This window comes from Eleutherodactylus coqui, chromosome 4 (genome assembly GCF_035609145.1).
Source record: "Eleutherodactylus coqui strain aEleCoq1 chromosome 4, aEleCoq1.hap1, whole genome shotgun sequence".
In the NCBI taxonomy this organism is placed as follows: Eukaryota; Metazoa; Chordata; class Amphibia; order Anura; family Eleutherodactylidae; genus Eleutherodactylus; species Eleutherodactylus coqui.
The window spans coordinates 141248868-141393046 of NC_089840.1; the positions used below are offsets into that span (position 1 = coordinate 141248868).

The 144179-nt window shown below is 44.2% G+C and overlaps 1 protein-coding gene across 1 annotated transcript; it reads right to left on the reverse strand.

Annotated features, from left to right (window-relative positions):
- Window positions 1-11825: 11825 nt before the first annotated feature.
- On the reverse strand, window positions 11826-108821 carry CD34 (CD34 molecule). The gene is made up of 8 exons (XM_066600222.1): window positions 108638-108821; window positions 64710-64886; window positions 59372-59640; window positions 53913-53987; window positions 46813-46948; window positions 37555-37601; window positions 15509-15670; window positions 11826-13521 (listed from the first exon to the last, which is right to left on the reverse strand). Exons 1-8 carry the CDS (start codon window positions 108711-108713, stop codon window positions 13339-13341), a joined length of 1125 nt encoding a protein of 374 aa, XP_066456319.1. The 5' UTR covers window positions 108714-108821; the 3' UTR covers window positions 11826-13338.
- Window positions 108822-144179: the final 35358 nt, after the last annotated feature.

The window sequence follows — 144179 nt, forward strand, 5'->3', positions numbered from 1 at the left end:
ATCACTAATAGTATGATAGTAACATATTATTTTAGGCCTCCTGCACATAGGCGGATTTGCACTACGAAATCCGAAGTGGGATTCCGCCTCCGGATTTCACAGCAAATCCAGCCCATAGCATGCTATAGAAAAACGCGACTTCATATCCATGAGCGGAAATCGATTGCGACTTTCCACTCGCAGGAAAGAAATCGCAGCATACTGCGATTTGCCGCGGGATACGCATTTGCCGAATGGCCGAAGGAGCCGCATCATCGCTACGATGTGGCGTCCTCTCAACTGCGCATGCACAGACCGGCACATTCGCAGCGCAAGAGACCACATCATCGCCATAGTGACAGGGTGGCGTCCCCTGTACTGCGTATGTGCCGTCCGGGACACAGAGACAGCACAGGAGAAGACGCCGGACAGGTAAGCAGGCCTCGCACCGGGTCGAATTCTGCTGAGGGAATCCTGCATGTGGGGTCCAACCCGCCCATGTGCAGGCAGCCACGCAGGGGCCCCCGCCGGGAACCGGATCAAACTCTGCTGCGAGAATCCTGAATGCAGGGCCCGACCTGCCCGTGTGCAGGAAGCCTTAGGCTGAAAAAAGACAAATGTCCATCCAGTTCAGCTTGTTACCCCCAATGTTGATCTAGAGGAAGGCAAAAGAAAAACACCAATGAGCTAGAAGCAAATTTTTCTAATTTTAGGGGGAAAAAATCCTTCTTGACTCCAATCTGGCAATCAGAATAGTCGGATCACCGTACCTTCTGAAGTAATCCTATCATATTGTAGCGCTCAAGAAAGGCATCCAGGCCCCTCTTGTACTCGTATCGAGTTCCTCATCACCACGTCCTTAGGCAGAGAGTTCCATAATTTCACTGCTCTTACAGCAAAGAACCCCCTTCTATGTTGGTGTAGAAATCTTCTTTCCACTAGATGTAGATGAATAGTGATCTGATAGTAACAGCTCATTATATCGCTGTTATCCATAATTTATAAAAAATAAATAAATGGCAGAACTCTTCACACTTGCAGCATCAAAGTTAATGCAAAAGCACAAAAGCCTGCAATCCACAGAGCAGTAAGTCCAATAAAATATCCACCTTAACGGCATTCAAGGTACAAAAAGATAAATAAACTTTATTCCTCCATAATATTACGAAAGAATAAAATTTACTTGTTTTTTTACATCTTGAATACTTTCACAGAGGATTTTTTTTATTGTTAGCCATAATTTGACTTCTCTGCAGGCCTCCGAGCCTCGACACAGGGAGACTGCAAGGTAATTAATGATTTCATAGAAATCCTTAGCAAATACACGCAGTGATTTCTGCATTTGCAATCACAATGCTCAATATACAAGCTATGTTTAGGGGAGTTTACTGACAGGGAACTAATTATTTCAGTTTTCTGTCATACCGTAGTACAGGATTGGAGTATCAGTGCAACAGCCGGGATCCTGCCGATGGCACTTGTATGCAGTGACATCAGATGGAGCGTATAAATTAAAGGGATAATGACATAGGTGAAGCGGCTGTGAGGCAGGCAGTCAGGGGTTAATAAATGTGTGACAGCAACACCTTAAACAGATGGGTAAAATTTATTTTGTGCTCTAAAATAGTCTCACTGATCAGGCGTACCCAATTACTTCTAGTTAGGTGCATTTTCCTGGGTCTGTCATTTACGGAAGGTACAAGTCGAAAGCCAAGTTCTAGGCCAGAATGTGGCTTGACTGTGATGTCAACGCTTGGCCCAAGTATTTGCCAGGGTATATCTGTAATAGAAAGCAGGGGCGTAACTGTAAAGGATGCAGGGGATGCGGTTGCACCCGGGCCCAGGAGCCTTAGGGGGCCCATAAGGCCCCTCTTCTCCATATAGGGAGCCCAGTACTATGAATAAAGCGTTATAGTTGGGGGCCCCGTTACAAGTTTTGCATTGGGGCCCAGCAGCTTCAAGTTACGCCTCTGATAGAAAGCGTACCTCACCTAGAACAATCACACTTTACTCTTCTGGCTAACACAGTACTGTAGTGGCCCAGTACAACAGGGCCCCTCCATAACTGTATGCATGCATTTGTCTTGTCAGTGTCTTCTGTGTTGCAAGAATGCTGTGCACTGCATAGCTGCAGCACTGAATGAATTAGGCCGCCTGCAGACGGCCAGGTCGGATCCCGCTGCGGGACCCGACCCGAGTCCCTGCAGGGACCAGCGCGGCACTCACCTCTCCCGTGGCTCCGACTCTTTGATGTGCCGGCTGCCGGCCAGTCGGTGCATGCGCAGAGCAGAGCCGGTGGCTGGGGAGTGACATTTCTGTGCGGGGCTCTGCGAGTCTCACACAGAAATAGAGCATGCCGCGATTTTGTTTTCCGCGCGTAATTTCGCGTGGACAAATCTCGGCCGTCTGCCTAGTATTGCGTTTTCTAACGCAATCCTATGGCAGCTTCCATGGGCAGAAATTCTGCGGAAAATCCCGCAGTGGAATTTTCGCCCGTGTGCAGGGGGCCTTAAGTGTCTGGTATGTGAGCTGACTGTCTGGCAAATGTATCTTTTTGTCTGTCACGTGATGATGCTTGATATGTGTTTGCAAGCTGTGAGAGAGAGGTGAGTCTGTTCTGCTCCTGTCAGAGAGAGGAGTACAAGGGAGCTGTCTCTGGGTACCAGGGGCGTAACTATAGAGCAGTGATGGCGAACCTTTTAGAGACCGAGTGCCCAAACTGCAAATCAAAACCCACTTATTTATTGTAAAGTGCCAACATGTCAGGGGGCGGGGCTTATCACGACATGTGATTTTTACCTCTGTCGTTCTTAAAAGGACAAGGCTGTTTCAAAATAGACCTGGTGTAGATTTTGACTTCTTTTGCATGCGGAAATGCTGAGGAATTTGCCACGTAAATTTCCACTGACGACATTCTGCAGCATTTCCACCTCATGTAAACATATCCCAGCAGTGATATTGACCTCCCAGAGCAGCCCCAGCAGTAAGGGTGACCCCCCCAGAGCAGCCCCAGCACCAATAGTGACACCGCACCGTGGTGTCAGTGGTAATAGTGACATCCCACAGTGGCCCCAGTAGTAATAGTGACATCCCACATCAGCCCAGTAGAAATAGTGACATCCCACAGCAGCACCCAGTAGTAATAGTGACATCCCACAGCAGCACCAGCGGTAATAGTGACACCCCACAGTGGTCCCCAGTAGTAACAGTGACACTTCACAGTGTCCCCAGTAGTAATAGTGATATCCCACAGTAGCCAGTAGTAATAGTGACATCCCACAGTGGCCCCCAGTAGTAATAGCGACATCCCCCAGTGGCCCCTGTAGTAATAGCCCCCCCCCCTCTGAGACCCAAATATCCCCACCCACCTCATATGCTTGGCGCTGTTGCTGCCACTGATCCCAGGAGCACACTGTGACGTGCTGCCGGATACCTTCTCCCCTCCCCTGCTCTCGCGGAACCAAGTATGAGACGTCAGAGGAGGGAGAAGGAGGATCCTGGCTGCACACTGACATCACAGTGTGCGCCGGGATCAACACTGGTGAGTGAATACCAGCAGGGGAGCTGCGGCACCCCTGCCAGTATTTACTAATGTGGTGAGCGGCCGACGGCGGCGAGTGCCAGCTGGGAAGGCTCTGAGTGCCGCCTCTGGCACGCGTGCCATAGGTTCGCCACCACTGCTATAGAGGATGCAGGGGATGCGGTTGCACCCGGGCCCAGGAGCCTTGGGGGGCCCATAAGGCCTCTCTTCTCCATATAGGGAGCCCAGTACTATGAATAAAGCATTATAGTTGGGGGCCCCGTTCCAGGTTTTGCATTGGGGCCAAGGAGCTTCGAGTTACGCCTCTGCTGGGTACCTTCAACCCACAGCCAGAATGGAGGAGGCCGAGAGGATGGCCTAGTGAATGTGGGGGACTACTACTCTCCAGAAGTTCTCCCTGTCACATCACTTTTTAAGAAGCTGCTGAACTATTTCTGTCCATGAAGTTAAATAAAACAACCAGTCACGTCCATTTCCGGAGTCTGTGTCTTAAACAGTACCTGTGTGTGTGTGGATTTACTCTGTAAACTAGGAATTCCCTCCAGGGAAGCTACACGGGAGAGGATTTACTCCATCATTCAGGAATCCCCCACTGTGGCTTCACAGGACTAAACAGGACTAAAGGAAATCTAGACAAAACAGGAATAAGGTAATCTATTATTTTGTTTCCCCTTGATTAACCTTCCCTTGCACATGTCACCGGTCACCCTTCAGGTGGGAGACGGTAGAGCCACTGTGACAAAGCAAAACTCTACCCCGCTGTCTTCTAGGCCGTGGCCCGCTCCTCAGTCACTGCAGTACCAAACCTTTTTTCATATCAGCTAGACTCCAATGCTAAAAAAAAGTATACTGAGCTGTGTAAGTTTCTTTGTGGAATGGCTATCCATAGAAAAGTGTAGTCAACCATGCTTTTCTGTACAGTAAGTAAAACGATATACTGATATATATTAGCCCTACAAAAGTTAGAAGGATACCTTTTGGCCTCCGTGGTTTCCTCTGGACACATTTGGCGTATTAACTGAAAGCATTCTCCTGGTGTATATGCCACACAGAGAGCCAAAATATGATGGGAACAAGCCCTAACTAGGAAATAATGGATCTGCAGCCCAGTAAATTGCAATAAGGAGTGGCTGGGTACTAGTGCAGGGAATAGCTGCATTTTCAGCTCATTATCAAGGGGTACAATAATGCTTTTAAAGCTCTCTACTGAGCTGCTCTGTCTCTGCTGCTCCCATTGTGGCACTCTTTCTGCTGTCTGTCCATCCTCTCATGTAAACTCCTCAAATCTCTTCCATTTCCGGTGCTTCACATACCCAGCCACTCCCTTCTCCAGGCCATTCTCCTGCATCCCCTGCTGTCTTTGATCACTGCACTCCAGGCTCCACTCATGTATTAGCCACATTGCGATGTCAATCACATACTGCATCCCATGCTCTGCATCACTAGTCTCTCACATCCCCTGCTCTGCATCATTGGTCTTATCCCATAGGGTATCCCACATCCCCTACTCTGCATCACGGTTCCCATCCCACATCCCCTGTTCTGCATCACTGTTCCCATCCCACATCCCCTGCTCTGCACCACTGTTCCCATCTCACATCCCCTGTTCTGCATCACTGTTCACATCCCCTGCTCTGCATCATTTGTCTCCTCCCACATTTCCTGCTGTGTATCACTGTTCCCATTCGACATCTCTTGCTCTGCATTGCTTCTCCCCTCCCACATCCCCTGCTCTGCCTCATTGGTCTCCTCCCACATACCCTGCTCTGCATTGCTGTTCTCCTCCCACATCCCCTGCTCTGGATCACTGTTCCCATCCCACATTCCCTCCTTGCTCTGCATTACTGTTCCCATCCCACATCCCCTGCTCTGCATTGCTTCTCCCCTCCCACATCCCCTGCTCTGCCTCATTGGTCTCCTCCCACATCCCCTGCTCTGCATGTCTGTTCTCTTCCCACATCCCCTGCTCTGCATCATTTTTCCCATCCCACATCCCCTGCTCTGCATAACATTATTCATTCCACATTCCCTGCTCTGCATCACTGATCTCCTCCCACATTCCCTGCTCTGCATCACAGGTCTACTCCCACATTCCCTGTTCTGCATCGCTTTTTCCATCCCACATCCTCTGCTCTGCATTGCTTTTCCCATCCCACATCCCCTGCTCTGCATCGCTTTTCCCATCCCACATCCCCTGCTCTGCATCTCTTTTCCCTTCCCACATTCCCTGCTCTGCATCACAGGTCTCCTCCCACATCCCCTGCTCTGCATCTTTTTTCCCCTCCCACATCCCCTGCTCTGCATTGCTTTTCCCATCACACATCCCCTGCTCTGCATCGCTTTTCCCATCCCACATCCCCTACTCTGCATCGCTTTTCCCATCCCCCATCCTCTGCTCTGCATCGCTTTTCCCATCCCACATCCCCTGTTCTGCATCGCTTTTCCCATCACACATCCCCTGCTCTGCATCACTTTTCCCATCCCACATCCCCTACTCTGCATCGCTTTTCCCATCCCACATCCCCTGCTCTGCATCACCTTTCCATCCCACATCCCCTGCCCTGCATCACTTTTTCCATGTCACATTCCCTGCTCTGCATCGCTTTTCCCATCCCACATCCCATACTCTGCATCGCTTTTCCCATCCCACATTCCCTGCTCTGCATCACGATTTCCATCCCACATCCTCTGCTCTGCATTGCTGGTCTCCTCACACTTCTTCCGAGTCCCTTTTTTCTGTACATGCCTTGCTCTGCATACACCATATTTGGACAGTAACATTTTATAGATCAAGTGCAGCTAAGCAGATTTATATATACTTAAACTTTGTGAGGGGATTCCATTTTCCTTCCCCATTATGAAAGCAAGAAAGGGGAATTCTCTGGCCGGACGGACCCGTTTTATGACAGAACCAAACTATAACGGGGTCTGTTTGCTTTCTGTTTGGCTATCCAGTATTTAACGGGATGAATTGCAGGACTTTTTTGTCCGGAACTTCATTCTGCTCTGCCACGGAACCTCCAAGCGGACGATCTAAACACAGATATGAACATAAGCTAAAACATATTAGAATTATTTAAAGGGGTGGTCTCGCGAAAGCAAGTGGGTCTATACACTTCTGTATGGCCATATTAATGCACTTTGTAATATACATCGTGCATTAAATATGAGCCATACAGAAGTTATTCACTTACCTGCTCCGTTGCTAGCGTCCCCGTTGCCATGGTTCCGTCTAATTTCGGTGTCTTCTTGCCTTTTTAGACGCGCTTGCGCAGATCCGTCTTCTCCCTTCTTCTCCCTTCGGCTCCGCTCGGCAGCATCGGCATTTTGGCTCCGCCCCCTTGTACGCATCATCGCGTAGCTCCGCCCCATGACGTGTGCCGGTTCCAGCCTCCTGATTGGCTGGAATCGGCACATGACGGGGGCGGAGCTACGCGATGACGCGAAAAGGGGGCGGAGCCAAAACGCCGATGCTTCCAAGACCAGCCGAAGGGAGAAGATGCATCTGCGCAAGCGCGTCTAAAAAAGCAAGAAGACACCGAAGTTAGACGGAACCATGGCAACGGGGACGCTAGCAACGGAGCAGGTAAGTGAATAACTTCTGTATGGCTCATATTTAATGCACGATGTATATTACAAAGTGCATTAATATGGCCATACAGAAGTGTATAGACCCACTTGCTTTCGCGAGACCACCCCTTTAAGTAAATCCCTGCGTTTACAGGTTTATAGGAATGAACATGTTTGGTCGATAGCTGTCAGTCACTCAGCAGGACCTCGCTCTGGGGGTCAATAAATAACATTAACCCTTTCCAATCCACTGTCTTACAGCTTTCTACATTCTGATTGAAGCTTGCACAGCTCCAATGTCACAAGACTAGAGATGAGCGAGCACCCAAATGCTCGGGTCCGCGTTATTTGAGTCGAGGTTTTCGTAAAATTCGAGAGCTCTACTCGAGTAACAAACCCCATTAACTACAATGGGAGACTCGAGTATTTTTCTATGTGGGATGCTTTTTTTTTTTTTTTTTCTTGGTTCGTGTGTTCTCTTTCTCTCTCTCTCTCTCTCTCTCTCTCTCTTCCCTGCCTGCCAGCCAAAAATTTGCCATTGACGCGCGCACTGCATCACGGTGGTGCCAAAACAGACACGTCACAGCGGGGAGGAGCCAAAAACTGGGGTGGGGTCGAACACGGCGTGATGCTCGTTTCGAGTAACGAGCACCATCGAGTACACTAATACTCGAACGAGCATCAAGCTCAGCAGAGTACATTCGCTCAACTCTACAGAAGACGTTCAACAGGGTATTCTTACCGTCTATTGCCAGCCACTACGCTGTCAGAGCCTCTCTGGCGCACACACACTGGCTTTAGCCAACAGATGGCACCATTGTATAACAGCAAAAGAGAAAGCCTTTTAGGAAACCCTGAATCCAAAATTGGAGTGGGAAGTGTTAATGGCCGGTAAAAAATAATTACCTGCTGCGAGCTGGCTGGGCAAGAACCTAACAGGCTTCCTACTCACCCAGCCTGCAGCTCCAATCCAGCACAGATGTCAAGGCCACTATGAGGGACCCTATTATTACTAGGGCCACTGTGGGGGAACCTAACACTACTGGAGCTACTACAGAGGTCACTATTACTACTGGGGCCATTATGGGGAACACTATTACTCTTGGGGCCATTATGGGGGAAATTCTTATAACTGGAGCCATAATGGGGGACATTTTTATTACTAGGGCCACTGTAGTGGGCATTGTTACTACAGGGACTACTATGGGTATCACTATTACTTCTGCAGCCACTATGGGGGTCACTATAACTTTGTCACTTCAGACAAGTCTCAATGGTACAAATATATGTGCCTGAATAATGAGTGTTTTTTTCGTGGGGACAGGGTGTGCCATTTCACACTTTGCCTCAGGTAACAAAGGCTTGGGGCACCACTGATCCAAGAGCAAATTAATTGTAACTTGAGGGACCACTGTATTATTTTGCGGATCTCTTATTGCTCTATAACATGCTGCTACAATGTATGTTAAAGCAGCATGTCTTCTACATGTACAGATTGCTGGTGCTCAAAGTCCTCATGCACTCAAAACAGGTTTGCCAAAGTCTGCACCTCCACCTGAGAGCAACATCCTGGGACCTTTTATTGGTTTAGTGTCTGTTAAACAGTCATAAAGTTGGTTTGTCGGTGGTTTGTTTTATATTATCCGGTTTGCATGTGCTTTAGTACTTTCTTGTATTCCAGAATTCAGTGCTTGTGGACCAACAGTGGATATAATGTGGAGTCTGAAGAGATGTTCTGCACTGTTCATATGACTGATATCTATGTACTCACATAATGGTGCTAACAGATAGTTAATATACTGAGGCATCATTTGAATTTGTCAATCGTTTACTGGAAGAAAACATTACATTACAAAGCTTAGAAATGCTGAAGATCTCTTTAGAAATTCAAAATAAAAAAGTGCAGAAGAACATTAGGAACATGGAAAGCATACTGTATGTTCACATTTGAACCTCATGTTAGGCTGATTTTACACAATTTTTTTGCAAAAACACTACTAGTCTTCCTCATTTTGAAGCCATGGCTTTTTTAAGGCAAAAAACACTGCATTGAGATGTTTGCTGTAGCCCTTGTTTACACTGGCCTTATTTCTGAATGTTCTTCCGACAGATTTGTGTATAAAACTGCACCAGAATTAAGGCGTAGAAAGTATCAGACAAATTTACTAATAGCTTGTTCTAAGAAGAAGAAGAAGAAGAAGAAGAAGAAGAAGAAAAAACTAACAAGCTTATCAATTTTTTTTAATTCCCCAAAAATGGGCGTGACAAACTACTTTCCATCTTTTTGAAGCATTACTACAAGAGAGTGTCGATGAAAAGTGACACTAATAAAACCTAATTGAAGTTAGTTTAAGTGAAGAGGCATTTTGCGCCAAAACTGAGTCCTAAAAAGAATTGGCGCAATATGCACGAATATTCAAAAATAAGGGCCATTGTGGTTTTTTTCAGTGATGTTTTTTTTGTTGTGTTTTGTGGGCCTGTGGCTTTTTTTTCAAATTGTAGCATGCTCTGGCTTTGGCTCTTTTTCTGGTATTTTTCCATAAATTTTCTATAGCAGAAAAAACCCATCAAATAAAAAACATATGTAACTAAGAAAGTCACCAAAAAGCTAGTAACAAATGCAGGCATCAATCATAAATGTGTATATTCTCCTTGCACTTTTGTTTTACCCCCAAAAAGCCAGAAAGAAAAATCATGCCAAAATAATTCCTAATTACAAAATATAGATTCAATATACATAAAATGTTACACACATTCACATTGCACTTTTTATATGTTGCTCTGGTCCTGATAGGACTGGTTTTAGACATAGTGTGGCCCTGGGCAAAATTATAAATGGAACCACAAATTGTGAAGTATGACCCTAGTCCTCAGCTGCTGTTTCCATAACGCACGGTAAGGTGGTTGGGAAGCATCTGGGGGTTTCTCATCTCAGCCATGAAACACTGAGATGGGAATACCCCCTTAACACTGTTTCCTCAGTGTCCCTACAAGTTAAAAGGGTTTTCTAGGGAAAATACTATTGATCACCTTAGGATAGGTCATCAATAGTTAATCTCCTGGGGTCCACCACTCTGGACCCCAGCCAATCAGTTGATCAGGCGTCCACTGTCAGCGCTGTAAAAAGCTGCTGCTTCAAACCTCATGCAATGGCCAGCGATTGCAACTGCAGGTGCAGCTCTCATTGACTTTTATGAGATTCCAACTTGCAATTACAAGCATCAGCCCCTACACCAGTCTCAGGGCAGCAGCTTCGGTGCATTGCAGTGCTGACAGCGGGTGCCTGAATCAGCTTATTGACTGAAGTGGTGGACCTCAACTGATCAATAGTATTCCCATAAAAGAAAAACCTTTAACACCGCCTCCAAAAGTTCACACTGCTTCTTTATTGTCCATACAAGATTTCTATGCAATCTTTGCACCCCCACAAATTTGCAGCTCCTCCCTAATGCCCCCACAAATGTACAGTGAATTCTTAAAGGGATTTTCTGGGCAAAAACTATTGATGAACTATCCCCAGGAGGAGCTATTACACTTATGGCACTTGCACATCTAACCCCGGGGACAGGCGTTTAAGTGTAATAGCTGTCTGGCCCACTGCACTGATAGAGTGGCTGGGCGATCAAGTGATCACCTTGGATCTTGTGTAGCAGGTTCACGGCAATGAACTTTTAACGTGTTTTGCAAGCGAGTGCACTGCTGCTGCTGCTGCTGAATTGCACTGGTGGTGCAGAAGGTAATTCCCAAGCTTGCTCCCTTAATGTCAGCCCCCTGAGTCACTGCTTGCATTATTGTCTGGAACTTCATTCACAATTTGTTAAAGCCTCAGAGCTCAGATGTTCAAATGAATTGTTGCCTGATGAGTATAATCTCTTTATATACTGTAAATGTATTTGTGTAAAATGGCATTTGAAGATGAACATGCTCTCGTTTAAAGGAATATGGAATCTAAAAATAAAGTTACCTAACAGAAAAGAGGCAATATTAACATTCCCACATATACATGTGTTTCAAAAACTGATTTTAAAGGCTGTGCACGCCTTGCTTTTATTGTCCCAATAAATAGAAAGTGGAAAACGAAGCAACTTTGCAATATGCCGTGATTTAAAAAATTCCCGTCATTTTGTCTCTACGGCTCTTTTGCAGACGTTTCATCTCCATGGTAATAGACAGCAAACAAACTGTTTTATAATCCTGCAGTCTCCTATATTCTTTGTGCTGATGTACATGTGGTAGGTTGGTCAAAAGCAGAAGACAGATAAAAGTGAACATGACTCCATGATGATCACTTTGGAGAAGCTTATTCTGCATAGGAGCTTTACAAACAAATGGTAGGAAAGTTTTAGACACCTTTTACAAAGTTGCTTCATTTTTCATCTTATATCCATGTGTTGTAGATGATGCCTGTGTCGTAGTACACAGCGCTCACTAGAGTTGTACTATTGCATAGTCAAACTGTAATAGAAATCAAATTTGATACTTATGGCAAAGGGAATGTATAAGAAAACCAAAAAAGCTTCCCATAAAAACCTGTCCGACACCAACTGCCATTTACAAGTCAAATCTGTAACTGGATTTCAATTGTAACAGCACTGCTATTGTTTTTGTACTAGTTGTAGACATGACCTCAACTTGCCAACGTTGGAGCTCAAGCAGCAAGCGATTAAGTGAACAAGCTGCATACATAGTTCGCCTCCATGTCTTCTGAAGGTGGGAAGTTTAGAGCGTTTTTACATTTTTATTCTTTGCAAATACATAACAGTAACACAAGCTATGTTTGACAAAAATGGGGTAATTTATCACAGGCCATTCAAGCTTTTTCATATACGGTCAACGGTGGACTTGGTGTTAATATCCCCCAGCTACCAATAAAGATAAATTGTACAAGGTTTGACCTTAAACACCATTAAGGCAAAATGCCATTACCTATACAGTACTTTAAGACAAATTAACTAAAGCTGGCCATACACATTAGATAGGTCTTTCAGTTGTTTCTTCTGACTGCCCACATATGTGCACACTTGGTTTGGCAGTGTGTATGTGTGTTCTCAATAGGCAGAGGGAAGTAATTGGCTGCTGGACTTATTATCTTCAGATATGACTAAAAAGAATAAGGATGTTAATAAAATAATTATGTAGATGTCCAGTCTTGGCTGGTGGCTTTGTGAAAATGAAGATTGCTCATTAAATGCTCTCTGAAAAGGGAAGATGTACATGATCCAAGTGTAACTTGTTATCTGCTCATTAAAGTGTTGGCCATGTGGGAACTCTGACAACACTGAGTAATACCATCAACCGCATCTATTGTATGAATACATGTCTTGTCTTGCATTTAATAAACGATGAATAAACTGATTCAATGTAATATTTTTGAATTTCCCCTAATATAATTAAGAATGTGACAGTATATATGCATTCCTTACATTTACCCACTATATGTACAATAATACAAACAAAGTTAAAGAACTTTATAAATGTGTAACAGGTCCAGCCCCTCCAAAGTTTAAAAACAGTAAATTCTATTAATCCATCTATCCATCTATCAAAAAAATAGAATAGTTGGCTATGAGTAAGGGCACTTGGTAGCACCAAAAACACATCAAAAGAGTGAATGTGTTGTGGTTATTTCTCTATATCTTGAATATGGATCAATTAACCAGAGTTTTAAAACTTTCCATACTTTGGACCTGGACTTGCTACACATTTCTTCAGTATCGACGGTTGGTCAAACGTTGCCCATGCTCCAACCATATTGGTTTGGAGTTGGTGAGCTGAATTGTTTTTCTACAATTTTAAAGAACTTTATACATTATCCAAACTTTAGGAATTAGTTACCAGGCTTTTCAAATTATAACCTCCTAGGCCATGTCTTCTGTGATATCAGAGATAGTAGACAAACTATTTTAGGGGACTGAGTATTAATTAAGCAAATACAAAAGCTATTTTATGAGTGTTTTCTACTTTATTGATGATTCTAAACTCTTTATATATGAGTAGTCTGTGAGTAAAGCAAACTGAAACTCTGGAAGTCTGAATAACTGAATCCCACCATTATGGTGTTTGGTGATAGAAAATCAACAAGGTAAGGTAACAGGAACACCACTTTGAAGAAAACAATGTATTTTTTAGAATGTTCTTATTTTCGGTGGTGCTAGATTGATATAATTCTAGTAACCTTCATCTATTTTAGTCAAATGACACAGTCTGTATCTCCCTTGATGACCAAACAACGTATTAGTGTACCCATCTTATAGTTCAGTATCAGAAACAGTTTGTTTCTTTGTTGAATGCCCATTAGTTGCAGCAGGGGAGACTGTTTGACCTGTTCCATTCTCCCGGGCGTCAGTGTTCGGTTTGTCCTGAGAATGGGCAGATACAGACACCAGAGTGTTTCCTTGGCTATCCGTTTCGGTACAGTATGGGTCTTCACCCTATACAGACATACAAATGGCAAGCAGGGTTAGTGTGGAAGACATCACAGCCAATCAGATTTCAAGCCATTTCATGCATTAAAAACCGAAAATATGATGTTTGTTAGAAAAACGGCAGTATCTAATGATCTTCACATAATTTTACATGCACTAAGCTTTACATTTTGCAATACTAAGCAGAACACAATGGAAAGGAGAACAATAAATGTTGCGAAATAAAATGAGAAGAACACAATGTGCACATTATGGGTACATATGTAGCAAATTTTACGTTGACATTTATTGAGTTATGATAACTTAAGTATAATGTACTAAAATAGAGTAAATCAAGTAATCACGACGCACCAGTCATGTTAACACTTGCTACATCTGTACGTTCAATTTCTTTACACCATTGTAAAGCACAAGAAATTACAGCATTTATTTTGATACATTTCTTCAAAATTTCACCACATTTTTTGTAACAAAATGTCTACTGTGATCTCACATGGAAACATTATTTCAATTACCATTTTCCTTGAAATCGTTTTTCAAGAGGCATCTGCTACCCTATAAATGCATCAACTAGATTCATACCACAGTTTTTATAGGAAAAGAAACATGGATATCCTTGTTGTATTTTCTTAAAATATTTTGCCTAGTAAACTTCTGTATTACATGAATAAATGCACTTCTGCACGCAGCCTGTGTGCCCTGGGCTGTTGGGCTAATTAATCTCCTAAATGGAGCAGACAGCCTCAAAACAAGGACTATAGGATTCTGCATCCTCTCTGCCTACAGAAGGGGGTATGCAGGAGAACACAACATAGGATGTAGCTTGATTTCCTTTCTAGGGGGCATCACAATGTCTCCCACCTTTATCAGCAGTATCACTCACACATTGCTAGGATTGATCATACAAAAAGTTGTGGCTGTCATAAGACAGTCTTATCATTCTGCTGACAAGAATGGACTGCTGGAACCCAGGCCTCTTAAGAAAATTTTTGGGTGTTTGTGATTAAGCTAGGATCACGTTCTTCCCATTTATGTTGTTATACTTATCAAACCACAGCCATAAAAATAAATATTTTTTTTTCTAATATCTCAGCTGCCATGTTTACAGTTAGTATCTGGAGCAAGTTCAGAGAAGAGTTACCAGGATGGTGAGCGGTCTACAAATCGTGTCCTATGAGGAGCGGTTAAAGGATCTGGGAATGTTTAGCTTGCAGAAAAGACGGCTGAGAGAAGACTTAATAGCGGCCTACAAATATCTGAAGGGCTGTCACAGTGCAGAGGGATTAGCAATATTCTCATTTGCACAAGGAAAGACTAGAAGCAATGGGATGGAACTGAAAGGGAGGAGACAGATTAGATATTAGATAGTGAGGGGGATCAATGAGTGGAACAGGTTGCCATGGGAGGTGGTGAGTTCTCCTTCAATGGAAGTTTTCAGAGGCTGGACAGACATCTGTCTGGGATAATTTAGTGATCCTGCAGCGAGTAGGGGGTTGGACCCGAGGACCCTGGAGTTTGCTTCCAACTCTATGATTTTCTTCCATATGCAGAATTCTGCTATATTACCCTGAGATTCATACATAATAATTTCTAATAATATGTGTGATGGATCCGTACTCATAGGAATCAAATTGTAACTGCTCTACTAAATTATAATGGGGTATCCGGTATTCTCACTGTCAAAAATACCCACACGCCTGTTGAAAAGGGAAACGGTGCTAATGTGAGCATATCCTAAGCCTCACAGGTGACGCTAAATTGATTTACTGGGGTCATGGCATACAGTTGATAAATTTGTGAATTGTCATGTATACAGAGAAGTTCTGTGAAGGCTTCAGCTTGGCAGAATTTCTTATAAGTTAGAAATAGTTTATTCCCCTGTTATTAGCTTTGTGAACATATTAACCTGATTCTGTATTTTAGGTGATGCAATGGAGAACACAAAATGCCATCTTTGACATTAACTGCCACTCTGCCAGCTGTATAAACTAACCAGTCTCTGTCTTCCAGGACTCCAGCTCTCTCTGTTGGAAAGGAAATACCCAGCCAGAATAAAAGCGGCCAACAAGACCCCACAAGTGACCAAGGCGATCATCGTCTTCTGCGATCTTGTCTGATGATCCAAAATTTGTCCCCATTTTATCTGTGTGGCAAACTGTTAATGAGACGAGAGAGAAAATGATGAACACAGCAGATAGGAGTGATATGCATCGACATTACCGTACACAAAATATATATAATAGTAGACGGAAACCTCCACAGAAGCTTGGAACATTAATGTGAACAGAACTTAAGGGCTCTTATCTTGTGACAAACTGTTAACTGGCCTCACTAGGCTACAATTTATACTGTACAGCCGCTGTCACATGGGTGCATATTTGTGCCATGTATTTGTGCATTGGGTGTTGCATATTTGCACATGTATGCGCCTGTTTTACTATATTTTTGCACGTGCAAATTGTGTGCGTGTGAAAAGACACGTAAGCATGCTCCCATTCATTGCAATGGGCAATTGCTGTAATTAGTTTAATACGTGCTATTATTTTCCTGCACAAATGCACAAGAAAGAAGAGCATGCTGGACATTTTTTTTGTGCGACCGAAGTGAGTGCACAGAATACGCGAATGAACAAACGCACTGAAATCAACGAGTCCTATTCACTGCATAAATACGTTTGTTTGCCACAGGCCTAACACCACTTTCACATGGGTCAGCATTTTGCATCACTGTTTGTAAGCCAAATTCAGGAGCGAGTCCAAGATGCCAAGGAGGCGCACGTCTTCCATCACACGGTCTCTCGTGCTTGCTCCACTCCCAGTTTTGATTTTCAAATACAGATTCACAATGATGACCAAAATACTGTTGCGTGAAAGTGACCCTATTGAGAGCCACTACAAGTGCACACAAGTCATACGGCTTTTAGAGTTGGGGTTCATTAACACTTTTACTATTTTCCTTTTTTTGGAGTATTTTTAAAACAATATATTATATTAGAGCAGCCGGTGGGTTCTGTTCATTTCTACTGCATCAGACTTTGTATCTTTTGTCGTGATTGGTTTTATATAACGTCCTTAATGAATGGCTAATTGATGGAAAAACTGATGGGAACAAATCTGTATTTATCATCAGTTCTTGTTTTTTTTTTTAAACTCGTTTTATTGAATAGTATGCATTTTGTACAATAAATGAGTAAATCTTTGGTTGCATCTCAGGCTCATTGTGATAATATAGTCAAGGCTCAAGTACATTACATTGACATACAAAGGCAGTAAACATATTGTTTCTGTGTGTCCGCTCATGACGTCTCTGGAAGAGGGTAATGTTCATCCTATTTACAGGTTAGGTCTTGGTAAAGCTTCTCTTAACAGGTTTTGGAACAGATCTTGCATAGGAACTGTGTTTGTTGATCCGCACCACCCTCCCCATACCTTATCAAATTTTTCGGGGCATTTTCTGTTTTTGTAGACTATTTTCTCGTATGGCAGTATAGAGTAATTAATGTTTTGCTATTTTGAGAGTGTCGGGGGGCGCCTGTCTATCCATCGCAGGGCTATTGCCTTGCGGGCATAGAACAGTACTTTAGTAAGAAATATCCTGTCGTGGTATTGCCATTGTTCCTCGTCTAAGATACCCAGTAGGCATATTGCTGGCTCAGGTGGTACCGGTACCCCTATTAGTTGGGTTAAGTAGTCTGTAATTTCTTCCCAGTACTTATGGATATCTGGGCAAGACCATATCAGGTGGTTAAAGTTGGCATTGGCCGCTCGGCAGCGGTGGCACTGACCTGTGGCCGTACTTTTCATTTTATGGAGTCTGATCGGTGTTAAATAACACTGATGCAGGATGTATAATTGGGTTAGTTTATTGTTTGCGGCTGGTAATACCATAGTATATGTTGACATTGCAGTTTCCCAATCTTCGTTAGTGAGAGAGGGAATAAGTTCTTTCCATCTTTCCATCACTTTCATTGGTGCATCAGGGATCTTGGATTGCAGAAGATGGGTACATAGTACCGATATCAGGCCTTTGGGTCCTTGAGTGCGCAATATGCCTATTAATGGGTATAGGGAGAAGGCTTGTCTAGGCTCCGGGAACTGTGCTGACAGGGCGTGTCTTAGTTGCAGATATCTAAAGAAGCCCACTCTTGGGACTTGGTATAGTTGTTGTAGTTGCTCAAAAGAGGCCAAAACTCCGTCAATATATAGGTGTTCTAGTGTGGTTATTCCCAGATTTATCCAGAATTGTCTATCTGGTATGCTCATCAGGTGTGGTAGTGTTCTGTTGTCCCACAGAGGTGTCTCCAGAGGAGTGTCCCCCGGCCCAGTCAACCGCCTACATGCCTGCCATACATTCACTGCAAGTCTATGGATGGGTAACATCCGTTTAGTCAGTAGTCCTGGTTTTTCCAGGAGGATCCAGAGCGATGCCTCTGAAAGAAAGGACATCAGGTGGTGCTCGGAGTTCGGGAGGGGGGGAGCCCGACAGCCAATAACGGATATATCTAACCTGTCCTGCTAAGTAGTAGAGTCTAAAGTCTGGCAGTGCCATTCCCGCCATTTCTTTAGGTCGCTGTAAAGTAACCATACGGAGTTTGGCTCTAGAGTTCCCCCATACAAATGATATTATTAACGAATTGGTTTTTTTGAAGAATTTTTTGTGGTACTGTTATTTTCGCGTGTTCTAGACAATATAGATATTTTGGGAGTATTATCATCTTTATAAGATTTATTCTGCTCGCTACCGACAGCGGCAGGGAACTCCAGGTTTTGAATTTTTGCTGTATAGTTGCCAATAGGGGGGTAATGTTTAGGTCTAGGCTTAGGGTGTAGTCTCTAGTGATATGGATTCCAAGGTATTTAAGTTGCGGGGTGATTTGTAAGTTGCAGTACACATCTCCCATCTTCCAACCCTCTAGTTTTAGAGGCATAAATGCGGATTTCTGCCAATTGATGCGCAGGCCCGAGAAGTTTCCAAATTTGTTGATTAGGGATATGGCTAACGGCAGGGTGTTCTTGGGGTTGGACATATATAGTATTATGTCGTCCGCATATAGTCCCAGCCTGTCCTCTCTGGATCCTATCTGGATACCCTTATATAACGCATGGTGTCGGATTCTCAGGGCTAGGGGTTCTATGGCGATTGCGAACAGGAGGGGGGAGAGCGGACAGCCCTGCCGGGTCCCCCTATGGAGTGGGAAGGAGGTGGAGGCCAGACCATTCACCACCACCCTAGCCGTCGGAGACCTATATATAATCGTGATCCACTTGATAAATGCGTCTCCAAATCCAAACCTCCGCAGTGCTCCGATCAAATATGGCCATTCAACTGAGTCGAATGCCTTAGCTGCATCTAGTGACGCCAGGGCCCAGTCCGACCTCCACCTCCACCCCACCTGTGCTATCACCTGCGTCCTTCTAATGCTGTCCAATGTAGATTTTCCGGGGATGAAGCCTGTTTGATAAGGGTGTATTATATCTTTTATGGCTTGGTTCAGGTGGGAGGCTAGAATTTTTGTGAGGATTTTGTAGTCGGTATTTAATAAGGAAATAGGCCTATACGAGCCACATTCCTCTGGGTTTTTATCAGGTTTTAGAATAAGGACTATGTTGGCTTCTGACATTGATTCTGGGAGACTGTTCTTTTCAAACATACAATTGTAAAGGGAGTGCAGGTGTGTAGTTATTTCTTTTTGGTAGTGTAGGTAGACCTCTACTGGCAGGCCATCCGGGGTCTTATTTTTGGCCTTGTCTTTCATTGCTTCCTCGATCTCCTCTGTTGTAATGGGGGAGTCCAGTTGGGATTTGTGGGTGTCTTGTACTACTGGGAACGTTATGTCATTTAAGTAATTCTCTAGTTCTTCGGGAGAGTAATTAATCTTGGACTGGTATAGGTCGTTGTAGAATTGCTGGAATCTATCCAGGATATCTTTTGGGTCTGTGAGTAGTATTCCCTCGGTTGATTTAATTCTTAGTATCGACGGGGGGGCCGTTTCTTGTCGGACCATAAATGCTAGTAATTTGCTACATTGGTTTCCCAATTCGAAGAAGGACTGTCGGATAAAGAATAGGTTCCTCTGGGCTCTTTCTCTTAGGTATAGTAGGTAGTCTCTACCTGTTTTGAGCCATTTATTCCTTTTGTTGTCTGAGGGGTCAGCAACATGTTCTTTTTCTAATAGTTGGCAATGTTCTGCCAGGAGTTTCCCCTCCCGCGCCGTGGCTTTTTTAATATAAGAAATTGAGGACCTAAAACATCCTCTTAGGTATGGTTTGAACGCCTCCCATACCAACATCATGTCTGAGTGCATCTCATGTGCCTCGTAGTATATTTTGATCTGGTCCGGTATACGATCATTTGGGCCAAGTAACGAGAGCCAGAATGGGTGTATCTTCGGTCTCTTAATAGTGGCCGGGCCTGGGTTTTTTAAAACCATAGGGATCGGCGAGTGATCCGAGATCCCTCGGGGTAAGAACTCTATGGAGTCTATTTTAAGGAACAGTCCGGGGGATCCGAATATGTAGTCTATTCGGCTAAGTGCGTGATTATGGGCTGCATGGCAGGTGAACCCCTGCTGTTGTAGGTGGAGTACTCACCATAAATCTAGCCATCCTGTTACTGAAATTATAGAGGCCAGGCGGGTCACACTCGTGTCTCCCTCCCTCCGAGCACCACCCCCGAATCTATCCAGGAGGGGGTCCATTATCATGTTCATATCTCCCATGCAAATGGTCATTGCATCTGGTGAGAATGAAGCAAATTGGATGCCATCTGCCAGGAGAGCAGTTGTTGCTGGTGGTGGGTTATGATAGCACAATAGAACATATGGGTCATTATTGATTCTGGCTCTTACAAAAATGAATCTTCCCTCTGGATCCTTTTTACATTGCTCAACTTCCCATCTAAGTGACCTTCCGACCAGCAGGGACACTCCTCTGGAGTATGATGTATGACATGTGTGTGCGGACCACTGTACCCATGGTTTTAGCAGCACTCTCGTGGTCTCGGGTGTGAGGTGGGTCTCCTGCAGGCACAGTACATGTGGTCGCCAGGAACATATTAAATAATTTATTGTTGATCGCTTTCTGGCTGATCCCATGCCTCTGACGTTCCAGGACACAAAAGTTACCTCCGCCATAGGCTAGGACAGGTTAACTGGGTCCGGATAAATTTACATATTATATTCTGGCTGTCAGGAGTCCCCTCGCGACGCCCGGCAGCATTTTTATCACTTATCATGTAGCAGTACCTTTGCATATCTTTAAGAATAGCCTGGAGCATTTGATGCATACAACTTATTAACATTACAGTACAGTAATATACTACTGGTTTAGAACTTAAACAACTTGTAACTGAACAAATTTGAATGCTTTCTCTGTAGAGTTAGTATTCGTAGCGAACAATAATTAGGGGGAACCTACATAGTATAGCTTTGGGTGTGGCAATACTTGAGGTACTATTGGATTAACAAATCAATTCTAGAAACCGACATTAACCAGTCAGGTATCAACTGTGAGGGTCCTTTTAACAAGGTTATGGAATTCCCTCTTTTCGGGATAGTTCAAGGTCACATCTTTTTTAAAACCGGGTGATGAATCTTGGTGTTTGTAGAGTGGGGAGGGGGGGGAGAAAGGGGGAAGGGGGGGAGGGGAGGAGGGGGAAGAGGGGAATTAAGGGTACCAGCGGAGGGAGGGCTCATCTTCATCTCCAAAGGAGGCTTAACCGGAAGGCAGCAGCTAGTAGTGAGAGTCTCAGTCCTGCATCTCAGGTTCGGATTTGTCCGAGGTATATCAAAAACACAGTTCCTGAAGTGTGGTTACTGATTTTAGGTGTATATTTGCTTATTTGTGTGGGAGTCCCGGTACCTACAGGGAGAGAAGTGGGTTATTGTGTATACATTACGGTCCTTCCGGTCGTCGTCTGGCAGCCAGCCAATCCTCAGCCTCAGATGGTGTGGAAAAGAAACGGGCGCGGTCTCCATCCACCACCTGGAGTCGCGCCGGGTATACCATGGAGTACGGGAGTTGCAGGTCACGGAGCTTCCTCTTGACTCCAAAGAATGATGCTCTTTGCTTTTGGAGGTCTGCTGAGAAGTCCGGAAAGACACTGTGGCGTTGTCATATCTTAGCAGGCCTTCTTTTCTGGCAGCTTGTAGAATTGTGTCTCTGTCGCGGAAGTTGAGCTTTTTTGCTAGTAAAGGTCTGGTTGGCGCTCCGGGTATAGGTGGCTTCATAGGTACTCGGTGGGCTCGTTCAATCACGAAGACTTGTGATAGTCCAGCCTTAGGAAGGAGTTCGCGGAGCCACCTTTCCATAAATTCTTCTGGTCTTTTCCCTTCAGCTCGTTCTGGTAAGCCCCCAATACGTAGATTATTTCGCCGTGAGCGATTTTCAAGGTCGTCTGCTTTTTGTCTCCAGTATTCAGCTTTCTGTGTGAGGTCTCATATTGCGGCTGACATTAGGGAGACAGTGTCATCTAGTGTAGATATTCTGTCTTCTGTGCTTGTTACTCGTTCTCTTAGGTTTTGAAGGTCTTGCCTCAGCAGGCTTACATCCATTTTTACTTCGTCGATTTTGCCCGTAAGAGTGGTCGTGGACGTTTGTATTGCGGATAGGAGCTGTTCAGATAGTTGTTGCAGAGTTTGGACTGTGCCATCAGGTGGTCCTGGGCTGGAGTCTTTTGCTGCTGGCATTCTTATTGGAGCGGCTGGGGTAGATTCAGGGCTGGGGTCTTTGCGGGCCTCACCCCTGGCAAATGCTTTAAGCTTGTCGACGAATGTGTTTTGTCTGGTGGGGCCCATGATAAGATTGTTTTGTATGCCTTGTTTCGGAAGGAGTCTGGTTGTATATTAGGTTCCCTGCAGGGAGCCTGTAAATGTCCTTGACCTGTAGTATGCTTAGTGTGCTCTCTTTATGTAGTGGTTTCCGGATACTCCGTATCTCAGAGGCCTTAGGAGTATACTCTGTCTTGTTTATGTTCTGTTATTTCCTCCTCTGCTCTCTTTGCAGGCTATGGCGGGAAAGGGCGCTGCTCCCACTCTCAGGGCTATATGGGGGCTCTGAGTCAGTTTCTCCTTCTCTTATCTCCTTATCTGCTCAGTGCAGCCCCGGGTGATCTCTCTCTCACTTGGGGGGGTTCTCTCTATATCTCCCCTGGCTGCCTCTCCTTCTCGTGGATGGCCCGTGCCGTTTCCAAGATAGTGGTGGCGGCGGTCACGGCATTAAAGGCCCGCCGTCGGCGTTACCTTTATTGGTGGTGCTATCTGAGCACTGTGGGCCGTGCGGTCCCTGTCTTCCGGCTCTCTGTCCCTTCCGCGGCCTCTCGGCGCTGTTGTAAATGATGGCGGCGGCCATCGCTGTGCCGTTGTCTGAGCGCTGCAGGTGGCTCGGTCTGCCTTCTCTCCTCCCGGCTGCTTTGCTCTGCCGCGGCCGCCTGGCGCTGCTTTCAAGATGGCGGCGGCGGTCGTGGTGACGCGGGCCCGCCGCTGGCGTTGCCTGTGCCGCCGGTGTTTCGGAAGTGTCGCAGGTATCTCGGCCTCTTCCCCCCTCACCTCCGCTGGTGTTTAGCTGGGTCTAAGGGCCCTCAGGATGGCTGCAGGATGGCTGGTATGTCGGAGCTCTTGTTACATGCGGCCGGTCTGCTCGGCTGCTTGGCCACGCCCCCCATCAGTTCTTGTTTTAATCAGAACAAGTTTCTTCTACACTGTGTAGATTTGTATTCAACTTTCTATGCATCTAAATTTTTAGCAACCTTATCTAATATTCCTATAACTGCTGTTGCTAGTGACGTTAGTAACTACACACCGTATTACATACCTAAAAACCCGGAAATTGCCAAGTATAAAAATAAAATAACTGTCCCAGTTTACAAATTCAGAGGCAGCGTTCAATGAACCAATCACAGCCATCTACATTTCGGATTGGTTGTCGAGCATCGCGGCTCAGCCAATCACGTTGACAAGTGAGATATCGGGCCGGATATCGCGCTTGCCCATGTCAATGTAGCCTATCAGTATTTATTATGGGAACGCCCCCTAAGAGAAATATAAGTAGGATGTCCTGAATTCTGTGGGAAATAAACACCATGAATATCGCACAGTATATATGATAACAAAAATCCACCCAAATGAATAAGTTATGAAAACACGAAGTTCTCCGCTTACAGCCAATCTAAATTGCTAACAGATTTTCATGAAATAAATATTACCAATGTCTTTGTTACACTGAATCCCGTACAGCATTGTACTGTTTGTCTAGGTTGGTGGATTAATTTGCTTTTTGCACTAACGCCAAAGATGTTGGGCGGATCCATCAATTTTAAAGGTTATTAAACCAGTCATACTGAGTCTAATAAAGTGAGCTGTGTATACAGATGGGATCTGCAGAAGTACTTTGCTGACAGACCTGCTACGCTACACTGCCATCAGATGTTCACAGTACGTTCATAACCTCTGTCTTGTTTTGTAGCCCTTGTTATGTACATGAGTCTAATCTGCAGAAGAGCCCTTTTCACCATTTACTTGTCCTTAAAGGGAATGTGTCGTCAGAAAATGATTTATTGTATAAATGAAGTTTTTATGTTCAACCTTTTTAAAGAAATTTTGGTAATCTTTATTATCAATGTCACAATCTATATATTGAAAAAAATCCCCAAATTCTACATTTGCCTTATGAACCTCTAAGGGGCATTTACATGGAACGATTATCATTCAGTTCATTACTTGATCATGCAAAACATGTACTTGTTTAGTGTGAATGGAGGCGAGTGGGCTGGAAGCGTTCCCGAACTGCTCTGCCTCCATTAACTGAACAATTAGCACTCCTGTGTGAAAGCACAGGAGTGATGATCATTGGGATGATTGTTGGACTCTTAAGCACCCAATAATTGTTCTGTGTAAATGGACCCTAAGCCTAAAAATAAGCACGACTAGGGTGGACTGATCAGGTCTTGGGGCTCGTGCAGGGGCTGACTTTGTATACTTCATTTACCTTGGGAAGTACACGAAAATAAAAAAACAGCTATATTCACTTGTAGCGCTCCTCCAGCTCATGGCCTCTTCTGTCGGTGTCCCACTGCTTACCCGAGAACTTCCTGGCAGAGAATTAACATAAAAGCACACGCTTGCTGAGGCAGATCCTCAGACTCAGTATTAGTGAGACCAACAACTGGCCATATCTTTAGGTGAGCATCGCAGCACCAACGCAAAAGGCCAGGAGCAGGAGAAGTGCTACAGGTGAGTATATATATTTTTTTATTTTAATGCTTAAAGAGCGTTATTATTATTTTGAGCCCACAGGTGACATTAACTCAATTGTGGACAGGCCGCGGATTCCGCGGGAAAGCAGGAGATTTAAAAAAATCTGTACTGCGCATATCTGACGGTGAGCCATGCGAACAGTAGAGAAAACCCAGAAGTACAGAGGTCCGTGCGGCCGCCACCTGCCCGCATAGGTATGCACGGTCCTTGGGTTCCCGCAGCGGAATTCGACCCGACCATGGACATGAGGCCTAGTAGTCCTATTACAAAAGTGTTCAAAAAATAGCAGTGAGTTTGAAAAAGCGACTAAAGCCCAAAATCATTATAATGACTTTTATTTCCATAACTGCTCAAGCACTGGAAATACTGCACATTCAATTCCAAAACAAACTAAATTTATCCAGTTTTTGTTAATCCTTTAGGCTGGGTTCACACGAGGTGGATTTGCCGCGGTTTTTCCGTTGCGGTTTTGCCGCAGAAGAACTGCTTCTGCGGTAAGACCACTTCAAATATTATTTTTGTCTTGCGGATTTTCCACGCTTATTCGGCGCGGAAAATCCGCAAGCGTTTTTTTCTGCAGCACTTTTTTATTTTTGCAGCGTATATTGGTGCTGATTTTGCTGCATCCATAGAGGTCTATGGACAAAAACGCGCTGCGGAAAAGTCAAAAGAATTGACATGCTGCGTCTTGAAAAACCGCGCCGCATTTCCGCACTGCGGCGGTGTGGAAAAAATCCGTCCTGTGAGAACAGCTTTTTGCCCAAACACATTTGCACTGCAAATGCAGCACTTTTGCCGCAGTGGGGATATACAACGGCAAAACCGTAGTAAATCAACCTCGTGTAAACCCAGGCTTACAGAAAGTAAAGAAAAAGGGATTTCTGGAACTAATATTTAGTGGCATCAACATTGAGAACTTCTTGATGTGTGTTGCATGGAGTCCACCAACTTCTGGCACTTCTGAACAGGCATTACAGTCCAGGAAAATTGTTCTACATTTTTTGGTTTTGCCTCATAAATTATATTTTTGATGTTACCTGATAAAATTCTCTATGGGATTGAGGCCTAGTGATTGGCTCAATCCTGTTTGGCTGTAACTGAGATGTAGTATTCTTACTGTTGTGTTTTAGGTCATTGTTGTGTTGAAACACCCATATCAAGGGCATTTCTTCTTGACCATAGGAACATGATCTTCTCAAGTATTTTCATATCTGCAAACTAATCCATGAACCTTATTATGGGATAAAAAGACCCAACATCATATTATGAGAAACCCCCAATCATGATTTATGTCCTGTCATGCTTTACCATCTTCACAGTGTACTGTGGCTTCAGTTCAGTGTTCAGGGGTTGTCTGACATAATGTCAACGACCCCTAGACCCAAAAAGAACAATTTTGCTTTCATCAGTCCACAAAAGGTTGCACAATTTCTCTTTGGGCCACTCAATGTGTTCCTTTACTAATATTTACCCATTCAGGACATCAGAGGTGTAACTTGAAGCTCCTTGGCCCCAATGCAAAACCTATAACAGGGCCCCCAACTATAATGCTTTATTCATAGTACTGGTCTAATGTGTGTATATACTTGGGGGAATATAACTGACCTCTATGTGTATATACTGAGGAGAATCTACCAAACCTCTATGTGTACATACTGAGGAGAATCCACCTAACCTATATGTGTATATACTGAGGAGAATATAACTGACATTTATGTGTATATACTGTGGAGAATCTACCTCACCTCTCTATGTATATACTGAAAAGAATCTACCTCACCTCTGTCTATATACTGAGGAGAATCTAACTGACCTCTATGTCTATATACTGAGGATAATCTACCAAACCTCTATGTGTATATACTGAAGAGAATCTAGCTGACCTCTATATGTATATGCTGAGGAGAATCTTCCTCAGCTCTATGTGTATATTGTGACAGTGCAGTAACAAGAGTGGCCTGTAGAGGGCCTCTGAGCACAGTCATTGTGTTTGATTTAGTTAACCTGCACCTGCAAGGGTGCGGCTACACAGTTTAAATTTCCCCTCCCTCACAAACTCAGGGTCCTTGAAGCTGTGGAGCTTGGGTCCATGGGGGCCTGTGGGGCCTGAGGTCTATGTAGACCTGCTGCTGGTCTGTGAGGGACCTGGAAGCACGGAGCGGACAAGGGGTAGTCGGCCCCTCGCTCATCACCTGTCGGAACGAAATCACCTTCCTGGAAGGTCCGGTGGAAGAAGCGGTGTGCATTGCTGTGAGCATTGTGGTGGACAACAGTGTGCAGTTGCATGTTGCATATGATATGCTGGACTGTTTGTAAACTGAATACCTATCTGAAATAAACGCTGGAGAAACCAGCATTTGGACTTTACCCTGTTTATGGACATCATTGCGGTGCTGCCACTCCTGGGCAGGGGAAAATAAGCAGGAGATCCCGGGCAAGTAACCCCACCTTGCCACAATATACTGAAGAGAATATACCTCACCTCTATGTGTATGTACTGAGGAGAATCTAACTGATCTGTCTGCATATACTGAAAGGCTGTAAAATACATAAGGAAGTGGCCATGGACTGCAGGGATGGAGTATGCCTTTAAGGCTAAGAAGGGGCTGCAACTTCCAGTCTGGGGGTACATTTGAATAAAAAGGGGTATTACCTTTAGGGGGAAAAAGTGAGGAGAGTGGGAGGGGTGGCACATTCTGCAAAGGGACATCGGTACATACAGTCTGAGGAGAATCTAACGCTCCTCTATGCGTATACGTATTTTATTCTTCGGTGCCTCTGAAGTAACCATGACTTTAAAAAATTTTCCATGTGAACAACAGGTAAACACCTCTACCAAATTAATTTGGGTGAAGCCGTGTATATCAGCTAATAAATATATATAGTCATTCACACAAAAAATAATGCGCCCAGATATGTGTCGGATTGCTGCAAAACCCAGCCTGCATTACGTCTCTCAGATATGTAAATGATTGCAGATATGGTCTGATTAGACACTGGGTCTTGCAACCAGAGGCTGTAAGCATATTTCCCATATTGCCCTATTAAAAGGCTCTCAAGGGCTACATTGTGTGGTGTACTTTTTTGAGAGATCGTTGACCACTAGACATGTCTCTGTGATACATGCAAAGACATTTTGCCCAGTTAACAGCATTTGAGAGGGGGCACATCATGGGGATGAGTGAAGCAGGATGGTTGTTTTGACAAATTTCTCGCCACATAGGTCATTCTGACCAAACTATTAGGAGATGTTGTGAGCAGTGGTCACATAAGGACACACACAGTGAACAGGCTCTAGATAGTCCAGATAGACCACCAGTAGAGAGAATTATCTGATCCCCCAACAAGCACGAGCAGATCCGATAATTTTATTTCCACCATCCAGACACAGATGGCATCTCTTTAATAGAACCTTCTCTCTGCCTCCACCATTTCCAGACACTTAGCAGAATGACATTAAAATAAATAAATAAATAAATCATGGTATTTGTATAGCACCAACTTATTCCGCAGCACTTTCATGTAATTATTACTTAATTACCCCCCACCAAGCTGGGTTCTCATTTTACCGACCTCAGAAGGATGGAAGGCTGAGTCAACCTTGAGCCGGCTACCTGACGCATGCGGGGATTGAACTTGCAACCTTCAGGTCGTAGGCAAGAGCTTACACTCTGTGCCACACGAGGCTCATTTGGTGTCATAGTGCCCCTTATGTGTCCTGCTATTAAGACCCAAACACTTTTGCCTTTGTTTGCAGTGGTGTCGTGAATGAGAAACCTAGAATGCTACAGAATGGAACTGTATTGTCTTTAGTGAGGATTCCGGGTTTTGTTTAGGAGCCGAAGATAGTCATGAATGAGTATGAAGAGTTCGTAGTGAGTGCTTCAATCCTGCCTTTGCTATGGGGCAACACATTGCCCTAACTGCTGGTGTGATTATCTGGGGGTCCACCGCATACAACAGTTGGTCACTCCTACTGGTAGTTGAGAGACATTAACAATTCTGTAATATGTGCCGGAATTCCTGTGACACGTGTTCCTCTCATGGCGGCTTCCACATGCATTTTCCAGCAGAAAAATGCTCGGCCACACACAGCAAGGGTTTCCCAGGAATTCCTTTCTCAGGTTGCCACACTTCCTTGACCTGCCCGGTTAACAGAGTTATTGCTAGTTGAGCATTTATAAGACCCACTGGAATGCCAGCTTAGACATTTTAGAGATCTAAGTTGATTCCTCACTAAAGATCACTAGTAGAGATGAGCGAGCGTACTCGTCCGAGCTTGATACTCGTTCGAGTATTAGCGTGTTCGAGATGCTCGTTACTCGTGACGAGTACCACGCGATGTTCGAGTTACTTTCACTTTCATCTCTGAGACGTTAGCGCGCTTTTCTGGCCAATAGAAAGACAGGGAAGGCATTACAACTTCCCCCTGCGACGTTCAAGCCCTATACCACCCCCCTGCAGTGAGTGGCTGGCGAGATCAGGTGTCACCCGAGTATTAAAATCTGCCCGCCCGCGGCTCGCCACAGATGCATTCTGACATAGTTCAGGGAAAGTGCTGTTGATGCCGGAGCTGCTATAGGGAGAGCGTTAGGAGTGATTTTAGGCTTCAAGAACCCCAACGGTCCTTCTTAGGCCATAGAAATCGCAGATCGCACCTATCTGCGATCTGCGATTCCTGTTCTCTTCTCTATATGCGCTCAATGGGCTAACATCGTTCTTCTCTGCCACAGCTGTTACTGCTGTGGCAGAGGAGAACGATCTTTATGCTGACAGTGCGGGGGGGGGGCACTCTTGCCGCTATTGTGGCTTAATAGTGGGACCTGGGAACTTCAGATGCAGCCCAACATGTAGCCCCTCGCCTGCCCTATCCGTTGCTGTGTCATTCCCATCACTTTCTTGAATTGCCCCGATTTTCACAAATGAAAACCTTAGCGAGCATCGGCGATATACAAAAATGCTCGGGTCGCCCATTGACTTCAATGGGGTTCGTTACTCGAAACGAACCCTCGAGCATCGCGATAATTTCGTCCCGAGTAACGAGCACCCGAGCATTTTGGTGCTCGCTTATCTCTAATCACTAGTCCACCATCAGGGCTGGTGATTGGACCTTTTTTTTTATTTGCTCTATATAATTTGCCCTCAACTGGGATCCCTTTGCTTGGGTGGTTCTGGCTCTGTAGCTTAGGTATATAGCATAAAATCTTTATCTAGCTAGTTATCTTTGGTGTGATTGTACACCCACCAGACAACTAATAGCACTTCTGTGGTTTGGTTACCACCCTCCTTAATCTATATGCTGCATATTGTAGTGGGATGATTGATGCATATTTTCATCATGTTCCTGATGATCCAACTAAACAAAGTTAGGGACACGCGTTGAGTCCCCTTTTTTCCATCTGTTTGTGAGCTTATATTAGTCCAAGTCTACATCATATAGCCTCACAGGCTTTATTGTTGCCCATGTGATTACATCATGCATTAATGCTATTCATGCATCCTGACTACCCGCTAGGCCTTGTGAACTCTGGCTTTTTTCTCCACCTAGTTTGGGACGCAGTAAATTTGTCATAGGATCTGGGCCTTCTCTTGGAGTGGTTTCAGTTATTAGAGCATTTTTATCTTTTTTCCTCTGAGGAATAGGTGTTTTTTCCACAATTTCTATCACAAATGTTGTTAGGTTCACGCAGTGTGTATCATTTATCATCTACTTTGGGAGCACGACTTTGGTGAATAATTTTTCTATCCTACAAACATCATCATTGATGGTCATTTTTGGCTGACCTATGCCGTTGCACCTCAGTCCCGTTTGGTTGTGACTAGAAGCTCAGGGATTGTCTCCATACAAATACCCCTGTCCGTCTAGTGGTATATTTCTATACTTTTGTATTTCACAGAGTGCAGAACTAGAAGTCTATACTCTTAAATATAAGCCCTTTCACAGAGAAGACTTTACTAAAATCTAAAATCTTTATTGATACGCTCTTAAAAACACAAACACTAAGGGCACAGGGTTGTGACATGGAGTGTACTCCTGGAGGTAGTATCAATCCATGTCCACCAACCAAAGAACAAACGTCGACAAACAAAAGGAAAACCAGGACTGATAGTCTCTTATTGGGTCCTATTGGACCTCACAAACATGAAATTTGCCACGTCCATTCTTTACATCCTAAATAAGAAAAATAAAGGGGTCTCAACTATAATAATCAATTCTAAGTGTGAAAAATCCGCGATACATGAGATGGTTCTTTTCTCAGGAACCTTAAAGTCTAGGGAAATGATTTGTATGCTGAGAAATATCTACCTCACCTTTATGTGTATATACTGAGGAGAATCTACCTCACCTCTATGTGTATATACCGAGGAGAATCTACCTCACCTTTATATCTATATACTGAGAATATAACTGACCTCTATGTCGAGTATATCAGCTAGTATAGTATATAAAAAGGTGATTATTATCCTTGCCTCAGATTGTGATCTGTTGGGAGCTCATGAGAACCGTAATTTGGGAAATACTGGTTTGTATCATTGCAGTAAGTTATGTATTCTTAGTGTAGGACATATAAGGAATGCAGTGTATACAGACCATGGCACTTGTAGTTGGATGGGGTCACTCACTATATGTTTTGGGATGCCAAGCGTACAGTAACACCCATATAAACAGAAGCATGCACTTGGTGAACATTTGCATTAGTAATTCTTAGGATAAAATCCAAGATTTAGCTGTGAGACCCTTACTGAAAAACATTCCCGCACAATGAGACATTTCTCTCTAGAGGGTAGAGTGTTTTTATTTCCCCTGATCTCTTAGTGGTTTTGGTTTTAGACAATCTTGGCATTTGCTGCTGGACTGAAATCAAAATAATTTTTTAAAAATGCTTTAGGCACTGAGTGACCGTTAACTGCTCACCTCTGTTTCGGGGCTTCAGCTATAATTTTGTTCCTCTATTCAGTTTTTGGAGCAGAGAAATGGAATTAAAATTGAAATAAACTGATTGTTTTTACACCATTGATTTCAGTGGGGATTTTAAAAAACAGAAAGCTTACATTTGTTTCCATTTTCTTTAGGTTAGCTTTTATTTTTTTAAACAAAGTTATTTGTTCGTTTAAAAAGTGAAAGTTAACTGAACAGAAGCAAATGGGAAATTTCAGTTTGCTTTCTGTTTAAAAAAAAACCCATTGAAATCAATGAGGAAAAAATGGATCAGCTTATTTCTGTTTTAATTCCCTTTCTCTGCTCCAAAAACGGAACAGAAGAACAGAATTATGACTGAAGACCTAATGCTGGTGTGAAGTGAGTCCTAGAGAAAATGCACAAAAATCTGTTTATATTGTTCCAGAGTCAGCCCTAGACAAATTGGCAGATAGGCCTTGGTCAGACGAGCAATTTTTAGCGGATGAATAGCCATGCTTAAAAAACGGCTCTATTAGAACCTATGCTTTCCGATGAAAGCATTAACATGTAAGTTTTTTAGAAATAATTGCAGCTGCAAAAGATAGGACATGTGAGTGCAAATTCCCCCATTCACATGATTTTTCTAAACGTGATGTGTGATTTTTTTTAGCGCGGACATTCATGCGATAAAAAAATAAAACGCTTGTCTGACCGAGGCCATATAGTGTAACCTCACAATTTGCCCATATATTTTTAACTATGTTTGCGGGAAAATGCAATTTTAACATTTTATCCCGATCTTGGGATTAACCTATTAGCTAGAAGCTGATTTTTTTTTTTTTTTCGTAAAAAATTTCTTGGTGGTTCCTGATGAGGCTACGCCATTTTTAGCCGAAACGCGTTGAACCAACGAATTTTGATGAACCAACGAATTTTGATTTGGCAGTTTGGTGTACTGCATTGTTTTTTGATAGGCTATAGCTCACCAAAAAAAAAATTTGGGTGAGCTATATCGCCTTGATGTCAGCTTTATGCCTGATTTTTTCGAAACTAGCTAAATTAGCGTGATTGTTATCACATTTACGGCATTTTTTTGACAGCAAAGGCAGCTTTTTCTATATGGGAGGATTAACGCACGTGCTCTATAAAGCAGGATACAGGTCCCCCATCTACTGAATAGCTGTAGCTGTCTAAACAATCCGGGAACACCACCCTTAGTGAGCCGACCCAATTTCTAATTTTTTCTAGCTCTAGGACGTATACCACTGAGTACAGAGATAGAAATCCCGATACCGTTGGTATAAATTATTTGTTTCCTAGGCGATTCATACACTGCTTTCCCCTCATAGGATATAGGGGTGCAGTTTTTTATTTATTTGTGTATTTGTGTGTCTAGAATCTAGGACTTTGTGGTACAAATTCCTTTTTATTTAGTCTTGATTAAAAGCTATGTTTTAGAGATACTACAGAACCCTACTGTGACAAATCGATTATCCATCTAGGTGTTCTTCCTGCAACTGTGAAACCCCAATTTTAACATCTTGTTCAGCCACATCAGAAGATATTATTGACGGACATTGATGCTGAGGAGCACCTTTTACCTTTTGTTCCACCTTGGGCCCTGTTGTTTGAATTGTTATGTAGTTTGTTACTTTATAATGTCTAGTTGTGTCTGAACATGTCTTATCCGAACTGTAAAGTGCTGTAGAACATGTTAGCACTATATAATATGCATTATTAGTAGTATTATCATCTACCAGTTCCATTAATAAGGGGCAGCTGCACTCTGTGCTCCCTTAAGGACCTCTCATACATGCAAAATATTTCTGCAAGAGGCACCTAAATATGTAGAATATTCTTCACCAAAATCCACAAGTATGCATGCAGGTTATCAGTGGCTGGCTGGCAAATTTTAGCTTGGGGTGAGGAAGCACACAGCGCTGGCCCATCAGTAGCTGCCCACCCAAATATGTTCGCACAGCGAAATCTGACGCAGAGTTTTCTGCACAAATTGTTCCTCTGAAACCATGGCAAAAATCAACCAGCAGTTTTAGTCCTGTCAATGGACAAAATCCATTTGCAGAATTTTCTACATGCTTCTGCACATGTCACTGCTTCACGCAAAAGCGCATCAGAAATTCCAAGTGTGGATATTACCTATAGACAGAGCTAAAACCGAGATCCACAGCAAAATCCAAACTAGAATAGCCGATGATTTCTAACACAGTTTTCGGGGCAAAATTCACATGTAAAATCCTGCACCAGAATTCGCCATGAGAAAATACCACAAGGGTGGAAACACACCGTGCAGCGTGCCACACTCAGCCAAACCATGGACACATGAATTACTGGCCGCCGCTGGTCAGTGTAATCCTGCTGTGTGCAGCCAGCAACATCATGTCCTTCCGTTCTTAACTTATCTTTTTAAGGCTGCCTATCCACTAGCGATATTTTTTCTTGCGATGCTAGAACGATGATTATTAAGCCAATGATTTTCAATAGTTTCATACTCATTTGCGATTTTTACTCTCAAGCCTCGCAGCGCAGAGAAAAAATCTGCGACATTGCTCAGTGTTTTCAATGGGGTCAGCGGCAGCAGCGCCAACCCCATTGAAAACATAGGGAGTACATTGCGGACTTCTGTCATAGCTGTGACAGCTATGGCAGATGATTTCTTCATCCTTATGGGGACCGAGGGCGGCTCTTCTTGGTGAGTATAATTTTTTTTTTTACTTTTTTTTTTTACAGCTAGGGATGCTTTTCAGGAAAGGGCTTATATTTCAAGCCCTTCCCCGAAAATCATTGCTGCGGGGGTTACCTGCAATCCACAGCTTTCAATGGGGCCGCAGCAGTGCCAACCCCATTGAAAGCAATGGGATAGCATCATGGACCTTATCCCCGTGGTCCCTGCAGGGATGAAGGAATCCTCTGCCATAGCTGTCACAGCTGTGGCAGAAGTCCGCGATGTACTCCCTATGTTTTTAATGGGGCTGGCGCTGCTGCCGCCAGCCCCATTGAAAGCAATGAGCGCTATCGCAGAGTTTTCTCTGCACTGCAAGGCATGAGGCTCTCGCATCACAAGAAAATATATCGCTAGTGGGTAGGCGCCCTATTTTAAATACAGCACCAGAAGCAACCTCAGTACATGAATACAGAACCAAGCTCATAAAACAGCACAAGCCAACCTCAGTACGTAGATGCAGAGCCAACCTCACAACATAAACCAGAACCAAGCTCATAAAATAGATATAACACCAGAACCAAGCTCCTAACATAAATTTATCCCTAGAACGAAGCTCATGTATACTTATCAGAACTAAGCTCCTAACATAAATACAGTTCCAGAATGGGAAAATATATTTTTTCCTCTATATGGCCAGTTTCATCAATGATCCCAGCCTATAATGTACTCAAATGCCAAATTTACACAGTGAGTTTACAAGCTATCAGAGGTGATTTTGTTTCTGTTTAGAATCATCTTTATTCAGTTTTCTTCTCTCTGGATCCAAACCACCACATATTTCTTCCAGCCATGAGTAGCTTCTGTGTACTTTTCCCATCTTGCTTCTGCAACCCTCCTTATAGTAATAGTGCTTCCACTGTTACTCCAAAAGTATTAGTGCCCCCTTGTTGTGCCAAAATTAATAGTGCACCTGTTGTGGTTCCACTAGGTAATAGGAACTGTATGTGGCCCCAGTTGATAACAGTGACCTCTCTGTGGCTCCAATTAGTAATAGCACACCCACTGTGCCCCAATAATAGTGATGCTTCTGTAGCCCCCAATTTGCAATAAGTCATCTGTAGCCCCAATCAAGAAGACACTCCTCTGTGACCCCTGCTTTAACAGCTTACAGTATTTTCCTTTCACAGGCCCACTCAAACAGGAGACAGGGCATAGCCCGATGCTGCATAAACTCGCTCTTACCCCCTGAGGAGTTAGAGTCCCATTTTGGTGGGGTCAGAGTCTGTAGAAATGTACCAAACCGGACTCCGAGTTATAAAAGAATATATACATATAAATATGGTACATATAATTAGATGCAGAATTTGTAGCATATTTCCTTTCATTTAGCAATGTTTTGGAATGTCCTATAAATATATGTTCTATTCATCTAAGCCCCTATCTATCAAAAACTTTGGTAACTAGGAGGTGGAATGCAGCTGGATTATTTTATCATAATGGTCATGAAAAGCCAGAAGTTACCATTTTAATACAGTCAATTTATCACTTAAAAAACATGAGTCATATATGAAGGAGTCTGGGAAAATCGTGGAGTTGGAGGTTTGGCTTACTGACTCCACAGCCTGGGAGTGAGGTTATGCTATAAGAGATAGCGTGGACAGTGTCGGACGTCAGGTTCCGTCTCTTGTGCAAGTGTGTCTCTGAAAGGAAGATACCATAAGCTCTGCAAGCAGCCAGGCCTTTTGACAGCGGGGGGCAGGATGGCCCCAAAGGTTTGTTGGTTGCTGGGGGCCCAACCCAGCCCACCACTGAGGGTTATGGACTAAAAAATTTACCGTAACAGATTAATGTGCGTCTTGCAAAAATATTCCACATGTGGGAAAGGTCCCTTAATTGGCTTTTGCATGAATGAAGCTGATTAGTCTAATTGAAATTAAAATAAAAATAGTCCAACTGAAAAAAGCTCTTCCACCCCACATTGGGGTCTTTATCAGGTACAATGCATAAAGATCCCCCCACTCTTCTTAAACAGATTAAGTGGTAGAATAGAGGAGGGAGAGGGGTGGACCCACATAGGTATTGCCTTCAAAATACAAATAGTCAAGTAGACCTCGTACTTAGTACTCGAAAATCGCGGTGCTCGATTGTGAAATCGCCCTTACCGAGTACGTTCGCTCATCTCTAATTACTACACTTAAATCTGCGCCATTTTCTCTCCTTCTTTCATTTCTTTAGTATTCGTTCTTCCTAGTGTAAACATGATTCCCCCATCCCACTCTCAGCTTAAATACAGAACTAGGACTAAAATTGAAAACTAATGTCAAGTTCACAATATATTCTTCAAATTCTCTGCACGTATGGTAACAAGAGAGGAGATTTAACAACCCCATACGCCAAATTTGTGGTGCATAAGGCTTCCTACACAGGGGTGAGCATGATACCAGACTGCAAAACTCATCCTGATATCATGTTCGTGCACTGGTAAAGTTCCGATCCTCTTGCACGAGTTTCACGTGCGACAGAGGATCAGAAGTATTTTCCATTAATTAAAGTGGGGAACCTTTTATTGCACAGCATGCGAGAACCATGCAATGCATTAAAGATCCCATTGAAATAAATGGGCAATGTGTTCCGAGGAACGTGAAAAGATAGGACATGCCATGATTTTCTTATCGCACTTGGATTCAGTGCGGGATAAAGTCGCTCATGTGTATTAATGCATTCAAAAGTATGGGGTTCATATGCACGCGAGATTTGTACATCCCGCAACCACCCACTAATCTCGCACAATTTTCTCGGACCTTGTAAAGCGGCTTAAAAGTTGCAAATTTTTGTGCAAGTTCCACTTGCACAGAAATTTACGCGTTTTTGGCTTCCCTGTGTCTCGCTTGCCATTTTTCTAAAAGTGGGATAAAGCTTATAAAAAGGAGGTGTAACTTCATGGGCCCATCTGATTTACTGCACTTTATGCCAGAAGCTAGCATAAAATATAGCTGTGATTTCACCAGCTTGTCGGTGGCATAGATTTCAGTCTGACACCTGCACTGGCCAGACTTAATAAGCTTGGCGCACTTCACAATGGCGCAGTCTTAAGTGAGATTGGCATCTAAAATGCTGCTCCAAGTAAATTTCCACAATAATGTTCAGGCTTTTTATTCGTTTATGGTAGGTAATAATACTTATAGTTTATTCATACAAACTCACCGACTTATTAGCGGTATATGTTTTATCTTGAAGTCTGTCCTTTGCATCTGAAAGAATAATCACATTGTTTAGACGTGATGTTATAATGAAATATTGTAAAGTATTCAGTTGGGAGAACGAAAATGCATTTTTATTAAAAAAATAATACTTTTTGTTTCTATACTCTATTTAACTTCCCATGCTGTATCTATCAATCTTGTCCTCAAAATCTTGCTCTTCCTGAGCCGACTTAAAAGTCCGTAAACATTATACTGAAGCAAGGCACTAAGGCCAGCTTTGTTGCACGCGCATAAAGTAGTAATGAGAACAAATTCATTGAAAATTCTATTCTCTGCGTATTGCATGTGCAAAATTTGCCGATGTAAATACATCCATGTGAAGCTGCCCTTAGAGCTCAAATACCAAGGGTGCATTCCTCGATGTATACCTCCGATGAATGGATTTCATTAATGTCATTGCATATACATGCAACGGCATACATCACCCATAGGCTCCAATATTAAACAAACCTATAGCATTTTCCTGTATGCCTGTGTGTAGAATAGCGTAGTTAACTATGCCATTTTATATAGCAAAAAAGTTATACCAATTAAGCTTCTTAAAGGATAATCTTTTGGTTTATGGATACTTTAGACTTATAAGCCAGGAGCTTTCCCCACACATACAACAAATGTGCACAGCAATTGCAACGTGAATGCACCCCAATAAGACACCCTACTTATGCCTATGCTAACATGCAGTAGAAAACATTTTAGTGCATCTTGGGCACATTGCTAAATGAGTCTACTTCAAGATATTAATGGGGTTTTCTGCCCAAATACAATTTGATTATCCAGGTCATCAATAGTTGATCAGTTGCAATAATAGGTTGCAATAAAACTGCAGGCACACAGTTTTCTGAGTATCACGGATTCAGTACAAAAGTTCAATTCAGTCATAAATGACTCTAACTCCTTCTCCACCACTTCCAATCACATGTACTGATTCCTTCAACCTTCTTAGTAGTGAGACTGTCTTACTATGTTAACTGGCTGCAGCTCTGGGTGGTTATTTGTCGAGGAATGGAGGAAAGAATGCAGTCTCTGTTGTCGACACACTTTCTGACTAGGTAGGGATATGGTAAACTCACGGTTACAAGGCCTGATTTCCTTAAAGTTGTACAGGGTCTGCCCTGACTCAGATGCCTTCTGGTAGGGTGGAAAAAGACTGTCCTACGGCCAGCTCCACGACTTGAATTCCCCTGTTTCTATGTGACTTGATCTAGACTAGGTTAAGCTGGATTTGACATGAGCTCAGATTTGACTTGAGCTCAGGCTTAGCTTGGTTACTGCGAGGCCTGCCTTGACCTCCTCCTTGGCTTTCTCTTAGCCTACATCTTGGTCTCTCTCTTCTTTTCCTTCCTCTTCTCTCTGTTTTCCACACCCATACTCTGACCTTTATATCTCCCCACCAACCAATCCTGAGCTAGGTGAAATCCTCCCTAGCCAATCCCAGGGCTAGCCAGGGTTGACTGACAAAACACAGAGCAAGTTAGGGTGAATTATGCTCAGTCATGCACATGTTAGTTGGAACAGACACCAGACGTTGACTTTTTAGTGACCTGTCTAGGCCAATACACACAAGTTAACACCATAGACAATACATCTGCACACACACACCACATGAGGTAGCTAGATATGTACTGTGGGCCTCCAACTCTGGACCACTACACTGTCAGCGACACAACACACAGAGTTTGTAGCTAAAGCAGTTAGCTCCGACCACTGTGTAGTGGCTGGTGCTGGTAGTTACAAGCACAGCGGTCATTGATTTTAATGAAAGAGCTGCATTCACAATTACCAGCTCTGCCCATTACACAGTGGTCAGAACTATTGTTTCCGCTCTCAACCCTGTGTGTTAGCTGGTGCCTGATCAGCCGATCTGTCAGGGTCCTGAGTGGTGGAACCCAGCCGATCAACTATTGATGACCTATCCTGAGACTAGGTCATCAATAGTATTTGCTTGGAAAAAAACATTAACATGAACTTATGTAGTCTTTAGAGATGTTTGTCCCAGTATTTCCTTTATGGACAATATGTTATCTGTTTTTACCTTATCAGATTTTAAGGGGAAGTAGATAGAAATTTCTGCACGCTGGCTAGCTGAGTAGACAGAAGCATTTGCAGGAAACAGGTGAGGCAAAACATTTTCCACAAACTAGCCTCAAAATAGATAAGAACATAAATATGCAGTAATTGTCCAAAAGTACATCAACAACTCAATGTCTCATTCCAAAACCATGGAGATTCAGGTGGGAAAAACATCTCTAGATTTTGCAACATATCTGTGGGGGATTCATGTCCATTTAGCCACAACAGTTATATTCGTGGCGTGTCATGCTCCCACACATCGAGCTCAACCAAGCTATTTTTATGGCTTCTCTGTCACATTATAGTAGTAAAGGGGCCATTATTACAGATCAGATCATCTGGCAATATATACACACATAAATCTAGATGGATATTGGTCAGACTGCACAAGACTCGGTCACATAAGTGTATGTATAAAAGCACCAGAAACCATGAAAAACAGCTGTAAAACATTTCTTTTCTTAAACCAACTTTTCCAACTTTTTCCTCATGTCAAAGCTGGTTTTACTTATAGGAGTTTCCACTTCCCACTACAGCTTACATAGCCGGTTGATAACCTCAATTGTTCCTTTTTCTGGATAACACCTAAAAGTCACGGACAGATGACATTTTTTATGGATACATTACAAAATAAATGAAAGACCAAAAAAATAAGTTATACATGTTTGTACGCACTGATGCAAACACATTACTAGCATTTAGGCTTACTTCACACATGCCGTAAATGCTGTAAAATTTATGCAGCGCCCTTTTCTGCAGTAATTCCAGTGCCCTCTTTTTATGGACCATCAAGAAATTTATTTTAGGTATTTTGTGCTGTAAGTGATCAAAGGATTACAAGGGTTATGTCCCATAAGTGGATCAATAAAAAGAAACAAAATTAAAGAAAATGTTCAGAAAAAAAAAACCTGTCAGCTTTAACCTGCTGTCCAATCTGCAGGCATCATGTTATAAAGCAGGAGGAGTTGAGCAGAATGATATATTGCTTTATGGGGAAAGATTCAATATAACTTGTATTTTATTCATTTATATCACTGCTCAATCTGAGCTGAACAGTCCAGTGGGTGGGGCTATCAGTGAATGACAGCCTTCTCTGCGTGTATAGTCATATACAGGTAGCTGTCAATCACTGATAGGACCGCCCACTGGACTGTTCATCTCAGAATGAGCAGAGATATAAATGGATTGGATACTAGTTATAAAGTTATACTAATCTTTTCCACAAAACTATATATCAGTCTGCTCAGCTCCTCCGTCTCTATAACATGATGCCTGCAGTTTGGACAGCAAGTTTGAGCATTTTTACATTTCAAACGACAAACTGTATTAGGCTTGTTTTTTGTGGGAAAACTTGTAGTTTTTATTGGTACCATTTTAAGGTACATATACCTTTTTAATTATTTTTGATTTCTGTTTGGGGGAAAAAAACGGAGATGCTCAGAAAATTGATATTTTGACTTTTTTTTTTTACAGAATTTACCTTGCTGGATATATGATGTAATATTTTAGACCATCGGTTGGTATAGATGTGACAATGCCAATTGTGTGCAGTTTTATTTATTTTTTGTTCTTTTCTGTTTTTCAATATTTAAAGCCCTGTGTAAGGGGAAAAAGTTTTTTTCATTTTTTTTCTGTAAAAATGTTTAGATGACACAGTCAGCTATGCCTTCAGCATCTGCAGGGTTAAACAATGGAGATGAGTGATTATATTAGCAAGTGCTCGTGATTTCACTTCTTTCCTTGGGAAAACCCCATTTGTGTCATTCAGGAAGCAACTATGCTCTCTGATTGATGGGGTGGTAACATGAACAAAAATTAACTTGGATGGGGGAAGATAAACAGGACAATCTCAGAGCTTCTCTGCTGCCCACTGGCCTCCACACCCCTTCCCTCTTTGCACTTACTGACTGAAATGACTGCTGTAAATTCAGTAGAATCACAGGGGCAAAAATATGTCTATATAGTAGAATCTGAAGCCCTTCACAGAAATAGACAAACTAAAATATAACTTTTATTCAAAACTCCGTAAGATTAAGACATGGGCTAACAGACAAACAAAAAACGTAAAGACTCAGGGACAGGTTAAATGTACAACAGGGTAGGTCAGGAATTTAAAGACTCAATGGGCAAATGACCTGATCCTGATTGTGATCCTGTGCAGACGATATTATGACTGGGTCTATAATGACATATAATGGCCCAGAGTATTAGATATAAATGTGCGCGAGGACCTGAATATCTGGTCCTAAATATGCGTCAATAAATGGGCGTAAATTGTCAAAAATAGACTGACAACAGATGTAAGAAGATGGAGCAGCAAGATTTTTTCAGCTCAAAGATTTTTAGTGAGATTTTTTTAACTAAATTTTTCAGCTCGACTCGTTTCCCTACTGTGGTTACCAGTAGTTCATCAGGAGCTAAATATTATTGCCCAAAATATATATAGGCAAAGAGTAGAAAGCAAAATGCCAGTCATTCATTGCGGGCAGATAGATGTTGCCCGAATTTGGATCTGGGCATAGGGAATAAATGCTCCTGTCGCCTTAGTGGTAAGGTATCTCGGGCGTTTGGAGCCCTCTCTTACTGCAATACATAGCAGTAAGTGGTATAGCATCATTCTCGAACCCCTTTCCTCTTCGGGAATGAGAGTTCAAAGGCTCTCCTTATACCGTGGGTCGAGCAGTGTGTACACCCAGTAATCCGTAGTGGCCAGAATGCGTGTAACGCGAGGGTCACGAGAAAGGCATCCTAACATGAAGTCAGCCATGTGTGCCAGGGTACCTGTACGCAACACATGGCTGTCCTCACTAGGAAGATCACTTTCAGGATCCTCCTCCTCCTCCTCCTCAGGCCATACACGCTGAAATGATGACAGGCAAGCAGCATGGGTACCGTCAGCAGTGGGCCAAGCTGTCTCTTCCCCCTCCTCCTCATCCTCCTCATGCTCCTCCTCCTCCTCCTGAACGCGCTGAGATATAGACAGGAGGGTGCTCTGACTATCCAGCGACATACTGTCTTCCCCCGGCTCTGTTTCCGAGCGCAAAGCGTCTGCCTTTATGCTTTGCAGGGAACTTCTCAAGATGCATAGCAGAGGAATGGTGACGCTAATGATTGCAGCATCGCCGCTCACCACCTGGGTAGACTCCTCAAATTTTCCAAGGACCTGGCAGATGGCTGCCAACCAGGGCCACTCTTCTGTAAATAATTGAGGAGGCTGACTCACACTGCGCCGCGCAAGTTGAAGTTGGTATTCCACTATAGCTCTACGCTGCTCATAGAGTCTGGCCAACATGTGGAGCGTAGAGTTCCACTGTGTGGGCACGTCGCACAGCAGTCGGTGCACTGGCAGATTAAACCGATGTTGCAGTGTCCGCAGGGTGGCAGCGTGCGTGTGGGATTTGCGGAAATGTGCGCAGAGCTGGCGCACCTTTCCGAGCAGGTATGACAAGTGGGGGTAGCTTTTCAGAAAGCGCTGAACCACCAAATTAAACACATGGGCCAGGCATGGCACGTGCGTGAGGCTGCCAAGCTGCAGAGCCGCCACCAGCTTACGGCCGTTGTCACACACGACCATGCCCGGTTGGAGGCTCAGCGGCGCAAGCCAGCGGTCGGTCTGCTCTGTCAGACCCTGCAGCAGTTCGTGGGCCGTGTGCCTCTTCTCTCCTAAGCTGAGTAGTTTCAGCACGGCCTGCTGACGCTTGCCCACCGCTGTGCTGCCACGCCGCGTTACACCGACTGCTGGCGACGTGCTGCTGACACATCTTGATTGCGAGACAGAGGTTGCGTTGGAGGAGGAGGAGGAGGAAGGTGCTTTAGTGGAGGAAGCATACACCGCCGCAGATACCACCACCGAGCTGTGGCCCGCAATTCTGGGGGTGGGTAGGACGTGAGCGTTCCCAGGCTCTGACTCTGTCCCAGCCTCCACTAAATTCACCCAATGTGCCGTCAGGGAGATATAGTGGCCCTGCCCGCCTGTGCTTGTCCACATGTCTGTTGTTAAGTGGACCTTGGCATTAACCGCGTTGGTGAGGGCGCGTACAATGTTGCGGGAGACGTGGTCGTGCAGGCCTGGGACGGCACATCGGGAAAAGTAGTGGCGACTGGGAACCGAGTAGCGCGGGGCCGCCGCCGCCATCATGCTTTTGAAAGCCTCCGTTTCCACAAGCCTATACGGCAGCATCTCTAGGCTGATCAATTTTGCAATGTGCACGTTTAACGCTTGAGCGTGCGGGTGCGTGGCGTTGTACTTGCGCTTGCGCTCAAACTGTGGCGCTAGCGACGTCTGGACGCTACGCTGAGAGACATTGCTGGATGGGGCCGAGGACAGCGGAGGTGAGGGTGTGGGTGCAGGCCAGGAGACGGTAGTGCCTGTGTCCTCAGAGGGGGGTTGGATCTCAGTGGCAGGTTGGGGCACAGGGGGAGAGGCAGTGGTGCAAACTGGAGGCGGTGAACGGGCATCGTCCCACCTTGTGGGGTGCTTGGCCATCATATGCCTGCGCATGCTGTTGGTGGTGCCTCCCCAGCTGATCTTGGCGCGACAAAGGTTGCACACCACTGTTCGTCGGTCGTCAGGCGTCTCTGTGAAAAACTGCCACATCGTAGAGCACCTTGACCTGTGCAGGGTGGCATGGCGCGAGGGGGCGCTTTGGGAAACAGTTGGTGGATTATTCGGTCTGGCCCTGCCTCTACCCCTGGCCACCACACTGGCTCGGCCTGTGCCCACACCCTGACTTGGGCCTCCGCGTCCTCGCCCGCGTCCACGTCCTATAGGCCTACCCCTACCCCTCAGCATGGTGTATTACCAGTGATTTGATTTCCCAGGCAGGAAAGAAAGTGGCGCAAGCCTGCAGCCAAAATACAATTTTTTCCCTTGTTTTTCAAAGGACAAGCCACACTGCGTGTATTCAATGAATACTACTAAGTTTAATAACTGTGTTGCGGCTCTACAAAAGTGTCACAGAACTTTACTGTTGCAGAGTTATTAACTGTGGCAGAGCAGGTATTTCCCAGGCAGGAAAGAAATTGGCGCAAGGCTGCACTCAACCGTAGCTGGTTGCGTCTGATTTTTTTTTACGTTCTCCACGCAGCACACACGTACCCAGAGCCCTGACGGCTGTCAGAGGCAGGGCAAATATACTTTTTTCCCTTTTGTTTAAAAGGATAGGCCCACTGCGTCTATTCACTGAATAATAATTTTAATAACTGTGTTGCGGCCCTGCAAAACTGTCACAGAACTTTACTGTTGCAGAGTTACTAACTGTGGCAGAGCAGGTATTTCCCAGGCAGGAAAGAAATTGGCGCAAGGCTGCACTCAACCGTAGCTGGTTGCGTCTGATTTTTTTACGCTCTCCACGCAGCACACACGTACCCAGAGCCCTGACGGCTGTCAGAGGCAGGGCAAATATACTTTTTCCCCTTCTGTTTAAAAGGATAGGCCCACTGCGTCTATTCACTGAATAATAATTTTAATAACTGTGTTGCGGCCCTGCAAAACTGTCACAGAACTTTACTGTTGCAGAGTTACTAACTGTGGCAGAGCAGGTATTTCCCAGGCAGGAAAGAAATTGGCGCAAGGCTGTACTCAACCGTAGCTGGTTGCGTCTGATTTTTTTACGTTCTCCACGCAGCACACACGTACCCAGAGCCCTGACGGCTGTCAGAGGCAGGGCAAATATACTTTTTTCCCTTTTGTTTAAAAGGATAGGCCCACTGTGCTTATTCAATGACTGATAACTGTGTTGTGGCCCTGCCTACACAATTCTGTGCCTGTAGTATCAATGCAGGGTGCAATGCTCTGCACCGCCGATTTTGAGGGAAAAAAAAGGAACACAGCTAACAGCAGCCAGCACAGTACTGCAGACGGTTAAATGTGGCCCTAGAAAGGACCGTTGAGGTTCTTGAAGGCTACACTCACTCCTAACACTCTCCCTGCCTAAGCACCACTTCTGTCCCTAATGCCGGGTGCAATGCTCTGCACTGCCGATTTTGAGAAGAAAAAAAATTTTCTCCACTGCTAACAGCAGCCTGCACACACGTAGATGTGGCCCTAAGAAGGACCGTTGGGGTTCTTGAAGCCTACACTAACTCCTAACGCTCTCCCTACAGCAGCTCCAGCACGATACCACTGTCCCTCAGCTAACTCACAAGGCATGTGTGGCGAGCCGCGGGAGGGGCCGATTTTTATACTCGGGTGACATCTGATCTTCCCAGCCACTCACAGCAGGGGGGTGGTATAGGGCTTGAACGTCACAGGGGGAAGTTGTAATGCCTTCCCTGTCTTTCAATTGGCCAGAAAAGCGCGCTAACGTCTCAGAGAGGAAACTGAAAGTAACCGGAACACCGCGTGGTACTCGTTACGAGTAACGAGCATCCCGAACACCCTAATATTCGCACGAATATCAAGCTCGGACGAGTACGTTCGCTCATCTCTAGTCATTATAGACCCAGTCATAATATCGTCCGCACTGGATCACAATCAGGATCAGGTCATTTGCCCATTGAGTCTTTAAATTCCTGACCTACCCTGTTGTACATTCAACCTGTCCCTGAGTCTTTACATTTTTTGTTTGTCTGTTAGCCCATGTCTTAATCTTACGGAGTTTTGAATAAAAGTTATATTTTAGTTTGTCTATTTCTGTGAAGGGCTGTAAATTCAGTATTCCCAACTTGACTTCAAACAGCTATAGCTTCAGTTCTGTGAGGGGTACAGATATGCTTTTGATGTAATTTTAAATCCAAAACCCTGATAGAATCGGAGCTGCAGCCACTTTAAGTAGAATGACCACTGTTCATGCAAAACTGTAATGTCTTTTTCCCTCAGAACAAACTAAACCACTGTGGGGGATAGGGGTGGGGTAAGTAAAACAGAATAATGGGAAATAACAAGTAGGTATTTTGCATTCTTAATTTGTAAACCAATCCAAATATTGTAATAGTAGGGTGCAATTCACATACGAATATTGGCCATACAGAATTACAAAATTAAGCAGAATTTTAATATTTTTTTCCTTAATTATTAGTGTAATTTTGTTGAAAAGTTATTCTATAGTTTTGTGACCAATAAATCTTAGTTGACTCCTGTTGACAAGTATGTATATATAGTATATGAGTGATATTTTTCTTGTCTTACCTGTTGAGGTTGGAACCCAAAGTATACATTTTGGCTGCACTTCTGAGGAGTGAATGGTCACATCACAGTGAGTGATGTTCATTATGTCACACAGAAAAGACCGTAATTCCTCTTTCTTTTTTTCATCCAGTGTTTCCTACAAGAGAAATCACATATACAATATTCTACTGACCACCAATATAATCATAGAAGTAGACAAGCCTGGAGGACTTCAGGGGACTTCAGGTGGCTTTTGTTGTCTTGCAGCACTGGAGTCCTAGTCAAATTCTACTAGGGGAATTTGTGTGGAGTTTGTATGTTCTCGCTCTGAGTGGATTCTTCTAGGCACTCTGGTTACCCCTCCAGTCAAAAACACTTAATTGGCTCCATATGAAATTTGACCTAATTTGTTTCTGCCTGAGACAGGAAAATTAGATTGTGAGCTCCATTGGGGAGGAGAAGTGCTTTGTACTCAATGGGGCGCATAATCTAAATTCCCTATTTCCTAACACAGGGGTCCCCAACCACCGGTCCGCGGACCGGGGCCGGGCCGTTTGGTGAATACTGCCGGTCCGCGGCACCGCCGGGAACTTTTAATAAGACAGGAACAATCGCGGGCCCTTCAGCTGCGCGCTGCGCTCTCACACTAACCTGCTGTGTGGAAGCGGCCCCTTTAGCAGTGCTCTGCGGTGTCACACTAGTCTGCTATGTTCCTTGCAGCACGCGGCAACCAATCACAAGGCACCTTCTTTGGAGCCGAGCACTGTGGCACCAAACAGCAGAGCATCCCTCCCGCGAGTAGAAGAGAAGAGCGGCCTCTGCAAGTAGCAAGCAGCATAACATACCTGCTGCCCTATGTGTGTGTGCTGGGGGGGGGGGGAGGGGGGAGGGGATAACATACCTGCTGCCCTATGTGTGTGTGCTGGAGGGGGGGATAACATACCTGCTGCCCTATCTGTGTGTGTGCTGGGGGGGGATAACATACCTGCTGCCCTATGTGTGTGTACTGGGGGGGGGGGGGATAACATACCTGTTGCCCTATGTGTGTGTGCTGGAGGGGGGGATAACACACCTGCTGCCCTGTGTGTGTGTGCTGGGGGGGGGGGGGGATAAAATACCTGCTGCCCTATGTGTGTGTGCTGGGGGGGGGGGGAATAACATAGCTACTGCCCTATGTGTGTGTGCTGGGGGGGATAACATACCTGCTGCCCTATGTGTGTGTGCTGGGGGGGGGGGAACATACCTGCTGCCCTATGTATGTGTGCTGGGGGGGGGATAACATACCTGCTGCCCTATGTGTGTGTGCTGGGGGGGATAACATACCTGCTGCCCTATGTGTGTGTGCTGGGGGGGGGTAACATACCTGCTGCCCTATGTGTGTGTGTGCTGGAGGGGGGGATAACATACCTGCTGCCCTATGTGTGTGTGTGCTGGAGGGGGGGATAACATACCTGCTGCCCTATATGTGTGTGTGTGCTGGGGGGGGGATAACATACCTGCTGCCCTATGTGTCTGTGCTGGGGGGGGAGGGATAACACCTGCTGCCCTATGTTTGTGTGCTGGGGTGGATGATATACCTGCTGCCCTATGTGTGTGTGCTGGGGGGGATAACATACCTGCTGCCCTATGTGTGTGTGCTGGGGGGGGGGGATAACATACCTGCTGCCCTATGTGTGTGTGCTGGGGGGGGGGGATAACATACCTGCTGCCCTATGTGTGTGTGTGTGTGCTGGAGGGGGGGGGGATAACATACCTGCTGCCCTATGCGTGTGTGTGCTGGAGGGGGGGATAACATACCTGCTGCCCTATGTGTGTGTGTGCCGGGGGGCGGATAACATACCTGCTGCCCTATGTGTGTGTGCTGGGGGGGGGGGGATAACATCCCTGCTGCCCTATGTGTGTGTGCTGGGGGGGGGGGGGATAACATACCTGCTGCCCTATGTGTGTGTGCTTGGGGGGGGGGAGGGGGGATAACATACCTGCTGCCCTATGTGTGTGTGCTGGGGGGAGGGGGGATAACATACCTGCTGCCCTATGTGTGTGTGCTGGGGGGGAGGTGGGATAACATACCTGCTTCCCCATGTGTGTGTGCTAGGGGGGGGGGATAAGATACCTGCTGCCCTATGTGTGTGTGCTGGAGGGGGGGGGGGGTAACATACCTGCCGCCCTATGTGTGTGTGTGTGTGTGTGTGTGTGTGTGCTGGGGGGGGGGAGGATAACATACCTGCTGCCCTATGTGTGTGTGCTGGGGGGGGGGAGATAACATACCAGCTGCCCTATGTGTGTGTGCTGGGAGGGGGGGGGGGAAACATACCAGCTGCCCTATGTGTGTGTGCTGGAGGGGATAACATACATGCTGCCCTATGTGTGTGTGCTTGGGGGGTGGATAACATACCTGCTGCCCTATGTGTGTGTGCTGGGGGGGGGGGATAACATACCTGCTGCCCTGTGAGTGTGTGCTGGGGGGGCGGATAACATACCTGCTGCCCTATGTGTGTGTGCTGGGGGGGATAACATACCAGCTGCCCTATGTGTGTGTGCTGGGGGGGGGGGGGGAGATAACATACCAGCTGCCCTATGTGTGTGCTGTGGGGGGGGGTTTAACATACCAGCTGCCCTGTGTGTGTGCTGGGGGGGGGGATAACATACCAGCTGTCCTATGTGTGTGCTGGGGGGGGGATAACATACCAGCTGCCCTATGTGTGTGCTGGGGGGGAGATAACATACATGCTGCCCTATGTGTGTGTGCTGGGGGGGAGATAACATACATGCTGCCCTATGTGTGTGTGCTTGGGGGGGATAACATACATGCTGCCCTATGTGTGTGTGCGCTTGGGGGGGAATAACATGCATGCTGTCCTATGTGTGTGTGTGCGCGCTTGTGGGGAGGATAACATACATGCTGCCCTATGTGTGTGTGCGCTGGGGGGGGGATAGATTATATACTGCCCTATGTGTGTACTGCCAGGACATTCTAAATGTCATAAATAAATAAGTATGCACTAAACTCCAACCCCCTTCATAACCCCGCCCCATATAACCAAAGCCCCGCCCATGTCCCGCCCCACCTTGCCGGGCCTTGTAAAAATGATCTTGCTTGGAACCGGTCCGTGGTGCAAAAAAGGTTGGGGACCACTGTCCTAACACACACTTTCGATAGAGCCAATTTCAATATATTTTCAAGAGTGGATGAAAACATGGAGAACATACAAATGTTGTCCTTGGTTGGATTCAATCTCTTACCCCACATTTTCCAGCATGAAAATGATGTTATTATTGCTTGATAATCATGAATTAATAGTTAATCATGTAAATTTGCAGTTTACTGGTAAAATCAACAAAAAGAAAGAAGTATTTACATTTAACTTTATTAAAGCCTTTCTCCGGTCAAAATCTGAAAAACACGTAAAGCCTAGTTCAACCACAAAAACTGCCCCTTACCAAACTAAGAACTTACAAACAACTAAATTCGTATCTCAGTGTTCATTGCCTGTCATGCCTTCAGCATTAACACCTTAAAGAGGTATTATAGGACCTTAACTACTGATGATCATGCTGGAAGTTTCATAGCTGGCTCCATTGCTATTGAAATCAATGAGAGCGCTGCATCCTATTACACTTCCGGCTCAGGTTTGGACGTCTGGTCCTACAGTGAGGAGTCAGAGGTGTAATAGGAGGCTGCATTTCTGTTGATTTCAATAGAACTTCAGACAGCAAATTAAATTTCCAGCACTGACCAGCAATGTCGACACCCAGTGACAGCAGGCCGAATAATCAGCTGAACGGCGGGGATCTCAAGCAACGAGCCCCATTGATGAATTCTGATGACCTATACTGGGGTCATCAGTAGTTAATGTCCTGATTCACTACTCTAAGGGTTTTTACCCACTAACGTTTTTTTAACACTGCGATATCGCTGTGTTTTTTTTACTGCAAATGTCAATGGGACTTTCTAATGTTAAAATCACATTGCATAAAAATCGCAAGTTTGCGCTTTTGCGATTTTTCTGCGATGCGATTTTAACATTAGAAAGCCCCATTGACATTTGCAGTAAAAAAAATGCAGCGATATCGCAGTATAAAAAAACAGTGGGTAAAAGCCCTAACGGCGAAACCATTTTAGGCCCTAATGGTGCTGTGTGAGTGATTTTTAGTGGGATGAGTTGTACTTTTCAATGGTACCATTTAGTGAGCCATATACCTTTTTGAACGCTTTCTATTTCATTTTTGTGAGGTGAGATATGCAAAGTCAGCTATGTTCACCATGTTCTTTATATATTTTTTTTACAATGTTCACCATGCAGGTTAAATGTTGTACAATTTTTTTGGCTCATTATGAGCATGACAATAACAATTTGTGAGTTTTTTTACATAGTAAGGAAAGGGGAGTTGAATTTAAAACAAATTTTTTTTATTTTTTTACACTTTTTTTACTTTTTATTTTGTTGCACTAGGGGGCTTGAAGGCTTTGTAATACGAGGACAGTGTTCCAAGGTCACTAATTATAAATAAAATTACCATTTTCCAGTGTACACTATCCTTCCTGTATGTACTTGACAAAAGAAACTCCCTGTCATCCGAAATGCGCTGCACCCATATACACTCTAAATAAATTGGCTTTAGCTAAACTCTGCGGGCCTGAATCCTACGACACGACTATGAGATTATAGTTTAGCATACCTGGATTTAGTAAGGTCTTCTCATTTGAAGCCTCCCTACAAATTATGTTCTCTCAGGCTATAAAACTGACCTCTACTCTGATCCTGCTGTTTGACCCTTGGAGCTCAGGCATTTATTTTTTTTATGGTTTTGTGGGCTTTGTAGTCACTGAAACAAGAAATGAAGCCATTTGCTCGACAAATGTAGACAGAAAGACATCATTAGGACCAGAAAGGGGCATCACACTGGATAATGACTGCAATAATGTAGCAGTTACATAAGTTAAATGTTTTCTCACTGAACTTTATGTGCTGTTCTTCGGCAGAGTCCTCATACCGGACAGCTAGTGGCCCCAAGCAGTGTTTATTCCTCCCCATATAATAGTGTTGGGTTAATCGCAAGATATCACTGGTGACCACAAGCTCTCTAGTAGGAAGACCCCAATTGCACTCCTGAATTCTCAAAGTTAGATAAGTATTTTTCTAGTACACCTGCACATTTTTCTGCCTTTGTTCCGTGGGTAAATATTTCATTTTACTGAGGGAAATACAGAATTAAAGGGGTTGTCCCGCGAAAGCAAGTGGGGTTATACACTTCTGTATTGCCATATTAATGCACTTTGTAATATACATCGTGCATTAAATATGAGCCATACAGAAGTTATATACTCACCTTCCTTGCGCTGGCTCCCCCGTCCCCATGGTGCCGTCTAATTTCAGCGTCAAATCGCCCGATTAGACGCACTTGCGCAGAAGGGTCTTCTCCGTTCTGGTCGGTCCGGGCACGAGCAGCGTTCTGGCTCCGCCCCCTTCCACACGTCATCGCGTAGCTCCACCCCGTCACGTGTGCCAATTCCAGCCAATCAGGAGGCTGGAATCAGCAATGGACCGCACAGAGCCCACGGTGCACCATGGGAGAAGACCCGCGGTGCATCGTGGGTGAAGATCCCGGTGGCCATCTTGGAGGAAAAGAAGGAAGAAGTTGCAGAGAGGGGATTCGGGTAAGTAAAATGTTTTTAAAAAATTTCAACACATCCCTTGGGTTTGTCCTGCGCTGAACGGGGGGCCTATGCAAAAAAAAAAAAAACCCGTTTCGGCGCGGGACAACCCCTTTAATGTAACATTTCAGTTTAAAAAGATGTTTTATTCCACAATCCTTTTGTTTTTGAAGTCATAAAACTAAACCGTCGTTGAACACTGAACAGGAATGTCATCATGTTTCTCAACAAGGGTCTAGGCTTTCTTCCATGTCCTTGTGTCGTTTATAGAACAATTATAGGAAGGAGGCAAAAACTGCCACAAGGGAATATTTACTTGTGAAACTTTGCAAGAGCTAGGGAACTTATGTTTACAATATGTCTGGCAGGAAAATGCTCATAAGCTTGTTATTTTTCAATCACTAATTGCTTAATGGAGATCTACCAGAAGGCAATTATAACTGGCCCTTTAGTGTAAATGAAAATGGGAAACCTACTTTTCAGTGAAAGGGACAGTAACTTTTCAGGCAACTTCTGCTCATCTAATAGTTTGTTTTAGTCTCTTTATTTTAGTAATATACTTGTATTAAAAACATTGTTGCTTTATTCCTGTAAATCCCGTTTGAAGTGGCTACCACCAGGGGTCTCCCTTACAGCTTCTCTGCAATCCACTTTCTGTCCTTAGGTACACAGCTTCCATACTAACAAGGACATATAGAAGCAAGTGGAGGAGCTGTCTTCACAGGCGGCCCTGTTGCACTCACAGGCTTCAGGCTGGCACATCTGCAGGCACTGTGATAACAAAATCCACAGTCTCTACTTCTCTTACTGTTATAGTGTGTGGGTGTGTTTCAGTGTGTGCACACATTACAAACACAAGTTGTAGTGGGTTTATTAATCATCCAGTTAAAATATCTCTAAATGCCTGATCATCCTGGGAAAGCATTCATTTACACCAGATGGTCCTGGGGTGGGCATTCAGATACTGCCTCCCTGCTGATTGAACCAGAGACAGTGCAATGCAGCATAGGAAGTAAGGGCAAGGACGTCAGGACAGTGAACTACTGGCAGAATGCTAGACTTGCTACAACCCCTTCCCTAAAAGTGGATTGCAAACAGCAGAGCAACTGAAAAATGGGTCAACCAACTGAAAATCAGGACCTATAGATATGAAAAAGGATGGAAACAGCAGCAAATGAGCAAGGTAAGCAGAACTTGGTACCTGTTGTGTGTTAGAAAACTTGTTGAAAACTCAGATGTGATGTAAAATCATAATAAGAAAGTAAAAAGAATGACAATTCTCTACCATGGATGTAAAAGAAGGAGTTAGAATGTCAATAATACTGTTGCAAGTCACCCAACTGTGATTTTTCAAGATATAGTCAAATAGAATATAATTTCTAGTTCCTTCTAAATTGTTTCCAAAGTGCTCGTAGTTCACAATATAGAGGAGTGATGAGCTCTAGCTAGTCTTGTAGAAACTCACACAAGTTGTTTCTTCTTCATAATGAAAACAAGCCACTTGTGAAGTAGATGTGAAGCTCCCAAATCCTATGCAAGTCTGTAAATTTAAAGGAAGAAAAGAAACTTTGTGATCATTTCACACTTTTTAATTTTTCAAAAATTCTATATACCGAAGAACCAAACCTAACTACATTGTTAGAGTAAATGCATGCACAATAAATAGCTCGTTGGAGCACTTTCTAAACATCCATAATTTTTTTACGAAGCAATGCACTATTAAAGGGATTCTGTGACCAACTGTAAATTAGTGACAGTCACACAGATTACAGCAATTTGTCTGCTGTGTGTATCAGTGCAGTAGTTTGGGAGAAACTTATAAGTTATTATTAGCAGAACACATATAAAGGACTACAGGAAGTAGTCCTCAGTATTCATGAGTTTCAGTTAGCCCCACCCCTTGGCCACTGATTGATATCTGTTTCTCTATTATTGTGTATAGGGAGACAGCTGACAATTAATAGATAGAGGGTTAGGTGGGGGCTGCTGACTAGAGTTTGGGAAAATCAAGGTCTAATCCTCTATGCGCTTCTGCTTTTAATAGAATGCAAGCTTGTACCAAAACATCAAAAACTGTTTAGACAAAGATTTAGTCAGGATACAACAAGCATTTGTATTTGTACTTAAAGGGGTTCTCGGAGTTATTTATTTTATATAGTTTCGGGCCTCCGTGCCCAAAACGATATAAAATAAGTATATTTACTGCTGTACCAGACCGCCGTTTTGGTAGCTGGATGCTGCAGCATCTGACTAGTGATGCCACATGGCCAGTAGACCTGGTGACGTCCTGTAAACCTGTCACATGAGCTGTCAGCATTGTGGCAGCGATAGGGGAGTATTGTCCAATGGAGCAGACTTCCATGAGTCAGAGACAAATGTTTTTAGCACCATAAACATATTGATCATTCTTTATAATCATAAAATCGATCAGCTGGCCAATGATCATACAGTACTGTGCAAAAGTTTTAGGCCGGTGTGGAAAAAATGCTGCAAATTAAGAATGCTTTCAAAAACAGGAGTATTAATAGTTTAATTTCGTCAATTAATAAAATGTAAAGTAAATGAACAAAAGTTTAATCTAAATCAAACCAATATTTGGTGTGACCACTCTTTGCCTTTAAAGCAGCATCAATTCTTCTAGGTAAATTTGCACAGAATTTTTGGACTTTGGTAGGGAAGTAGTTCCAGACATCTTGGAGAACCAAGCACAGATCTTCTGTGGATATCGGCTCTCTCCAATCTTTCTGTCACTTCATATAATTCCAGACAGGCTGCATAAGATCAAGACTCTATGGGGCCATATCATCACTTCCAGGACTTGTTCTTCTTTGCACTGAAGATAGTTGCTGATGACAGAATACATGTGGAACCAATCAGATGCCTCCTTGCTTGTGTAGCATGATGGATAAGTACCCTTCTCCACTATGCTTCACTGCTGCCTGCAGACACTCATTATTTTACCACTCTCCGCCAAGTAATTTCACTGAAGCAGAAAAGTCTATGTGTAATGTTAAGCCCTTTCACAGTGTAGACACTAGTTAAAATTAATACCAAAAAATTAAAAATGTCGGGCACCAAAAGGTGGTCCTGTGGTCCTACCTATGAGAGGGGAACAGGAACCCAACACATACACACACTTACGACTCAGACAAACAAAAACCCAATACCCCCAGGAGTACAATGGCTGCTTAGGTGGAAAGGCGGATACTGATGCTACATAGCTCTGCCATGCTTCACTGCTGCCTGCAAACACTCATTACTGTACCATTCTCCAGCATGCTTCACTGCTGCTTGCAGACACTCATTATTGTACAGCTCTCCACCATGCTTCACTGTTGCCTGCAGACACTCATTATTATACCACTCTACACCATACTTCACTGCTGCCTGCAGACACTCATTATTATACCACTCTACACCATGCTTCACTGCTGCCTGCAAACACTCACTACTGGACCATTCTCCAGTATCTGTCATTGCTGCTTGCAGACACTCATAATTGTACTGCTTTCCACCATGCTTCACTGTTGCCTGCAGACACTCATTATTATACCACTCTACACCATGCTTCAATGCTGCCTGCAGACATTCATTATTGTACCACTCTACACCATGCTTCAATACTGCCTGCAGACATTCATTATTGTAACGCTCTCCACCATGCTTCACCGCTGCTTGCAGACACTCATAATTGTACCATTCTCCACAATGCTTCACTCCTGCCTGCAGACACTCATTATTGTATCATTCTCCACCATGCTTCAAAGTTGCCTGCAGACACTCATTATTGTATGGCTCTCCACCATCCTTCAGTGGACCTGCAGACACTCATTATTGTATCACTCTCCACGATGCTTCACTGCTGCCTGCAGACATTCATTATTGTATCGCTCTACACCATGCTTCACTGCTGCTTGCAGACACTTCGGCCCCCTGTCCACGGGCATGATTCCGCCGGCAAATCACGCTGTATGAAGCTTCCCATAGCGTTGCTATGGAAAGCGCAGGCCCCCTGTCCTCAAGCGGAGAATCATTGCGATTCTCTGCTCACAGCCGGCAATTCGCAGCATGCTGCGAATTGCCGCGATTCTCAGCAGTCAGCCTATCTGTCAGATAGGCTGACAGCGGAGATCCATCTGCCGACTCCTGCTACCAGGCGGCGGTTCCTGCGGCGGAGATCTGCCGTGGGATACCGCAACGCCCGTGGACAGGCAGCCTTAATGTTGTACTACTCTCCAGCTCTTTTGTAAACAAGTCAAATAAGAAGAAAGGTGTCTCACCTTTCTGCAGTTCATGCACGCTCTTAGTCCACTCGTGTAGGCAAGAATGTATTCACATCCCTCACCACTCAGTCCTAGTATTTGTTTACACATAAACACGAGGATTTGGGAACACTGCTATGTGAAAAATCTTCCTGCTTTATTCAATAAATAGTGCTCTTTACATCAGAATATATGGAGAACACATTTTGATTGCTCAGAATGGGGTCAACAAGGTTCTGAGCAATCAAAACACGTTCTCCATATATTCTGATGTAAAGAGCACTATTTATTGAATAAAGCAGGAAGATTTTTCACATAGCCCGCATTCCCAAATTCTCGTCTTTTGTAAACAAACTGCCTTCTGTTACAGGCAAATATTTCAAATTTTTACTCATCAGTCCAGAGAACCTGCTGCCATTATTCTTCATTTTAGTTACTATGTTTTCATACATAGTTGAGTCACTTGGCCTTGTTTCTACTTCAAAGGTATGACTATTTGGCTGCAATTCTTCCACAAGACCACTTCTAGCCACACTTCTCAGAACAGTAGATGGGTGTACCAGGGTCTTAGTGCTTTTTTGCCATTTTTGAGCTGATGGCACTGCAGGACATTTTCAATTTCAAGGGTAAGTAAGTATGTGTCTTTAATCTGCTGCTTCCTAGACCGACCACTGTGTCTACGGTCCTCAACGTTGCCTGTTTCTTTGTGCTTTTTTAAAAGAGCTTGAACAGGACATCTTGAAATCACAGTCTCCTTTTAAATCTTTGCCTGGGACAGACCTTGCTGATGCAGTACAACTATCTTGTGTCCTGTTGCTGTGATCAGACTTCCCATGGTGTATAACCGGTAACATGAAACTGTTTTCCACAACCTCACCTTTGTAGCAGAGTTTGGCTGTTCCTCACCCCGTTTCAAGCCTCACACACAGCTGTTTCTTTTTCAATTAAAGGGATTGCACCACACCTGCAAGTTATCCCCCACAGTGACAGGAAAGTGGGACACGACAGTCCGATTCTTGACGATGGACTCAGAGGTGAGATCTCCACCAATCAACAAGTTATCCTCCAACTTGCAAGTGTAGTACAACCCCTTTAATGACTGCATTTCAACCTACATATGAATATGATGATCATTATCACTTTTTTAGTGTAATTTGTTAATCATGAACCTGACTATAAGGCCTTAGTCAGACGGGCGATTTTTCGCGCGATTTGCGGATCGCATGACGAATGCGCATCTGCAAATCGCGTGACCGGTGCGCGCAAGTCGCCCGCAAATTGCCCGAAAATCTGCTCCTAGCCGCGTTTCATTAGAAACGGGCCGGAGCTGTCCAGCGCATTGCATTCAATGGAGACGGCAATACAGCCGTCTCCATTGAAAGCAATGCGCTGCGGGCAAGCCCGGGATGAATTGTCGGTAAGGGCTTAAATATATAAGCCCTTCCCTGCAATCCATCCTAAAATGTGTTAAAATAAAAAAAAATTGTGTACTCACCTTCTACCGGCAGCCGGAGCTCCGCGTGGCCGTCCTGCAGTGGGTGTGAAGGGGGTGTGAGTCAGACCTGCCCCCTGATTGGCTCAGCGCTGAGCCAATCAGAGGCATGCCTCACTCACACCCATTCATGAATTCATGAATGGATGTGAGTCAGACCTGCCCCTGATTGGCTCAGCGCTGAGAGGCAGCAGTCATTCACCCATTCATGAATTCATGAATGGGTGTGAGAGTGTTTTCAGCCTCTGATTGGTCAGGGCTGTGACCAATCAGAGGCAGATCATTCAGCAGGCGGGGATTTTAAAGCCCCGCCGGCTGAATAGTGCCAAGAAGCAGTTCAGGAGAACTGACAGCGGCCGCGGCTGGACTCCGGCTGCAGCGGAAAGCTGAGTATACAATTTTTTTTTATTTTAACACATTTTAGAATGAATTGCAGGGAAGGGTTTATATATTTAACCCCTTCCCGACAATTCACCCCGCGCACGCCGGCAGCACATTGCTTTCAATGGAGCGGCTGTATTGCCGCTCCATTGAATTCAATGGGCAAACATCGTTCTTCTCTGTCACAGCTGTTACAGCTGTGGCAGAGAAGAATGATTTGTCTTCTATATGTTCTCAATGGGGTCGGCGCTGCTGCCGTCGGCCCGATTGAGCGCATATACAGAAGAGAACAGGAATCGCAGATCGCAGATAGGTGCGATCTGCGATTTTTTGTTCTATAATTTATCGGACGAGCGCATAAAAAGCGCTCATGTGTCCGATACCATTGCAAAGCAATGGTTTTATAAAATCGCCGGACGCATGCGCATGCGCAAATCGCGCGAAAAATCGCCCGTCTGACTAAGGCCTTATCCTACAAAATCCCTGACTTTGTGCAAGTATACCTAGAAAAGCTCATGCTGTTTTGTAAGTAAAGGGCGGTCACACCAAATATTGATTTGATTGAGATTTCTCTTTTATTTAGTCACTTTGCATTTTGTTAATTGACAACAATAAACTAGTAACTTCTATTTTCAAAAGTATTCTTATTTTGCAGCATTTTTTTCCACACCTGCCTAAAACTTTTGCAGAGTTCTTTTATCTGTGCTGGATTCATAGAAGTAAAACCTTTACTACATTTTCCACATAAGGATGATAAAATAGGTAAGGCGCATTTCAACACATACTCACAATGCTGCCTGGTGCCATTGGTGCCTGTGAGGACGGTAGTTCCGTTATTAGACTTGTAGATTGTGGCAGTGTCTCACTGTTTGGTGGCTGCACATTATGAACTGTAGGTTCAGTCTTAGGGAAGGTGGTGTTCTCACTGTCCTGTGAAACTAGATCTCTGCTGTCAGTCACATTGGATGTTAAAGTTGTGAAGGTTTCTTTCATGTGAGTTGAGTTTGCGATATGTGGTTCATTTGTTTCACTTAATGTTGTTGTAGTCAGGCCTGGAACTATATAGAACCACAGAAAAAACTAAAAGGTCATAATTCTACCCATGCAAAACATAGACTTATAATTTCAGTGCAGAGTCTAAGTATTCTTCATAGGCCAGTGTGAGAGAAGCCATAGTGTCTGTTGAATACCATCTTGTTTCCCTTCCATTTACTTTAACTTACTTGATATACTATTAAGATATTTTTGTTCAGAAGATTGCAAGACCTTAAAGGGGTTGTCCCGCGCCGAAACAGGTTTTTTTTTTTTCAATAGCCCCCCCGTTCGGCGCGAGACAAACCCGATGCAGGGGTTAAAAAAGAAAACCGGATAGTGCTTACCTGAATCCCCGCGCTCCGGTGACTTCTTACTTACCTGGTGAAGATGGCCGCCGGGATCTTTACCCTCGGTGGACCGCAGGGCTTCTGTGCGTAGCTCCGCCCCGTCACGTGCCGATTCCAGCCAATCAGGAGGCTGGAATCGGCACGTGACGGGGCGGAGCTACGAGGAGCCGCTTTCCGGCACGAGCGGCCCCATTCAGAAAAGAAGAAGACCGGACTGCGCAAACGCGTCTAATCCGGCGATTAGACGCTGAAAATTAGACGGCACCATGGAGACGAGGACGCTAGCAACGGAACAGGTAAGTGAATAACTTCTGTATGGCTCATAATTAATGCACAATGTACATTACAAAGTGCATTAATATGGCCATACAGAAGTGTACACCCCCACTTGCTTTCGCGGGACAACCCCTTTAAGAAGGAAAAACTGCAATTGACCTTCACTCACACAAATGTGTAGCCAGACAGCTGACTAAATATGGACTTTGTCTTAGAGCAAATAGAATCCTTTATCATCTGTTTTACTTTATTTTCTAAACATATATAAGTCTTAAGAATACTTAGAAATTCACAATTAATGATCTCTGACAGCTCGTGACCAAGAGACCAATGTCACTGCATGGCACTAAGTTTACTATTCAGTAATAAAGAGGCAGTAAGGCCTCATGTCCACTAGCTAAATGGAATTGCGCAGCGGATTTTGCCCATAGGGAATCATTGGCTATCCACGGTCCATTAAATTGATTTTTGCACCCGCGGATGGCATTTTAAAAGAATTGCGTTTTTCACACGCGGGAGAAAAAATGCGGCATGCTCCATTCTGCCGCGGATTCCGCGCAGATTGGCAACATTGCTATCACATTGATAGCAATGTGTGCGGATATCTGCATGCAAAAAAATACCATTTAAAGCAAATCCGCTCGGAATCCGCCGCGGAAATCCACGGGAGATTCTGAGCGGATTGTATTTTTCTAGTGGACATGAGGCCTTATAGTGTGAGCAGGTAGTAATTGTGTCAGAGGCAGCGGTGCAGCGGCAGTAATAGTGTGAGGGGGCAGTAATAGTGTTAGGGGCAGCGGTGAGAGAGCAGTATTAGTGTGAGGGGGCAGTAAAAGTGTTAGGGGAAGCCGTAAGGGAGCAGTATTAGTGTGAGGAGGCAGTAATAGTGTTAGGGGCAGCGGTGACGGAGCAGTATTAGTGTGAGGGGGCAGTAATAGTGTTAGGGGCAGTAGTAGTGTTAGGGGCAGTAGTGAGGGAGCAGTGATAGTGTGAGGGGGCAGTAACAGTGTTAGAGGCAGCGGTGAGGCAGCAGTAATAGCGTGAGAGGACAGTAATAGTGTCAGAAGCAGCAGTGAGGCGGCAGTAATAGTGTGAGGGGCAGCGTTGAGGGGGCAGTAATAGTGTGAGGTGGCAGTAGTAGTGTTGGAGCAGTAGTAGTGTTAGGGGCAGTGGTGAGGGAGCAGTGATAGTGTGAGGGGCAGTAATAGTGTTAGAGGCAGTGGTGAGGTGGCAGTAATAGCATGAGGGGGTAGTAGTAGTGTGGGGGGGGGCAGCATTGAGGGAGCACTTTTAGTAAGAGAGGACAGTAATAGTGTCAGGGACAGCCGTGAGGTGGCAGTAATACTGTGAGAGCAGCAGTGAGAGAGCAATAATAGTGTTAGGGGCAGTAATAGTGTGAGGGGGCAGTAATAGCGTGAGGGGCAGCAGTGATGGAGAAGGGATAGTGTGAGGGAGCAGTAATAGTGTGAGAGGCAGCAGTGAGGCGGCAGTAATACTGTGAGGGATTAGTAATAGTGTGAGGGGCAGCGGTGAGGGGGCAGTAATGGTGTCAGAGGCAGCGGTGAGAGAGCAATGATAGTGTCAGGGGGCAGTAATAGTTTGAGATGGCAGTAGTAGTGTTAGGGGCAATGGTGAGGGAGCAGTAATAGTGTGAGGGGGCAGTAATAGTATCAGAGGCAACGGTGAGGTGACAGTAATAGTGTGAGGGGGCAGTAATATTGTTAGGGGCAGCGGTGAGAGAGCAGTGATAGTGTCAGGAGGCAGTAATAGTGTGAGGGGGCAGCGGTGATGGAGCAGTGATAGTGTAAGGGGGCAGTAATAGTTTGAGGGGGCAGTAGTAGTGTTAGGGGCAATGGTGAAGGACCAGTAATAGTATGAGGGGGCAGTAATAGTGTCAGTGGCAGCGATAAGGCGGCAGTAATAGTGTGAGGGGGCAGGAATAGTGAGGGACAGTGGTAATAGTATGAGGAGACAGCAACAGTGTCAGCGACAGCGATGAGGGGGCAGTAATTGTGTTAGGGGCAGTAATAGTGTCAGGCAGTGGCATAAGAAGCGGGGGGGGGGGGGCACGGACAGATGCAGGCCACCTTGGGTGCTATCATGCTATCACTAAGCGGGCTGACGAAAAAAATTTCCGCACCGGGTACCACCTGACCTTGTTGCACCACTGTTGGGGTATGCTTACACATGGTGGAAATGCTACAGAATGTCCACAGCAGAAATTTCAACAGCAAGTTCCACAGCATTTCCACCATAAAGAAAAAACTGTCAAAATCCATACTGCTGGTGCACATTTTGACTGGGAATCAGCTGTGTACCTGAAGCGGTTTTCATTCTATGTGGCGCTTCCCCTCGCCACCTTTGTAAGCTTTACGCTGTCAGCATTTGCTTCCAGGTCCCAGTGGCCTGGTAAGATGCAGTGCTGCGGGTCGGGTGAGGCCACTATAAGCCCCTGTGATCCAGAAACTGGGGAGTGCTGACAGCAGGAAGCCTTCAGAGGAGGTGAGGGGGAACACTGCATAGTATGAAATCAGCTGCAGGTGCGTTTTCCCCTGTCTTTTTTGAAACAGCCCTGAACTTTTTATAATGGTGGAGGTAAAAATCACACGTTGTGACAAGCTCTGCCCCTGACCACACCCCTATGTCCCGCTTTGACCCTAGGAAAATCTGGTCACCTTGCGCTAATGAAAACAAAATCATTGAAATCAATGGATTTGTTTTGTCCCATTATGCGGTGGTGATAAGCACGGGTGCATAACGCGAATAAATCATGCCCATGTGAAGAAGCCCATAGTGTACAAAATCACGGGTTCCTTTTTCAAAAGCGCAATGATCATTGTGATCATTCCGTTTAGGCCTTTTACAGATGGGCGTGATTTCTTCCGTTATGCACTCGTAATAATCACAGCCGCATAATGGGGCGAAACGAAACCCTTGACTTCAAAGGTTTCGTTTTCATTAGCGGTATTCTTGCCCGTTAATGCTACGTGTGAGAAAAGATAGTGCATGACCTAATTCCCACTGTTCTATTCAAATTTGCACACTAAAGTGCGACGTTTGGATACTCTGAGGAAAAAAAAAACGTTCAGGAATAATTATGCTCCATGCTGCCTAGCAATGTGTTTTTGCCCTTAGGGCCCTTTTACATAGGATGACTTGTTGAGCACAGATGCCTGAGAGGTTGTCTCAGTGATCACCACTGTCCTTTTACACAGGAACGACCAGCAGCGACTGAATGGAGGTGGAGCGATGGGATCGATCCAACCCGCTTCCATTCACAACAAACAGGCAGTTATTCATAAGTGATACTGCCTGTTTACACTGAAGGATACATTGTGCAGAAACTGAACGACGACCGAGAAGCGAAAAAATTGTCGCTCTTCGTTCAGTTGCTGCATTTATATTGAACGATAATTGTCCAGATTTCCACTAGAGACACTAAAGGATCTATCATCCAGTGTAAAAGGACATTATGGCCGTGATTTTGTCCTGTTCTGTGGGCGTGAAAATCACGGCTGCAAAACAGGATGAAGCAAAACCATTGATTTCAATGGTTTCGTTTTGACTAGCGGGATTCACGCATGTTATTACTACTTACTTACCTATCTTACCGCTTTTTTAAAAAAAAAAAAAAACCCGCATACACTAGCATGGAGTATGAATAATCCAAGAAAAACAACCAGTTCATGCGGTAATACGCTCCGTAGAGGCGAGCCTATTTGCGCATGTGCTAGTCTATATCAGCCTAAGGCTGCCTGCAGACGGGCGGGTCGGATCCGGCGGTGAGGATTCTCGCCGCGGGACCCGACCCTAGCGCCTGCAGGGACCAGCGCATACTCACCTGCGCCCACGGCTCCGGCTGTTTGATGTGTCGGCTTGTCGGGAAGCCGGCGCATGCGCAGACCAGAGCTGGCGGCGGGCGAGTGACGTTTCTGTGCGGGGCTCTGCTCCGCACAGAAATGGGAAGTGCCGCGGTTTGTTTGTTAACTCAATCCTATGCAGGCTTCCATCGGCGGAAATTCCATGGGAAATCCCACCGCAGAATTTTCGCTCGTGTGCAGGCACCCTTAGGCTGCATGTCCACGGGCAATGATCCGCTGGCGATAAACCGCTGGCGGATTACGCTGTGTGAAGCTTTCCATAGCGTTGTTATGGAAAGTGCAGCTCTGGCGTCCAAGAGCAAAGAATCATAGCGATTCTCTGCTCACGTGACCTAAATCGTGGCAGATAGGCTCACCACAGAGAGCCGACAGCGCTTCCCCTTCCTCCCCCGCGGCGGAATATCTTTAGCGATATTTCATCACAGCCATGGACAGGGGGCCTTAGGCATTAAGTATGTTTGGAAACACTTTAGTGTGTACACATGGTGAACTGTTGAGACCCTTTTTGTAACTGCAGAAATCATTCTGATCTCTAATGTGCAATATAAAATATACCGTATACTGTAGTTGGAGAAAAAATGGTGTTACCTGTAGGCCCGGGAACTGTAGGCTCTGTTAACAGCGATGAGGCATCACTTGGTTGTTTAAGACTACTACTTTGTACTGTCGTACTAATAGGATTACTTCTCAGGAGACTCTGAGTCAGAATAGTAGGAACTGCTGCAGTGGTTCTCGGAATGTCTGTGGTAACCGTTGTGGTGGCATCTGCATACAAGGAAAATGGTTCCAGAATTAACATGGGTCAGTTAAAGAGATATATTTCCATGAAGATAGGTGTGGGTTCTTATCGCCGCCGGCCCAGCTATATGATGTGGATGGACGTGGTTGGGATTATGGAAACAGCCAAGTGGGCTTCACTATGCTGATCCCATAACCCCTGTAGACATCTATGAGAGCTACACAAAGAGCACAGCAATTCCTGCTGTTTCTGTAACTTCCGTTGTGCTACACTGCTTGTGCGACCATAGACTTCTATGGGAATTATGGAAACAGCTCGCATGGCTAGTTTCACACTGATTGGACCATTGTGGTTCAGTTTTCAAATACTTACATATTCCAGCTGCAGCGCCCAGCGAGAGATAAGTGTGATTTATTCATGACACACCATTACCTTACCCAACTGCAGTAACTGACACTTTCCTCAGTAGGGTGCTTTCACGCAGGACAGAATATTCTGCAACATTGTTGCGGAGTATGCCCTCCTGCAGAATGCTCACCACCAAAATCTAGATTTGATGCAGAATTAAAAATGGCAGAATTCTGCCATTCAGTTTGACGTGCGGATTTTGGTGCAGAATTCCAGGACGGCATATTAAACAATGCTATGGCAGAATATTCCATTCCGCGTGAAAGCACCATTGTGCAGTGCAATAACAAGAAAAGCTCTGAAAGGTGTTGATCAAAGCTTTTAACTAACGCAGTTAGTAGTGCTAATTGCTGGGCGGCACCTGTGCTTATAGGCCCTTCTTTCCCAGCAAATGTTGGGAAATATTGAGCGCTAGCATTTCCCACTAGTGCTTGGGTAATAGCTGCCTATTGGTCTTTGTACATGGGCGAATATCTTTGCATAATGTAATGAGGGCCAATCAACATGTACGTCATTTGCCACTTGCTTCATGTTTCTTCATGGGCTGAGATTTGGCTTATGAGGTCAAGGGATGTGACTGTTCGTCCTTATAAACTGGCAGCACACCTCCGTGCTCACATGGGGACATGCACCACCAGCAGCAAGTATTTCTAGGTTTGCATTAAACAAACTGATTAGCCAACGAATGAGCGTTTGCGCCTTCATCAGCGGATTATTTGTAACTTTAGATGGCCCAAACATCAGGGGAATCAGCTTTCCGATGAATGCTGGAAGCAGTAGTTGGCTTGAGTAAAAGGACTGTAAGGTGTCCGCAATATGCATTAAATAGAATCCATTGATTTGAATGGGTTTGTTCACACATTTTGATCACGTAAAAAAAAAAACACAGCATGCTTTATTATCCTGCGCATTTGTTCCTCAACAGTCCCCATAGAAATCAATTGAGATGCAAAATGGGTGCACAATACGCTAGTAGTGAAATACTGCGTAATTGAGCAGGAAAAGGAACACATCTGGAGCTAATTTTGGCTGGGAGCATCGGTGCATATTCTTTTGCATGTATACTTGTGTGCAACTTGTGCACACAAAAAGTACAGCAAAATACGCCAATGCATGTGCAAAAAAGCAAAGTTTGTGAGTTTGTGTGAATCTGGCCTAAGTTTCAGTAGATCTGTCAGTGTGAATACAAAAATATGCAAGAGCAAGTACAGACACCAGTTCCCAGTAGAATGCAGTCTACATTATACTTGTACAAAGATAAGATATACAAATGGTGCCAAGTCCCACTGATACTTGTAGTGCACCATGCAAGCTGAGGGCTTAGACACATGGGAGTGTTTTTGTTCCGCTATGCATAACAGGACAAAACTAAGCCATTAATTTCAATGGTTTTTTTTACCATCGGGATTCTCGCCCGTTAATTGTATAGGCAAGAAAAGATAGGACTCCCGCACTGTGGGTGGCAGGGATAGTACTGGAGGGGAGATATATACTGTGGGTGGTGGGGAGATATATACTGTGAGTGGTGGGGATATATATACTGGGGGTGGCGGGGAGACATATACTGTTGGTGGTGGGGATATATACTGTGGGTGGTGGGGATATATATACTGGGGGTAGTGGGAAGATATATATGGGGGGTGGTGAGGAGATATATGCTGGGGGTGATGGGAAGATATATACTGGGGGTGGTGGGGAGATATATGCTGGGGGTTGTGGGGAGATATATTCTGGGGTGGCGGGAAGATATATACTGGGGGTGGTGGGGAGATATATGCTGGGGGTGGTGGGGAGATATATACTGGCGGTGGCAGGAATAGAACTGGTGGGGATATTTACTGTGGATTACAGGGATAGTACTAGTGGAGAGATACATACTGTGGGTGGTGGGGATATATGTATATTGTTAGGCAGCTGAATGGGTTAATTTGGCTCCCTAGGGACTGGGGGGCGGGAAGTGAACTAGGATTGGGCGACTGTAGTTTGAGTAGAGTTTCTGCGAGGAGTTAAAGGGATATAAGCTAGGGTAGGGTTAGTGGGAGAAAATTCTGGAGAATGGGATAAGAAAGAGAAGACGCCCGCCCAGGAGTTAGGTAGGCAAGGGGTGTATTGGAAGTTGTCACAGATGGAGATGCGGAGAGCTTCTCATGCCAGATTGGGTTAGAGAAAGGCAGTCATTCTAGCCCAGTTTGAGACCTCAACGGGCTTTCAGGCGCCTTATGGGAATGTATTTGTTTTTGGAAAGCATGGGAAGTCGTTTAAAAAAGGTTAAATTATTAAATGTTATATTAAAATTCATGTTAAAGAGTGTTAATTTTAACAAAGCTGTGGACTACCCCACTTGTTAAATGCCAGATGTTATCATAGTCTTTATTGGGTAAGAGGGAGCAGTATGGTAAGTATGTAGAGTACTCCCAGTCCTGGGGGGTGGGGAGACATATACTGTGGGTTGTGGGGATATATATATACTGGGGGTGGCAAGAATAAAACTGGTGGGAATATGTACTGTGGATGGCAGGGATAGTACTGGTGGAGAGATATATACTGTGGGTAGCAGGGATAGTACTGGTGGAGAGATATATACTGTGGGTGGCAGGGATAGTACTGGTGGGGAGATATACACTGTGGGTGGTAGGGAGATATATACTGTGGGTGGTGGGGTTAGTACTGGTGGGGAGATATATACTGTGGGTGATGGGGAGATATATACTGTTGGTGTCGGGGTTAGTACTGGTGGAGAGATATATACTGTGGGTGGTGGGGAGATATACACTGTGGGTGGTGGGGAGATATATAATGTGGGTGGTGTAGTTAGTACTGGTGGGGAGATATATACTGTGGGTGGTAGGGATAGTACTGGTGGGGAGATATACACTGTGGGTGGTGGGGATAGTACTGGTGCGAATATGTATACTGTGGACAGTGGGGATAGTACTGGTGAGGAGGATGGTGATACTATGGGAGTAGATGATATCAGTGATGACAACAGAGGTGGAGGGGAGATGAGTCTTTGAGGGAGAAATGACACTGGAGTGAGATATATACTGTACAGATATTCTTTACATTACTTTCTGCTGTAACTATGACAGGCCACACAGGCTATGCCTCCTTTTTGTCTCACCCCGCCTACTTTTAAAAAGTGATGTAGGGTGAAGTAAAAAAGCAAAAAGTCGTAAATTATGATGTGCACTATAATTTGTGACTTTTGCATGCCAAACATCTGTTGTACAAGTTATAATACATTTGCCGCATTGTTCACAACTGGGACATTATTTTTTTCCTTCTATAATGGTTGGGGTAGGGGGCTAAATAATTTCTGCACAATGCGCTATCTGTCCATTCTGTCATGTGCCATGTTTACATGGACTGACAATCACCCATAATCGCTCATTTGACCACTGATCATTCCACCATTTTTGTAGCCGTCTCTAGACATTTATTTTTATCAATGTCTTTCTGTAGAGGAGGTCTCCAAAATGAACACAGTATTCCAGATGTGGTTTTACCAGAGCTCTATGCAGTGGGATCACAATCTCGCTCTTTCTACTGATTGCACCTTTAGTTATGCAGTCAAGCATCCTATTAGCTATTCCTGCTTCTTGACCACACTGTGGACTCATTTCCCTAAACAAACCCCTCTGTACTCCGCCTGATAACATCTTCCCTGACCTATTGACTGCAATCCCTGCTAGCCATCATAAACCGCTCCTGCAGTCATACCGTTTCTGCTGTCACACAGCCAAATGTCTGACCATTGTCTATGTGTATAGGATCCGACACTCTCCACCTCACCATACCGTGCACATCTCCAGCCCTTTACCTTCTGTATCAACCCATTACTTGTAGTATGTAAGCTCGTTGGAGCAGGACCCTCACCCCTATTGTTTCCATCAACTGATTAGTATGTAACCGTGGCTTCTGTATTTTTGTCTCGCTGTATTCCCCCTGTCTATGTAAGCGCTGCGGAATATGTTGGCGCTATGCAAATAAAGTTTATTATTATTTATTATTATTATTTTGAAGCTATCAAAAATCAGAACCCCTAAAGTCTAATATAAAAACCAAAAAGAAAAAAAAAGCCAGGGACCAAAAGTACAAAAAAGTACAATTAAAAGTTTATTGATATAAATTAAAACACATATAAAACTAGACCTTTTGCAAGTCCATAACTAGCCTGGGCATAAGACAACCAAGGCTGGTTTCTTTAAAGGGCGAGAAGTAAACAGTGCAAATGAAAGCAGCCCCAATTCTAGACACTGAGGTATCTATTAATAACATTGACTGAATCAATATGAGGAGTGTGGCGGCATTATTCTTCTACTAGCCTTGAAAGTGGATCTTTATCAGACCCCTTACAAACCCACTTGAGATGTTCCATTCACATTTTGGTGGTAACGGTTTTCAGCAGCCTCCCTCCCACTGAGCAGGGGCATCTATTTATCTCTAAAGGCCATTGGGCTGGACTCACAAAGACAGTTTTTGGTGCACTTTATGATAAACTTTTCTTCTTCAAATTTATCAGTGCATCCAAAAGGAAGAAAATGTATAAAGGATAGACTGATACTTCTCTCTTTTGGATTATCTTGCTGTAAAAGAGAAAGCTGCATAAAAAAACGTATTCAGTGGGAATTTGTATCCTGTAACCGTCTCGTTTCAATGCGCCTCATTATAGTATAATCAGCGCATTCCTATCCCAAGAAAAAAGAGGCGTTTTATAGAGTAGCTGTATATTTCTATACATACATAACATTAAACACCATGCACATGCCAGAGTATAGATTTGCCTACTCCTATATCTCCATACAACCTGGCAGTGGCCTATTTTACTATCTTAATGGTGAGATCCATTCCCTTTCTCATGGAGAAGAGGAGGTTGTCATTACATCATTGTAGACCAGCAATATAATCTTTTCTGGAGTCCTAACCTGTAAAATTATATGTATGATTAAAGGATTACTGCACACAAAATGTCTCCTTGCCATGATGATGATGTCTGCCAGATGTGTTTCTACAACATATTCCAGATGCTCTATAAACATAAGCTTCGTGCTCGTTCTACAGAACTCCATTAACCTTTTTTAACCCAGTTAATGTAAGATTTCTTCTCTCCTCCTTTTTTCTGTTAACGAAGAATAACATTTTTATTACTGATTTACAGTACATAATACTGTATATCTACAATATATCATGAAGTATAACAGGGAACATTACTGTTTACTTCTACACTCTTTGTCCAAAAGAAAAAAAAAGCGTGTTCCTAGAAGAAGTTGCCTTTTTGCTGCAAAACTCGGCATGCAGTTCTAGCTCAGGCAGATGTGCAAATGATTTTAGTTGTGGTGTGATTAGATGAACGGTCTTGTCACATGAAGCCCTAAAAGTGGTTCCACCCTTGGCCTATAAAAGGCCCTCAGAGTTTCCTTGTGTCTCTTCTTCCGCTTGTGTAGAGCTTGTTGACCACTAGACGACTCTACGACGCAGAGAAGAGATTTCACCCCGTTACCAGGGTCTGAGAGAGGCGCATTATTGGGATGTGAGAAGCTGGATGGTTGTATCGATGAACTGTCCCCCACCTGGGCCGTTCTGACCAGACTGTTAGAAGGTGATGGGACCAGTGGATGCATGATGACACACAAGGTAATCGGGATGAGGAAGCCCTCTACAGAAGACCAGTAAAGAGGATTGTCTGATTGTCCAACAAGCACAGACAGTTCCAACTGTTTATTTGTCCGCCATCCAGACACATGGGGTACAATCGTTACACCTTTGTGTCTGTCAGAACCATTACCAGGCACTTGGCTGAAAGACATTTGGTCTTACAGCTCCCATTGTAACCGACCATTGCCTCCGTTTGCAATGGTGTAGTGAATGCCGAAACTGGACGCTACGGAGTGCAATCGGGTTGTCTTTAGCGATGAATTCAGGTTTAGTTTGGGTGCTGACAACGAGTGTGTTCATCTCTGAAGACATCGGGGGAAGCACCTCAATCCTGCCTTTGCTGTGGAGCAGCATGCTGCCCCCACTGCTGGTGTGATGGTCTGGGGGCCATCGCATACGACAGTCAGTCACCCCTAGTAGTAGTATGAGGGACAATTACAGCTCAGCGATATGTTCAGGACATCCTGCAGCAACATGTGTTTCTCTTATGGCGGCTTCCAAGATGCATTTTCCAGCAGGATAATGTTTGGCCGCACATGCAAGGAGGACACAGGAATGCCTCAACATGTCCGGTCGCCAAATTTATCGCAAATAAAACATGTATGGGACCATCTAGGACACTAACATCAACAGCACAATCTAGAGGCTCAGTGGAACGATATACTGCAGGATACCATAAGGAACCTGTAGGCCTCCAAGACTGCCTGTTACACATGTTGTATCTAAACTGGAGGTTTGCAACAAAACTTGCAGTGTTCAATGTGGTTAGCAAGTTTACCCCAGCTGCCATTGTCTCTGCACTCAAAATGAATTTGCGCAACTGGCTAATACGGATTGACGTCACTATAGGGTTACTGTAAGGTAGATTACAATGATGCTACACTTCTGAGCCCGTGCCATCCACAGGATGCAAGTTTATGTCTTGCGGTGTTAAGTACCACCTTGCCCAGGGACACAAACTCATATTGGAGACATGCTACTAGCCAAGGCATTCTCCAATGGACATTTAAGTACAATCTAACAGGGTTACAAACCTACCAAGCACATTGATCACTGAAAGTTAACTGGGAAACTGAAACAGGAGAACACAGAGAAGAAGTTTATAAGGACCCTCAATCCGAGCATTTCCCTGGTTCCAAGTAGTGCAGGTTAGTTTCCATTTTTCGAGTGGATACTTTCTCCTTGTCCTGCGAGAGCACTATTTATTTATTCACGGGTAGCTCCTTAGATCTATACTAGGGCGATATTGTTGAAGTTTCTATTTTGTTGTGTAGAGATATTCTACTTTGGCTATGGCTGTGATCTGAATTTTCATTTACATTGAAACATCACTAATCGTGTATAATATTGCATAGTAGTTCTCTAAAAAGTAGTCTTTTTTTAAGCCATCAACTAACACTATTGTAACTCCTCCTGAGGCAAGCTACTCCAAAGATTCACAGTTCTTGGGTAAAGAAGCACTGTTGCCTTTGGCAATTGAACCAAGAGTGCCTCCTGTCTCCAGAGAGAATTTCACATGGATCAGCTTCTAACCTTAATTTTTGTAAGATGCTTTTACAGGTTAGTCAAGTCTAACTTCAGATGTCAGTTCTCAAGGCCAAATACATTTATTTTAATCTTTTCTCATAATTAAGATTCTCCATGCTCCTTATCTGTTTTAGTTGCTCTTTTTGTGCTTTTTCTAACTCAGAACTAAGCTGCATTTCCATATGAGATGGCACCGATGCTTTTTAATGTACTTACAACATGTCCCTGTCCTTAGAGGCCATACCTTCTTTATACATGACAGTATCCTGAGGGCCTGAGAAGCAGCTGATTGACATTGCATGCTTGTATTTAGTCTATGATCTTCAGATCCCTCTCTAGAAGTAACTCTCCCAGTTTACCTCCCTCTAGTACATATGGAGCATGCAGATTATTAGTACCCAGATGCATAACGTCATCTACTTTGAACCTCATTTGCTAAGTTGATGTCCAAATACTCATGTGTGTGCAGAGAAGGGATGTGCCTGGTAGAATTCATTCTAATATTAGTCAGGATTTGCATATTTTTTTAATATAAAAGTAAATTCACTTGCTTTGACTCTGAATGCCCACCCATTACTAAAAGAAGCAGCGCAAGGGCTTCATATATTGGGTGGTCTGAAGGTATGGAGACACCTGAATAAATGGAACATAGTGGTTGAGAATGCCATCCTGTGTGTGGCAAGTTGCTAAGAGGAAGGATGTAAATCTGTAAAGGGTAGTGTCCAACACGGTGGCCATTTTGAAAGTTGCCATCTTGGAACTAAGTTGATATTAACAAATGGGAAGGGGTACATGTGACATATGGATCTGATGGAGCAGCATCTCCCAAACTGTGCTCCGCGGAGCCCTTGGGGCTCCATGAGGGACAGTCAGGGGCTCCGAGCGAGGGTCTAAGTTTCCTAGCACTACTCATCTTTGTAGCAGTGCTCCGACAGGCATTAGTGAGGAACACGACCTGTGGTGGCATATCAAGGTGGATCACATGAGCCAGCTCCGGTAATGTGATCTGCTTTGTTATGTCACCCCCTGTTTAGGTACTTCACTTAAGCCTGCCTGGACACTGTTGCAGCGGTGAATAGATCAGGGAATAATGGCGGAGGTGGCAATGGGGGACCCTATTACTACTGGGGTTGCTATAGGGGTCACTATTACTACTGGGGCTGCAATAGAGGTCCCCTATTACTACTGGGACTGCAATAGGGGTCACCTATTCCTACTGGGGCCACGATAGGGGTCACCTATTACTACTGCGGCTGCTATCAGGGTCACCTATTCCTACTGGGGCCACAATAGGGGTCACCTATTCCTACTGCGGCCGCAATAGGGGTCACCTCTTCCTACTGCGGCCGCAATAGGGGTCACCTATTCCTACTGCGGCCGCAATAGGGGTCACCTATTCCTACTATGGCCGCAATAGAGGTCACCTATTCCTACTGGGGCCAATATAGGGGACGCTATTACTACTGAGGCCACTGTGGGGGACACTATTACTAGTGGAGCTGCAATACAGGTCACTATTACTACTGGGGCTAATATAAGGGACGCTATTATTACTGGGGCCACAAATATAGGGGGTCACTGTTACAACTGGGGCCACCAATAAAGGGGATCACTATTAGTACACGGGCGGATTTGCTGTGGAATTCACAGTAGCTGTAGCAGCAAAGTGGATGATAACCTGTGCGGATATTGATATTTGGTGTGGGATTTAATTCCAGAGCATGTGAAATTTAAATATAATGTATATCAATAGCTCATCCAGCGCTCTAGCGTTCCCCTCTGTTGTTTATTTTTAAAACGGCCCTGTCCTTTTTATAACGATGGAGGTAAAAATAATATGTTGTGATAAACCATGCCCCTAACCCCTTCCTTGACCACACCCCCTATCCTGCTTTGGGGCTCCATGAGAAACTTTTCCTTCAAAAAGGGCTCCATGGCTGAAAAAAGTTTAGGAACCACTGTGATGGAGAATTTGATAAGGGATTCAAATCTATGCTTAAATGTGATGCACCTTTATTCCTGCCAAAAGATATCAAGTTTCTATTTGTTACAGACAACGATATGACTGAGAGATTAACACGCAAGATGAAGAAAGATTGTGCTGATCCCCAGGGAGTGCAGGACTCTAGTCATTGTAGCAGATTTCAACAGTCAGCACCCTAAAGGCCCATTTAGACACAACGATTAACGCCCAAAATTCACTCAAAAGCCGTCTTTTGAGCGATAAACGTTGCGTCTAAACACCTGCCCATCGTGCACTTTTTGTGCACTGTGCGTTCATTACTTACTTTAAGATTTCTAGAAATGAGCGATGACTCTTAGCGGCGCAGGCTGATATTTCAGCTGGCAGCACTGATAAGATTCTCTCAGCTGGTATCCCGCTGGCAGTTCTCAGTAGGACACCAGCTGAAAGAGCGGTGAAGAAAGCAGCTGTATACAGAAGACAGCACTCCAGCTATCTTCTGCATTCACCGCTCGGAGTGCTCAGCTGTATACCAGCTGAGCACTCCGAGAACACAGCAGCTGTATAGGAGGATAGCTCTCCAGCTGTCTTCTGTATATCTCGCTCAGAGCTCTCAGCTGGATACCAGCTAAAAGCTCAGAGAAGAAAGGAGATATATAAAGAAGACAGCGTTCCCGCTGTCTTCTGCATACCTTGCTCGGAGCACTCAGCTGTATACCAGCTGAGCGCTCGGAGAACACAGCAGCTGTATACAGAAGATAGTGCTCCAGCTGTCTTCTGCATACCCCGCTCGGAGCGCTGATCTGTACACCAGCTAAGCGATCGGAAAACACAGCAGCTGTATACAAAAGACAGCGCTCCGGCTGCCTTCTGTATACAGCGGGAGCATACATTTTCACACTAATAAGCTCTTAAGTGGCTAATTAGCTGCTTAAGAGTTTATGCAAAGTGAACACTCAAAACTGTCACTCAAACCCCAAGGCAGATTTACGGGATGTCACTAATGACGTCTCTTCTGGCCTTCCATTGGCTGTAGCGGTCACATGGGTAAACAACCTACGTCACTGCTGCAGCCGATGTAAATAGGAAACCAGAGCAGCAGCAAGAAGAAATGGGGAACGATGAGTATGGTGTTTTTTTAACCCCATATGTACTCCCCCACACTGCCACAAATGATAGGGACTCAAAAAAACTCCTCTAAGTTGATGTACAATGTGTTGTACATTCAATTCAATATAGTCTCATACCAATTCCAGCACAAATACATTACAGAGAGTAGTTTATTTAATAAAGGAGGTGATATACCTCAGCAGTATAAGGAATAGCAACCATACACAGCACAGCACAATGGTAAGAAGTGAAAGACAAACTGTGATTGGTTGCTATTGCCAACAAAAATTACAGGGGAAGTTGGTGAGTTTTAGATTTTTAATTCCGCCAGTATCCGTCGCCTGGTGCTGAAGAATGCTCATGCAAAATTCACCCAAATTGGACCAGAACTGTGGATTTCTATACGACACAAAGAAACAGATAGATTTTGCGTTTTATATATAAGATTTAGGGCGCCCATCCACTGGCGTTTTTTTCCCCTGCGAAATTCGCAGCATTTTTTTCTCTGCAGGCGTCTATGGGACTTGTAATGTTAAAATCGCGATCGCGCAAAATCGCGATTTCGCGGTAAATTGCGATTTTGCGCGATCGCGATTTTAACATTACAAGTCCCATAGACCCCTGCAGAGAAAAAAATGCTGCGAATTTCGCAGGGAAAAAAAACGCCAGTGGGTGGGCGCCCTTAGGGCGCCCACCCACTGGCGTTTGCGATTTTCGTGCGTGAAAAACACAGCGTTTTCACGGCGTTTTTCCCGCGTTTTCGAGGCGTTTTTCGCGGCTTTTCCATTACTTTCCATTGACTTTCATGGGTGCATTAGGAGAAAAATAAGGACACATATGCAACTGACAGTTCCTATCTTAAAAAAACGCCAGTGGACAGGAGTACATTCAATTCTAATTGCTCTTGAGAAAAAACGCAAAACGCAAAGAAAAAAAAATCGCCAGTGGGTGGGCGCCCTTAATTGTCCTTAAATCAGTGACATTAATCATAATAGCAGTGACTTCAGCAACAAAACTAATTTAGGCTCCGTTCAACCTGAAGTCAGATGCTCTGCATTCCTAGATTTAGACACAAAGTTGCCGGTATGTGTTGTTTTAGTTGAATTCCTGGATTGTGGTGCCACCTACCAGGGCCATATCAGCCAGCTTTGTTAAAAAACACATATGTCAATGTACCAGAAGAGGTCTCAGAACATCTTTATGTAGATTGCATAGAAAGATCTCTACTATGTGACAGGACTAGCTTTCCATCATGGTAGTATATGCATTATCAAACATGAATGCAACTAATGGCTGGCCTTGGGGGCAGAAGAGGTGTTGCCTATCAGGCAACTGTCACACTCAAGAGTTCAAGGACAACTTCCCCCTGGAGGATCCCTACATCCCGAAGTAATGCAAGGCTGTTTTTACATGAAAATGCCTTGCATCCCTTGGTATTTCACATTGTGGGGAGCGTGATATGGTGGTAGGATTCCCAGCCTGATATCGTCCTCACCCGTGTGAATTTAGCCTGAGTGTCTTTATTATACATATGAGTAAGTGGATTTATTTTCTGCAAACAGGGAAGGAAAGAGTCCAAGGGTTGCTTCAGATGAGCGTGTATGTACGTGTTATGCGCAGAGAATTGAAGCCATTGTCTTCAATAAGTTTATTCTCACTTTTGCGTTTGCATGAAAAAAAAAATTGGCATGCTTTATATTGGTGTGCATTTGCGAACCAAAGGCTTGCAATTTTACAATGAACTGTGCAATTTTGTGGAGCGATCGAAAACACTGTGTCCCCAGCAGCACAGAAAGTACAGTAGAAAAACACTGATATGCACACAATAGCACCACCTTCGCAGTGCAAAAAGTCACGATATTGTGTGGGTTTTTATGCTTACATTCGTCTGAAGGGTGTCTTTGATATGTTATTTTGAATGCATGGCCAAGACATACGTAACTGTATGGCTTTATAGTTATATATGTCTGAATCCAATTAAAGTATAATATCTAGTATGCATGTTACAGTTGTATTAAACAATGTAGGGGTATTCCGAGCGCAAACTCAGTTCGCACGCATGCGTGACACACCCCTTCTATGGTTTAAATGATCATTTAGCTTAATGAGGTCCAGATGTGTTCTTTTCCCTGCGGTTTTGCACAGTGTTTCATGCATCCTCTTGTGTATTTGTACACCTCCCATAAACTTCTATGGGGCCCTTGGTGAGCAGTTTGCACAAAATACACTCTTGAGAACAGACCCATTGACAGCAATAGGCTCTAATTCCTGCACATTGCGCGTGTCAAATATAAAAAAAAATGTGCAAATATACCATGTGAAGAAGCCCTAAAACAACTAGTGAAAATGCTTTTAATCTACATTGTTTTCTAATTAGATTTTTTTTGTCCTCATTACAAGTGATATTACCAGCATACGACCTTCAGTAAAATTAGCATCTATGCAATATTTACATGGACTTCAGAATCTATTAGTATTTGGTACAGACTCAGGCTTCTTTAACACGAGTGCATATCAGCCGGCTATTTTCATAGCCGGTCAATATGCGCTGTGATCTGATGCATTGGATTCCAATGTATCAGATCACATGGGCGTATTTCTGAGATGTAAAAACGACCAGCGAAGCCAATATAGCTCCAGGCATTTTTAAGTCGGGCCCAAAAGATGGATGCTAAAATGCCCCCCTCTGTTCTTCTCCCCCCATGCAGGCTCACCTCTCGTTCCTCCCCACTTGTTCTGTGCAATGCGAGGGTGCAGAGCTAAGCGCCGGTCTGCCCCGCCTCCTCCCATTAATGGCTAGGGACAAGGGGCAGGATGTGCGCAGAGCTATGCAGTCGCCCTCTCCCCGCCCCTTGTCCATAACCATCAATGGGAGGCGGTGGGACGGCCTGGCACTTAGCCCCGCCCCCTCCCATTGCACAGAATGAGCAGGGAAGAATGAGAGGTGAGCTTGCGATGGAGAGGGAGGGGAAATGGGTGAAGGCCTGGTGAGCTCGCTGGCCTCACCAGGCCATGTTTCACCAGTTTTTTCTCCCCCAATGTAGTGTATATCGGCCGGCCGTGATATGTGCTCGAATAAAAGAAGCCTCAAGCTGATACAAGTTCAATAGGCTTGTGCACAGTTTGAGAATGCTCCAGAGTGGCTTTCTTGCTTTTGAGTGTTCAATAGGGATTAAATCAGGTGACTGCGGTCTTCAAGTAGTTCTTGCAAAACTTTTATGTGTTTTAGGTAATTATCCAAATTGCAATGTATTCTAAAGGAACAATAATGTAGTCATGCTAGATTAAGCAATTTTACCTTACAAACTAATATATTTCACAAGTGTATGTGTAAAGGCCCGTTTACATGAAGCGATGATTGCTTAAAAATCGCTCAAACGACAGTCTGAGTGACAGTTTTGAGCAATCATCTTTACATAACTCTAAGTAGCTAATTAGCTACTTAAGAGTTATGCAGGCGCAGCGGGATACCATCACGATAGCTCAGAGAACAATGCAGCTGTTTTGAATATGCAAATAGCTGCATTGTTCTCAGCGCTTTCAGCTGGTGTCCCAGCTGAAAGAATGCTATCAGCACCCTCCACTGACATATCAGTGAACAGTGCTGATAAGGCTCATCACTCATTTCTAGCTGGCTAGAAATGAGCGATAAATAAACAGTGCACGAACAGTGCAACCATGGCCGCGCATTTAGACGCAACGATTATTGCCCAAAAGGCTTTTTTTGAGCGAATTTTGAGCGATAATCACTGTGTCTAAATGGGCCTTAAGGACTCACACCAATGTGTAGTATCGTCATAGAGATGTAAAGGAAAGATACGCAAGCAATTATATCAAAATCCTAGCGTACTCCACAGTTTGGCACAAATGGGCATGCTCAGTGGACACCAATTACTTGATGCTCTGATACAAAAAAAACCAACAATTTTTACTGCAAAGTGGGCTGAGCTGGCGCAGGACTGGAGAGTAAGAAGCCGGTATTTGCGGTGCCTGGGACCAGGAGGGGGCAGGAAATTTGCAGCCCTTGAGCTGGTGTGGGCACAATGCTAATGGCAGAAGGCAGAGAGAGTACCACTCCTGACTACAGATAAAGTGGTGGACCCACTCTGGTTAAGAAGACATCCAGCGCAAGTAACTGTAAGTGAGGCTGGCCTCCAACAAGAGAGAATTATCACCAGGTCTGTTGCAGCCTCCCCAGCAGATTGGACTGTAAGGTTAATTTCACACAGGTGGTCCGATATTGTGTTCGGGAACGGGCAATTTCCCAGCCAATTTGAGGCGTTTTTGAGTCATAAACACCTTGCATCACCTTCGGCAAGTGTTTCCCATTGTTTTCAATGGAAAGCCTTGCATTGCATCGCACTCGCGTGCAACTCACATGCCATGCAATGTTTTTCATAACCCCATTGAAAACAACACCCAACCAATGCCTCAGAATGCCCAAACATAGGATATGCTGCGATTTTATTTCCAGCACCGTGATGTGGGAAAAAATTGCTCATGTATATGACCCCATTCAAAAGAATGCAGTTCATATTCATGCAAGATTTGTGCATTTCGGCCGTGTGAAATCAGCCTAACAGACACTGTTCCTGTTGCACGAGTCCCTTGTATACGGACTGGGATATTAGGTAGCGGAAAAATAGAAATACAGCTCTAGGGGCGCCTGAGCCGCAGCTAAAAGAGAGACTGCTTGTTAAACTTCATAACATGGATTTCTGTTAGATTCTAATGGTCATTGCTATGTAATGTTACTCAAAAAGGTGTTACTGTGTTCACAATAGGAAGAGTCTCTACAGCCACAGGAAGGGAATATAATTGTTTTCCCATTATTTATTATCCATCTGTTTACTTTAATTTTTATGTCCTCAAATAAATACTTTACACTCTAGTTACTCTGTCTGCTGCATCGTATCCTGGGCTTTGCACCTCCATACCCCGACTGGAGACTCACATGCATATTAGAAACATGTTCCCCTACTAAGGCCTCTTTCACATGGGCTACAAAATCATTGCTGCAAAACGCATGTATGTGAAGCTCATGGTGTCCAATGGGTTCTTTCACATGAGAGATGTTTTAAAGAATAAAAGAACCCATCGGAAACCATGGGCTTCACATACATGCGTTTCGTAGCGAGATTTTGTAGCCCATGTAAAACAGGCCTTAGGCCTCTTTCACATGAGTCACGGCTAAATCCCACATTTTCTCGCCCATTCACACGGCCGGATGTGACGTATATATATATATATATATATATATATATATATATATATATATACACTGCAGCCCAGAATTCCTTCGGCTGGGAGAAATCTTCAAAAATCTTACTAATGGCTCAATAGAGCCAGCTGGCGTGGTCTAGCGGCGCTAGCTGCTGCTAAACTCCCTCGCCTTCCGTTTGCCGACAGCTCCCATAGAAGCCTAAGGAAGCCGCCAGCTGATTGTTGCTGAATAATAGGGCAACACTTATCTTTTCCAGACATGCAAAAACATTGGCTGGCGTATTTGGCCGCTGATGTCCTAATATTTGGCCATGTGAATGAATGCACTGGAATCCAATGCTTCAGATGGTCGTAATTTTTTATCGCCGCTAGATTAGCCGCATAAAAACGCTCATGTCAATTACGCCTTAAGCACAACTGTGTTAGCTGGAGGGATGGCTAGGCTCAGACTATTAGGAGCTCATCTGTGAGAGACACATTGGGGGTGTCTTAACAGACACACCATTTCACCTATGTCCATTATTTGTGCCAAAGACTGGGGTATTAGGATGTTTGCCTATCTTGAGTTGCACTTGTTGGACGACGTGGGATTAGAGTATCAATAATACGTCTTGTCTCTTTAAACACAGAAAATTGCCCCTTCATGAAAAGTCTTATTTGAAAGACTAATACAGTTTAAAGCTTCTGGCCGAACACTGAGGGTGAGTTCATTTCTGCACGCAGGACGCGGCGGCTCAGTGGACAGTCCAAGCGCGCACGCCAATACATTCACACTTGCGTTAAATAATAAATGTGCTGAGATGCGGAAGACCTCTGATAAACAGAACCTGTCATATCAAACTGAATGCGCTTATAAAGCAGCATAAGCACTTTTCACTGCAGATAGCATCTGAATTTCCCCGTACTTGTTCTCCTGAGCCGCGAGGTCTGACGGGCCTCGATCTCGGTGGTGGAGCTCAGCATCTAATCTTACAGTTGTTTTTTTAATGCACATTTGTTTTCTTAGCAGGGAGATTAAACTGAATCCAAAACAAAGCTGATAGTTAAGGCACGGCGGTGACGTGATGGAAGGAATGGACAGCCAGGTCTGGGAGAGCTGCAGACTCAGCGGTCTCACAGTGAGCGAGGGTTAAAGGTGGGGCGGCTGACAGTGCGACATAACTGCTGTCTGCCCGAGGCTGGGTCACAAGGATACACAAATTTCCTATAATACGGGTGTATAAAGACAGCTGTTCCCCATTATTCTGTTACACCATGTTATCAATTGTCCCCGTATTACAAGAGGAGATTTTCCTGTGTAATAAACCATGTTTTCCCCTCTATTCAGGGTGCTAAATCCAAATATAGCAACCAGAATTGTCTTACAGGCAAGATAGTTACTTTATATACATCTTAAGATAGTAGGATATTCAATATTGTACCACTGTGCTATAGTTATATGACCATTAAACATTTGCCTCATTTATCAACACTGTCTAAATCCGGGTTCACCCACCTCCGGCTCAAAATACCAGAATAAATAGCACTGCATGCAGCGCTTTTTCTTCAGGTAAAATGCAGCAGAGCAGAAACCCAACGGACCCCATTATAGTGAATGGAGTCCATTCAAAGCTGTTTGGTTCTGTCATAAAACGGATCTATTCGGCCTAGGGATTCCCCTTTCCTACTCCCCAAATGAAGCAGGAAAACAGAACCCCCAACGCAATTGTGGAAGCAACCAATACTTCCCAGAGAGAAACAGTGACTTATCAGATGAGCAAAGATTTCACCAGGACATACGGGCAATTGAATATCAGTGTGAAGGAAACCAGATGATTGCGATGCCGAGGGGTAGATTCCAAGTGAGAACACTGTGAGTAACAGAGATGAAAAAGAAGGGTGGAGCAAGACCCAGTGAGAGTAGTGAAATAGTTCTGGAGTAAAAAGTGTTTCAAATGATGGAAGTGCTGCCAACCAGATGGTTCTCCACCAAGGTGGGCATGAGTATAAGTGAAAAGAGAGTGTGGAAAAATAATGGTGTGACTAGAAGATTAGGGACCAATATGCGATAGTGAAAGCACTTCTTTTTTATTATTGAACTAAATAAAAAAACAGCAAGTGAAAACTGAAGCACTTCTTTCCTCCCTGTCTCCCTGCCACATACAGGACCTCTGGCACATCCAAAAACCTTTGGAATTGTGTCTCTCCAGGCATCCAGTCGTGTTTAATCCAGCCAAACTGACAAAGGGGCTCATCCTTGAAACGCGTTTTCACTTGCTGTTTTTCATTTTGTTTAATAATACAAAAGAAGTGCTTTCACTATCGCATAAGGGAGAACACTTGTGGACAGAAAAGAAATAGGTGACTTCTGCAAACATTGCATCTTAGGGCTCTCTTATATTCCCCTACTCTTGGACTCCCGAAGCAAAGCTAAGTGGCTCACACTGCCCCATCTTCCAGAGAGACAGCTGGGTGGAAACTGCTGTTGGTCTCTGATCACCACTGTTGCTTCTGGCATCAGCGCTCATATCCTGGGCACCATGATGCCAGGAGTGCTAATGGTGATGGTGCAGCCTCTGATTTGCTGCAGTGGTCACATGCTTCAGCCTACCCGGGTGATGTGAGCCACTCAGCTCCGCTTCGGGGTCCGAGAAGAGGGGAGTATGATCTATTTTTTTATTTATAATGGCCCCAACTGCTGAGAAAATTTTTATGGTCATGATAAAACGCCTTTAAGGTTATTGTCTGTAAATCTGTTCCTCACAGTCAAAATCTGAGCATAAGTTTGGAACCAGCACCCAAAACTCTGTGAGAAACACAATTGGAACCAGCACCCAAAACTCTGTGAGAAACACAAAACGTTTCTCCAGAAAAAGTAAAAAACATTTTTTTGTAACAGAGTTACATTAATACATTAAAAGTTATGTTTATTTTTCAACTGCCAAACGTTTATTTTTCAACTGCCAAAATGAAGAGTCTTGTTTTTATCAAGAGATGTAAGATCAGATACAGTGCTGGGGCGAACGGTCAGACAATATACATAATACATAAGAGCAGGAAACGTGCAGTTAGTTATGTAAATGATAAATGATATAATGTGGTGAACGAGTGTGCAGACGCTTGCTCCAAATATGTGTGAGTGAGGAAGTCAAGCATGACTATTCATTTTCCAGGATGAGCTGCTGATGGAATTGAACTCCATCTCTCCCATTAGATTTCTGATAACTTGTGAGCGGCCGCAGACAAAGCACTCTATGAGGAAATTGTGCACCGCTGGGACTTCACATTGCGGATGACGCCGCAGAGCCGTATGTTAATTATCCCCTTGAGGGGTAGAGAACTGAGACTCATTAATATGCCAGACTACCCGGAGGTCACTGCATCATCTACATGTGTGGCTGAAAAATGGCTGACTGTTCCTGATTATACATCCCTTTATGTAATAAGCATGTTGGCCCCTGTTTATCATTGTGCTTTCAACAGACTTGTGTCTAAAAGGTGTACCGAGTCACATTTACAATTAGTTTGCTCCAAAAAGATGAAATAAATCCGATATGTTTGCCAATTTTCCCCCTGAAAGTAGGCCTGGTCAGCTTCTGTCTATCCTTCCAATGCATTCATGAAGTGTTACTACAAGAAAGTGTCGGTAAAAGTGGTGCTAATGATACCTAATCAAAGTGGGTGTAAATGAAAAGGCAGTTGGCACAAAATTTTGAAACACACTGGTTATGGCACATTAAGGCTGGGTTCACACGGTGCGGATTTGCCACGGAAATTCCGTGCGGAATTTCACCGCGGCAAATCCGCATGCGGCCACTAATCCCGGGATTAGCCAGCCATGTGGACGAGATTTCTCAGAAATCTCGTCCATGCGGGACGGCACATCCGCACCGCAGCAGCAGCTTCTGCCGGCCGCAGCATGTTCATTTTTTTTTCGCTGTGGCCGCGCTCTCCTCTATGGGAGTGCCGGCCGCAGAGGAAGAGCGACCGGCCGGGCCGCTTCAAAGCCACCGGGGGTTTTGCAGCAGCGGTTTTCTCGGCAAAAATCTCAAGGTTTTTCGCTGCGGCCAAACCGCAAGATTTCCGCTGCGAATCCGCCCTGTGAGAACCCTGCCTAACAGGGCAAGATCTGCCTACAGACCTGAATCTTTAATGATGTCATTGAAGAATGGTGTCGCAGCCAACAGAGGGGTTGCACTCAGTACATGGAGACCGCCTGGCTCAGCATGGCAACCTATTGCTGTAACTGCAGCACCAGGGCAATCACAAGACGGATTGTGGAATGATTGAAAGGGGAAGTGGAACTACTCATCATAGCTGGGCCTATCTGCACTCTGCGTGCCCGTAGGGACTGCGTGCTCTGCCTACATTATAGGCACACCACTGATCCCAGTGTTAATATCACTACCCTTTTTAGTGCAAAGCTTTAATTGTTGTAGAATTCCAACAACACCCGCCCAAATAACGTAGAGATGGCAAGATGTGCGTCCTACATTGTATCTGTGGTAAATAAGGTTTTCTCAGTAATGTAGGATCCTGCTTACTTTAGGACTTCTCTCTTACTACTTTGAGTGACTGAAATGAAAAACAGTGAATTAATATGATACATCTCTAGTAGCTTGATGGCTGAAGACTTTCTTCCTAGCGTCCCACACCCGGCATTTGAGTGAATGAGAGAACACTGCCCTACTTAGAATGCTTTGCCCACAGTCCCACAGCCGGCATTAGAATGAATGGGACAACACTGCAATAGAAAGATCTCTACAAAAGTACAAATGAGAATAGAAACTGATGTTAGCATTGAAGAGATTGCACCTTTCAAACAGCTCTTGGGGTACTGGGGGTTTGACTCCCAGCACTCAGGTATTGATGGCCTATTCTGAGAATTGGCCATCAATGTTTACAACCCAGGCAAGCCCTTTAAGTTCTCTGTCTGTGGTAAATACCATATGCATCATTTTGCTTGCAAACATTTTGGGGAAGAAAAAGGACCTTAATTTCAATTGCTCATGTTTGGCTATTTGTGGCAGTGGGGAATAACATCATCACTGACATTTGTCACGCCTCATTAGTTTCTGGGTGCACGTAAAAGCGGCTGGCCAGAATGCGCACCATATGCACTATCTTTTTTGGCCGGACAATTTTACACACCGGAAAATCACCCATCTGAATGGATGCAATGGAATCCAATGTTTCAGATGGTCGTGATTTTTGGCCGGCGTCTTAACGTGGAAAAATAGACTCGATAAAATGCTTTTGTAAAAGAGGCCTTAGATTGTACACTGAGTACAGTGAGTACACGGTGTCTTGCAGGCCTGAGACATATTTTATATAATAATCTGTAGGCCACCCATAGAAGACAGATACATTTACTCAGTGCAGGTGTAGTGGGCCGAAATACCTATATCTGGCCTCTCCATAATTGTCTATAATTGTCTTAAAGGTCACGTCTTCACTGTGGATGCCCTTTGCAAATAGACTTGTCACTAGTTATGTGTATTGCACAGCTGCAGCATGTAGGAGGTTAAAATCTGTGAATGTCTGGGTTATGTCAAGAAATGTAACAATTTGTGATGTCACGTAAGTATGATAGATATAAGTGAATGCAATGTGAAAATGAGAAGAGAACCTGCCTGACTAAGTTGGAGAAAAAAGGAATGAGTGCTGGCCGCATGGTGTGTGTGTGTCCAGGAACGGAGTCATACAGATAACTCAACTGTAGGCCTGGTGTCATCCTGTGTTTCCTCCCTGACCACCTTCATTTGTTTTCCTGCACTGGTGTGTGAAATTACCCACAGAGAATTGTAAATTTGTGTCAAGAAAGTGATTGCAAGCAAAGTTCCAGCTGCTGACCATTCGCAGCAACTGAGTGTTATCAAGTCAACCATGTGTGGACTCTCTTATTTTCCTGTCAGACATCCCACGGAGCAAGGAATGGTGGTGTCACCTGTGACAGACTTCTTCAAGTCCACTACATCATTTATTCAGGTAATGGCTGCACCGTCGTTGCCTGGAGAGGCCTGTCAGGGCCATGGTCAAGGATCGCACGCACTCCATGGGGAAGGAGTTAGTAGTGCAACCATGACAATCCTAAACATCTACCCCATCATTTCCTCAGCTATGCACCTTGTGCCTTGGTCACTGCACAAGTAGCCCCTAATTAAACCATGCAGACATGCTGAAAACTTTTAGTATACCAACTACAGAGTATCCAACTACAGAGTATCCAAATACAGGGTATCTAGGCCTCCATGTTGGACAGTGAACTACTAGCAGAATGCTAGGCTTGCTACATACCCCCTGCCTGAAAGCGGACTGCAAACTGCAGGGCAGCAAAAAATGGGGAAGACCACCTGAAAATCAGAACTTATAAACATGAAACATGGTGCAAAGTACAGTAAATGCTAAGAGGAATCGGCTATATTTTAGAAAACTTGTTGAAAACTGAGGTACACTTTAGTGTCTCCTGCAGAGGTCCTGCAGGGAAACTGAACAGTTGCTGCTACATTGCCCACAGATTACAGCTGATCACTGGGAATCTAGCAGGAGGGCACATTGGGATCAGGGTACTGGTGTATCTTGATGCCATCGGAAGTAGTGGTGGAGCCAAGATACAGTGTGTTTGACAGGGGTTGACGCCCCCTGTTCATGATTGGCTGACCGCCTGTCTCCCCATCCTCGGGCTCACAGGTCCTGTAGGCGCCGGCGGCCTCCCTGCAGTGCTGAACCTCATGGCAGCCGCCGGGCTACAGTTGCAAGTGGCGGTAAGCGGAGTGGACCGGGTGGAGAGCTGGCAGCGCAGTGTGATGATAGCTGGGAGTGCTGTTCTGCAGGGGTAAATGGAGTACAGAAGTGAGTGCGAGGGTGAGGGAGCCGGAGCACACTGTCATGAGAGTGGCGGCCTAGGAGTGCTGTGTCGTGACCGGGGGTGGCCGGGAGCGCAGTGTCAGCAGCGGCGTTGCGTGGCAGCGCAGTGTCAGGAGCGGGGATGGATGGGAGCACAGAGTAATGAGCGTGGCGGCCTGGGAACGCAGTATCACTAGCGAGGGGGAATGGCCACACAGTGTAATGAGCGAAGTGCACTGTCAAGAGCGGGGCACATGTTGCTGCTAGGACCTGCTTGCATCTAACCAATCGGGAGCTAGGGGGTATGAGAGGGGTGTTCCTGCATGGAAGCTCTATCAAACCCCTAGCTTCCTGGTGGTGTCAAGATACACCAGTACCTGTGATCAGTTTATTGTCAAGGCCTACAAGCAAGGATTGTCCAAAATGAAGAACCCATTTACACTGTTCAGAATAGATGGCAATACCTTATTCAAGTGATATCAGTTTTTATTAGTTTTTTTTTCCATCCATATTCATGAATTCCCAGCAATTGATCATTTATAGCATGTTTTATCTTGTTATATCAAAACTCAAAGATGACCTCAATAAAAATAAAAAATAAAAAATGATGACAACAAATGACAGATAAGAATCCCCTTAGAAATTAATGGTTTGATGAATGCACAGAGTAATCTACAGAGCAATGTACATAGTAATCTACAGTAATCTATAGAGTAATCTACAGAGTAATGTACTGAACAGTTAGGTTATAGTTATAATTGTACACACTAGGATTAAAAAACATGCATTTCATACATCCAAAAAAAGTAGTTAAAGACACCCCTGCCAAAGCCCTGAGGAAAGGGGAACATGACTTTGGGTAGGGGGACCTGTAACTCTATGTAATACATGTATAGGTGTGCAGATTTATCCAAGGGCAGTTCTGCTTTAAAGGGGTTGTCCCGCGCTGAAACGGGGTTTTTTTTTTTTTTAACCCCCCCCCCCCCATTCGGCGCGAGACAACCCCGATGCAGGGGTTAAAAAAACAAACCGCTCAGCGCTTACCTGAATCCCGGCGGTCCGGCGTCTTCATACTTACCTGCTGAAGATGGCCACCGGGGTCTGCTCCCTCCGTGGACCGCAGCTCTTCTGTGCGGTCCATTGCCGATTCCAGCCTCCTGATTGGCTGGAATCGGCACGTGACGGGGCGGAGCTACACGGAGCCGGCATTCTGCACGAGCGGCTCCATTGAAGAGAGCAGAAGACCCGGACTGCGCAAGCGCGGCTAATTTGGCCATCGGAGGGCGAAAATTAGTCGGCTCCATGGGAACGAGGACGCCAGCAACGGAGCAGGTAAGTAAAAAACTTTTTATAACTTCTGTATGGCTCATAATTAATGCACAATGTACATTACAAAGTGCATTAATATGGCCATACAGAAGTGTATAGACCCACTTGCTGCCGCGGGACAACCCCTTTAAGATCGAAGCATATTGTGCCGAATGTTTTTCTGTGGAGATGTTGGGGTCAGTAACATCCCTCCCCTTGTAGGGAGGCTCTAATACCCTGTTGGACCACCTCTGGCTTGGATACAAGATGTGAAACGGGCAGGTATGGAGGCTCTAGTACCCTGTTGGGCCACCTCTAGCTTGGATAAAAGATGTGATACGGGTGGGCATGGAGGCTCTAGTACCCCGTTGTACCACCTCTAGCTTGGATGTAAGATGTGATACAGGGGGCATGGAGGCTCTAGTACCCTATTGTACTGCCTCTAGCTTGGATACAAGATGTGATACGGTCAGGCATGGAGACATACAGGTTCCTTATAGTGTCCTGTGGCATATTGCTTCACATTTGCTCTAACAGAGCCTTTAAATTGTGCAAACTCGTAGGCTGTGGAAGCTGGTGTCCCAGATCTTCCCATACATGTTCAATTGGTGATAAATCTGGTGATAGGGCAGGCCATGGAAGTGTGACAATGTTGTGCGGGTTCCATGAGAGGAACACATGTGGCTGCAGGATGTCCTGAACATATCGCTGAACTGTCATTGTTCCTCGTACCACTACTAGGGGTAACTGACTGTTGTATGCGGTGGTCTCCAGAAGATACGAACACGGCCATTGTCAGTGCCCAAACTAAGCCTGGATTCATCAATGAAGACAACCAGGTTACATTCTGTATCAGTGCAGCTTAGTTGTTCACGACACCACTGCAAACTAAGGCGACTGTGGGTGTCAAGGACAATATACATAATGGGCGCCGTGAGACCAAACGTCCTTCAGCCAAGCACCCGGAAATAGATCCAACACACACATAATGGGCCTTTAACAATGACACCCCCTTTCTCTGGATGGCAGACAACGAGACAGTTGGAGCTGCTCAAGCTTGTTGGACAATCAGACAATCCTCTTTACTGGTGGTCTGTTGACAACATCCTCTAGACACGGGACGCATTGATTGGGGCTAGTTTCTAACCCTCATTGGCAGGCCTCTATATGTCTAAATGGGAGGAGGAAGGTAACATTACTTGGATGAATGATGGTTGGTGATCATGAAAGTATTCAGCATTTAAGATATAAAGGTTAAATGATGTGATCTCATAGGCAAAATTGCTGCACTTATTCAAGGACAGCTGTTGTTAAAGTTTTCATAAAGTGGAGCATAAGATAATAAAAGGAATCAGAGCAAATGGCTACTTGATGGGGAGAAGATTTGGCAAGTATTAAGCTGGGTTCCCACGGCTCATATTCCTGGCAGAAATCTCCCGGGTTTGCTGCAGCGAAAAGCTGCAAGATTTAGCCGCGGGTTTAGGAGCGGCTGGGCCGCATGCTTTTACATTGTGGATGGCGCTCCCACACTGTGGAACGTGGCCGCAATGGAAAAAAAAATTAAACATGCTGCGACCAGGGAATCCACGATGCAGCGCCGGCTTCTGCCAGCTTTGCTGCGACGGTTTGGCTGCCCCATGTGGACGAGATTTTGACAAATCTCGTCCACATGGCTGGCTAAAGCCAGGATTAGTGGTCACAGGCAGATTTGCCACAGCGAAATTCCGCACGGAATTTCCACCGCAAATCTGTCCTGTGTGAACCCAGCCTTAGGGTGACTACCCACCACAATTTTTTTTCACTGCGAAATTCGCAGCGTTTTTTTTTCTGCAGGGGTCTATGGGACTTGTAATGTTAAAATCGCGATCGTGTAAAATCACGATTTCACTGTAAATTGCGATTTTGCGCGATCGCGATTTTGACATTACAAGTCCCATAGGCCCCCTGCAGAAAAAAAAAACGCTGCGAATTTCGCAGTAAAAAAAAACTGTAGTGGATAGTCACCCTTAGGGGTGTTAAACTTGTAGAGGCCAACATATATGGACCGCAGTAAATCTTAATCAGGGGCCAGGTTGGACCTCATCCTCTCAGCATACATTGCAGCTAATTAGTATGGACAAAAGGTAGTCAAGCAGAGTTTTAAGTAGCTGCTTATAATAAACTGGCTACACAGCATTTAGTGTATATAGTAGTTGTCTTCTCAGAAGAAAAGTAACACATTTAGACCATAAATGGGTCAGATTCCACATGCAGGATTCTGCAGCGGAATCCGACCCTGCAGACAATTGCAATTGATTTCCGCTCATGTAGAGGAAAAAACGCTTTTCCATAGCATGCTATGGGCGGTTTTTGCTGTGAAATCCAGAGGCGGATGCCCGCTCCGGATTCCGCAATGCAAAACCACCTGTGTGCAGCCGGCCCTAGGCCACTTTTACATCGCCATAATACAGCTGCTGCCAAGGATGTAGCTACATATTCTTGGGAATGGATGCAAAAGCTCCCCCCCCCCCCCCCCCATGCTCCATACTGCCACATTGCCATACTGTGACTATTTATCAACAATACCACAGTGCACAGAGCTGATAACACTGGCTGGATATAATTACCATAACATGACCAAGTAACACTGCCATACCTAATAACTAATGCTTCTTTATACTGGATGATTCTCGTTTGCATTAGCGAGCAAGCTATTGACGTCATCACCAGCTTGTTTGCTCTTGTGCAGCCTGTGTTTAGACAGGCAGATTCATCGTTGACTCGTTCAACAGGAATCGTTCACTTCTCATTCACTGTTTACATTCTTATTCCTATGTGTGAGGCTTCTTTCCCACGAGCGTATATCGGCCGTCGTCTTCACGGGTGGCCAATATACGCTACGTTGGGAGAGATAAAGCTGATGAACAGGCACACAAATCAAACGTTTGTGCGCCCGTTCAGACGGCATGGGTCGCGGCGCATATACGCAGAGACTACCATGCCGTCACCTCTGCCCCCCATGCAGGCTCACCTCTGCTCCCCTCCCCGCTTGTTCTTTGCAATGAGAGGGGGCTGGGATGGAGCTAGATGCTGTCCCGTCCCGCCTCCTTCCATTATTGGATATGGACAAGGGGCGGGGGGAGGGCGGGAGCTTAGTGCCCCCAGATGTGGCCCATTACTCTAATGTAGGTCTTCTGCCCACCCAGCGGTGCATCACTGTGAGCTTCCTGTCACTGCCGCTCACTCACATAACCCAGAGCTCAACTCCACCTCTTTGCCTCCAGCACTCAAGCCTGACCGTAGACATCTAGGAGGAGTTGTTGGGCTATGTGACCGAGCGGCAGTAACAGAAAGTTTGCATTGATGCTCTACTGGGTGGACAGAGGAGTTATAGTACAGGGCATACATAAGACATTACAATGTGTTGAGCGGGGCAATGGACCCTCTAGCTTATGTGTAGAGAGTTAAGTGTGTGGTGAGGCAGCAAAGATTCGCACAGAAGCAAAAAGACAGACTCCTTGCACTGGTGTGAGCTTTCTTAGTCATGTCCTGTGGTATTCTAAATCTGTGGAAAGTGAAATGGTATTTAAAATGCTACAAAAATGGTGTCCCTGCATAATTAGCCTACTTCACCTAGAACGGGTCTAAGAAGCTACCAGGTAACAGAGTGCAACTGGTGAAATTCCTGACGTGTTGTTACAATAAAGGAGATCAGTCAGCTCTCAAACATAACCTTCAGGAAAGGTTTACTTTGCCCAAATGAACCCTGCGGTAGGCAAGATAACGCTAATGGCCGTGTTCACATACGATGTAATTCGCTCCAATATTCAATAACTACAGTATAATGTGTGTGTGAATGAGGTTTTATAAAACCCTGTTCCCATGCTGTAGAGAGATTTGTGCTGGCATGAAGACATATTACAGATTATCAGAATGCCCTATTTATTGTTGACCTCTTCCAGAATTGCTGCAGATTTCACCTATTTTAATTCAAAGGGTCAAACCGGCATCACAAACTGCAGCCAAATGTACATGTAACACCTGCCGTAGAGCGTCATTCAGTTGAGGATTTTAGGGTTCCTTCACATGGGTGTGTTTTAGTCCTGTTATGAGGCCGCGAAAATCATGGCTGTATAAAAGGACAAAACAAACCATTGATTTCAATGGTTTCCTTTCCCCTATCAGAATTCTCGTATGGTAATACTACGTGCGAGAAAACATAGGACTTCCTATCTTTCTCGCATGTAGTTAATACTATGTGCGAAAAAGATCATGCAGGACCTATCTTCCCGCTTCTTCTTTCAAAGTCGCGAACTAGCGCAGAGTTTGAATAGTGAAGAAGAAAAACCCTGTTCATGTGCTAATACGCTCCTTATCGGCAAGCAAATTAGCGCATGCCCCATGTGTTTTTGTCCTTAGGCAATCTCAACAGTGGTTATAAGGGCGGTTTAAAACGACCGTATTTACAATTAAGCATGCATCAGCACAACGTATTTGTGCAGTGAATAAGGTTGACTTGCACATATTTATGCATAGTACTATCTTTTTTTTGTTTTGTTTTTTGCGCAAAAAACACCCCCACCCTGGGGGGCGGAGCCTGATCGCTGTGCTCAATGGCCGCTTGAGAGCAGAGCTCCGGCGGCAAGATACCTTCTGGAGGTCACAGCAGCTTCTTCAAGCAGCGAAATGAGAAGAGTCGGAAGGGAGAGAGCCGCGGAACACGCTGGGACGCCGAGGGGAAGCGGAGGACAAGCCGGTATGCAGCGCTTTCTTAAAGAAAAAAGCCCTCGCTCACCGCTGTTCCCAGCCAAGATGGCGCCGGCTGCAGCTCACAGTAAGGAGGGGGAGGAGGGAGCTAGCTCCGATAATGAAGATGGGGAAACAGTATCAAAGGGTTTCATGAAGGACTTAATCATGAAAGCTATGCAACCTATAATGGCTGAGCTGGGGGAGATAAAAGAAGATATAAAACATCTGGGGAGAAGAGTAGAGGAATTAGAGACATCCACGTCCTCTTTAACAAGCCACGCTTCTGAAATGGCCCAGATTCTGCAGCTGCATCAGGATCACCTCAACAGAGCCCTCCTGATGCAGGAGGACTTGGAAAATAGGAATAGGAGGTGTAATATTCGTATCAAGGGACTCCCGGAGTCCTGGGCCACGGAAAGTCTTTCTAAGGTAGCGAAAGAAATCTTCTCTTCCCTGCTTGGTCCAGAAAGGGCTACCCCAGTATCAATAGAACGGATTCACAGAGCCCTCAGGCCCCTCCCGGCGAACACCGATCCTCCTAGGGACATAATTTGCAGATTGTTGTCTTTTCAGGACGCGTTCGCCATCTTGAGAGCTGCCAGAAATTATAGAAATTTAAAATATGCCGAGGCGCCTCTGCAGATTTTCCAGGATCTGGCTCCTACCACCTTAACCAAACGTCGCCTGCTTCGCCCACTGTTGGAGATACTCAAGGAAAAGGATATCAAGTATGCATGGCTGTTTCCATTCGGCCTGGGTTTCTCCCACAGGGGTCGCAGGATAAATATAAGAGAGCCTGGAGACTTGCAGGCGTGCTGGCGACTACTTGAAATAGAGCCGCTGGACCTCCCGAGTTGGTTGCCACTCCCGGGACTGCCTGACCTACCAAAGCTTCCCTCCCCGCCTGCCGGGACATCAGTTGGTCCCGCTAAGTCTCCCAGAAACAAAAAAAAAAAAAACACCCCCACCCTGATTTAAAAGGCTATTTAGCCTAATGAGGCCCAGATGTGTTCTTTCCTGCGTTGTTTTGCGTAGTGTTTCACACATCTCCTTGCATTTTTCACTTTTATTTGTGCACCTCCCATAGACTTCTATAGGATCCTTGGTGCGCAAATTCACAGGAAAATTGAGCAGTTATTTTGTGTGCATGCGAAAAACATTATTGAGAACTATTCCATTGATATCAATGGGTTCTATTCTCTGCGTACTGTGAACGCTATTTTTGCGTGCATAAATACGTCCATCTGAAGCCGTCCTCAGTTTTGTCTATAAATTTCTTTTTAAGGCCCTTTCCAACTGGAGTGGGAGGTTTATAGGAGTACAGAACACTTGTAAATTCAGGCTATCAATTTATTTACTTTTGGCTTTTCCTGATATTCCATCCACATTCCACAAGTAGAAATACTAATATTTTCTGACATGTTGTTGGCCTTTTATTGATGTCTTACTCCCTAGGCATAACTTTTAATAGAAGGCAAGGCACTTGGAGAATGAAATCTACAGGTAACTAATGGAAAAGACATTGTCATAGGAAGATCTAAAATAGACTTCATTGTCCAACAATAGCAGCGACCTGAGAGTCTGTTCTAAATTAGTCATAGAGACTTGACGTATGACATGGGGAAGGAACCAGAAGGGTGGGACCCGCTGCCCACTGGAAACAACTGATAAAATATGTCCCCTTCTCACACTGTGCCAGACAGGATGCTGGTGAAGTGTGTTCAAAGGCACGCAGGAATAAACATAGGAAATCAATCTGCACTATGACATCATTCTGGCCGGGTTGACTCTCTCATCAGACATCTAACTAGTCTGAATCGTCACTGATAAGACAAAGGAATGTGAGATGGATCACACGAGGCGTGTCACGCTTATAGCGCTCATTTATCACATTACTACAACATTTCCAAAACACAACATGAAAAAGATACATTGTATCTCTATAGCATTGTGAATACTGTAGTCCTGAAATGAAGAAGGACACATCAGCTCTGCTATAAAAACAGAAGTAAACCCATTTAGAAGAATTCCTCACTGACAGTATGGCCGCCTGCACACAGCAGAGCCAGATACCGCATACAGAATCCTGCAGCAAAATCTGATTCTGGTGGCAGAAGTGGCATCCGCGTGTACCTGTTTTCTTACATCTTCAATTTTACTTAGATGGTCCGCACAACTCGCCGTCAGACATGCGCAGTACAGATTTTTTTTTCATAAGCTCCTGCTTTTTCTGCGTTATTCCTAGTGAGGACATGGAATCCCCGACCTTTCCACAATGTTAATTGCAGAAGGGCCACATATCAGACAGCTTCCATTGACTTCAATGGAAGCTGCCCGCGTGAAATCTGCCCCAAAATGGAGCATGCTGCGAGAAGAAACTGCAATTGGTTTCCGCTCGTGTGCATGAAGAATCACTTTTACATAGCATGTTAGGGGCGTTTTTTGCTGCGGATTTTGGAGGCGGACACTCGCTTCAGATTCCGCAATTGAAATCCACGAATGTGTATTCACCCTGACAGTATGGCAAAACCTGGAGCCGCTGATGACGCCCACGTGCGCAGATCATGTTCCTTTGTGGGCAGAATTGCCGTGCTCACCTGTGGCGGTCAGCGGCAGCTCCAGATTCTGCAGTGATTTCTTTATGAGATAGTATGATAGTATCATAGAAGAAAAGAGGAGTGAATTTATGGGAAAAACCTGCAGACGAGAGTCAGTCCAGTGATGTCACAGGCATGTATCTGTAAAGACCCAGGGCAAAATGAGTTTTGTAAAGAGCTGTAAGTAATAATTTTGCTCTGTGCTTAGTTTACTATGGGAAAAAAATGATGGCAAGTTCCCTTTAAGGGCTCAAACTGAGCTGAAATGCATCAACATAGTGTTTTTGTATGATCTGCATGCCATGAACTTTAAACTTTGTCTACTATTAAAGCATGAAGTTTTAAATGTTCACAAAACACATGAAACACTATATAATTGTGCAGGGGGAAAAACACATCTGGACTACATCAGCCATTTCAACCAGTGCATATTTTTTTGCCGCACACAAATATACATGCCTTGCCCATGGAAAAAGTAGAGTAAAATATGCCGATCCACATGCAAAAAGACCACAGTTTGTTCTGCAAAAACGCTACGCTCATGTGAATCAGGCCTTAGCAGAGGGTCATTTGCAGACCAAAAAACAAAGCTACGCAAAAGTTCTGGGCCCCCAAACAAATGGCAACTTTTGCTTTATCCATTTAGTAGTCTACAAAATGTTAATTTACAGTATGTGCATACGCTTTTAGCCAAAGTGGTTAGAGAGGTCCAGTAACTTTATGTTTTTTTCCAATTACTATAACTTACAGCCAGGTCATGTGATTTGTAGTTAAAATTTACGATGGGTCTACATCCGTTGTGGGTAAGTGTATTTTTCATCTAAAACGCAGCACGCTATTATTTATGTTTTCTGCATCTTAGTAACAGAATCCAACAGATGTCTTATAAGATATGGCACAACACATTCACTGTGGGGGGACTGCGGCCTTTGTATCTGCTAATCACTCACCCAAATGTGTTGGGAAACATAATAACTCAAAGGGTATATAAAACTGCTCTCTGTCATGTAGAGAAGCACAGGAAACACTAAAATAGAGAATATTCACTACTACTATTACACAAAAGTTGATGCGTTAAATAGAGCAGGGGTCCCAAACTCCAGTCTTCAGGGACCACCAACAGGTCATGTTTTCAGGATATCCTATAGTAAGAACACCTGTGCAATGTTTGAAGCACCCACAATAATTACATTACCTGTGCAATGCTGAGGAAATCCTGAAAACATGACCTGTTGGCGGTCTGGAGTTGGGGAACACTGAAATAGAGCACATAGTTCACATACAGCTGCGTCACCTTCTTTTGTAGCATACTTGAAAAAGTTTGAAAATGGTGCAAATCTCACCTGAGGGGGGCTTCACACTTCTGTATGCGTAAAAAACACTCACCGCAGCACAACATATTTGCACTGTGAATCAGGTTGGACGAGATAGATTTGCATGCATATGGGCACATACTGTACTTTTTACACATGCAGGGCCAGTTCAACACACTCAACATGACCTGAGGATAGGTCATCAACAGTACTTTGCCTGGAAAACCCCTTCAATATTTCTCTAAGAGGAGGCCAATAATTGGTTTACACTTGCTAAATGCTTATGTAAAATGTAAGTCACTGTTACAAGACTTGTATAAAGAGTCTAACATTGAATTGAAGGAATTCTGCCTTCCAATAGGAGGCACTGTGAAGGTATAATTCCATTTCCCTTATTTGTATGTAGGATCTAAAATGTTACAAATAGTGTAATTACTGCAGCCTGCTAGTCTGACCAGATATAGTCATAGCTATATGCCCAATGCACATGGGCGGATTTTAGCTGCGGAATCCAGAGCAGGCATTCGCCTCCGGATTCCGCAGCAATAACCCTCCATACCATGCAAGGCAAAAAGATTCTTCATGCACATAAGTGGAAACCAATTGTGGTTTCCGTTCGCGGATGAAAACTCGCAGCATGCTTCATTTTCCTGTGGTTTCCACAGGGAGTCTGACCCGCAGCCTGTCTGTAATTGACATTGCGGACAGGCCATGGATTCTGTGAGAAAAGCAGGAGTTTAAAAAAAAAAAAACGTCATGAGAGAATGACAAAGTAAAGAAAGAAAGAAAACTTTGCAACAAAACGAACCTAAGTGTAATAGCAAAAGACTTTCAAACACTCTACAAAATGCAAAAACTTCTGCTCATGTGTCCACTATTAGAGAGTTGGGAAAGGTATCATCTCTCCTGAAGGAGAGCACCTAGAAGGGATGTTAGGAGACACCTAGGAGGTGAGTGAGGAGACTTAAAAGGCCATGGTTGCTCCTCTGGGAAATATGCAAATAAAGAAGACGGGACAATACCTCTACAGCACCACCTATTGGAAGGCAGCATTCCTGCAAACCAATGTTAGACTCTTTCTACAAGAGTTATAACACTGACTCAGAATTGAAAACCAAATCCCAGAAAACCATACATAGACAGCAGTTTCAAGGATTTGCCCCTCATGAGCCAAGCCAGAAATCTACTGCACACTGATGAGTGGCAAAAATACAGAAACAGCTGTCTGTGTATGGTTTTCTGGGATTTGGTTTTCAATTCCTAGTCAGTGTTATAAGGCTTGTATGAAGAGTCTAACATTGGCTTGTAGGAATGCTGCCTTCCAATAGGTAACACTATGCAAGAATTATGTTCATGGAAGGATACTACAAAGGTGTAAAATACCACTGCAGCCCATCTCAAGCTTGCCTGAGACCACCTGGATGTACCACAATGCTTCTGGGAAAATGTTCTATGGACTGGTTAAACTCGGTAAAGGAACACTTCACAAAAACACCAAAAGCTCTTTCCAGCTGTGAATCATAGTGATGGCAGCATCACAGTTTAGGGCTCCTTTGCTCCTCAGGGTCTCAATACCTTGGGATCATTGCAGGAACAATGAATTCTAGAATGTATTAAAATATTTTACAGGAGAAGGTAAAGACAGCAGACTGAAAGCTCAAGCTGAAGAGACACTGGGTGATGCAACAAGACAGTGACCGAAAACACACAAGATGTGTGTGTGTATATATATATATATATATATATATATATATATATATATATATATGTATGTATGTATATATATATATATGTGTGTATATATATGTGCGCACACACATTGTATATATATATATATATATATATATATGATTGAGTCTGCTGCAGTCCTTCAGCCATGGCTGTAGGGAGAGTGAAGAGGGAGAAGTTTGTTTTTCAGAGCAATGTTGCATGCCAGTTATGGGCTCCTTATCTGCCCAGTAGATAAGGCTGGGCAGATACAGGAGGGAAGTCTCAAAAGCAGGGAAAGAAGTAGAAAGCTGCGGGCTGATTTCTTCACACAACGCCAACATCTGTACAGGTGCTAACTGCAAGGGGTATGTGCAGTTAGGACGTATATAATCGTATGGCTGTCATGCAGGTATTAATCCATAAATACAAACATAGTTGAAAAAGAAGATTTGTGTTTTGAAATGGCCAAGACAGAGTCTTGTTCTTTAGGCTGCCTGTCCACAGGCGGGTTTTTTATTACGTTTCCCGCGGTGATAATCTGGCTGCGGGGAACGCAATGGAAGCTCTCCATAGTGTTGCTACGGAGAGCGCTTCCCAGCCGTCCACGAGCGGAGAATCATTGTGATTCTCCGCTCACTGCCGGCAAATCGCAGCATACTGCAATTTGCCGTAATTCTCCATGGTCAGCCTATCTGTCAGATAGGCTGACTGGCAGAGATCCGTCTGCCAGCTCCTGCTCCCGGGCGGCGGAGATCCACCGCGGGATACCGCAACACCCATGGACAGGCATCCTAACTCTCTTCTTAACCTGAAGAGGGCTATACACACAAGGCATCCCAGAAATATTGATGAAATGAAACACACTTGCAGAGAGACATAATTCAAAATTCTACCTCATTGTTGTACAAATCTTAATTTTTAGCTATAGGGAACATTTGGTGGAGATCATTGCTGCTACAGGGGATCTACAGGTTATTAAATTCAAGGGTTGATTTACAGTACATTTTTACCTTAAATTGTCAATATTTACTCAGTAAAAGACACTACTGTTTGTGTGTTATTAGTTTAGTTGGATTCTGTTTGTCTATAATTAAGAAGTCTAGGTAATTTCACAGGGTTGACTAAGGCTGCCTGTCCACGGGCATAGTGTTATGGAGCAGGAGTTGGCAGACAGATCTCCACGGAGGGCTGCGGAGAATCGTAGCATGCTGCGATTTGCCGGCCGCAAGCGGAGAATCGCAATGATTCTCGGCTCAAGGATAGGGCAGCTGCGCTCTCCATAGCAACGCTATGGAGTGCGTTCCCTGCGGCTGGATTATCACCGCAGGGAACGCAATGCAAACTCGCCCGTGGGCAGGCAGCCTTACTTTTTCTTGCAACTATACACTTCTGGTTTAGGGATTAAGGCCTCCTTCCCACGGACGGATTTCTGCCGCGTAATACGCGGCGAAAATCCACCTCGTTGCCCGCAGCTATTAGGTTCTATTGAACCTAATAGCTCAATGCTCACGGTGCGGAATTCCATCGAGGAATTTCGCGCCGTGAAATCTCCAGTCCTCACCCACGGAATGCTCTATTTGCCGTGGGTGTACGCGCGGCCAGCTTTCATTGCAGTCAATGTAGCACAGTGGAAGATAGCGTGAAATCGCCTCTCCGCCCACCGCCGCCGCGTCATATGACACGGCCGGCCGCGTCATGTGACGCTGTGGGCGTGTCTTGTGACGTGGCCGGCGTGTCACATGACGCTGCGGCGCGTCACCCCAAAGCATCATGCGGGATCCAGGACGCCGGATCCGCTGGTAAGTATGGGGTCTCTTGGGGGCGCCGTGACGGGTGAATATTCCGCGGCGGAGCCCGTCACGGCCGTGTGCAGCTGGCCTAATAGAACTGCACTGAAATGCAACATTCTTATCCAATGTATTAAATACATGTTTTAAAGTCATGAAAGTGAAGAATAATAGAAATAGGCTCCAGGGTAATAACAGCCATAACATTAAAACAGTTAAGTAAATAACAATGATTTCTCCTGTGCATGTCATATGTCAAGTAGTGGGATATATTAGATAGCAGGCGAACTGTCAGTTTTTGATGTTCATGTGCTGGAAGAGGAAAAAATGGGCAAGTGTAAGAATCTGAGTGGCTATGGGGAAGTTCAAATTTTGATGGCTAGTCAACTAGCTCAGAGCATCTCCAAGAACAGCAGGTCTTAACAAAAAGCCCCATTGTGAGGCTGAAGCATTGTTATTACATGAATGGATAAATAAAGTCAATGGAATTAACTTTACATGTTTGTTTGATCTGCCTGATGAGGTATTTGGTTGGGTGAAAGCTGTGACTGGGTGGTTACCTTACAGAGTTACAGCCTGTTCATAAAGGATCTTAAAAACCAGAAAGGGGTTTGTCTTTATGTAAAATCTTATTTAAAGCCCATGCTACAGGAAGATATATGGGAGGGAGATGAACATGTGGAGTCTCTATAGGTAGAAATACATGGAAAGAAAAACTGCAATAAAATCCTCATAGGGGTTCTCTATAGACCCCCAAATATAACAGAAACTACTGAAAATCTATTAAAACAAATAGATGAAGCAGCAAATTACAATGAGGTAATTATTATGGGGAACTTTAACTATCTGGACATAAACTGGGAAGCCTAAACCTGCGGTCCTCATAAAGGTAACAACTTCCTGTCAATTACCTTGCACAACTTGTACAGGACCTGATTGGAGAGACAGCCATTTTGGACTTATTATTAAACAATAGACCTGACAGAATAACAGGGGCGCAGGTTAGGGGCACCTGGGAAATAGTGACCATAATATAATACATTTCAGCGTGTCTTTCAAGAGGGAGTTTTATCATTAGGAAGGCAAAGTTCTATCAGCTCAGCGATGGCCTTAACCTTATTGACTAGGATAATATCCTCAAAAATAAGAGTACAGACAATAAATGAAAAACATTTAAAAGCATCCTAAATACTTTCTGTGAGCCATTCATACCTTACAGGAATAAAAGGGTTAGTAATAGGAGAAAAACAATCTCAATCACTAAAGATGTAAAGGAAGCAATAAACAGCAAAAATAATGTATTTAAACTAGTAAAACAAGCAGATAGCAAAGGGGCACTAAAAACCTATATGGAAATAAATTATGTAAAAAAGCAGATAAAAGCAGCAAAGATGGAAACAGAGAGACATATTTTGCCGAAGAGAGTAAAACTAACCCTAAACTGTTCTTCAGTTATATAAATAGTAAAAAAAAAAATAATACTGAAAGTGTTAGCCCTTTAATAAATAATGTAAGAGAAGCTGTAGAGGGTGATGAGGAGAAAGCAAATCTATTAAATAGCTTTTTAGCCAGTATATTCACTCCAATAAACATCAACAGTCTAACCCAGGAGGAAGCCTGCCTTAGGCCACCTGCACACGGCGGGTCGGATTCCGCATGCGGAATCCGGACACGCATACCTGCCTTTTTTTCTCCTTGGGCTTAGTCACACGGGCGCATTGGCACCCGTACATGGGCACCGATGCTCCCACGTGACTGAGCCCTTTACTGCAGAAGGAAGACGGCCGTACTTCAGGACGGACGACTCCCCGCAGCGTTGAAGAAAGAACACATGACCGGCAATGAAGCCAGTCACGTGTTCTTTCTTCCGGCACTGCAGAGAGACGTCCGTCTTCTACCTGCAGTAACATGGGTGACTAGGCCCTTCATCTGTACTGCCGATGGTCCTCACAACTCGCCTTTGGTCGTGCACAATACAGATTTTTTTCTTAAAATTCTGCTTTTCCCGCAATGTCAATTGTGGGAGGGCTGAGGATCAGACAGCTTACATTTACTTCAATAGTAGCCATCTGCATGCTGCGAATGTTTTTCTCTGTAAACAGAAACCTCAATTGCTTTCTGCCCGTGTGCAGGAAGAATCACTTTTCCATAGCATGCTATGGATTGTATTTGCTGCGAAACCCGGAGGTTGACTTCCACTCCGGATTCCGCAATGCAAATCCGCTAGTGTGCAGGTGGCCTTAAAGTGCTGTCAGACGGCGCAATTTATCGTTCGCACGTGTGAACAATGTCAGAGTTCACTCATGCGCCTGTTTGCAGGCAGAAAAATCTTTCTGTTGTTTGCTCGCAAATTGTTCAGTCATTCGCATTTAATGTACTAGTGAATGAGAACAACTGAATGATCGGTATTTAAATTATCATTCATTGTTTGATTATTGGCTGTGTTTACACTAAACGATTATAATTTGAACTATCCAGCAATTTTTTAAACAATAATCGTTCCTTGTAAACCTATCTCTAAAAAGATATCCTGATTCCGCATCAAATACCTCCCAAAGAATGCAATGGAAAAGCGATTTTTCCTGCGCATGAGCAGAGGAAATAGTGATTTTCTGTCCGCGGAGGAAAAATCACAACATGCTCCATTTCTAGGCGGATTCCATGTGGATGGCTTCCATTGAAGTCAATGGGAGCCGTCCGACCCATGGCCCGTCCTCAATTAACATTGCGGAAAGATCACGGATTCCGCGTGATCCCCTAGCCATGGCGCAGGAAAATCTGTACTGCCCATGTCCGATGGCGAGCTGTCGGGCACAGGGTTAGACTCCGCTGTGGGATCCTACATTCAGAATCCGACCTGGTCATGTCCACCGGCCTTAAACATCAACAGTCTAACCCAGGAGGAAGCCTGCCTTAGGGCTCACACCCATTTGCGTTTTTTTAATGCTGCTATATCACTGCATTTTTTAACACAATGTCAATGGGACTTTCTATTGTTAAAAACACATCACACAAAAATCGCAAAGCACAAACTTGTAATGCGTTTTTAACATTAGAAAATCCCATTGACATTTGCATAAAAAAATGCAGCGATATCGCAGGGTTAAAAGAATGCAAGTGGGTAGGAGCCCTTAAGGTCCTTTTAGTCGGAGCAATTTATCGTCCGCACAAGCGAACAATGTCAGAGTTTGCTAGTTCGCTCATGCAGCCTGTTTCTACAGACAGATAAATCCTTCTCTCGTTTGCTTGTACCCTTAAAAAGATATGTAAATATGAAAAGCTCATGTCTTTAGTCCGAGAATTATTGCACGCAAGGGTTATAGTTCTTTATGATACCTTCTTGCCAGCAGTAGATAATGTATTCCAGCACAGATGAGATGCAGAGCTGTCCCATAATGAGTTTAATCTATTTACAAAATATAATTAAACTGTTACTTGGATGTCAACATATGCTACATGGGAAACAGCCAAGTCTTCTCCAGAGCCACAATATTTCCACAGTGGAGACACCATTCGTGCTAAACTTGTTTTAAGTTTCCTCAACTTCAAAGTGAAGCTAAATTGGTTGCAAGTGATGTGTTCTGTTTCATTGTATTGTACTTTTTTTTAACTTCTGGCACGTTCTCAAATTCATGTACACATTTGTAGTGTAATGCCAAAGTAACTTATTGGAAACATTGAACAGGAAGGGAGTTCCTTAAATTTGCAGTGTTCTTGAGAAATGTTTGAGACTGGACAATGTTTTCACATGTCCATCCACATGGGCTACAGGATTATTAGTCATGAGTACAATTGTTAACTCCTCTCCTGCCAGTACAGTATGCCAATGACAGTGTAAAATTATGTAAATATAAAGCTGTCAGAGGCAGATGCACTTGGTACAAAATCATCACAATTTGCTGTGGATTTGTCTTCTGGATTGCCCTGTAGATTGTTTGCTGTGAACATTTACCCTAAGTAAATAATAATATAATAATCTTTACTTATATAGCGCCAACATATTTCACAGCACTTATAAAAACAGGAGGATACAAAAAGACAAAAGTACAAAAATACAAAAACCATGGTTACATGTAGTAATCAGTTGATGGAAACAGTAGGGGTGAGGGTCCTGCTCCAACGAGCTTACATACTACAGATAATGGGGTGATACAGAAGGTAAAGGGGCTGGAGATGTGCATGGTATGGAGAGGTGGGATGCTGTACTCAGACAATGGTCAGACATAAGCCGTGTGGTGGCTGAATCGGTATGACTGCAGGCGCGGTTGATTACGGCTAGCAGGGTTTGCAGTCAGTGTGACAGGGAGTATGTTATCAGGCGGCGTACAGAGGGGGTTTGGTTCAGGGGATATGGTACGCCTCCCTGCAGAGGTGCGTTTTTAGAGCACACCTGAAATTTTGTGTGTCAGGGATTGGGCGGATAGTTTGGGGTAGCACGTTCTGGAGGACTGGTGCTGCTCTGGAGAAGTCTTGGAGGCAGGAATGAGAGGTCAGAATTAGAGGGGCACTCAGTCTGATTTTTTAAATGTAACTAGTCAGACACCTTTAGTGACAGATCCATCACACCGTTGTAACAGTAGTGTGAACAAAACCTATCTTCTACTAAAAAGGGGATCACAGAAGCGAAAAAAAGTCTAAAAAGTTACAGAGCATCAAATTTACCTCAAATCTAATATCAGTATTTTTCAGTAATTTGTAGTAGTGTTGGGGGTTTGCAATATGAATTGCCCTTAGAATAGGGCATTTTGGTGATTTTTCCTTAGGATAAGGCATTATTGTATGATCAGCAGGTGTCACATCCCCAGGAACCCAAACAGTCAGCAGAATAAGGCTGTTCTCACACAAGCACTTTTTACCATGATCACTGCAGCGTTTTGAATGCCGCAGTAATTGTAGTATAATGCTCTTATTGATTTAAATGGGGCCTTGCAGACATGCATCTGTTCGCATTGCTGAAAAATCACGGCTGAAAACGTTCGATCGTAGTCGAAAATTTAAGTAAAATCGCAGCAAAGTGCTACATTAGAAATTGCAGCATTTTGACACGTACATGTGTGAGAGTGGCCTCAAGGTATTTGAATGAAGCTGAGCTGCAGTACCTACACAACCAGACATATGGATAAGTCACACATTAAAGAGTTCATTGCACTTTCTGGAGCACTATGGCTTCTTCTTTACGCTGATTGGTATGGATCCTGAAGTTGAACCCACTATCCTATCCTAATCATAAGTGCATAGGCCATCAATGTACAATATACTCTGGAAAACCCCTTTAGGTGTCATGTGATATAGTTTTTTTCCGATGCTGCTTCTCTCCCCCACAGTGACATTAGCATGAAAGGAGTGCTGTCCAAGAATGCTAACCAGCGCTCCAATCACTTTCAATGGGGCTGTGGAGATATCCAAGTGGCACCCGCTTTCGTATTTTCGGCAGTCCCATTGAAATGAATGGAGCATTAGTTATCCATGCCTGGCCAGAACTCCCTTCATGTTGATGTCCCTGCAGGGGAAGAAGCGATCCCCACAGTAGCAGGCATAATGGGACACAGGAGTCCCATTCAGATATCGGCAGGGGTCTCAGCAGTGAGACCCCCACCTATCAGCAAGTTATCCCCTATTTTATGTATATCCTGTAGATAGGGAATAACTTTCAATCTTTATACAAACCCATTTAACTTGGAAAGCATAATAGAAATGTTCATCTGGATTCTTCTCTACACATAGTATACAGTTCCTAGTATGCAACTCATAAAAACGCTAGTGCAATTCACATATATTTATGTAAATGTCTCTGAAAATGCAACAGAGATAAAGGTATTTAAGACAGTTGTGACGGGGCAGACCTTCTCCTGGATATCCTCTTACTACTTCTATTAATGAGCACTACAATCATCTTTCCGTAGCATGAAAAATCTTTCTTGAGAAGACTTAAGGGGGTTTACCTGGGAGCACTGGCTGTCAGTGCCAGGATACAGTGGGTCATTGCAAAACTTGCTGCTCCAACCCCTGGTGCTTGTAATTGCAGGCGCAACTCACATTGATTACAATGAGATCCCAGGCTGCAGTAACAAGCGCTGGCCACTACACAAGAGTTGGAGCAGCAACTTCCCCTCCGACCAAGGTGTATCCCAGCACTGACAACTGTGCTGCCTGAAAAACCTCTTTAAGAAATTTTAAGTACATACATGTTTGGTACATCTTCAAAATATTGTAATATATCATAGTTACATTATCAAAATTGAGACATTTGTTTAATGCTGCATATTTATCAATGCATTTGCCTTAAAAACTATGGTATACAGGCTATGCAACATATTTATCAAGCCTGTCACCAATTTACAGTGAGTATTGTGAAAATAGGATGTCAGCTACGAGACGCACACAGTGACTTATTCACAAAAGATTTCCACCACCTTTGTAGACAAAAAACATAAAGAAAAATAAAATCCCTGCGTTCCTGGTGGGTGGAGAAGAATAAATAATACAGAATGGTTTAACGTACTTCGCAGAAGAGTTCACTGGGGGAGGTGAATCTCCTCTAAAATTCAAAGGTGACTTGTAATGAAATCCAAAAATGGTGAAATGCAGGTCCAATATTCTTTATTCATTAATGTACAAACTAAAATGAACAACGCGACTGAGGAATTCTTTTACCTGGGAATTTTTATTGACACTTTCCCTGTGTATGAGGACAGGTTCAGGGATTTGATGGTTAAAAAAGCAACTACACTCAAAGCTAACTGGGACCTGCGGTGTGGGCTTGTGTCACCCAACGGGCGTTCCAACCAAGTGAGTCCCCTTCTATATACGTTGCCTTAGACCAGTGTTTCCCAACTCCGGTCCTCAAGGCACCCCAACAGGTCACGTTTTCAGGATATCCTATAGTAAGAACACCTGCGGAAATGTCTAAGGGAACCGACAATAATTACATCACCTGTACAATACTGAGGAAATCCTGAAAACCTGACCTGTTGGGGTGCCTTGAGGACCGGAGTTGGGAATTACTGCCTTAGACTAATTCTTGGTTTGGAGTGCTATCCACACATTTATTTCAATTTCTGGACAAAGTCACATTGGACATTGAACTATTCCAGGTACAATTTGGCATCTATCAGTAGCTGCACCACATTTCTCAGCAGCATGCACTACACAGTGATAAATACAGAGCATGCTGCAGAAATAATCCATTCTGGCTCCACGGTACATCGGTGATGTTAAATATGTTGCAAAGTGTAGGATCATTGAGAGATGACTGTATAGACTGGTTTTCAATGCAAATAAACTGTTCTTATGTATTGCTTGGTTCATATAAAAAGCACGCAGTAACTTTAGATACAATATCATTTCTATAATACTTCGCCCAAGTATCCATCTCTATACACAAAAACACCTGTATCCCAAATGTTATCATGTATCAATAAATAACTGAAGCAAACACAAACACAAATGAAATAGTCCTTTTTGTTGTGGAAGTGACCAGCAATATTTGTGTACCAAGGCATTAGTTTGCTGAAAGCTTCTGCACATTGCTTGCCAATGAGTGCTACCCCCTTATCAAGACAACAGTGAGCTTCTATGGTTCAGCTCTACTAAAGGTCCTTCCATCTAAGTCCGGCTACTCACCAAGTACAGGCAGGATGCTCATCATAGCGAGCAGGAATTGCCCTGTTGTCCAGGTTCTGGGATCCCGGGGAAGCATCCTCTTGTCTGCTGGTGGAGCGCAGGGAAGCAGGTCCTGGATTGCAGAGCCCTGTAAGGTCAGAGCTGCAGAGAGAAGGAAGAGTGCTGTGTGTGTTCCAGCCTCAAGCAAAAGTGAGGTGGAGTTACAAAGGCCCCATGTTTCATATGATATGTTTGCATGCCCCCCTCAATGCTATTACGTAAAGTAGGGGGAGGATTAACCTTTCATGCAGGGATATCAACTACTTCTCCAATGCAAGCACACCACAGAACAGTAAATATCACTACAGGATTGAGTAGGAAACTGTTTCTTACAGTTTTCGCTTAATTATTACGAACTCTTTTTTTAATGTTAAAACCTAGTGTTATACAGACAATAAAAAGTAAGTGAACCCTTTGGAATTGCCTGAATTCTTGCATTGATTACTAATAAAATAGGGTTTAATTGTTATCTAAGTCACAATTATAGACACTTTCTAAACTAATAACACAAACAGTTGTACTATTCATGTATTTTATTGAGCACAAAAAGTTAATAGTCACATTGTAGAGAGAAAAAGTAAGTGAACCCTTGAATTGAATAATCTGTAGTAGCAGTCTTCCTCACCAAAGATTTACTATAGTTGCAAATAAAATTTGCACATTGTGAAGCAGGAATCTTGGACCATTCATCCCAGAAAATTTGTTTCATCAATATTTTCAGAAAGGCTTACATGCACGGTCCACTTCAGGTAATGCCACAATATCTTGAAAGGGATAGAGAAGTCCTCCAAGCATAGTAAAATTTGGGAAATGGCAGGAGATGATTAAATAAAAATACTATCATACCACTCGGTTCTCCTGTTGACCCGGTGCCTCTGCTGTCCTTAATGACAGTCTTTCTTTACTTTGCTGCAGCAATGATGCTCTGTATACACATGTGACTGATGCAGCCAATCACTGACCTCAAAGACATGTCACCAATGTAGTTTGCCAGCAAAGACCTTTAGTGGGGAAGGGAGCGGCAGCAATGGACTTAGGGGATTGGAGCTGTGAATATAAATTTGTTTATTAATATTAACCATTTGCTTCCATTTCTGCTATTTTGCTGTACCTTCTAAAACCCCTTTTAAGGTCAGGACTCAGAACATTTCAGGCATTTTTAGCTGACTAAGGGCAGACACCCACTGGCGATATTTTCTATCTTGCGCTGCGAGAGCAAGTGAAAACACTTGCCTCGCAGAGCAAGAAAGACGCCGGAATGAGACCAGGCTATCGCCAGTCTTTTCAATGGGGCCAGCGGCAGCAGCGCTAGCCCCATTGAAAAGATATGGAGAATACCGCGGACTTCTACCACAGCTGTCACAGCTGTGACAGCTGTGGCAGAAGTGCAGCATGCTATCCCCTTGCTTTCAATGGGATCGGCGGTGCTGCCGGTCACATTGAAAGCAGTGGTTTTTGCCAAACCCTGCAGTATGATTTTCGGGGAAGGGCTTGAAATATAAGCCCTTCCCTGAAAATCATCAATAAGTGTTAAAAAAAAAGTTTAAAAAAAATTACTCACCTCTCTGCCGCTCAGATGCGTCCTCCGGCTGGCTCCCCGGTACTGCTGTCTAGCACTTTCAGCAGGCGGGGATTTAAAAATGAGCGCTCAGCCAATAACAGCTAGTGCTTAGCTATTGGCTGAGCGCTCAGCCAATTACAGATAGTGCTTAGCTATTTATTCATCTTAATCCGGCTGCGGGGAATGCAGTGAACACTTCATAGTGTTGCTATGGAAAGCTCAGCCTCTCTGTCCAGGAGCGAAGAATCATTGCGATGCCGCAATTCTCCGCGGTGAGCCTATCAGATAGGCTCACCGTGGAGATCCGTCTGCCGGCTCCTGCTCCTGGGCAGTGGCTCCTGCAGTGGAGATTTGTCGGGGGATTTCGCAATGCCCGTGGACAGGCAGCCTTAAAGTTATGGACTGCTGCTCTCACATTTTTCTGTAAAGTATTTTCTTGCTCCCTCAATGATCACGAAGTATCCAGATCCTGAGGAGCAATGCAACGCCAAACCACGATGCTCCCTTCTCTATATTTCACAGTTGAGATGGGGTTTGGGTGTTGATGTGCAGTGTTCTTTTTAGCTCCAGACATGCTAAAAAAAACCTCTACTTTAGTCTCATCTGTTCATAGAATATTTTCCCAGAAGCATTGTGGAACATCCAGATAGTTTCAGTAAACCAGAGAGATGATGCAATGCTTTTTGGACAGCAGTGTATTTGTGGCATCCTTCTATGAGCATCATTTTTGTTCTGAGCTTTTCCAAGAGTGGACACATGTACAGAGCTTTCTGCAGTTTGTAGAAACTGCTTTAGATCTTTTGCTGGGTTTTATCTCATCTTTGTCAGAATTGCCAGTTTTGTTTTTTGAGTGATCTTTACAAGACACCCACTCCTTGGGAGACTCGCAAAAGTCCTGAATCTCCTCCATTTCTTGGACAATTTGTCTATCCATGGATTGATGTGCAGCCAGGTCTTTAGCAGCTATTGTAGCCTGTTCTAGTTTCATGTGTCTCTAGATGTTTTCTGAGGTCTTCTGAAAGGATTTTAAAGTACATTGAGGTGTGGTTCACACTAATCAATCTTTCTGGAGAAGGAATGGGCAAAGCACCTGTGGAACCCACATTTACAATCTAAGGGTGGCTTCACACGAGCGTGTTTTTATGCGTGCATATGTGTGCACAAAAACAAGCGTCTATTAGAACCAATGCATTCCCTATGGTGTGTTCACATGACTGTGCTTTACAGGCGTGTGCCTGCAAAGATAGGACATGCGTGCACCAAAGTGAATGCACGCATTGTCATCAATGGAGCAGCGGCTGCCGCCGCCGGCTCCTTTGAAGGCAATGGTCTGCTGACACCCCTTAATTGTTTTTCAGGGAAGATCTTTAAAAATAAGCTCTTCCCTGAAAAAACCCCATTTTAGTGTAAAAATAAATTTATACTTACCTGTCCACCGCTGCCGTGCCGCCCATGGGGATGAAGAACACATCTGCCGCATGCACACAGATATTTTCTTTATCCCCGTGGGGAATAAAGAATTCCCTGCTGCACCTGTCACATTGTTTTTCAGGTAAGGGCTTTAAATATAAGCCGTTCCCTGAAAAACACGACAAAGTAGTATAAAAAATAAAAAAAACATACTCACCTTCCTTCAGCTGCAGGGGCTAAGCCGCTTCCTCTCCTCGCTGTCCCCAGCCCTGCAATGCAGTTCTTTGAGCAGGCGGTAGGGAATTCTTTATTTCCCTCAGAGATGAAGAATTCCTTTGCTGCATCTGCAGGTGCAGCAGGGAATTCTTTATTCCCCGCAGGGATGAAGAAAACATGTGCCGCATGTGGCAGATGTGTTCTTTATCCCCACAGGGAACACGGCAGTGGAGGTCAGGAAAGCACATATATACATTTTTTTTTTTACACTAAAATGGTTGTTTTTCAGTGACGAGCTTATATTTAAAGCTCTTCCCTGAAAAACAATTAAGGGGTGCCTGCAGACCATTGCCTTCAATGGAGCCGCTGGCAGCAGCCACGGCTCCATTAAAGGCAATGCACGGACCTGCATTCACACGTGTTTGTGCACGTACGTAGATGCGCACTTTTGTGCTCACCTATGTACGGTACACACACACGCTTGTGTGAAGCCAACCTTATCCCCTTAATTGAAATACCTTTTTGCTAATTAGCTCTTGAGAAGTCAATAACACAGAGGTTTACGTGAGGCCCATTTAGACAGGACGAATGTCGGGTAGACGATGCCCGACACTCGTCCCTGCACATACGCACTCTCGTGCTGCTGCATGGCAGCTAGTATCTCTGGCTCACAGCGGGGCGGCTGGAGGAGATTTCTCTCCTTGCGCTCCCCAGCCTCTCTCCATTGACTTAACATAGCGGCCGTTCAGTGCTGAATAGATTGTATTTACTCTGAACAATCATCGTTCAGCTCATCATCCATTGTTAATGCAGCATAAACGATGGACAATGAGCTGAACGCTGATCGTTCAGTGTAAATAGCAGCAGTTCAGTACTGAATGGCCACTATGTTAAGTAAATGGAGAGGGGCGGGGGAGAGCAAGGAGTGAAATCTCCTGCAGCCTCATCACCCCCCTGTTGGCCGCTCTGTGAGCAAGACAGCTATACTAGCTCCCAAGCAACAGCACAAGAGCAAGTGTATGCAGGGACGAGTGTCGGGCATTGTTTGCCCGACATTCGTCCCATCTAAATGAGCCTTTACTTTTCCTCCTCTCACTATGGATGTTCATTCAATTATTTTAGGAAAAGACATGAGCTATACCACAGTTTGTGTTTTATTGGCTTAGTTACGGTAGATTGTGTTTGTCTAGAATTTGACTGAGATGACAAACTAAATTTTACTAAATCAATGCAAAGGTCCGACTAATTCCAAAGGGTTCACTTACTTTTGTTTGCAGTCGTATAAGTAGAACATTCAGGGTCATATTTTCAGAAAAAGCATGTCTTTTAAAGTTTCAAATATTTCTCTGTGGAGGGGTTATGGCATGTTATAGGATTTACTGTACTCCTAAGTTGTGACCCTTAATACAAAGCAATATATACAAAAATACATATGTGCTAGCAAGGTTGTAATAATATTGAGTTATTACAAAAGTCTTGTAAGAAAAGGATGTGGCGTACACATTTACAAACAGCTCGTTTTTTGGAAAACTACTGGTTGTTCCATCAGATATTTTAAATGTCACTCATATCACATCCGTAGGGACAGAGCTGGTAGGTGCAAAGGAGATAAAAGAGGAGTTACTGTAGCTTTTCTATGAACAGTATGCGGGTACATTTCTAGGTCTTGTGATGCATTTCCCATGGAATGTTTTTTTGTGAGAGCATAAAATGTATCTTTTTCATTGCAAGAATGTGTTTTGTAATAACTACAAAAATAGTATCTAGGGTGTCTTGGTCAATGTTGTGACAGGGAAAATCATAATGTAGCCTTCACCACATTGCTGATGCTGTTCATTTGTCAAAAGTCAAGTAGTTTAATGCACTATTTTCTCTACTAGATGATGGATTTCTTTCCTGCCCCGCCTGGAATCCAACCAAGTCCCCCTGTTGCCTGTTTAAACCAGCGGCTCCCTAGGATAAGTACCAGTTAGGACATGGCTGGTTCTTGCTGCTAGTTTGTGCTTTCCATTGTCCTCTACCTACTCACTTTGGTCCTCCTTTTCGGGGGTTGGGTACTCTGCTGTGTGGATGAGTGGCTGGTGCCGTGACAAGCAGTAAACAATACTGTACATGAATGCAAAGTTATGTAATCTAATCATTTATGGCAATATGGGCAAAATATCAGAAGGGCACAACAAGTGTTTGGAGAAAAATAACCGAATCGTCCAAGAATATCACAGATGTTTATCAACCCACTTATCCTAAAAGTTAACCTGACGGGACAAACTCTTAAGTACTAGAGATGAGCGAACGTGTTCTTAACGAACACTTACGCACCCGGACACCGGCTTTTCCGAGGACTTCCGTGTTCGCGCGTAAGTATTCGGGGGGCGCCGGGGGGCGGGGAGAGGCGCGGCGGCGCGGGCGGCAGCAGCGGGGAACAGGGGGGAGCCCTCTCTCTCTCCCTCTCCCCCCCACTCCCCGCCGCAACCCCCCGCGCTGCCACGGCGACCCCCGAACTTTTTTCGCCCGAACACGGAATTCCTCGCGAAGTTCGGTGTCCGGGCGAAAAGGGGCGGAGCCGAACACGTTCGCTCATCTCTATTAAGTACCATGCTAGAAATCTCCCAAGAAGGTGACACCAACAATGTGACTCTGCAGTTGCAGTTTTGACTTTCTTCTTGCAAAATCCCACTTCCAGCATTCGGACATTCCAGCATTTGTATCCGTATCATAAAACCCTGCAGCAGCAAGTTTATCCCGGAGATGCGGAACATCACATTATTTAATATGACTGCCTGTTGTAGAAGGTGTAATAGGATACAGATTTTACAACTTCCTTCATAGAGGCTGATGAGTCCAAATTTAGCCAAGATGGGGTATTCAACATGCATGATCAACATGTTTGGTCAAGACAGAACTCATGGGCTGTTAGGGCATGTTGCAAGCAGTAACAGTTCAGCAGTAACGTCTGGCTAGGCGTGTTCAGCCAACAGCAAATTCGTCTGGTCCTTTATGAGGAAAACCTAAACAGAGAATGTTATATGCTGCTCATTCAGCAATGCATTGACACCTCTATTGAGGAATTACCCCTCGTACAATTTCATAGGACATACTTTCAGCACAATGGTGCTCCAACGCACCAGCTGCAACTCACTAGAGACTGGATAAATGACACTTTAATAGGCCATGTCATTGCATGGCACGGGGGCAAAACTGTGTGGCCTGCTCATTCACCAGCGCACACGTGACTTAATTCATATGTTATAGGGAAACGTAAGGAAATAGTTTATGCTAAACTTTTGAATGACATCATAATCCTGCATCAAAAAATAATGGCGTAGTTGAGCAACTTGTAAGTCAGGTGAGCAGTGCTCTGCCCCCTTTTACTTATGGTCGTGTCTCGGCTACTGTTGACCAGTCCGTAGCATTCTGGTGGAAGCTCTATATTTAAGTTACAGACTATGCTGTCAAAGTTGGCCATGAGAGGGAGCGCTAAAACGAGCAGAGGTTATTGCTAGTAAAAGTAAATGGAGCTATTGGACTATATTGAAAAGCTTCTAGAAGAGAGCTCTGATTGGCTGTGTAGTCCCATGTGACACACTGGGAAAGGACCTGGAGCCATTTTAGGACTGTGATGCACCACAAAATTTAGTGTATGAAAGGAAGAGGACTCCGTGTAGAGAGGTCTGCAGATATAGTGGCAGGGGCCATGCATGGGGAGCTTTCAGGAGTGAGACTACCAGAGACTGAAATGCCCTGATGACCTGGGGGCTAAAGCAGCAGGTTAATGGAGAACTGTTCAGATTACTGGTGTTAAAGACCCTGCGGCACATAGGAAGAGAGGAAATCTCCTCTGCAGAGGCCATACGCTGAGGGATCGTTGTCAAAGTGCAGCAGGGCTGTCAACACAGAATAGAAGGATCAGTGTGGCAGAAAGGCTGATACTTGGCAAAGGGGATGTATGAGTACTTTGTTATCCTGGGACTGTGTAGAGTAAAATCCTTGGCCTTGGTGGGGGATGTGGACTTTATTGGACTGTGTTAGAGCAAGGGTAATGGAGTTATGGTGCTATCATTGAGTGTGAGGCCTCACAGGCTTAATAGTTATGTTGTAGCGTAATGTATCCATGATGTGCAGCGTGATGTGTATTATTTTGTAGTGGTGTAGTAAGGCACCAGAGAAAGGACAGCAGCTGTGAAGTAGAATTATTTGTGAACATCGGTGAAAATAGCGTCTACAATGTCAGGCATTCTGTGTGCTTTGGACACAGCTCCTACAGAGAGCGAGAGGTCAGGGGTGTGGATGAGGAAGCTCAATGTAATGGTAGTGCTGCATGAGACAGACCTATGTGCTGGTGATGTCTACGATGTCTGCTGTCCTGTGAGGAAAGGACGCAACTCCTACGGAGTGATGGGGGTCAGTCTGGGAATAGTGTAACAGGCATGATTGGAGAAGACCAATGAGACAAGTGCCTTGCTGCTGCTGGAGGTATATGTTAATAACTATATATTGGATGGCAGGAATGCTGCCATCAAATAGGTGGCGCTGCAGAGATGTTGTTACATCTTCTTTATTTGCATATATTTCCAGAGGAGCATGGGTGACCTTATAGGTCTCCTCACTCACCTCCTAGGTATCTCCTCACACCTTCCAGGTGCTCTCCTCAAGGAGAGACCATACTCCTCCTGATCCACATCACAGGCCTCTCACTAGCCAAGCTGGAAACCTACTGCACACTGATTAGGTGCATCAGTATATATGTATATGCATGGATTCTAGCTTGGTTTCAAGTCCCAATCATTGTTTTAAAGACTTGGTTAAAGGGTCTGATATTGATTTAAATGAATGCTTCCATCCAATAGGTGGCGTTGCACCAGAAATTGTTACCTCTTCCTTATTTGCATATATTACCCAGAAGAGCATAAATGGTCTTATAAGTCTCCTCACTCACCTTCCAGGTGTTCTCCCTAGGGAGTTATGAGGTATTGTTCCATCTTCCTTATTTGCGTAATCATATATATGCATCCTTTGAGTGCAGGACACGTCAAGAACTTGTTGACGGAAACAATTTGCTCTTCTTGCACTTAAATCATGAAATTACAAATAAAAGCATATTTTATGCTTACCTGCTTCCTCGCTGCTTTCCATATGTATAGTTTCCTGGCATTGCACATCAGCCATGCATTAAAGTCTACCTCACCTACGTATATACCCTGTCACAACAGGGACAACCTGTATATGAATATGCACCATGCGGCCTTCTTACCTGTTTACTTTTCATACAGTGTTCAAACTCTGAACTGGATTCTTTAGAAAGTTTACTTGTATTTTGGCAGCAGGGATCATTTTAGGATGTGGAATACTTACTGACCCCCGCTGTAGCCCTTTGACTGACACACGACCTATGGCAATTTTAGTTAAGTCTACCAGTGCTGCTAATACATTGTCTTGAGGATCCCTGCTCCTGCTGAGATGATGTCCTCCTTGTAATACAAGATAAATTCATTACTTAGAAAAAAATAAACACTACTAATTAGCTTCCTGAATTTCCTCAGAGATCTGGTCATGTTATAGTTGCACATTGTAGGCACAATATTGTAGACTAAAGAAATGCTGATTGCCTAAAACAGTCCATAGTCCACTTGTTGCTGAGCAACACAGATAAATTCGTAATTTCCTTTATACAATATGAATGTTTTTATAATTGAATTTGGACCAAGCAAGACATGAATGTCTATAATAATGTAAACTGTCTCAAGGTTATATTTTGTTCTTTTTGTTAATCACCTTTCCACATTCAAAGCATCCTTTCAACTTCTCTGTTATCATATAATTGACTATGGAGCTTTTATTGTCATGAAATAATACAATCATAAGGTCTTATACACATGGCTGTGAGGTACAGATCTACTATGGCGTCTGCAGTCTGCTATGGCTATATGGCTATGCTATATACTGCACATGAGTTTGCAGAGCTATTTCTAAAATATTTGATATTTCTAAAAGCATTCATTCCAGAGGAGAATATGGTGCCTCAAAAACAAGGATGTGTTCCCTTTGTAAGAGGGATACGGGGGAAAAGAGAAAAGAAAAAGAAAAAACATTTATTAGAGGAGCTACAATTTATTGAGGCCTGCAGAGTCTGGTCGCCGCTGCAAGGCAGATATCAAAAGTTAGCTCCAAAGGTGGAGAAAGCTAAGCCAGAGAGAGAGAGGTACTTTGGACATCAGCTAGAGTAAACTGTGGGACTATACTGCTAGCAGACTCCAATTTGCATTAGAAACAGCGACTGCAAGTGCTCTAATGAGGAAGAAAGTAGGATAATGGATAAAGTTCCCAGAGATCATCTACAGAGTTCATCGTTGTAAGTGAATAAAGGCCCATTTAAATGTAGCGATGATCGCTCAAAGATCGCTGAAACGACAGTTTGAGTGACAGTTTTGAGCGATCTTATGCATAAACTATTAAGTAGCTTATTAGTGTGCAAATGAAGCCTTTAGCTAATTGCAGTTAATAGCCCGAGGGCTCTTATCTCTATTCAGCTTCTTTGTTTTCCAACAGGAAACAATGCTATCAGCACTACCCACAGAGAACTCAGCGTGTGGTCCTAATAAGACCACATGACGAGTTTTAGGCTGGCATGAATTTAACAATCAGCTAGCGGTGCACGAAAAGTGCACAATGGCCGCGTAGTTAGACGCAGGGATTATCCCTTAAATGATCGCTTTTTAGTGCTTTTTGAGCGATCATCGCTCCATGTAAATGGGCCTTAACAGTAAGTGAGGTCAACCTCCATCTAAATAAAGGGTGTGCACACTCATAGGGACTGAGTCAATGTAATAGATCTGTTATATTACATATATTGACGCTGTACCTGAACCTGAGCTTAAGGAATAAGGACACTGAGTACTGTTTATTATACTGTTAGCAGGGAGGTCTTAAAGCTGATTTAGACACAACGATTATCGTTCGAAATTCGCTCAAAAGCCATCGTTTAAGCGATATTCAGTGTGTCTATCCTGCACCCGTCGTGCAGTTTTTATTAAAGATTCGCTAATCGTTATCTTTAAGTCCACTTAAATCCCGTCGTTCGGCCGTTTGCTTTTCGTTTGGTCAAAATGACAATGAACAGTAACGTCAAGACTGTTTCTCATACATTGTTGATCTTTTACTATTTCTGTGAGTATCATCGAAGGAACTGAGGTAGTGCAAATGGTATTAGGCCACTGTAAAGAGAAAGACAATTTTCTTATTTACACTAATACCGTTATTAACTGTATTTTTGTGTTCTTAAATAAATCTTGTATATTTTTCATACTCCGTTGGCTCCATCCTATCCTGAAACTTGTGTCATGCATCACACTCTGCGACAACTGTACAATTAACAGTACTGTTTGATGCTATGAAATGTCCAATAATGTAGCCACACAGACCTATTCTGGCGTATGCCAAAACAATGTTTGTTTAGCATTCATCGGGCCACGGTTAAATGCCTGTGTGTGTGTATGTGCATAAGTATATTACTACTGTACTTTAGAACTTTATTTTTGTTCCTGCCTGGACCTTAGAAAGAGGTCACATGACTTTATCCCTTTTGATTTTTAGTGCTATGGACTGACAGGACTTGAACTGCACACTAATTGGCTGAAAGGTGGGGTATAAAAGAGAGGTCCCTGTCCCGGGCTCTGGTGTGACTCAGCAGTTTCAGAGAGGGCAGGAAAGAGAGAGAATCAGTCAGTAAGAGCTGCAGCAGAGCTGACCTGAGCTGGACTTGTGAATGAGAGAGAAAAGGGGAGGGGAGACTCAAGACTGATTCAGTTGGTGCCGGAGGAGACTTCAGCTGCCTGATTGCTGTCACTTACAGCAAGCTTTGCGTTTTAAAAAGGATAAAGGATGACAATGCCGCAGAGATCCATAGCAACTATCTGAATACCCAACTTTTGGAATTGTGTACAATCATGACTACCTAGGGCCCCAGTACTACAAGCCAAGAATTCTCACTGCTGAGCCAACTCACCCCTTTAACTTTAGGAGTATTGGTGAAGTTCTGGTTCAAACTAATTTAGACTGAACTGAAATTCAAAAGTTCACTCAACAATACTCATTAGTGTATAGCCTCTCCAAAGGTACTGTGCTAATCCGCTGTTCCATGGACAGTGAGTGTTTATTCTAATCAGCTGGATTTGGATAGACTAAGCTGCTTACTGTACTTTTACATAGGTCAACTATTGACCGAAAAATTGCTCAAACGAGCAGTTTTAAGCAATAGTTGTCTCGTGTAAATGCAGGACTCAACAGGATACTTGCTAATTTCAGCTCACTGAAATAAAGTGACTAGTGAACGACTTCTCACTCAGTTTAAACAGGCAGTTGTTCTTCCTTGAATGACTGCCTGTTCTCAGTGAATGGAGGCAGGAGGTTGGAAGAGATTCCAGTGCATTCCACCTCCATTCACTGAAGAACTATCACTGTTTTGGATAAGCACAGAATCACTATTTGTTGGGAAGAATGCCAAATACTTGTGCGCCAACACTCATCCCGTGTAAAAGTACCCTTTGGAGGGTGCGCTCGCCTCCCACTAGTATCTGTGGAGCTATTTATTTCTGGCTAGAGTAAATCGTAAATGTTGTGCCAAGCATTAAGTGTTCCATTGGGTGTGGAATGAGTTACAGTGCTAATCGATTGCTATCTTGTTAACCAAATAATACTGTAGTAGGTTTTTGCCATAGCTTTCTTCATCAGACACTAGGTAAAGTCTTGCTTGTTTAAGGCTGGTTACACATCTGCGTTGGAACCTCTGGCAAGAGGCGCATGCAACGTCCAAAAGCCGGGCAGCTGGGTGGAAAGTCAATGTGATCCGTCCATCACTGTTTGTTTCCGTTCAGAGACAGAGTTGTTCCGTTGTGGGGATTCCCCATTCCTGCTCCTCAAATGGAGCAGGAAAAAGAACCCTGAGTGCAGATGTGGAACCACCCTTACTGAACTTCAATAAAGCCTTTCCATTAATGTTGTCACATGTCAGATCTGTTATGTGTCGATATACCTTTTTTTATGATTTAGAATAGTGTGATGGAAGGCAGGGGCATTCAGTGAAAAAAAATATAGTGCGCAATATACTTTATTACTCTGGGACCCTATGAGGCACATTTGCCACTGTATGCTTATTAAATGTATTTCAACAGATCTTTCCGTTGGAGAACTACATTGGAGGGTATGCCCAGCGCATACTGTACCTCCGACAGAAGGCTCTGACATGATGTGAATAGAGCCTAATGCATGGACCCTTACAGTCCCATAAAAGCAGTCTTACCCTAAGTACTAAAATGTTAAATCTCTGTTAGTGCGAATGTCTTGGCTGTGTCTGTTTCTCCTAATCTGCATGACAATTGCAATGGCTGCTATCATGGTCCCACAGATGTTAAGATGTTATTACCCGGCTGTCATCAGACTCGGGGCTATTGATATTGCTGTACAAGGGTCTGTTAAGAGACGGCTGATAACATTTGCAGCTTGACAGAAGAGAACAATTCAAGAACATATATTTATTGGTGATGTCTCTGCTGAGTATATATGAAAGTGGAAGCAGTTAACATAACATATAATTTTCCCAATACAGCCTCAACCAGCAAAGGGATCCAAAATCTGTTTTTCTCCACCCATAACAAAGGGAATTAATAAAAGCTCTGCAGCTTCTCGTCTCACTTTCCCACTCTCTTCATAGATGCCAAATTGCATCACAACCTAAATGAATCCATGTGTAGCTTGCGCACAATGTCTCTGACACACATCTGTGCTGTCATTCAGGACTTCATTCATCTGCACGGCCGCAAGACAAACTCAGGACAAGTTAAAAAAATAAATACGGCTCTGATGTATTAAAATGATTTATCAAACTTACACTCAACTACATCTGATGTCCTAAAAAGTCTACTTAAAAAGATTGCTTGATGACACTTTATCTCTAATAAGAGTTACCTAGTGTAATCCTAGGTTAAGGGAATATTCTATTTATGAAGGACAATGGATCGTCACATGACTGGAGAGGGGAGATCGAGCCAGGGACATCATTTTATTCTAAAGTAAATCCCCCAATAATAGGTAATAGGTACAATTGGCTTTACGCCACTAATGCCATTTAGTTAAATAGCCGGTACAGGATTACAAATCCATTTTTACGCCATTTTTTACACTCTAAGGGATAATCTCCAATTCTAAAGTAGGGATGTCCAGAATGCAGGGGGAGTAGTAGGTACCCTAAGAAGAGGTATAGGAAGTCTGAGCTCCATACAAAGTGTAAGATTCAGGTGGAGATGCTCATGGTGGGGGCCATAACATGGTTTGTTCATGGTTAGTAGGGACAAGGGGACATTGGTTAGGTGTTAATTTTTCAGTCACCTTATAGTTCTTTTAGATATTAGCCTAACGTAGACCTATAGGAAACTCACAAAGGATAAGACCTCATTGAGTCCTTTTGGTTGAATACAATCAGTCCTGTAGGTCCACTCTGCTTCCTTCTGCAGAAGCCTTTTGTCAATGTTGCCCCGGCACCAGTAACTTTGTATAGACTCGATACCCTGAAATTTGATTAGGTCAGGGTTTCTATCATGGTAGTCTCTCATATGATTGGCTACCGGTGTATTATAACCTCACCTAATATTACCCACGTGCGCTAAAATACGGTGTCTGAATTGTTGTGTGGTTTTACCTATATAGTTCTTCTGGCAAGGGCAAGTAGTAATGTAGACAAGGTGGGAAGTACGTCAGTTGATGAATTCCCTAATCTTGTACGATATGCCTGTAGATGCACTTCTAAAATCATGACCCCTTAGGATGTTGTTACACACAAGACAATCTGAACAAGGGAAAGTCCCAACCAGTTTGTATTTATTTAACCAGGTTGAGGACTCCAACCTGATAATTCGTGTGTTGTTATCTTCATCACGTCTTCTCGGCACAAGAATATTAGATCTGTTCTGTTCTTCTGCATATTTAAATGCATCTCTAATGATCCCCTCCGGATAACCTCTTTGGGCAAATCTCTCTCCTAGTTGTGCACTTTCTGATTTAAAGTTATCCAGATCTGCGCAATTTTGCTTAAGGCGTAGGAACTGACCCTTTGGAATGCCTCTCCTTAGGAAGTAGGGGTGACAACTTTCCCAGGAGAGAAGACTATTCGTGGCGGTAGGCTTTCTATAGAGGGTTGATGAAAGGGTACCTTCTGATGTTTTAAATATTCTCACATCAAGAAATGTTATTGATTCTTCCTGTATTTCCATCGTCAGCTTTAAATTGATGGAATTAGTATTCAGGAGTTCCACGAAATCAGTAAAGGCCTGTTTTTTCCCAGACCATAATAGGAACACGTCGTCAATGTACTGCAGCCATAGTGGGATGCTATTAGTCCACTGAGTATTCATCTCAGTAAAGACCACCTGCTCCTCCCACCAGCCCAGGAACAAATTTGCATACGATGGGGCACAGGGACTCAGCATCGCGGTGCCCCTAAACTGGTGGAAGAAGCGGCCATTGAAGACAAAATAGTTTTTTGTGAGCACAATGGATAATAAATCCATAATAAACTGATTGTGTTGAGGTACCCATTCCCTCTTTGTTTGAGGAAAAAAACGACTGCATTAGGCCCTGTGCTGTGAGGGATGGAGCTGCAGATCCCTTCCACATCTAGACTGGGGAGAAAGATGTGGGGCCCAATGTGTATCCCATTGATTTGTCTCAGCACATCAGTAGTGTCGCGCACATATGATGGTAATGCTATCACAAAGGGGCGCAAGATTATATCTATGTATATTCCAGCATCCTGTGTTAGGCAATCAATTCCTGAGACTATATGTCTGCCTTTCAACGGCTCAAATCCTTTATGAATTTTTGGCAGACAATAAAACGTTGATATCCGCGGGTGATTAGGCATCAAAAAATCTAATTCTGTTGTGCTTATGCAACAAGTCGCCTTTGCATGTAAAAGGAGGGTCTTAAGGCTTGTTCAGAAGGATTCGTTTGGGTCAGAAGTCAGTTTTCTATACGTGTCACCATCATTCAGGAGACACATACACATCGCAACATATTTATCCCTGTCCATTATCACTGTGTTTCCTCCCTTATCCGAGGGTTTGATTACTAGTCCCTCGTTCATTTCCAATTGTTGTAATGCTAGGAGTTCTTCAGGGTCTAGGTTATTTCTTATGCTTCTGGAAACTGGTATATCCTTAATTTCACTCATTATTATTTTTTCGAAGATGTCGATATGCGGTGAGATTCCTGGGGGTGGGTTTTTGATGCTCACTATTCTCAATTCAGTGAATGGTTCCTCCCCCACCGCCCTATTTTCAGCATTTTCCAAAGATTCTAGGGCCTCTAGGCCAGGTAGATCACTCGTCTTTGACTGCGTAGAATTTTCTCCATCCTATTTTGCGAAGGAAGAGGGCCATGTCCTTTGTCCAGGTGAACCTATTAAACCAGACCGCCGGGACAAAGGACAAGCCCCTCTCCAGCACGGAAACCTGACCCTTAGTCAAGGGTTGAGACGATAGATTAATGACCCTCATTTTCTCATTGGATGACACTGGCTGCTGTGATACCTCCTGATTATGTAATGTCTGTGGCATCGCATGCAGCTCAAACACTAGGCTATCCCTTATTTGGGGTGTTGCCAGAGCTCACAGTACAGGGTTCATGTCTCTATTCCCCCCAGTGTGTGGACTCATGCATGGGCCTTTTTTTTTGTTGGAAGAAATACTGCCTATATTAGTCTCTGAATTTTGGCAGGTCCGTAGTGCTGATATTGCGGAACTTTCTCCAGTACTTAGTGTGCTGGATTGAGGTCTTTCCGTTCCCGCATAAAGTATTGGCCAATTGGTTCGCCCAGGATCCCGGTGGCTCTCTGAATGGGTTCTCTTCCTCTTCCCCTCTGACGCCCCCTCTGACGACTCCTTGATGTATTTTGATAGCCAGATTCTCTATCCAATATCTCTGCTTCTGAGGAACTTATATCCGTGCCAAAGGGGAATCATCAAAGGGGAATAAGATGTCCAGGTATCTTAATGCACTTGCAAGCTACAGCGTTACCTAGCAACCACGACGTCTAATCTATCTACCTGCTAGTCTACCAACAGGATGACATCATGGGACGTGCTGATGTTGGCGCGCTACCTAGTAATGGGAGTGCTGCTTAGCTGCTTAGCGATGCTCCGTCTGAACGTGATGACGTCATGGTGCGTGCCTACGTCGGCGCGCTGCCTGGCGTGATGACGTTATGATGCGCGCTGACGCCGGCACGCTACCTAGAAATGGGATTGCTGCTAAACACGCGACAATTGGACGGCCTGATCAGATCATCAGACTGGAGTTTCCTTATAGGTATAACAGGGTCTTTATTAATCCCCAGAGGAGTAAGGACCCATAAAGAGGTCGCCACGCCACAATGATTATGCACTGTGGTAGTGGCAACACTTGATGAGTGGGCCCAGTCCCTAAGTGAGGGGAGTATCCTCTGTGGTGTGAGCTGATTGGCTCATGGGGTTCATACCCCCAGCCAGTGGGTGAGGCTTCGACCTTATAAGACTTGGCCAAACACCTAGCAAGTCATTAATCGCCAGCCTACCACTAAGGCTGGTGATGCTCTTACTTTGTTATTTTTGTTGCTGATAGGGTGGTGGTTGGGTCAGGGCTCTACAGGACTATAGGGTCTGGCTATACTGCACTAACTACTGAATAGAACCTCTCACTCTCTATCTAGCCTGGACTGCATTAATTTGCTTGTCCTCTTGTAAAGGTGGATTATCTAGCATTAAGAATATCTACTACCAATAGAATGCATGGGCTCCTGACGAAACTACCTTTTCGTAGTAGAAACACGTTGAACCTGGAACTTTAATATTTGGAACTGGAATTTTTTGAAATCCAGAAAATAGACATTCTGAAGTGGAATGTTGTTCCATAGATAACCACCAGGTTATCATATTTTAGGAGCAGTATTCTAGGGGATTGAGGTACTCTTGGGGCACCCACAAAAAATATATATGTGGCACCAACCTAGACTGCCACGAGTGCATTCCAAGAATTTACACACTATCATCCCCTCAGGGTTGATCCATAGGCCCTACTACTCCCTTGTTGTAGCACCTGCCTGGTGTTTGAAAAAGCCTTTCTGTTTGTATGTCACACGAGATTTAGTTTTTAAATATATTTAATAAAGGTTATATTTTAGAGATTAAGAATCCTCACCGTGAACAACTACATTTGGTGAGTTTATCTGAACAGGTTAACCCCTTAAGGACAAAGCCTATTTTGGCCATAAGGATGCAACGATTTTTGGGGGCATTTTCATCTTCACATTTCAAAGGCCATCATTTTTTATTTTTTAAAAGGAACATGGCCGGATTGGGGCTTGTTTTTTGCATGACGAACTGTAGTTTTACGAATACCATTTTGGAGTACTAATAATGTGTTGTACAACTTTTATCCAATTTTTTTTGAGGGCGGGGAGAAAAAGAACATCAATTCTGCCATTTTTTACAGCATAAATCATGCAACGTAAATTACATGATAATTTTTTTCTGCAGAGTGGTACAATTACAATGATACCAAAATCATTTTATTTGGGTAAAAACCCATTGTGGAATTTTTTTTACATTGTTGCATCCAAAGTCCTATATTTTTTTAATTTTTCCATGAATGGAGCTTTATGAGGGCTTGTTTTTTGCATGATGAGCTGTAGGTTTTATTGGTACCATTTGGGTTAAAATATGGGTTTTAAAATCACTTTTATTGCTCTTTTGGGATGCAAAATAAACAAAATAGGCATTTTAGGGATTATTTTAAAACAGTTTTTGCTGTGCAGGATAAATAGTGTGTTCAATTTATTGTACAAATTGTTATGGATACGATGATACTAAATATGAGGGGAAAGTGTGCAAAAGCTTTTTTTTATATGGTGTCTATTTACCACTATTTTTAGGGAGGGGGTTATGTCTCTGTAGGGGACTTGAACTATGAAACCTATGATCACTATGATATGCATTGCAATACTTCTGTACTGTAATGCAGTATCACTCACAATAGCAATCACAGGATGCTGCAGGCCGAGACACTAGTGTCTGGTGCCTGGCTGCCATCGCAACCCATCGGCCATTTGCGATTGCATTGCGGACACCCGATGACATCACAGAAGCAATGCGCTTCCTCTGTGAACCCCTTACATGTCGCGATGTACATCGAGGCACATAAGGTGTTAGGAGCAGAAATCAATATTCACATTGATCGCCGCTATTGCAGCCAGAGGCCAGCTATCAGTGACAGCCTGCTGCCGCTGCAGGATGGCACAGGCTCGCTCCTGAGTCCATGCCATCCACAAGACGTAAAATGATGTCCTGTTGCTTTAAGTACCCCCCTAGCCAGGATGTAAATGTACGGGGTTAAACAGTAACACCACCCAAAATACACAGTTACGCTATACTTTGCTATTTTCTCCTCTGCCTAGATGTGTAGTGATTGTAAGGCTTCCATCACAGGTATCTGAGATTTATATGTTGCTCAGCAGTCCAAGTTATTGCATCTTTAATTAGTGACACCCTCTATCTGACACTGTCTAGAGCAGTGGTTCCCAAACTTTTTCAGCCATGGAGCCCTTTTTGAAGCCAAAGATTCTTGAGGAGTGCCAAAGCGGGACTGAGGGCATGTTCATGGGAGGGGTTAGGGGCGTGGTTTATCACAACATATTATTTTTACCTCTGTCATTATAAAAAGGACAGACCCTATATTGGTGGCCCCAGTTGTAATAGTAACCTCCTATATTGGTGGCCCCAGTAGTAATAGCATCCACTATATTGGCCCCAGTAATAATAGCGCCCCCCTATATTAGCCCCAGTAGTAATAGTGACCTCTATTATGGCTCCAGTAGTAATAGTTTCTCCCACAGTGGCCTTAGTAGTAATAGCGTCCCCTATATTGGTCCCAGTAGGAATGGGTGACCTCTATTGCGGCCACAGTAGGAATGGGTGACCCCTATTGCTGCCCCAGTAGGAATAGGTGACCCCTATTGCTGCCCCAGTAGGAATAGGTGACCCCTATTGGGGCCTCAGTAGTAATAGTGACCCCAATTGCTGCCCCAGTAGGAATAGGGACCCCTATTGAAGCCCCAGTAGGAATAGGTGACCCCCTATTGCAACCCAAGTAGTAATAGGTGACCCCCCTATTGCAGCCCAAGTAGTAATAGTGATCCCTATTGCAGCCCCAGTAGTAATAGTGACCCCTATTGCAGACCCAGTAGTAAAAGATGACCCCCTATTGCAGCCCCAGTAGTATTAGGTGACCCAATATTGCAGACCCAACTGTAATAATGACCCCTATTGCAGACCCATTAGTAATAGGTGACCCCTACAGCAGCCCCAGTAGTAATAGGGTCCCCCATTGCCCCACCACCACCACCACCACCACTGGTCCCCACTCTACTCACCACTACAACCGAAGCTGGCTCATGTGATCTGCCTTGATATGTCACCACAGGTCCTGTTCCTCACTAAAGCCTGTCCAAACACTGCTACAGTGGTGAGTAGTCCTAGGAAACCTAGACCCTCGCTCTCGCTCGTGGAACCCCAAGGGCTCTGTGGAGCTTAGTTTGGGAAACGCTAATCTAGAGAAAGATTGCCTTGCATTAAGGAGGCCTAAGGGTATCTTCCCATGGGAATGAATTGTTGCTTACCCACTGTAGACAACTGTTTTTTCTCTAGACCTATGTCAAAGGCCTCTCACCCAGCCAACTAGTACCTGTTCTGCACTGACAAGGGTCAAAATCACCAAAACTGCTGTCTGCTTTCCTTATGGAGAAGATTCTTGTTTGGCTTATATCCTTTTAAAGAGTCAGACACTAACTTATAGGCTAGCTGTCCCCAATATCTGGCACTAGAGAGACAGTTATCCTTCTTCCTACAGGACAGTTTCTTTGCATACCTTTTTTTCGCAAGGGGCATTGCTTAGCCTAGAAATCTACCTACACCAACTTGGCAATCTACATAGAGAAACGTTATTACCCCAGAGCCTCTTCTTTACTAGTGTAACCCGAAACAATAGACATTTCATTGTACTTGTATTCACACTCACTCCTACCATTCTGTCTATGTATTTTTAGGAGATGTCTTCCTTCCATTATTCTGAATTTAAATGATGTGTAGCTGTATTAAAGCCAAAGGATATCCGCATAGCATGTTAATAAAAATAACAGCTGCCACTGAAAGTGACTCAGGAAGATCAGAGCTTCACCTTGACATACAGTGCTGCTCCCTTTTCATCACCACATCAGCATCTCATTCACATCTACAATGTAATTTGTTCTAGAATTTATCTGCTAAATCGTGAAGTAACTGGAAGCTACTGGAAAGATGTATCACATTTGAGTGTACTATCCATACATTTGAAAAAAAGATGTGGTTTATTGCATAGACATCTTGTCTTTTTGCTAAGACCATCATATCCAATATCAAAACCCTTGGTGCTGTGAAAGTACTGAATTATATTTTATGCAGTAATGTGATGTGCATAATATTTGTGCAATGTGCAAAGCAAGAAGTATGTGTGCAAAAGACACAAATTGTAGGTGAAGTTTTACTAATGTGGTCTCAGATACTGAGCAGTCAGTTTTATCATAATTAACCTTTGTAATGTTTTTCTAGGAGGTAAGTATCATACATGCTATAGACTGTGAATCATTGATTTTGTGGAGGTTATCACACTATATAACCTCCTGTATTGCAACAATAAAATAGAAGAGCTTGGAAATATCACCTGAGTATTTCTCATTGTTTTCCTCTCCAATGCATCAAATAATAATAATTAGGCACACCTGATTGTTAAGGCTACGATGTCTTAAATAGCACCAACTAAATTTATCTGAGCCCTGCCCATTTTGCAAAGCCCATGGTGGGCAAAACTGTTCAATATTGGTTGCCATATTTAGATAAGAGAATCTATCTGATTCTGCATAAATACAATGAAAGAATAGTTATGTGTTATAATTGTGAAGTACGTGAGGAGTACATAAGAACTATACATAAGGCATTCTATTTATGCAAAGTTCCTCTTTCACAGTGATAGAAGAAGAATGTTTGACTTTGCTGACCCTTAGAGGATCTGTAAGGTGGCACATTCTCCTTTCCATCGGAAGGGGTGCGGGCAGCAGAGGGTGTAATAGTGAATAGAAGGAAACAGGAACTCAGAAAACAGGAATGTGAAAACATTTACTGTCGGACACGCGCCAAAGGTTTCTTTTTTAATCCAACTCATATCCCACTGGTGTTAGTTGGGACAAAAAGGGTCTGACTACAACATTCAGAATATATAAGCCTTTCAAAGCTGATCAATTAAAGAAATACTAGAATTTTAAACTGTTTGAAAGTTCCATGGAAGACAAAAATAGATAAACTGTGTAACAAGCTTTAACTTTAAGGGTTACATTGTGGCTGAAAAATTACAATATTATTTTTGTGCCTTGTTTTAGAATATATCTTAGGAATTTAACTTTATTCTAAAGATAATTGACCAGCAGGTCACCTGCTCTATTATGCCCTGCATAAAGCAAAAAGAAGATGGGCTGCTGAGTTCTCTTGCAAGAAGCCCCATTTTATCATATTAGAAAAAAAATAAACTGGAAGGAACACTTCACATCCATAATGTCCTGCGTGTGATCTCTGTTAGGATCCCGGCACTCTGTTGGCACCAATGTATGTTGGTTTTTTGGTCATTTTTTCTCTGGGTAACTTAGGTGGAATCTAGTAAGGTCTCTTTTACACAGGATGCGCCCGACAGCCGTCCCGGCAATGCTCACTCTTGTGCTTTTACACAGGAAGAGCATCGCCGACTGTGCTGACGGAATGGAGGCGAAGCAGCTAGGGATCGTTCTGGCCCGCTCACCTCCATTTACAGTAAACAGCCAGTTCATAAGTGATACTGCATGTTTATGAGGAGCAATTCATTCTTCAGTTTTCTTCATGCAGAAACTGAACGATGAATGAGAAGTGAAAGACTTCTCGTTCATCATTCACTCACTGGATCATGGGGATCCAAACAGTAATCGTTCCGTGTAAAAGCAACGTAACCCCTTAGTGACCAAGCCTGTTTGCGCCTTAATGACCAGGCCAAATTTTGGAAATCTGACGTGTACTTTAACATAGAATAGTTCCATAAAGGTTTTGCATATCCAAGTGATTCTGACATTGTTTTTTCACCACATGTTGTACTTCATTTAGGTGGTGAAAATAGTCCAATATAATTTGTTTATATTTATTAAAAGTGCCAATATTGGGAAAATTTTAAAAAATATATTGTTTTTTCACATTTTCAATTGTAATATATCAAATATGTGAAAACATACCTTACAAACTTTTGCTAAGATATATATTTCCATCTATTTACTTTATTCTGAATGCACATTTGAAAAACTTTTATGTTTTTTTAACCATTTAGGAGACGTACAAATTTAACATTACTTTTCAGCATTTTGAGGAACACTTTGTTTTCCTGCACCAAGCCAAGTTTGCAAAGGCTCATGAGTGTCAGAATAATAGATACCCCCACAAATGACCCTATTTTAAAAACTACACCCCTTAATGTATTGACTGAGGGGTGTCATGAGTATTTTGACCCCACAGTTGTTTTCAGGAATTAATTCAATTTAGATGAGAAAAATTAAAATTTAATATTTTTGCAAATATGTCATTTTAAAGACATATTTTTTTTCTATAGTTTACATGAAAATAAGGATTTACACCCCAAAATGGATCCCCCTGTTTGTCCTGTGTTCAAAAATATACCCAATGTGGCCCTAATCCTATATCTGAGTGCACAACAGGGCCCAAAATGAAAGGAGTAGTCAGTGTCTTTCAGAACAGAAATTTTGCTTGAAGGCGTTTTAGGCCCCATAGCACACTTGTAGAGTTCTTGAGTGCCCCAAACCATAGAAAACTACCACAAATTACCCCATTTTGAAAACTAGACCCCTTAACAAATTTATCTAGGGGTGTACTGCCCATTTTGACCCCACGGTTTTTGAATGAATTCAAGCAAAGCAAAGAGAAAAAATTGTGATTTTCGTTTTTTTTGGCAATTCTGTCATTTAAAAACAGCTTTTTTTGTACAGCATTTAGAAAAAAAGATTTTTATCCTACCTTAGACGGCTTCTAGCTCCTGGTTCCATGCAGCAGGTGCATCTCCAAGTGCTTGTACAGCCTTGCAGTCACTTTTTTGTACAGCACACATATAAATGAAGACTTGCACCCCAAAATGGATACCCCTGTTTGTCCTATGCTCAGAGACAATACCCATTGTAGCCCTAATCTTCTGTCTGGATGCACAACGGGGCCCAAAATGAATGGAGTAATTGGTGGCTTTCAGAACATAGATTTTGCTTGAAGTCCTTTTAGGCCCCATAGCACACATGTAGAGTTCTTGAGCGCCCAAAACCAAAGAAAAGCCTCACAAATTACCCCATTTGGAAAACTAGACCCCTTAACGAATATATCTAGGGGTGTACTGCCCATTTTGACCCCATGGTTTTTGAATGAATTCAAGCAAAGCAAAAGGAAAAAATTGTGATTTTCGTCTTTTTGGCAATTCTGTCATTTTAAAAAAACAGCTTTTTTTGTACAGCACACATATAAATGAAGACTTGCACCCCAAAATGGATACCCCTGTTTGTGCTGTTTTCAGAAATATACCCATTGTGGCCCTAATCTTATGTTCACATGCACAACGGGTCCCAAAATGAAAGGGGTAATCGGTGGTTTTCAGAACATAGATTTTGCTTGAAGTCCTTTTAGGCCCCATAGCACACTTGTAGAGTTCTTGAGCGCACAAAACAATAGAGAACCCCCACAAATGACCCCATTTTAAAAACTAGACCCCTTAACGAATGTATCTAGGGGTGTACTACCTATTTTGATGCCACAGTTTTTGAATGAATTCAAGCAAAGCAAAAGGAAAAAATTGTGATTTTCATTTTTTTGGCAATTCTGTCACTTTAAAAACAGCTTTTTTGTACAGCACACATGTGAATGAAGACTTTCATCCCAAAATGGATACCCCTGTTTGTGCTGTTTTCAGAAATATACCCATTGTGGTCCTAATCTTATGTCTGGATGCACAACAGGGCCCAAAATGAAAGGAGCAGTCGGTGGCTTTTAGAACATAAATTTTGCTTGAAGGCCTTGTATGCCCCATAGCACACTTGTAGAGTTCTTGAGCGCCAAAAACAATAGAGAACCCCCACAAATGACCTCATTTTGAAAACTAGACCCCTTAACGAATTTATCTAGGGGTGTATTGTGTATTTTAACCGTACAATTTTTGAATAGATCTAAGCAAAGCAGTAGGAAAAAATAGCAATTTTCATTTTTTGGGCAATTGCGTCAATTTAAAAACAGTTTTTTTGTACAGCACACATATAAATGAAGACTTTCACCCCAAAATGGATACCCCTGTTTGTCCCGTCTTCAGAAACATACCTATTGTGGCCCTAATCTACTTACAGGACACATGGCTAGGCCTATAATGAAAGGAACACCCGTTGGATTTCAGGGTACAACTGAAGAAATTCCAGGCCCCATTGCCTGCTTGTAGTGCCCTTGAGCGGCTAAAACGATAAGGAACCCTCCCAAATGACCCCATTTTGAAAACTAGACCCCTTAGCAAATTCATCTAGGGTTATACTGCGTGTTTTGATCCCACTGTATTTCACTGAATCTTATCAAAGCAGAAGGAAAAAATTACGATTTTAAATTTTTTTGAGAATTGTTTCAATTTAAAAACAGTTTTTTTGTACAGCGTACATAGGAATGAAGAAGTTCACCCCAAAATGGATACCCCCGTTTGTCCCGAGTTCAGAAACATACCCATTGTGGCCCTAATCTACTTACAGTGCCCATGGCAAGGCCTATAATGGAAGGCGCACCCGTTGGATTGCAGGGCATAACTGAATAAATTCCAGGCCCCATTGCTCATTTGTACGGAATAAAAAATGACTCCCTAAAAATATCCCCCCCCCCCCTCTGTGCCCTTTTCGGCTTTCCCCAAATCTTAGATAAAAGTAATAATGTGAACTGTGTGGTATTTCCGAAGACAGGGGTTATTACGGAGGCTGGCTGGAATGGGCACATGGGCCAATAAAACCAGTACCCCCCCCTCCTCTCATGCTTTTTGGGGGTCATTTCTTGACCTCAGTGGCGGGTATGGAGTGTAAAAAGTGGCGTTCCGTGAGTCTTCGTAAGCTTGATGAGGTGCGGCGGTCTCGTACAGAAGACGCTTAATAAGCTGCTCCTGGAACTGCATGAAGGCAAGCGTTCCGGGGGCTTCTTGTAAAATACGTATTACAGGTAGCGATCTGAATAACGCCGGGCTCACGCAGCCGTAGGTGGAATCCGCTTGCGGACGCCCACAGCGGATCCCATCTGTGAGCCCGGCTGTGACCCTGCGTACGGCCACATAATGTACTGCGCATAACTCCCTACTCACACAGGCGGTCATTCGCAGTACAAATTTTTTTTGTTTGTTTGTATTTCCCGCACCGTCGCTTAGCGATGACACGGGTACCCGCAGCCCGTATACAACGTAGATGCGTATGGGCTGCGGGTATATCTGCGACCATGGAGCACAATAGGCTCTATGCTGCGGATATCCACAGTAAAATAGAACCTGCTGCGTTCTCTTTTCTGCGAGTGGATTACGCAATTCCAACCCACTAATGTGAGCGGAATTGTGTAATCCAATGCGATTGATCTGCGTATTACCGCGAATCAGACGTATGTGGAATCCGTAATTCCTATCCGGTCATGTGAGACCGACCTATGTTAGATCGCTACTTTTTTATTACGTGACCAGGGACTGCTCAAAGAGGCCACCCGTCACTGCTCCGGGTTCTCGGCGACCGTTGGTCGCCAAGAGCAAGGGGATTTTAAGTTTCCTGGGCTCCCCGACTGCTGCGCATGTGTCCGGAGGGCACCGACAGCATGGAGCTGTCATGTCCATAGCCTACGGGGCTTTATTCTCTGTAGGACGCATGTTTTTACGTCTTCAGATAATAAAGCCCACTTGGGCAGGACGTAAAAAGGCAATGGGCTGGTCGTTAAGGGGTTAAGTCATCTGAACTTTATATCAGCTGGAAAGAGCTACGGCCAGTAAAGGAAAGACTTGAACAAGTAAGCACGTCCCCAGAGGTTCCTCCTATAACTTGTCAGCAATCCATAGATCAGAACATTACCAAGAACCAACATATCACCTTTACATATAAGTTATGCCTTTCTGATGATTTAAGAAAAAAATTCCTTTAATCAACTTAAAGAACATCTACACTCAAAAATAGTTTATATATCTGTAAATATAATTACTTACTGAGATATTGGCATTTTTTTCTACTATTTAGCTACAGTGGGCATTTTATGGAAAAAAAACGTGAAAAACTGTTTTTACAGCATATTTTAAAACCCAGGGGAAAAGAACAACTCAGATTTATATTTTTTGGTGATTTTTAGAATTTTAAGGAAATGTTCTTCCACCTTGTTTTGCAATACATATATAGGATTCATGCATAGACAGTCATAATTACTTTTGTTTTCAAAGTGTAAGAGGAGGGGTCTATGTGTCAACAAATGGACATTTGCTGGCCGTTTACCATGTAATATAATACACATAACATTCCTAGATATCTCAATTAGAGAACCTTCAAAATAACTTTGAGAAAAGTAAATTCAAGGTCAAACTGAAATGTTATGGAGCCCTGACAGCCCCGCAGTTCCTACTTTTTTTGGAATCAGTAGTTGTGCTAATGATATATCAGAAGATATTTACAGGGCTATCTTGACCTTAAACACCGATGACTTAAAGTGGTTGTCTCGCGAAACCAAGTGGGGTTATACACTTCTGTATGGCCATATTAATGCACTTTGTAATATACATCGTGCATTAAATATGAGCCATACAGAAGTTATTCACTTACCTGCTCCGTTGCTAGCGTCCTCGTCTCCATGGTTCCGTCTAAATTCGCTGGCAGCTTGCTTTTTTAGACGCGCTTGCGCAGTCCGGTCTTCTCCTTTCAGCACAAGCCGCTTCAGTGTGCTCGCCGCTACAGCTCTTCTGCGCATGCGCAGACGAGCTGTCACTGCTCGGGAGCGCGCTGGAGCGGCCATTCTGTACCATCCTCTGTTAGAGGAAGGTGCAGAGCCGCCCAGCTGTCCCAAGAAGCCGCCCAGCTGTCCCGCCGTCCTGCCGTCCTGCCGCCCAGGTAAGTGATGGGCCGGGGGGGCTGCTGCTGTGCCGGGGGGGCTGCCGCTGTGCCGGGGGGGGCTGCGGCTGGGCCGGGGGGGCTGCCGCTGTGCCGGGGGGGCTGCGGCTGGGCCGGGGGGCTGTCGCTGTGCCGGGGGGGCTGCCGCTGTGCCGGGGGGGGCTGCCGCTGTGCCGGGGGGGCTGCCGCTGTGCCGGGGGGGCTGCCGCTGGGCCGGGGGGGCTGCTGCTGGGCCGGGGGGGCTGCCGCTGTGCCAGGGGGGCTGCCGCTGGGCCGGGGGGGCTGCTGCTGGGCCGGGGGGGCTGCCGCTGTGCCGGGGGGGCTGCCGCTGTGCCGGGGGGGCTGCGGCTGTGCCGGGGGGGGGCTGCGGCTGGGCCGGGGGGGCTGCTGCTGGGCCGGGGGGGCTGCGGCTGTGCCGGGGGGGGGGCTGCGGCTGGGCCGGGGGGGCTGCGGCTGTTCCGGGGGGCTGCGGCTGGGCCGGGGGGGCTGCCGCTGGGCCGGGGGGGCTGCCGCTGTGTCGGGGGGGCTGCCGCTGGGCCGGGGGGGCTGCCGCTGTGCCGGGGGGGGCTGCCGCTGGGCCGGGGGGGGGCTGCCGCTGTGCCGGGGGGGGGGGGGCTGCGCCGGTTACCTGCTGCCTGGCGGTGGGTGACTGTGTGCCGTGGTCGGCCGCGTTCAATCCATGGGTCCGGTCGGCGGCTGCGGGGCGTCTGGTTGTCAGGGAGACACAGCTGGTAGCGTCTCGGGAGCGCGCACGTCGGGCTACAGCAAGCGATGGGAAAAGAGCCGGCGGCCATCTTGGGAAAATTTTTATAAGTTGCTGAAACGCTGGAACTGTAAGTACAAACTAGCTAGAAAAGTCATTTACAGGGGGGCTTAGTAATGTATGCTTAATTAGGGGGACTGGGCAAAAAAAAAAATTCACTGCTTCCTCGAGACAACCCCTTTAACTATACGATAGGCCATTAATATTGGATCAGTGGGGGTTCGACTCTTAGCACCCCCGCTGATCATTGTGGGAGCGCGAGGCATGTTGTCTACACCTACAAGCGGTCTGGTTCACATTCAGAATATCATACGTTTCCTAGCAGCAGCTCTGAGTATGAGATAGAGCAGCTTTTATCTTAGGTTTATGGCGAGCATTGGATATTGTTCCTAGCTGCTGAGAGGACGGGTTTAGGCAGGAAAAATAGGAATAGTATAAAATCCTCTGGAGAGTTCTGTCGTGGTAACAGAGGAAACTAGAGATATTTCTGATTACTTTCCTCTAGAACTAATGAATAATGGGCCACCAAATATATAGTACTGTACACTGGGATACATTTTATGAAGTAATAGAGAATACCATCTGGAAACTATCTTGATTGGTTTCCTCTGGCTGATTTGCAATGGAGGTTTTATGTGTTAATTGAAAGCATTTCCCCAATTATTTTCTGTGAGGAGAAGTCTCTTTCCCAGGATTTGATATAGCAAGTAAACAGCGACTTGGAGAGATGGCAGAACTTCATATTATTGTGTGTAGAGATACACAAACTTTTACTGATGCAGGTATCCTGTGCAGAAAGTTTATATTTGAAGGACATTGAGCAGATACAAAGAATGTGTGGGTCTCCAGATAATAGAAGTAGTTAGTAACTTTAGAGTAGATTTGTTAGCTTTTCTATGATAATGTAAGAGGGGTAAATAAGCCTAAAATGTATGTTTGCAGTCTGTTGTAGTAACCATGTAACCCCTATTCCACTATACTTGTATGAAAATGCAATTTGTCACAGTTATCTGTCTGGTTATATATATATGGATGGAATATACTGTATTACTGAATGCTAAATGTGCCAAATTGTACTGAGCATGCCCAGACAGCCCAGTATAGGAGACAGAAGAAAGATCTAGAAAAAAGTGGGTGGATCTCTCTGCTGCCAGAAGGAGGGGCAGTTAGGAGCTGCTCAGGTGATGACCGTTGGTGTGGAAGCCACAGTCTTGTCATGGTAACTGGCCCCTGGCCTGTTCCGGGGCCACACAGTCCAGATAGATTAAGAAACAGAGAAAAGATTTCGGTAAACAGAAAGAGTCTTTACTTGGCAGCTAAATTAGCAGAACAGTCTATTTAAATTGGCACACAGTTTCGGAATGTTGCAACACAATTTCAATGCACCACAATGCTGACTCTATACTGGCAGCACTTGACAGCCATTGCAGACAAAGTCACAGTTACTTTAAATATTTAGCAGGCGTAAGTCCAGTGATACACTCATAGTCTCTTAATAGTAGACACTCATAGTCTCTTAATTGTGATCCTCCCCTTTTTCAGCATTAGAGCAGGCCCTGACCAAAGTGCCTACAACCAACCAACTGGCCAGACACTCTTAGCTCCAGCCAGGAGGCTCCAGGGCTTTCTGGAGCTCACTAGCTCAAGCTGCACCCAACTTCTTCCATAGCAGATGTCCACAGGTTCTTTCATGGTTCACCATTCAGACCACAGCTGTGACTAAAATTTTCACAAGCTGGTTCTTTAACACAATCATACAAAGTGAACATACTATGCACAGATTTTCCTTTCCATACTTCTCTTCCTCATACATACTACATTAGGTAATGCCCTTTCTCTTCTACTGTTTTAGGACAATACTTTGTCACAGACAATAAGTTATGAATATCCCCAGTTCAAGACTCCTACTGGCTCACTTTCTGGGTAGATTTTCTACATCCTGAATATCCAGAGGATTGAGGAACTGCAGCAGGAACATCTCTTGAGCTTATCTTCTCCATATCATGATAAATATATTACTATAGCCACAGGGTTGTATGGATAGTTGACAAACATCCCTGACTAGCAGTATATCCCCATACCATACTCCATGAGCCAGTTCATATTTTCAATCCTTTGCTGCTTTCTCCTGTTTTAGTTCGGCTTATGGTCTAGGAGTAGAGATGAGCGAGCATACTCGTTAGGGGCAGATACCCGAGCAAGTATCATCCTTTTCAAGTAGGGGCGGAAGGGGAGAGCGGGGGGGGAGATCTCTCTCCCTCCCCCCCCCCCCCGATCCCCCCTGCTCACTCCCGCAAACCACAGCTCACCCCCGCCGGCACCCAAATCTTTTCTGATGAGCAGGCAGGTACTCAAAAAGGACAATACTCGCTCGAGTATCGGCCTTTAACGAGTATGCTCGCTCATCTCTATCTAGGAGCCATTCATATTCCGTTATTTATTTATATCCAGTGGTTCTGTTGGGGTATGCATCTAAATCCTTGAAACCAGAAAGCCTATACGGAAGCTATCACTGCCTTTGCTGAAATCTGCCCAACTGTATTATTATTATCTCAAATTGTGTCATCGTACCCTAGATAGTTATTTACGCAAATTGACTTAGGCCTCATGTCCACGGGGAAAATCAGATCCGCTGCAGATTCTACATGTAGAATCTGCAGCGGGTCCCTCCTGCCCCGCGGACATGAGCGCTGAAAATAAGAATTTAAAAGCATTTACCTATCCGTAGCGGGCGGCGAAACTCTGCTCTTCCTCATGGCCGGATCTTCATTTTCGGCCGGCGGATGAATTCCTTACGCCGGCGGCACATCGCCGGCACGTCGTCGACGTGCCGCGCGCATGCGCCGGGCACATCCGCCGAGCCGAAGCAAGGGAGATGCGGCCGTGAGGAAGAGAAGAGCTTCGCGGTCCGCTGCGGTGAGTAAATGCTTTAAATTCCTATTTTAGGTCTCCCGCGGATCCGGACGGCTTCCATAGGCTTCAATAGAAGCCCGCGGGAGCCGACCCCGCGGGAGACCCGCACGAAAATGGAGCATGGTCCAGATTTTTTCATGCTCCATTTTTTTTAAAATGCCTTTTATTGACGATCCGCGGGTATTTATCTACCCGCGGGTGGTCAATGCATCCCTATGGGGTGCGGATCCGCGCGCGGGAGATCCGCTGCGGATTTTAAATCACATTTTGCCCGTGGACATGAGGCCTTAATCCTTTTTGAATATGAAAATCAGCACTCTTATAAGTATAATCATAAGGAAAATATATTGGATCAATGTATCTTTAGTTGGGGTGGCTCTCAGACACTTTATGGATCAGCCCTCTCCACGCAGTTCTGTTTTGCACGGCTTCTTTCAGTGCGATCATTTGCATTTTGGTGTCAGCTTTGATAGTATCAAGCCAGCGTGTTCTTTGGCGGCTGGGGTCTTATTTTTCTGCTGACCACTCCAAGCATTATCAATGTTTCTACTGAATTAGCTCGCATTACGTGGCCGAAGTATGAGAGGCCGTGTTTCATAACTTTGTCCTCCAATGAAAACTTTGGTTTGATGCGGTCTAGGACTGTTTTGTTTGTGATCTTGGTGGTCCAAGGAATTATTAGGAGTTTCCTCCAGCACCAAAGTTAAAAGGCATCAATCTTCCTTCAGTTTATTTTCTTCAGTGTCTAACGTTCATAGCTGAAAGTTGTGATTGGGAAGATGATTGTGTTAACTATCCGGCATTTTGTTGCAATGCTTATGTCAAACCTAAGCCTTAAATTAGTAGAACTTGGTGGACAAGTGTCCTATTTCAACCTATATAACTATATCAAAGCAAAATATTGTTCCATTGTAAAGTATAGGAAAAAATCTTCCTGTATTGAAATTAACTTTATTATTACATGAATCAGTGTGATTTTTGATTTCCGAGGTAGTTAAAATATCCTAAAACAAGCATTGTATATGTAGGCCTGCTGCAGTATCGCCAAGTTGCTATAGGAACGCTATTACAGCAGGGGCATCATGGAGGTACAAGAGACACTAGGTCATGCTATCTACATGTCCCAAAGGGACATAATATACAGTGTTCTATTCCTGTTTCTGCATATTTAAGAGTGAGTAGTACAAAGTAGAGCAAGTAGTGACAGATACAAAAGTAAGCTGCAAAGTTCTCACTGGAGACATTATGGCCCACACCACTGAACAGAACCAGTTTGAAGAGCAGGGTGCAGTATGTTTATGAGTTGCCAAAATATATGGCTCGAGACAGGTGAAAACAGGCAGCAGGCCAGATTGAGGGACTAAGATGAGGGGTCCTTATATGGGTGTAAGTGAACCCAGTGCCAAATACCACTACCACCAGGCTTGAAATGGCCCACAGGTGAACAGGTGAATCCCCCGGTGGGCCCTGATCTAGGATGGAGCCCAACCCCCACCCTTACGCACAAGCTGCGCAAAAGGATCTGCACATATTATGTAACTGGAAGTCTACCAATTCCTGCCCACTACATTCTCTGTACACTTCAATGGAAACACAGCCGCATGCAAACACAGCCAACTTTCAATTGAAGTGTATGGAGAATTCAGCAGTGAGGAATTTATGAACGAAGGTCAGGTAATATTTGCATGTGGCTGTACAGAGGTCCCCCAGAGTGAATTTTACTTGTTGGGCACCTCAGTCTGACATGGACCACCACCTACATTTTATAAGGCTGTTAAACATGTTAAGGTGCTCTTACCCACCAATAAAGAGCTACTATGTGAAACCCAGGTTTTCCTATTTCCCTGATGCAACAACTGGCCTGACACTATATTATATGTTATGCTTTGAAATAATGCAAGTCTTCAATTTGTGACTTGTTTGCTCCTCATAACTCATATTATCATTAACTTTCACAAACAGCTACACCTCCTGCACATGAAGGGAAATTCCACGGCGGGATTTTCCACCGAATTTCTGCCCGTGCCCGCTGCCATAGGATTGCATTAGATAATGCAATCCTATGCAGACAGCTGCGATTTGACCACATGAAAACTTGCACAGTAAACAAATTGCAGAATGTCCTATTTCTGTGCGAGCCTCGCAAAGGCCCACACAGAAACGTCACAGCTGACGCGCCGACTCTGCGGCAGCCAGCACATAGCAGAGCTGAGGAGACGGTGGAGCAGGTGAGTCGCGGTGGTCACTGCAGGGGCACGGCTGGCATCCCACTGCGAGATTTCTCGCAGTGGGATCTGTCCCGGCCGTCTGCAGGAGGCCTTACTGTATATAAAAATAAGAAATACAATACAATAAATGTAGAAAGCAGGAATTCTGGTTCTATGTTCGGCTTCTCCTCAATCACTTACTGTAAACTCAAACATTTTCCTGTCGTCATTTCACATTGGAAAGAATGTTACCAGTTTACAACTCCCAACACCTCATATTGTTCAAATATATATAAATATATTCTATTATTATACCAATTGTTTAGCACATCCTGTCACCAGAACTCCTCCTATTGTCTGAAGTCATGTTTCACATAATGTTTGCTTCTTTTTCTTTTCCGTGTCCCTTAAATAAATGTAATAACATTAAATATAATCTTATATAATACATAAACTGCAGAACACATGTTGTTCGTACTGTCTTTTGTTTTATGAAAAAAAAATACCTCCTGTAACTATTGTTCACAGAAAAAAATCACAGTCACTCCTTGGAAGCTGTAGATGTGTATAAGACTCTGATAATATCTGTTAAGAGCCTCCATCATACGAAAAATCATGCATTGCTATTTTTTTTCGCTATCAAATCAATGGACACCTCATTGGAACCTAACAGAACGCAAAGCAATTTCAGGTCACAAAGCCATAGAAGAATTTGGGAGTACAAATTTATTATAACTTTTGACACTTACAACAGAAGGTTAAATTCCCTAATGGGATTCATATGTGAATGGGAAGTATGAGAAATCTATAGCACAGATAACACCTGGTGACCCCCTAACACTAATTCAGGGACCATAAAACCTTCACATCTTTATCAGTGGACTTTTTAAGTATGTTTTTATCTCTCTACTCATCCTGTTGTAGTATCCTTTCTAGTGCAAATTAATCCCATCCACACCTGTGCCTTGTCATAAGTATGTGTATATATATATATATATATATATATATATATATATATATATATATATACAGTAGAACCTCAACTTACGTCATTAATCCGTCCGAACTTCAACTTACGTCATTAATCCGTCCGGAAGCAATGGACTTTAGTAGAAATCAATGTTAGTTGAGGACATTATTTTCATAGGAATTCATGTAAATCCAATTAATTGGTTCTAGATGTTCCAAAAAACACACCAAACCCCATTTAATAGAGAATATCTCTGGTCTTTAATACCAAAAACAACAGCAATACTGAATGAATATAAAACACAACTGTAAAGAATAAATTAACATTTAACAGGTTTTGGGGGATTTTGCATACAGTGCTTTGACATAGGACTGCAGGGGCATCATTATAGCAGTAGGTATCACTGTGTTTTGACATAGGACTGCAGGGACACGCCCTTTCACTTCCTGTTGCAGGGTGTGGCTCACCTGTGAGCAGGTGCTTGCAGCTCCAGGCCTCTCTCTTTCTCCTCCAGGGCCTTGGACTTTTGCTCTCTCCTACCCAGGGGAGGGTGAGGTCCTGGGCTATGGCTAGAAGGAGGACCACTACCCCCACTCTCCGGAGCCAGCCGGTGGAGGATGGGGATGCTTTGCAACTAGCTACCCAGGAGGGGCTGAGGAGATCTAGCAGGATACGCTCCCTCCTGGAGACCACCCGAGGTGGCCGTTGGGCTAGCCAGGGTGAGGGACAGCTGCCCTCCAGGACCTCGACTGCTGTGACTTCCAGCAAAGGCCCTCTTGGAGCCAGGCCAGGTACTTCTGGGGGAGACCCCAGTCCTACCATCAAGAAGTGGGGAACACTGCGGGAGGACATTACTGTCTTTGCTGCCAGGCTCGCTTCAAGGACCCAGGTGTACTGTGAGGCCGGTGGCACCATCAGAAGGCTGCAGGAGGAGTTAAAGGCAGCCAGGTCCCTGGCCAACAATTCAGGTGGGTCAAGGAGAGCCCAATACAACCAGACCGTCCATGAATTGAAAAGCGAGATCTTCACCCTGGTCGGCCATCTTCAGGGGTGCAGGGGAACACAATTTTTGGTGACTGAGATGTTAGAACTTTTTGGGGGTTGTTTTGGAGTCACAGATTCTTAAAGTGACATTAGTTTTTCTCCATCAGGTCTGCTTTTCAAGATATGACATATGTCCATATAAATGTACACTTATTGT

Excerpts from the sequence above, each read along its gene's own strand:
- CD34 (XM_066600222.1), bottom strand. The coding sequence starts at position 108,713 with ATGCTTCCCCGGGATCCCAGAACCTGGACAACAGGGCAATTCCTGCTC. Across the intron at positions 53,988-59,371 it reads CAATGGCACCAGGCAGCATT|ACTTGCATAGGATTTGGGAG; the intron begins GTGAGTATGTGT and ends TTAAATTTACAG. Across the intron at positions 46,949-53,912 it reads ATGAAGAAGAAACAACTTGT|GAAACACTGGATGAAAAAAA; the intron begins GTGAGTTTCTAC and ends TTTCTCTTGTAG.